Consider the following 134,349-nt stretch of genomic DNA (forward strand, 5'->3'; position numbering starts at 1 on the left):
TATCCAACCCAAAAATAAATTTTATTTTTATTTTTTAAATTTAAATTTATTGAGAAGCAAAAGTACTTATTTTTGTGGTAAATAATCCATGCATTTTGAGCATCACGCATTCTAACCCACGCATTATATGTATATTACCTTATCAAAAGAGAATGTGTAGTATATAATTGTTTGTCAATTGTCATGTCTTTCTAATCCATCTTTAAGTTGTTTCCAATTTTCAGAGATCACATGCGTTGTCTACCCTAGAGGGTTACAGTGGTTACGGAGCTGAACAAGGTGAAAAGGTAAGGGGGTCAGCTATTTTCAGGGACGTAGTTGATGAGCTTTAAGTTATTCTATGCAATGCAAATATATCCTCCCACTTTCTACCATCTTTTTTCTTGTCCAAAATCAAGTGCAAGTTCTTGATTTGTACCCTTCAATTTTCACCAGTTTCTTTGAGGTTTTAGATGACTAAGATGAAATATTTTTAGTGATAATGAAGAGTAAAACATATTGTTAATCTGTTCAGCCACTGAGAGCTGCAATTGCTTCGACCTTTTATGACAACCTTGACATAGAGGAAGATGACATCTTTGTTTCTGATGGTGCAAAATGTGACATATCCCGCCTTCAGGTTTTTTATTTATTACTTTTTTTGTATCAATTGTGATTTTTTGCTTTTCGTGTTAATTGACACAATTGATTCATAACTATAACCGTACTTATATTGGGTTTGCCTGTTTTTACTTTGTGGCAGGTTGTTTTTGGGTCTAATGTTACAATGGCAGTTCAAGATCCATCTTATCCGGTAATCTTTGTTTTTATTATGTAGTTGCCTTTTTATGTCATGTCTCATTTCTCTCACAATAATTGTTACCTTTGGCAGGATTTTGTTGTTGTTGCTATATTAGGTAGGGTTTTTTTTCTATAAAAAGGAATGTTTAGAAATGCACAGGGTTACATTCTGATTGAAGATTTTTGGAAAAATAAAATAAAGCAACAAAGATTGGGGGAAAAAAAGGACCTATCTTGTTGAGTTAATGGTGGTGTGCCATCTTTTCAAATGTAGACTCAAGTGGAAAGCTATCTTCTTATCCGCAGGCTTATGTAGATTCAAGTGTTATTATGGGCCAAACTGGAGAGTATCAGAAAGCTGTGGAAAAGTTCGGAAATATTGAGTACATGAGGTGTACTCCTGAGAATGGATTTTTCCCTGATTTACGCACTGTTTCTCGAACAGATATCATATTTTTCTGCTCACCAAACAACCCTACTGGTTCTGCTGCAACGAGGGAGCAGCTGACACAACTGGTGCAGTTTGCAAAAGATAATGGGTCAATCATAGTCTATGATTCTGCATATGCCATGTATATGTCAGATGACAATCCACGCTCAATCTTTGAAATCCCTGGAGCCAAAGAGGTAAGTCCGCAATCTATAACTTTAACTTGTATCTTGGCAAGGCTCTTGATTCTTTGTTTTCTTGAAACCTTTATCTTTACCTGCTGGCCGTCTCTATTAAAGGTTTGTTAGAGAATAATTCTATTCACACAGTTTGGGTTCTCAAAGTTCATCTACACTATAAAAACCCTTCAGACTTGGCCCAGATTGGCTGGCACAAGCGTATATGCATTGTAAATTTTGAATTTTCCTTGGGTTGCCATTTCACCTTTCATGAGAACCCCGTTGCACTCTTATCGCTGTGAATATACAAGAGCTAACATTTATGTTCTATGTTTTTGTATGGACATTGCAGGTTGCAATTGAGACATCATCATTCAGTAAGTATGCTGGATTCACCGGAGTTCGTTTGGGGTGGACTGTTGTCCCAAAGCAGTTGCTCTTTTCAGATGGATTTCCTGTTGCCAAGGACTTCAACCGCATCGTTTGTACTTGCTTTAATGGTGCATCAAATATTTCCCAAGCTGGTGGTCTTGCTTGCCTTTCACCAGAAGGTCTTAAGGTCCGTTCTAATGTCTCTTGATTGATTGCTGAATTTTCAAGCTAACACTCCACCTGCATGTGTTGTTACAAGCTTTGATTACATTTATTTGATTTCATCTCATTGTAGGCAATGCATGAGGTGATCGGCTTCTACAAAGAAAATACTAATATAATAGTGGAGACATTTGAGTCTCTAGGCTTTAAGGTTTATGGAGGGAAGAATGCACCATATGTGTGGGTCCACTTCCCTGGCCGAAGCTCATGGGATGTATTCAGTGAGATTCTTGAGAAGACTCATGTGGTTACCACACCTGGGAGTGGTTTTGGACCTGGTGGTGAAGGTTTCGTCAGGGTTAGCGCCTTTGGTCACAGGAGTAATGTATTAGAAGCCTGTAAAAGATTCAAGCAATTGTACAAGTGAACAAGAGTTTCGGACTTGTAGATTAGTATCTGCAGTCTCGTATCTGAACCAAAGAGATCAACGTTTGCCTCCACGTCCTATGTTTGTCAGTTGTGCGCTAGTTTCAGCAAGTTCCTTGTCATATTGGTTTGTGGATTCTATTTTTAGAAATGCAAATCATTTTGGCTGTCGCAGAAAATGATTGAATTTTTAGATGCTACACTTGGCTGCTGTAAAGTTTCTATTAAAATTAGAAGCTTGATTTCTAGTTGTTACGTTGCCTAAAAGTTATCTAAATAAAGTTGCAGTAATTCGTAGCCTGCAAATCCGTCGAGATCATGCAGTCCAAGACGGCACCTTTTTTTTTTAAGGGTACTCCAAGATGGTACTTTTGGGCCTCGATTTCAGAGCTGTAGAAGGCTAGAACCTAGAAGCTGATATAAAAGTTTCTGGTTTTGTTTCCTTTCTCTTGGCAACCAAATTGGCATTTCAGCATGTTCGTCTCATCAGTTTTGCTTCATTTAAATGTTGCCCTATTAACTTCATCAGGAAAAAGAATGGAAGATGCTATTAGTAGTGGAAACACTCAATTATATTTATAGCAAAACGTCTCGGTCCTATTAGTAGTGTAAACACTCCCTTACCTAGAATCTTTAAAAATCCTAATTAAACACCATAAGACAAAAACATACATTATTCAACAGATATTTTTTCTTTGGTGAACCAAAGTGTGCCACCACTCTGAGCTAGGACTGTTTACGGTAAAGCTCTCCTAAGATGGTGTTTTTCACATGCTGGATTTTGAACTTCGTTCGCCCAACTGCAGGAACTAGCCAGTATCCACTAGACCAAACCCCTTTGGTATTCAACAGATACTTTTTATATTGCACTCAACACAATTCAAATTATTCATAATAAATGCCATATACCTATATGTCGGCAAAATATTTATGTCGTGTCTAAAAAGGGCACCAAGTGGGACAACGTTAGTGGGTCAAACAAATGTTGATATTATATGAATAAGGGAGGAACATGAATGAAAGGAAAAAACAAGAAGCAGAGATGCATATTTGAGAAAAAATAGGAAGCTACATTTACTACACTGAGCAACCAACTTATTAGTGGCTATTTGTGCTTACAAAATGTTGGTGCTTCATTCTAAAGACTTCCGAGAGGTTGATTGTGGACAGAAGAAAGGCTGGTCCATTTTCTTAGCAACCAAACACCTTCCACTCTCCTAGCTTACATTATCAACTGTTTTTCCGAGCTTAGAATGTATCCCTTCAAGCAAAAAGAGAAGACTGGTTTCTTGCTTTTAACTTTTTTTTTTTTTTTGGATGAACTTATAAATGTTTCGTTGAAAAACAAAATCTGATTCATATACATTTTTCCAATGTAAAGCATACAAGACCCAGGTGGCTCGCAATGCAAACATGGCCAAATTTCAAGCCGCGTATATTTTTCCAGAGGTCTGTAATGTCTTTCACTTGCTCTATTTGGCCTTCATGTTAAGTTTCTCAGTTTTTGTCTCTCAAATATGGCATGGCACAACCTTTTAATTTACTTGTTCAACTAAATCATAATTAACTCATTAAAATTTACTTGAGGGTTAACGACGCTAACTTGTAAAGTTTTTGAGTTTGGTTTATGTTGTTTTAGATTGCTAGAAAAAGGGATGCACATTTGCAGAAGTACCCTGATGCACAAGAGATTAGCCTTGGACATGGTGACACCACTGAGCCCATTCCAGAAGTTATAACCTCTGCAATGAAAAAGGTAGCCTTCTTTGCTTTCGTGTTTAATCGATGTACCTTTTGACATAGAAACCGTGATATTCGGAAATGTTCTCTTGCCAGACTCTGAATTTGGACTATGCTGTGCATTTTTATGTCAAGAACTTGTACATACTGTAACACATGCATTATAATGGATCTTACCTTTTGAAAAGAGAATTTGTAGTAATTGTGGTTTGTTAGTTGTCATGTCTTGCTGATCCATCTTTAAATTGTTTATAATTTGGCAGAGATCACAAGCTTTGTCCACCCTAGAGGGTTACAGTGGTTATGGACCAGCGCAAGGTGAAAAGGTATTTGGCCTTCTCAATATCTGATTAGCTGTTAGAGGCAAAACATGTAGCAAATAGTCATACCTTCGTTTTCTGTATTGACATTCCTTATTCAAGAAATTGTGAAGTGTTAAAACATATTGTTATCTGTACAGCCATTGAGAGCTGCAATTGCTTCAACATTTTATGACAACCTTGGCATAGAGGAAGATGACATATTTGTTTCTGATTGTGCAAAATGCGACATTTCCCGCCTTCAGGTTTTCATATTTTTGTTAATCTGTTGATTTTTTTTGTTTTTGTTTTTCACGATAATATTCTTGATTGATTCAGAACTGTAAACTGAATTTAAATTGTCTCTGCCTTGTGTTTACATTGTGACAGCTTGTTTTCGGGTCTAATGTTACAATGGCAGTGCAAAGTCCATCTTATCCAGTAATTTGCTTTTGATCTTTACTTGCCTTTTATATTGTCTCCTCTCTCTCTCTCTCTCTCTCTCTCTCTCTCTCTCTCTCTCTCTCTCAATGAGATTCTTGAGAAGACTCATGTGGTTACCACACCTGGGAGTGGTTTTGGACCTGGTGGTGAAGGTTTCTTCAGGGTTAGCGCCTTTGGTCACATGAGTAATGTATTAGAAGCCTGTAAAAGATTTAAGCAATTGTACAAGTGAACGAGAGTATCGGACTTGTAGATTAGTATCTGCAGCAGCCTCGTATCTGAACCAAAGATGATCAACGTTTGCCTTCATGTTCTATGTTTGTCAGTTGTGCGCTAGTTTCAGCAAGTTCCTTGTCATGTTGGTTTGGATTCTATTTTTAGAAATGCAAATCATTTTGGCCGTCGCAGAAAATGATTGAATATTTAGATGTTACACTTGGCTGCCGTAAAGTTTCTGTCAAGATTAGAAGCTTGATTTCTACCTGTTATTGTTGCCTAAAAGTTATCGAAATAAAGTTGCAGTAATTCGTGACTGCAAATCCGTCGAGATCATGCAGTCCTAGACGGCACTTTTTTTTTTTTTGGGTGCTCCAAGATGGTACTTTTGGGCCCTGATTTCTGAGCTGTAGAAGGCTGGAACCTAGAAGCTGATATAAAATTTTCTGGTTTTGTTTCCTTTCTCTTGGCAGCCAAATAGGCATTTCAGCATGTTCATGTTGGATTATGACTAATTAGTTGACTTGTTAAGTTGTCATCTTGTGAAACACAAAGACCAAACACAAATCCTTGTTTCATGGAAGACGCAAACTCTAGTTTCATGGAGGACTTTCTCTCTCTCCTTGTCTCATGGAGACCTTGTTTCTTGGATGGAAACATTGTTCCTAGTTTGTAGTTATGTAATTAATGTAAGTTGTATTAAAAGGATTAAGAGGAATACAAAGAAGCTAAGTTGAAGAAATCAGAAAAATGTTGTGTAGTTCTCATTCTCTCTATTTTCCACTTGTTCTCTCTATATTTTCCAGATTTTGACAGTTCATCCCATCTGTTTTGCTTCATTTAAATGTTGCCCCTATTAACTTCACCAGGAAAAAGAATGGAAAATATTTTAAAACTTAACTTAAAAACAATTTATCAATTATATTAGTAGTGGAAACACTCAATTATATTTATAGCAAAAGGTCTCGGTCCTATTAGTAGTGTAAACACTCCCTTACCTAGAATCTTTAAAAATCCTAATTAAACACCATAAGACAAAAATATACATTATTCAACAGATACTTTTTTTCTTTGGTGAACCAAAGTGTGCTACCACTCCGAGTTGGGACTTTTTACGGTAAAGCTCTCCTAAGGGGGTGTTTTTCACATGCTGGATTTTGAACTTCGTTCGCCCAATTGCAGGAACTAGCCAGTATCCACTAGACCAAACCCCTTTGGTATTCAACAGATACTTTTTATATTGCACTCAAAACAATTCAAATTATTCATAATAAATGCCATATACCTAATATCGGCAAAATATTTATGTCGTGTCTAAAAAAGGCACCAAGTGGGACAACGTTAGTGGGTCAAACAAATGTTGATATTATATGAATAAGGGAGGAACATGAATGAAAGGAAAAAACAAGAAGCAGAGATGCATATTTGAGAAAAAATAGGAAGCTACATTTACTACACTGAGCAACCAACTTATTAGTGGCTATTTGTGCTTACAAAATGTTGGTGCTTCATTCTAAAGACTTCCGAGAGGTTGGTTGTGGACAGAAGAAAGGCTGGTCCATTTTCTTAGCAACCAAACACCTTCCACTCTCCTAGCTTACATTATCAACTGTTTTTCCGAGCTCAGAATGTCTCCCTTCAAGCAAAAAGAGAAGACTGGTTTCTTGCTTTTAACTTATTTTTTTGGATGAACTTATAAATCTTTCGTTGAAAAACAAAATCTGATTCATATACATTTTTTCAATGTAAAGCATACAAGACCCAGGTGGCTCGCAATGCCAACATGGCCAAATTTCAAGCCGCTTATATTTTTCCGGAGGTCTGTAATGTCCTTCACTTGCTCTATAGTTGGCCTTCATGTTAAGTTGCTCAGTTTGAGTCTCTCAAATATGGCATTTTGCACAACCTTTTAATTTACTTGTTCAACTAAATCATAATTAACTCATTAAAATTTACTTGAGGGTTAAAGACGCTTATTTGTAAAGTTTTTGAGTTTGTTTTATGTTGTTTTAGATTGCTAGAAGAAGGGATGCACACTTGCAGAAGTACCCTGATGCACAAGTGATTAGCCTTGGACATGGTGACACCACTGAGCCCATTCCAGAAGTTATAACCTCTGCAATGGAAAAGGTAGCCTTCTTTGCTTTCATGTTTAATCGATGTACCTTTTGACATAGAAACCGTGATATTCGGAAATGTTCTCTTGCCAGACTCTGAATTTGGACTATGCTGTGCATTTTTATGTCAAGAACTTGTACATACTGTAACACATGCATTATAATGGATCTTACCTTTTGAAAAGAGAATTTATAGTAATTGTGGTTTGTTAGTTGTCATGTCTTGCTGATCCATCTTTAAATTGTTTATAATTTGGCAGAGATCACAAGCTTTGTCCACCCTAGAGGGTTACAGTGGTTATGGACCAGCGCAAGGTGAAAAGGTATTTGGCCTTCTCAATATCTGATTAGCTGTTAGAGGCAAAACATGTAGCAAATAGTCATGCCTTTGTTTTCTGTATTGACATTCCTTATCTGTACAGCCATTGAGAGCTGCAATTGCTTCGACATTTTATGACAACCTTGGCATAGAGGAAGATGACATATTTGTTTCTGATGGTGCAAAATGCGACATTTCCCGCCTTCAGGTTTTTATATTTTTGTTAATCTGTTGATATTTTTTTGTTTTTCATGATAATTGTCTTGATTGATTCAGAACTATAAACTGTACTTAAATTGTCTCTGCCTTGTTTTTACATTGTGATAGCTTGTTTTCGGGTCTAGTGTTACAATGGCAGTGCAAAGTCCATCTTATCCGGTAATTTGCTTTTGATCTTTACTTGCCTTTTATATTGTCTCCTCTCTCTCTCTCTCTCTCTCTCTCTCTCTCTCTCACTGTTTAAAACTTGGGATGATTTTCCTTTTTTTATTCTTTATCTGCAGGCTTATGTGCAATCGAGTGTTGTTATGGGCCAGACTGCACAATATCAGAAAGATGTTGAAAAGTTTGGAAATATTGAGTACATGACGTGCACTCCTGAGAATGGTTTTTTTCCTGATTTACGCAAAGTTGCTCGAACAGATACCATATTTTTCTGCTCACCAAACAACCCTACAGGTTCGGCTGCAACCAGAGAGCAACTGACACAACTAGTACAGTTTGCTAAGGATAATGGTTCAATCATAGTCTATGATTCTGCATATGCCATGTATATGTCAGATGACAATCCTCGCTCAATCTTCGAAATCCCGGGAGCTAAAGAGGTAAGTCTGCAATTGATAATTTGTTTGCAAGGCTCATGATTCATAGTTTTGTTGAAGATTTATGTATGGAATGGATAATAAATAGGAGGATTTATATGCATTGTGGTGGATAAGAAGCCTAATATTTAAGAGCATACCAGATCTAACTTGTATGTTTTATGTTTCTGTATCGACATTGCAGGTTGCAATTGAGACATCATCATTCAGTAAGTATGCTGGATTCACTGGAGTTCGTCTGGGGTGGACGGTGGTCCCAAAGCAGTTGCTATTTTCAGATGGATTTCCTGTTGCCAAGGACTTCAACCGCATCGTATGCACTTGCTTCAGTGGTGCATCAAACATTGCCCAAGCTGGTGGTCTGGCTTGCCTTTCACCGGAAGGCATTAAGGTCCGTTCTTCTGTATCTCGATTGATTCTAAAGTTTCATACTTGAAACCCACCTGCATGTGTTGTTAACTTGTTACAAGCTTTGCTTACATTTGTTTGATTTCAACTCCTTGTAGGCTATGCATGATGTGATTAGTTTCTACAAAGAAAATGCTGGAATTTTAGCTTACACATTTGAGTCTCTTGGCTTTAAGGTGTATGGAGGGAAGAATGCACCATATGTGTGGATTCATTTCCCGGGCCGAAGCTCATGGGATGTATTTAATGAGATTCTTGAGAAGATTCATGTGGTTACCATACCTGGGATTGGTTTTGGACCTGGTGGTGAAGGTTTCATCAGGGTTAGTGCCTTTGGTCACAGGAGAAATGTTTTAGAAGCCTCTGAAAGATTCAAGCAATTATACAAGTGAAGTGACTCTAGAGTGGTATCTGCAGCCTTCTATTTGAACCGGAGATCATCGACATTAGCCTCCATTTCTGTTCTATGTTGTGTGCACTAGTAAACTTCTGAAAGTTGCACGTCATTATTTAGATGTTATTGCAGAACTTGATTTAATCAGGAGCGTGTACATGTTACACTTTACTGATGTAATGCTTGCATTAAGATCAGAAGCTTGATTTCTAACTTATTTTGGTTGCCGAGTTGTTTTTTCAAAATAAAGGGCAGATACTTCCAATCCTGCAAATCAAGATCTAGCACTCCAAAATGGGTATTTTTTGGACTTCTAGAAAACACAGGCAGGAAAAAACCACAAAGGCGAAATTCCAAACTGAGAATCACACTGACAAGGGGATAAAAATACGCTGGTTTTTAACACTTCATTATAGCAAGAAACATCTGCATTTTCAGAAGTCCTTCCACTTACACGTACGTATAATAGCGCAATGGACAAAACCTACTTTACATGATCTGAATAACTAGTATGGCATAATTACAGGAAACTATTCTACACTAGGGTAATATAAATATAGTAAACGTTCAGGAGGTGATCTCTAGAATACAAAATTAGACACCTAGAACTGTTCGATACTATCCATAATCTCTGCTTTGCAAGTCTCTGCTTTGCAAGTTGTCTTGTAATGTCCAGTTTGGTTACACCGACTACAATGCACAGTATGTTTCTCACGATTAAGGTCCTCTACACAAATTCGTTTCTTTTCTGGGCGTCCTGGCGGTCTACGAAACTTAGGAGGTCGCACAACTCGAGTATCGTCATCCACACAAGCCTCATCTGCGTTTCTCCATTCAACTTTTCCAGGGATAGGGTATATCTGTTCAGCATATGCCTCACGGTAACTTGCAACCGTAAAACATTTCTCTGTAAAAGCGTATACATCTTTTCGACAGGAGATGAAGGCAGCCACAGCATGGGAACATGGTATCCCATATAGCTGCCAATCACGGCAGGAACAACAACGAGTGCCAATATTCACAATGTCTGATCGGTCAGCTGAGAGAACCTCAAATTCTACTTGATCAGAACGAAGGACTTGATATGTTGATGCATGGCCGATGGCTTCTAAAATATGCTTCTCGGCGGATGGAGCAAGTACAGAAAACCAAGAATTACTCTTAAAACGCCGTTCTTCAAACTCAGCCATCAATCTAATATGAATTGTCGCAATCACCTGGATTATGGGCAGCTCACGAGCTTCGAGAATCCACGTATTGAACTCCTCAATATTTGATGAGAGATGACCATAACGTGTTCCTTCAAAATACACTAATGCCCAGAGGGAAGGATGGAATTGTTGTAGCCATTTTGCAGCCTCCGGAGATACCTCCTCTATTTCAGCCATTTTTTCTTTAAAGCCAAACATGGTAGTGGCATATGCAGCATTCCATAGAAGATGAACAAGCCTAGAGTTCTTAAACTCTTTTCCAATGCTTTCACTCAAGTGGCGCATGCAAAAAGCATGTAATGAATTGGGGAATTTTCTTCTTACTGCATCTGCAATGCCCTTGTGCCCATCAGATAAAAATGTGAGCTCCGGCATATTCTCAGTGTTCATCTCCAGCGCCTTATGCAACTCTGACAAGAACCACATCCAGCTCTCATCAGTTTCTACATCAACAACACCAAATGCTAGCGGAAATAACCCACCATCAGCATCAAAAGAAGTGGCAGAGAGTAAGGTACCAAGATATTTGCTTTTAAGCTGGATTCCACCGAGCCCAATGATGGGCAAGCAACCATTCAAAAAACCACAAATGGACGCATAAAAGGAAACAAACAACCGCTGGAACCGATGATCCACACCAGTGGTAAACACCTCTGCAATGCTTCCAGGGTTGGTCTTCTTTATTTGCTCACAATATGACGGAAGAAGGCAATATCCTTCCTCAGAAGAGCCATAAATCGCGGCAAGTCCTCGTTCCTTTGCACGCCAAGCTTGCTTATACGGTATAGTTATCCCATATTGCTTATGGATATCATGCAATATATCCTTTGGTTTGTAATTAATGTTATCCCGCAGACGTTCTTCTATAAAACTGACAATCCAATCAACAGAAGCCTGGTGGTGCCCATTGTGTGCATTTCTACCACAAGTGTGTGTCCCTTCAAGGCTTCTTATTGTAAAGGTTGGGGCATTAGGAAGCTTCACAGCACGGATGCGCCATGGACATCCATCTGTCGCACACTTCGCAAAGTAGCGGATAAGGTCACTTTTTATGATACGAAGCTCGAAGTGTTGAGCAATTGCAGCTTCTTTAATTGCATTCCTGAAGGCCTTGACATCAGGGAACTCTTGACCAACAACAAACGTCTGGCCCTCCATGTGGCAAACGAAAACAATCAAAAGCTGACAATCCAATCAGCTTGTTTGAAATTTCCTTCAACGTAATCGTCAACTATTCCAATGTTTAGCTTCCTGGGAAGCGAAAAAAGAGATGAAGATTAAGACTGTCATTTTGTTGCATCTGACTGGAAACTCCCTGAGGGACATTCTCATCGCAAAAAGCCTACAAGAAGCCAAGCAGTCATATTTAAAATCATACAATTGAAATCATTGGTTTCATCCTAAAAAACGAAAAAGACCCGAATGTCTACGGTACTCTCTATATGACACTCAACACAAATCAATTATATAACAAAATTATGGATTGACAACAATTATATAACAAAATGTGCTCATATATTTCAACAACTCTCTCTCTTCAGTAATGTACACAAATGACGCTCATTAATTCTAAAAATTTCATACTAACCAGCTGTACTAACTGGGGCACGTTGGCTGATAATTTGGCTTCAAAATACCGTACAAGTTGACAGATTTTTCCATTGTCGGTAAAAAATAAACGAAATTTCAAACAAACAGGCTCTGTAATTAAGATAAAATCCGGTTATCATCACAACAAATATGGCATACCCAATTTATAAAAATAAAAAATACAGCAAAAGTAAAGTTTATTTATACATTCAAACCATATTTTGGGTTTGCAGCTAAGATCTGCAACTCGTATTTTCTAAGGTCAGAATCAAATAGAAAACAGAGCAATTCATTCACCCCTCATACATACAAATATATACATACATGTTAACGAAAGAATGAAGTTCGCATAACTGACGGTTGAAAGCAGAACCAGGAAATCAAAGATCAAAGCTTGACAGAGCAAGATCGAGGCAGTGGGGATTTCGACATCAGAGAGAGGAGAGAGAAAGGGCGAGAACTCTGTTGGTATTCTGACAAAAGATTAGGGTTGATTAGGTCACATTTGGAATATTCTGACATTTCGGCTACCAAAGATGGGTATTTTCGTCATTTGAACTCATTGACACGGACGGACGAATGTATACGAGTTTCGAAACCCAAATTTTATTTATTTGGGCGAAAAATAGCCCGAAACCATATCCAACATAGGATTCCGACGGGCCCGAATTTGGGAAATGCCCACAATCGCAATTTGATGAACAAGATATCCTGCATCGAGTTTTTGAGACCGGTAACCTCATTGGACTTGGCTATAACCACGAATAATGTGTTTGCATTTTATTTATTTATTTATTTTTTATGACACAAGTGATATGAAGGTGGAGAAAATCGAACATAGAATTTCAATTGTGAGAGTAAATCTTCTTAACTACTTGAGTTATAAGTTCTTTTGCAATAATGTATTTGTCTCAGGAAGGTGAAAGAGGAAGAGATGGAAAGAGATAAATTTATTTAATTTTTGTCACAATTGAATTTTTTTCGTTCTTCAGATTAAGTGGTATCTGTGAAATTTTTTTTTAAAAAAACAGTTGGTGATAGAGAAAATTGGAGCACGGATCCAAATTCAAACAAAACACACCCACATTTTCTTTTTAAAGTAGGAAATTGCTTCACCCAACCTCAATTAATTACTTTCTTTCCATTGTTGTAAATATTTTTATGTGGCTGTCTTTGTAATTATTATTTTTAAAATTATCATGTATTTATCTTTAATAATATTTCTAAAACTCCTAGCCGATGTATCTATCAGAATGGAATAACACAATCTCAATTCTCTCAATATTCTTTACTTTTACAACATTCATTATTACTAATCTCTCTGCACGCGCAGGTTTTTGTAAAAAAATTTAAATTTATTTTAGAATTAAAAAAATAATGGGTAATTGTGTTCCATAAAACTAGAATATATTATCTGATTTTTCTTTTAATTTTTTTAAATATAAAAAGTGTGAATTTATCATATTATTCTCATTTAATTAATAATTTCAATTCTTAATGTTTGTATTAACCAAGAATATTTTTTAATATTTTGCATGTTTTACCATTCTTTGCCTTTCATTATATATATAAAAGTTTTCTTCTTATTATATTCATGTACAATGATTTTATTCGTGTTGAAATGGAATTTTCAGAAAAAGAAAGAAAGTTAAATAGATTTTAAGGAATTAAGAAAGAAAGGGTTGTCTTTGTTTGTCAAATTCCCCCCCACTTCCCATTTACGCACGCAGCAGCCACCCTTTTGGTTCTTCGCTACTGCTACCCCTAGTTTTTCTTCATTGCTTCCTTATTTACTTGTTCATTTCTAATCCCCTCCTCCTTCCTCTTCCTACTGCCTTCACTTTTCTTCTAACCCTCTTGTTTTTCACAGAGTCCTCTCACAGTCCAAGTTCGGGTCTTGGAAGGGTTTGCTCAACCCAGTGCTCAAAGGGCCAAAAGGTTCTTCCTTTTCATTGTCTAATCTTCCAATTTCTCTGCTGAAAGTTTGGTGTTAATTTATTATTGCTCATGTATTTGCAGTGGTGATGTTTAGGGTTTATCTATTCGATTGAGAGATTCATTGGTATGGCTAATAATTGCAGAAATTTTTATTGTAAAGCAAACTAACCAGCCAACTTTATCCCACTCAGCTCTGTTCGTTAGCGCGAAGTTTTTAGAATTAATTAGCAAAATGTTAAGTCGTGATTGATGAGTTGGTTGCTTACTAAAATGTAGTTTGTGTATAACAAAATGTAGTATGTGTATAACAAAATTAGTTTTTGTACTACGAGTACGAAATTTTTGCTTTTTGTTTCATTCTTGTTGTCCTTTTTGTTGTTGTTGTAATTCGGGTCTTGGTAAATTTACCAGTCTGGCTAACTGTAATGATTCATAATGCAAATTGAATGTTGTATTGTTAACTGTTTATCATACTAAATGTTAGTCTTCTCTCACCCCCAACAAAAAGATAGGGGATTGCAATTTTGTTATGTTTTCTTCTTGTTTAGAGCAATATATGTAGTTCTTGTGTTCTACTGATCTGTTCTCGGCCTAATAATGGTAGTTAGCATTTTTTGTTTTATAGTATGGGTGTTTTCTCCAATTGCTCAAAAACAGTCTTTTAAGTTTGAATGGTCATTGATTAAACATTTTCTTTCTCATTCAGCGGTTCACCATGAACAACCTCTCGTCCTTCACAACTCTCGACTCCAATCCGCTCTCTAAGCCTCGCTCATTTGGTCCCTACCTCCACGGGCCCATTCACCTTCAGCGCCCCAGAAATGTTGTCGTATGCTCGGTGAAGCCCTCAATTGCCACTCCCTCACCTCTAAGTGTGTCTGGGTCCCCTAACCAGGGGCTAAGTCGAATTGAGTCGCTAACCCAGGTCTCGGGTGTGTTGGGCTGCCAGTGGGGAGATGAAGGAAAAGGCAAACTCGTCGACATCTTGGCCCAACACTTTGACATTGTTGCTCGTTGTCAGGTAACAGAAAACTCTCACGTCTATAAACAAAATTTGTAATTTCCTGATTAATTCTTGTATCTTTTTAGGGTGGAGCAAATGCTGGACACACCATTTACAATGCAGAGGGAAAGAAGTTTGCACTTCACCTTGTTCCCTCAGGTATCCTTAATGAAGAGACTCTTTGTGTTATTGGGAATGGAGTTGTGGTGCATCTTCCAGGGCTCTTTAAGGAGATTGATGGCCTTGAATCTAATGGAGTCTCCTGCAAGGGAAGGATATTGGTCTCTGATCGTGCGCACCTCTTATTTGATTTCCACCAAGTAGTGGATGGGCTTCGAGAATCTGAGCTTGCTAAATCTTTCATTGGCACTACCAAGAGAGGTATTGGACCTTGTTATTCTAACAAGGTTATCCGAAATGGTATTCGAGTTAGCGACTTGAGGTACATGGATACTTTTCCTCAAAAGCTAGATGTTCTATTATCAGATGCTGCAGCAAGATTCCGAGGTTTTGACTATGGGCCCCATGTGCTCAAAGAAGAAGTTGAAAAGTACAAGCGATTTGCTGAGAGATTGGAACCCTTCATTGCCGATACTGTGCTTGTCGTGAATGAAGCCATCTCTGAGAAGAAAAAGATTTTGGTCGAAGGGGGCCAGGCAACTATGTTGGATATTGACTTTGGAACTTACCCCTTTGTAACATCCTCTAGTCCTTCAGCCGGTGGGATTTGCACTGGCCTTGGCATTGCTCCCAGAGTTCTAGGCGATCTGGTTGGAGTGGTAAGTAGAATGTTACTCTTGTAGTTGCCGAATTGATTTTCATTCGACTGATGTCATCATTGTCATCCTTGCCTTGCCTCAATCAAATGGGATTGGAGGGATCAATTACATGAACAAACAGTATCTCCAACTAAATCTATTTTTTCAAACAGGTCTTTTATATTATTTGTTTCTTGTTATGCTTTCTCCTTGCATATAATTTTGGCTTTACTAATGGAATCTGTATCTAGGAGTTGTCTGGTTGAAATGTCTTCAAAGGCGATAGAACACCATATGGTAGTATTGGTCATGACATGTATTCTTGCAGTTAGTACAAAGGTCAATTGAGATGGTGAAGTAATGTTGCTAACTTGAACTTCGTCTCTGCAGGTGAAAGCATACACTACAAGAGTTGGTTCTGGTCCTTTTCCCACAGAAATCTTGGGTAAAGGGGGTGACCTCCTTAGGTTTGCTGGTCAGGAGTTTGGCACAACTACTGGCCGCCCCCGTCGTTGTGGTTGGCTTGATATAGCAGCATTGAGATACTGCTGTCAGATTAATGGTTTCTCTTCTCTCAATCTCACCAAACTTGATGTTCTGTCGGATCTTCCTGAAATTCAGTTGGGTGTTGCCTACAAAAAAACTGATGGTACACCAATCAGATCATTCCCGGCAGACCTTCGTGATCTTGAGCAGTTAAAGGCATGTTCTCTGCTCTCCCTTCTATTTGGATATGCTGTTTATAGTTTTGCTAAATTTTCAGTTGGATAATTTATACTAATTTTTCTTAGTAATCAAGTCCCTCGTTATATTTGATATCTTACAAGAAAAACTTTGTGTTAACTCTTGTTGATGCTTTTGTTTTTCTAAGTTTTGGTGGATATTTTTTAGGGAGATTCACTATTATACCCAATATAGGGGCCCAAATTATAAAAATACCTCATATGAAATGGACTTTAGAAACCCCACATAACAAAGAGGCTTTTAACTTCTTATAAATTACAAAATTGCCATCAATTTATTAAAACAAGCCCAACCCCAAAATCTCATAAAAATACCCAAAACACTCAATAGGGCATCAAAGTAATTTAATAATCAATATTAAATTCAATAAGGCCACCTGTCATTTTTTGGGATTTTTTTGGGTTTGTTTATAGAAATTCAATGGTGTAGGGTTTATTTATAATATTAGTACTAAGAATGGGTATATTGCTAAATATCTCTATCTTTTAATATCTTGGAAGACACACTCTTGTTGATGCTATTTTTTTTTTTTTCCTATGTTTAGGTGGAATATGAAGTATTGCCCGGATGGAAGTCTGATATATCTTCGGTCAGAAACTATTCTGACCTTCCAAAGGCAGCACGCCAGTATGTGGAAAGGATAGAAGAACTTGTCGGCGTACCCATCCATTACATTGGTGTGGGGCCTGGTCGTGATGCACTCATTTACAAATAATCATCACAATATTTATTTCCTTTAGATTCCAGATGATGTTCAAACTACCAGAAGTAATACAGAACTTCTGGTGCTGGAGGAATTCCCTTCTATGTTGGGAGATTTGTTTTTTGGGATGGAAATAATTTTTCAAGGTTATGAACTTGATGCAACGCATTCTCCACCCAATGGGGCCACATGAATTCTATGCTCTGTTTAGATGTTGGGAGAATTTTGTTTCAGTAACATTACTTGTCGTAATGCATGTATTGCTAGGATAGCAAGTTGGCAACAATTTGAAGTTGAGAGAATAATGTGGGTCATGTTTGTAGTTTACACATTATTTGATAGCAGGTAGCATCTGCTGCCTGGGCTGATCTCTTTAGTGGGAATATATTTTCTCTTTTGATCGATATGGGAATATCTTTTTTGAGGGAATCTTTATTGCTTTGATTTCTATTATCAGCAAAACAGGATTAAAGAACGTTAAACGAACAATAAATTGCACTTACCGAAAGAATCTTTGTGCTCATTATCTGAAGTTTCAGAATCCTGATATATGTAATTCAAATGTGTATAGCTGAATCGGAAATAGGAACACAATTTTCTTAGATCCAAATTCTGGAGCTAAATTCTTTGATTTTTTTCACTTAAAAAATAGTATTTCAATGTTGTGCCCTAGACCAACACTTTGAACTTTTTACAACTTTTCATAACTTTTGTTTAGTGGTTTTATACCTTTCATCCGTTGAGAAGAGATATGGTTCAGTATTATTTCTTATCATCTACTCAAACTGCCAACACCCGTCTCTTGTTTTGGCTACGCTTGACTTCTAATCTAGTGGTTCATTAGAAATCCAAAAGTTTAACACATTTTGGAGCTTAATTACTAAAATCTTAAAGACAATGAGTAATCCTTAAAATGCCAGAAGATTATTTGAATTAGCAGTCAAAGATAACCATCACAATAAGAGAATCCAAATTTCGTGCTGATACAAATGTCTTGAAACCATCCTAATTCTCCTTCGTAATAAACTAGAAATTTCTAATGAACTTGGGTCCTAAAAACCATCCTACTTTTGCTTTGCAACCTATTTGCACATTTATACAACTATCATCACGAAAACTTGTCAATTTAAATACAGCAAAAGTAACTATACACCTGTACTCTGCTAGGCACCATCTCAAGAGATTAGGCATGCTAGCAACTTTCCGCAGACTTGCCGTAGCTCAACTGAAGGATCTGTCGAAGATATACTTGACAGTATGGATCTTGCTTCTACTAATCCTCCTGATATAGTTTCTAAGATTGCATCATCACTAGCCATAAGAGACCCCAATAGCTTTGCACCTGCCATCCTTTCCTGAAGAACAATATGGGCCATTAGTTCACAAATTGGGTGTTTATGAATGCCAAGGCATAGAGACAGTAACTAATATATCCAAACAGCGGTCAATACCTTCTCTGATCCTTTTCTAAGAGCTTTTAATGAGACTTCAAGAAGATCAGCTGAGTAAGGAAGAACTGTAGATTTCAGATGGTACACGGATGAAAAGAGAACCTGAATGCATGCAGCTCTTATCTCTGAGTTCGTCATGACCTGCAGTATTTGACACCACATTTAAGAATGAAGTGAGACAAAGCATGACTTTATGAGCCACAACAGATTTTGATAACATGATAATCTACTGATAGTGAAATAAATAATCAAAATACCTTAACAGAATGGATGAGACAAGGGAGAGTTTTTCGAACAAAAGGCTTTTTTCCAGAGTCCAATATCTTTTGGCAAGCACTGATGAGAACATTAGCCATGCACATATAAAATGAGAGTGGAACTGGCACCTCAGACGAGCATTTCACATCATCCAAGTTGGATAATAAAACAGGCTGGTGGTTATCTTGTATAAGTTTATTGATCACACAGGTGAGGACAGAGTTTCCTGATGAAGCATCACCTGCATTATGGATCATAAAAGTCACATGTGCCCTACAAAATTTAAGTTCATACTTAGGATAATGCAATAACCAAGATCACCTTTCTTCCCAACAATGCTAAATGATTCTGGATCTTGCAGCTCAGCACATATCATCAGTGCCAGGGAATCAATGCACCCATGCTGTGCTTTAGATACTGAGGGGATAGAAACCCATCAGCATCAAACTTAACCAATAGAAACAAAATTGATATGTGTTTGAGAAACTTTACTTATTCACACACCTTCATCCCCATCAACCGAAGGCCATAAAAGCATTGTCTCCAATGTTTTTCTGATTTTGAGCATTAAAGGATGAGAAAGTGATTCCCTGCCTCTGACCTATCCATGACAGGAACCTCAACATTAGATCAATGCAAATAAAACAAAAGATGCCTGAGGTCGTGGCAGAAGAATAAAGCACAAAACTCTGCCAAGATGTTGACCATAAAAAACAATTACCACAAGGGAAGTGCAAACTGAAAACAGAGAAGCTTTAATCTTTAGTATATCCCGAGAACCTGTAGCAATTTCTAGCTGGGAGCTGACAACTGGAATTAGCACCTACAATATGAAATGGCAGGTACAGATTAAAATATTGGTATTTTATCCAGCACAACACATACAGAAGCACAATAAACAAGAAATTAGAAAGCAATAACCTAATACCGAAGTACTAACTGGTTCAACTTCTTCATATACAATGTTTCATATGGATACATGAATTCAACTTCTTAACTTCCACAATCACATTGGAGGTAGATTTTAATTTGTAATTGCGACCACAAATAAGATGTGTGGGTATAGTTGATATCCTTTATGGAAAAATGAAATGCAAGCTGATGAACAAACATTCTGGAATCATTCTTGAGCATTGAAAATGGATGAAACACAATTGACAGTACAAAACTAACAGACCAATAAACGAAATTTCCAAGGATCCAAAATCAGAGAATTCTTTCTGATAAGCAGATGGATTCCCAAATGGATCTTAGCTAACACCATAAGTTGGCACATCCAATCTATATGTTCATAACCCAACTTATTTTAGAGTCGAAATCATATAAATAACCATACTGACTAATTACAAGAAACAACAATGAGCTTCTTTAATGGTCAGTGTGGAAGTTAACAGAGAAGTAGGCAGGTAGATATACAAGCGATAGTGCCAATACATTTTTAAAAAAAATTTTGGTCACATACTTATTTGCTAGTTAGTACCACACATTGATAGATTTGGAATCCCGATATAGTAGCATTGGCACTGCTTTAGGCCAATGGCTGCTAGTCCAGTTGAAAGAAAATCTTACATAACTGATAAGAAAAGCATAAAAGTGTACTCGTGTAGTTCCACAGAGATAAATGCTTTGCTCACTTAATGTTAAAGCCATGCTAGCATAACAAGCAGAAACTGCAGTTGCGATCCACAGAGGACTCACATTTTAAAGCTCTGAATAGATTGTTTATGGATGCTAACATGCATATCATCACATAACCAAGTTGAAAACCTTATTTGAGAATATATATATCCATGAAGGCACAAATCAGTCTTCCTGGAATATGTAATGAGAGATGCAGTCATAATAAAGAGTAGGTAATAAAAGTCACTATTATATACTTTGGGATGAAGACGCCCACAGAGCTCAGCAGCAAGTTTCCGTACATCGTTGAATTCAAACTCACAAAATGTCCTGAAATAAAAATGTAACCAGAATAAAAAAAGAAGAAGTCAGATTCCAGTCATATGAATGAATCTTTCTAACATTGATGGACTAACCTTTTCAAAAGAAGAATGGTAACACAATCCTCACTGATGGCATTGATATCTCCACAGTCTGAAATTAAACAGAAATAGGTTAAAACCAGAAGTACGTCTAGAGAATTTTTATAGATGTTTCACAAAAATCATGCAGCTATTGGAAAAATAGTAATTATGATTTTACATAACTGAATTTCACAATGTGGTAAGAGATCTGTACTGACTACTGACTAACATGCGTCAATGTTGTTGAAACCAGTTTGGACAGATTGACAGAATGTACATGTTTGTAAGATGAGCACAAAAACATGCATCTTCAAATCGAGGATTCCTAAAACAAATACTTTACAGTTGCTAAACCATTACATGCAAGCATCCAATCCTTCTTCCATATATTGTTGCTTCTAAATTGACAATCCACCAGTTGTTTGTAGAGAGACAGATCAGATCTCTCTCTCTCTCTCTCTCACACACACACACACCAGAAACCATATACCTCTTAGGTTTTCAAATCAGCAAACTTGTTTAATATGGAGATGGAGAGAGTATACCGTGAAAAATGCCTTGATTGAAAAGTTGTCCATACACTATAGATGAATTAAGGTCATTAAAGACTCTCAGTGGAAGCATCCTAATTATGAGTAGTGGGCAAAGGTGTTCAAAAAGAGTCTGCTGCATTTTTTCAGAGTCATCACTTCTATAGGTTTGACACTCCCGTCCAGAAAAGCTGTTTTCATCAATTCTGAAAGAGAGAAAGGACAGAGCAAATTAAAGAAGAAAATTTTAGCATAGAAAGTTGAACAAAGTCTTCAAATAAGCTGAAAAGTAAAGAGAAAGACAGATACAGGAAGTCACTGTATAATCGGTACTAGTATAAATTACAGACGGCTAACTATTAATAAGGATACGAGCCTTATATTTGATAAATGCTATATAACATAATGTACTTACTCTTCCCGTCGCTTAGCATGCAATAGAACACAAGAGAGGACTGCATCAGCAGCTTCTGCCAAGTGCTCACTTATATAACTCAAAAACTTGACAATTGTTGCATTTGATGGCTCTGCAAACATCTTCTCAATCAACAGTCCGATCAAGACGTCCCAGCTTTGAACCTGAGATAATTCAATAGATAACAAAAGGATCATCCAGCTGAAACTTTGTACGAAGCAAATGACGAAACGACAAAATTTGAGGTTTCATTTAAAAAGCATGAAAGAGATATAAAACATATTGTGGTAAAATCAATCTTACACTTTTAGACCACTCTGGGATCAGCCTAAGCACTCGATCACTATCAAATTTCGATCCTGCAAGTTGCAAATGGAAGAGCTCAATTTCGAAATAATATTTGGCAATAATAGAATTAATCAATTAGAAATTTTAACTATGAATACTTGATGCTCAGTTGCTCACAACAAAAATGGAAGAGGAAAGCAAAACTAAGCTTCAAAACTACCTCATTACTATTACGAACTTCCAAATCTTCGGTCCATTTAAAATCCACAAGAAAAAAATAAAAAAATAAAATAAATAAAAAAAGCGTAAAGGAAATATATGTTCACACAAAAATATACACAACTGAAAACAGACAAAAAGCATTTAATATTTAGCATCCAAAAGAAACTCTGTTAGTGTATGATGTAGAAGAACCGTGTTCTAAAGATGCAGAATTTATGTTAGATTTAAAGTTACTTGCTATACTCATTATTCCATTTGGTCTTTAAAGAAATGAAAGAAACCGAAGAAAATTAAGATCTTTACAGTTTAATTTCTTCCATCTAAAATTTGCTCTATTGTTGTAAGTCATTTGAACATTATAGTTCAGACATCATCATATAGATAATTAAAGAACAGTGGATATAAGACATAAAAGACACAAATTTGGTTATGCAATTAGAGGGAAAAGATGCATATACAAGTTCAGCACAGTGAAGGATGTCATCTGGCAAGTGGTGACATCAAAACAGTTACATACCTACAACCCCTGCAGTGTTCTGAAGATCTATGCTTTGGCTGAGGGTGCTGCAAACAAGAATAAATAATAAATGGAAAAACTGTTATCTGCTGTTGAATATATTCATAATTAGCAGCTTCAGCTCAATAGACATTTCTCTAACCCAAACCCGAAAAAAAGAAACAAAGTTTTCAACAGACATATTCATAGCAAGATAAACAAATTAAACTTTGAGAACAGGAGGAGAAAACAATGAAATGAAAAGGTAAATACCTAAGACAGTCAAGCAGCATACATATAACTTCAGCATTCTGGCTATGATATTTGAGCATCCCAACACAGGCATCACTTGCACTTGATTGCAATCTTTCATCCGATGAGTAAATTAGATGAACTAAAGAAGGCAAAACTAATGAAGGATCTGCAAGAACAGGTATGTGTAATTCATCAATGCAAAGTACTGAAATCAAAATGTCAATATTTACTGCTAATGGCAGTGCTAAAGAAGTTACAGTGGATATCACTTTTACTCAAAGAAGATGAAAGAGAAAAAAAAGATCCATACTAAAATATAAAGGGAAGAGCTAAGTTTTTGGCTCATGCTCTTCCCACAAACTAATCTTATATTTTATTTATTTATTTAAAGTGTTGAAATGTATCTGCAACCCCAGAATTTTAGTGGATGATAAATAATATCTACCTAAAACTATTTTAATCATATTATAACTATTCCATATATCAAAATAAAAAGATAATAATTCATGAAGAAAAACAAGCCACCAAATGCCATTATGCACCAAGCAGTTTATGCCTAGTCAAAATAATTTTCCTTCACAGCTTGGATTTGCAGTTTACTATGGTTTAAAAGAGTATATAGCAAAGAATCTGGAAAATGTCAAATGAGATTTGGCATGAAACAATTTAAACCGTAAACAAACCAATCATTGGAAGCAAAGTGGATGTTTGTTTCCGAATTGCAATTTCTTCATCTTCAAGACGCTCAAGCAAATGGTTTGCAATATCTTGCCTGCAATTATCATAGGGAAAAGATAAAGAAGGGCAGAATGGTGAAATCACCATAATATGACACAATAATAAAAGCTGATGGAGCATTTTGCATACCATGATAACTGGGAAAGTTTGTCCTTTGAATCTGACGACATACAAATGAGTTCTGATATAACATCAAGGGCATTCGTCCTCTGTTGAACATTTCCAGAAGTAAGGCGCTCCAGAACTTCTTTAAAGCAATGACCGTCTTTGCTCCTGGTAAACCATTTACACCAAATTGACAATCAGGTACCCAAAAACAAACGGAGAGATAATATATTTGATTTGCGCTTCCAAGCACCAAAGGATAAAAAGAAGTAAATACATCAAACAGTATTCTGCTATAAGCATAACAACAGCTCTAGCTGTGCCATCCCGTTCATCTAGAAGGTGAATCAGCAATGGTAGCATAGCATCCACCTCTCTGGTGTCAGTGAGACTGCTTCCAGATGATTGTGGCTTAAAAATGACTGCTTTGAGTATGCAAACAATCCCATCTACCACATCATCATCAGAGGAATGGAGCTTCATAATGTAATAAAATATTAATGTTAGTAAAATGACAACAAAAACAGGGTCTTCCAATGGCAACAACAATATTATGGGTATTAAAGAATCAATCTTAGTTATCCTTATGAGTACTATACGAAGATTGGATGCAAGAATTAATACCTGTGGTAAAAGAGCATGTGATATCCTTATCCCGTATTCTGATACTATGGTCTCAAATTTCTTGCGGTCAAAACGCCCCAATAGAAGGCATAAACAATTTAGGAAAAACTTTCTGGTCTCTGCACCACCATCCTTATTCTCAGGATGCCCTCCTGCATAAAGCTGCATAAGTTTTTCTTATCAGAAAGTTAACGATTGCATCAAGTAAAAGTGAATAAAAATTCACGTTAAAAGAGAGATGTTGACGCACCCAAAAAGTGGAAGAAATCATAGCCCAGCATGAGAATTTAAAAATATACCGTAACAAACAACAGTTCTTATTATTTTGCAATTTAAAATAATTAAAAGTCAAGTTCATATAGTCGTGGATTATATTAATGAAGTTAGGTGTTTGTAATGCTGAGAAAATATAACCTGTATGCCTGCTAAGTATTGGTCCAATAATTCTTGGTAATGATGAGAAAATTTCTGATCTTCCAAGTGCATTAGCTTGCCATAATGCTTCCAACAAGAAGACAGTAGCAATGCTCCACTCTTGATAACCTTCGAACCTGTCTTTCATGTTACAAACAAGGAAGCCATGACCCATAAAAAATTAGACACCATTAGAGGTGTGATATTTAATAAAAAAGAATGGGTAGAGGACCTGCCTCAACTTCAAAGTGGCGATAATGCCCTTTTATCTCCCGTAACCACTGAAGCACTTGCTCCAATCCTTTGGCATGTAAAGATCGGCTTTTCCTGCTCCACTGGAGTAGAGTAGGTGACAAAATGTAACAATGTTCATGTTTGAAACAAGTTACATATAATACAGAAATAGTGAAACCAAGACTAATCATAAATATGTAAATATTGCTTCTAAAACTACAAGGAAATATTTGGTAAAAGAATATATGAGCTGCTGATAGAAAATCCTAGTTTTTACAATTTATACCTAATAGGGATGTGCATAATAATTATTCAACTAATTTTGAAAAATAGCAACATCACCAAATTAAAAGTTTGAGATTTGAGGTGTTTGAATATATAAATGTAACAAAGTCACAAGAACTTACAGCAAGGAGTTTCTGCACCAGACAAATAAGTTCCTCTAAATGATCCCAGAGTATATATTCCATTTCCATATGTGAGGTTACTAAAGATTCAGAAACTGGTTTTGCTTTCTTATCTCCACTGTCAATGGCCACTAAAGTAAGCTGTCGTTTTGGTGCATTTGAATCTGACAATTTGGGCTTGTTACTTGCAACCTTTGCTTTTTTTGTCAATGCTTCTGTGAGAGCTAAAAAACAATCAGCAGCAGAGATAGCAAGCCGAGATGGCAGTTCATGTCCTTCCTGCAAAGTGCTACAAAAACAAGAGGCCGAAAATACGACCAAATAAAACCAAAAAATAAGCATTGCATTTATTTTGATTTGTCACATAATACATTAAATTTTTTTGCCTAATTTTGTTATACAAGACATTGAAACTATTTCAAACACAACATGCATGATATTCAAAGCCTTATAAATCTGAATATGACAAGTAAGCCAAAACATAAGTCATATAACAAAAACCGTACAAGATGTGCACTCAATTTGCATCAGGTAATCAAATACCTTCCTTTTTCGACAATATGCGACAGGTAAGGAATACACGAAGAGAGCATCTTCAACAAATCACTGTACCTCTCCATTATTCCTGTCATTTCAAGCGGTAAAACCTCAAATTCCTCTGTTAAAGATAATTAAAGCAACGGCTTTCAAACTAATTTCACTTTAAAAACTCCAAATTAGGCTTTCTTACCATTCATGGGAAACTGGGTCATAGCAGTCTCGTGGTCCAAAAGAGCACGCACAAGGGTACACCAGCCAAGAGCAATAAAGCGATCATCTTTCGTCGAAATAACTTTAGCCAAGTCCGTTGCAATAGCTCGGAAGAGAAAATCGTCTTGAAAAAGCCAGTTCAAAAGCACCATGGATTGGCCACCGTTCTTCGTGTCCTTGTACCGCAATGACTGAATTTGGAAATAATAACAAAAAATTTAAAATTTTGAGAAAACCAAAAGCAATTGCATTGTGAACGATTGAAAAATGCGAAGAAAAATGAAATTGGGTACATTTTCAAGCATGGGGATGAGAATTTCGTGGAGGGGTTCGTTCTTCTCAGCGGCGTCGTTTAGGTATGTGTGCAAAAACCGCAGGGAGTCATCGAGAGAAGCTGAAATGGAGATGTGACCGATTGAGTTGAGGGGGTGAGGGGAGAGTCGAGAAATGGCGTCGTTTAGCTTTCTGGGGCGAGCGGAGAGCAGAGCGGTCATTGCTCTACCAAGCGTCACTGACATCATTGCCTGTGAAGAGGATTCTGATGGCTCCGATAAGTCTGATTTCCATAGCAACTGTTGGGTTTGTTCCATTTAGATTGAGAATTTGAGAACGAAATTAGGTCTTGTAGCTTTAGCTATGGCGGAACTGTTCTAGAACCTCACTTGGGTGGGGGTTTAAGAGTGCCACCGAGAGTTCACAATTTACAACGGCCATGTTGAACCGCCAGTTTTGACCCGAGTACAAATTCGGATCCAATCTGATCCAATTCACGTTTTAATCCTGGTCAAAATTTGGATCCGATCGGGCAATTTGGATCCAAGCCCATTAGTTGATAATTCTTTAACAATTCATATAACATCCATCCCATTAGTTGTGTTAAATCACATCTTCATTATTTTTGCTAGTAGGTGAAATTAAATCAGTCAGAGTAGTTCACGCAAACTATACTTTATTTTGGGTTTGAGGGTATTCCAAATCGAATTATTTAAAGTGAAGTTTTCGCATGTAATCACGTAATGTTATTAATTCATACATAAGCGTAACATAATATAAATATATACAATACATACGTTGACTCATTGAACATAGTCACATATGAAGCGGAATCAAGAATTTTTTAATGGGTGGGCTAGCTAAAGTTATTAGCTTAAAATCTAAGGATCAAGTTTTGTTTGGGTACTGGCCAGTTTAACATTGGTATGCTGTAAAAATAATCGATGTCAGATTCGCTATGAGATTGTGAGATAAAGCAGTTTGGCTTTTGGTAAACTTTTTGTTAAAAATGTTGTTAGTACTGATTCATGGTTAATCAGAAAATGATTCCGATATAATCATTAAACTCAACGCATCATCGAAACTGATTCCTGTATAATCAGAAAATAAAAGCACCTCATTATCTATTTTCCTTTATAGCTTTCTCTCACAATAATTTTTAACAATAAGTGATTTTCTCATAGTTTACCAAATGGGCTGGGCTTCCCTTTTTTTTAAAAAAAAAAAATATCACTTATCACCCCAAATAAGCAATGTCAAATGGACACTTACTGTTTCTATAGTTCTTCTAGAAATAGAAATATACATTTGGATTGTAACATCCCACATCGACCAACGGAGAGGGGGTGATATGCCTTATATGTACATGCCCACCTTCATCTAGCACGAGGCCCTTTGGGAGCTCAATGTCTTTGGAGTCATGGGAACTCCGAAGTTAAGCGAGTTCGGGCCGGAGCAATTCCAGGAGTGGTGACCCACTGGGAAGTTGCTTGTGAAATTCCAGAAACAAAACCGTGAGGGCAGAGAGAGGGGTCCAAAGCTGACAATATTGTGCTACGACGAAATTGATTCCGGGACGTGGACATCGAACTTCGCATTCAAACATTAGCTAAATAGGCGTAGGGTTTGCTAACCTTGCGTAGGTTTCGAGGTATTTTCAAAAGGTGGGCGCATCATTCAGACTGTGCATAGGTCTTAGAAGAACAATTTTTGATAGAGCCACAGTTCACAAGTAGGTCAAGAAGTTTTTTTTTTTTTTTTTAATCCTCTCTATGTGATGCACACTATACATACCATGTGGGGCAATTTTAAACGGCCCTTTCATGTTACAACCACCAACATCCAAGTAAGTGACGTGGCATGCCAACTCACGCAAAGTGTATTTTAACTTTTTTTGTTTGTTTAGAATTGTATTTTAACTCTTTTATTCAACTCTCTCTTCTCTCCCTGACGCCTTGTTCACCACGGCAAATCGTGTAAAGTTCCAGCGCAAAGAGAGTTGTGGGGAGGGTGAGCTCTGTCTATTTTCTTGATCAACTCATTGGAATTGTCCTCCTCAGTCGAGCATCTCAGGAGGTGTGCATGTTGTGTAGAGTTTCGATGTGGGACTGTAGACATGTGCTGTGGGTGCTCTACGTGGCCAAATGATGTATCCCTAACTTTGCCATCGGCAGGCTTGGGTGTCGAAGGCTACCTTGCCCATGATCTCTTTTGTCCACGCGTCCTGCTCTTATTGGCCGTTGATTCTAGTATAAGCAAGAGTCCCTCAAGTCTCTAGTTGAGAGGTATTCTTAGTTGGGACTTGCTTTTTCCTTCGGTACGCGTGGATTGCCACAAGAAGTACTAATTCGGTTTGTTCGTAAGGTGCCGTTCGACGTATTTGTGGGAATAGAGGAGCCGGGGTTCTTTTGGGAGGCTTGGTTTTTCTGTATGAGGCACCGTCCAGGTATTCCAAGGGTCACCAATTTGTGTTTGTGCCGTTCGGTTAACATGTCATCCGAATTGGATAAAGCCTAAGGACTTACTCATCCATAGCTGAAGTTAGCCCGGCGGCAATTGCAACCAAACAAATCCCGGATGCTTCAACTAGCTGAATCTCTGCCATATGAACGTGAATTCGACGCTGGTCATTCCACCTCTGGTCAAGATTGACATCGAGAAAGTAATCCAACTCCGTTTTGCTCGTCACGATAACCCACACTGCTGATTGGAGGCGGATAGAGATGTCGGCCTTCTCCTGTTTGGCTTCTTGGAGTGAGCGAGCAGCTGATTTTTTTGCAGCAAAGAAATCCACATAGGCTGTAAAAGTGGGATGGCTTGCCACAAAATCGATGGCCACCGGAAATTCAACGCACTTGAGGCCGGGGTGGAGGAGCTTTCTCTTCATGCGGCGATTCTCCTCTGGATTGTTAGTGTCGACCCAAAATTTGACAGGCCTCCACTCCATTCTTGCTTTCTTGAATTATATTGCTGCTTCCACTTCAATGTCTAGCGTGATGGTTAAACTGACGTGGTTTCCCATATTCTGTGCACATTGTCGAACATCATGTGCTGCCTGGCACAGGCGAGGACGGAGATCGTTGATGCGATGATCGGCACGCATCAGTTCAGAGATTTTAGCCATTCGTAGAGAGTGAGAGTAAGAGAGACAGAGCGAGAGACAGTGAGAGATTTTCGAATCAAAATCCCTAACAGGTTTTGCTAGTTTTGGGGGGAAGAATTGGGGTTTATTTCAATACTATATATAGGCTCTCCTTTTGTGTTAGCTGTGCCCAAACCTTTTAATAAGTGTCGTTTATGACCTTTGCGCTAGCTATGCCCAAACCTTTTAATAAGCGCCGTTAAATCCCTCTTTTTATTTGTTTTTTGTTCTTTTCAATATTATTGAAAGTTTCTTAGTATTTATCAGTAATATATATTTTGTATTTGTTGATGCGAAACAATGGTTCGGCACTTTTGGGCTCAACTTAGTGATGTCTGGGCCTTCGGAGTGCTCTGGGCCTCGATAATGTGCTCGATCTGCAAGACGAGGACATGTTCGGTAAGACCTAGGGCACCGGTGTGATACCGGCCGAAGATTCTCTGATGCTTAAGTAAGTACAAATTTAGTAAACAATCTAGACAGAGCGATGGCAAGTATTGGGACTCGTCCCCTTTTTATAGGTCTTGAGAGGTGTGCATGTTGTGTAGAGTTTCGATATGGGACTGTAGACATGTGATATGGGTGCTCCACGTGGCCAAATGATGTATCCCTAACCTTGCCATCGGCAGGCCTGGGTGTTGTAGCAGCTCACGAACAATTCTATCTGGCTCAGTCAAGTCTGTTTCAATCACATGCACTTGGCGCCCATCCTGCAGTATATAACCTGATGTTGTAAATGATCACCATTTTAAATGGACCTACTATCTAAACCGTTTCTACATCCTTAAATAATAATTAAAATGACGGGGAGTGATTGACTAGTACCAAATACTAATTTACAATATAGAGTTATCGATAAAAGTATCGACAAAATATTGACCAAGTACCAAATTCTATAGATTAATAAAATTTAACCATTATCTTAAGTATAGGTAGAGCCCTTATGTTATTGAGTGAGAGAACGTAACCTTCTCAATAGTGTAAAAGAGTGCTGAACCAACAACCCCAGCACCAACAATGCTAATGTACGTTGTTGGTGCTGGGGTTGCACCTATGTCTAGTTGCAGGTACCTTGCACTCACAAAGTTCTGCAAGGAGTTCACGTTTTGAGTCTTCATTGAAAACATGACCCCCCCCATCGTTGTATGACAACACCATTCTATAGATGCTAGTAAACGTAACAATTAAAAAAGTAAAATAATGTGAAGGTGATGGTGATGGTGCAAAATGAGTAATGAAGATGATAGTGCCATAGTGTCACCCTCTGAATTTAATTTAATTGTTATTGTCTCTTCAAGACTTCAACAACACAGTACAAGTAAAACTAATATCGGTATATGTCTACACAGATGCATATATATAAATATCTTTTACATTTTTCATTTTTTCCATGTCTGCTCCAATCATTGGATGATTTGGTCCATTTTTGCAGGTGTATGTGTACAAATCTTCAATGTCCCAACTTGGAGGGAGTCAGTCATTTATTTTGAATTGCAAGTCAACATCAAGAAGTGAAGAGAGCATAGGGTGCGAAGAATGATTTGTTCTTGGTACACTGTTTTCTTTTTTTCAAGCATGGATGACCAGCTGAAATTGTTACATGGAAGAATCTGCATTCCTAAAGCTGTGCTAAAATATATCTTTGTGTTAATCTTGTCAATTAATTAACTGGAGGAGCTCTGTAATATGATAGCACTGTCACAGGGAAGAACATTTGTCTTACTCCTTCAGAGTTGATTATGGGGAATATGATCCCTGATGCACCCTGCAAAAGATTGAGTAAAATCAAAATAATTATAAGAAGGGCATTGTTAGATGCAACTAAAAGTCACAATGAATGGAGACATTTACACACCAAAATCAGTCTAGCTCCAACCCAAATGCGTTTGGGTGAAGGAAATGGAATCAACAAGCGCCCAACAGCATAGACAGCCACAGCAAAGAAGTGAAGAACCAAGCTCAATGGACGAGGGTTTAGACCGGAGAGAATCGCCAGAGGTCCATTTGAGAAGACCCCTCCGAGGCTCAAGTAGTCGAAGCATGCTTGGCGCATTTCCTTCCTTGCCGGGTCAGGGGATGCACAGAACACCTTGTATAGTGCACCTGCCAATGTGTTTATGGTAGAAGCCACAGGCTGCACCAAACCAAATTAAGTACTTTTAAGTACCTTCTTATTGAAATGCATGGTGGGCATAGGAGGCTTACCTTGCGAAGGGTATAGAAGGATTCGAGGTATTTGCAAAGGGCAGGTGCATCATTCAGATTGTGCAGAGGTCTCAGAAGGTTCCTCAGAACAACAATGTCTGATAGAGCCACAGTCATGCCTCCTCCAGTTAAAGGATGCCTCATGTTGACAGCATCCCCCATTAGAAGGGCACCAGGCCTAGGATGAGGAGCAGCAGGCATGCTCCTATTGGGCATGGATTTTATGTTTCCTTTATCAGTAGCAGCCATGAAAGCAGCATACATCTCAGGAGGAACCTGAGGTATTCAATTTACCCCTTAGACATCATAAAAAAGAGGGTTGGTATTTATATCACATTTACTGGTCACCTTGCAAAATGGTCAGTAAATGAGGTCCAAATAGTTTTATTCCAAAACAGACTGAAATACAATTTACATACCTGGGGTGCCACTTTGGTTTTCAAGTAGTGAGCCATTTCACCACCAGAAATGGAAGGTACTTTTTGGCCTGGTACATCAACCAGACACCGAATCTCTGTGCTGCTGATAGGATAAAACAGTATCGGTGAAGGATCTGCCAAAATTACATGCCCATGGTTTGTGTATGGAAGTTGGCAATTCTCCAGAACCAAACCAACAAAACAAGAAGGAATATCAACCTGCAGAAATAAAATGAAAATGAATTGCTTTTCAAGAGTTCATGTGTATCTCAATCAATTATTCTTTCTTGTTTTTGTTATTTTACAAGATTGGCATGTTATCTTCACCTTAGGATTGCAGAGAGAGCGCCGCAGGTTTGAGTAGCATCCATCGCATACTATCGTGAGAGGAGCATGTGCAGTGAGTTCTAGGTCACCACCTTTGGATTTATACTGCACCCCCTTGACAGTACCTTTTTCTTCAAGCAAAGATGTCACTGTTCCTTGTTCCAATCTTACACTGATGTTGAAATTTTTTTTTTTTTTTAAATGGACAGGAATTAGATTTCCAGCAGAGTATATAAAACTCTTGATAGAAAGTTTGACATACCAAAAATCATGTTATAACAGTACTTAAAAGAAATGACTGAAGGATCAAGCGGAGAGAAACCTCCGCGTTTTCAAGTTCTCTACAGCTTTTGGATCACAAAACACATGGCCAGCCTAGTGAAAGCAGAATAGTTTGAAAGCATTTAAAGGGAGGAAGAATACTTGGGAAGAGATGAAGCTTTTTGACGCATCCTTTGAATGAAACGCCCATGGTGAAAGCTTCTCCCAGCCACATTTGGATGGAAGTTTTCCAAAGGATATGGCAACTTGGTACTTTTCCCATCCTTGTAAAGAGCATATCCCAAAACCCGCTGAGCATCAATCTCACTCACACAATCTTCAACCAAAAAGGCATATAAGCAATTAGCCTAAATTCAAAGATGAAAAGAAGAACGAAAGTTCAACTAATTTAGAACTTGCAGGAATTATAAGTGCTATATGCCTGAACTCCTTGCTTACCCTCAAGGCCCAACTCAATTAATTTCAGGTAGCCCCCTGGTTGTAGAAGTTCACCAACGATTCTATCTGGCTCAGCCAAGTCTCTTTCAATCACATGCACTCGGCGCCCTTCCTGCAATACGCAGACATTGTAAACGAAACATTACATTATATTTTTTGGTCTGCAACACTGTAATATATAAGATCTGTATCCCATTTATCATTAGGCCCAAACCAAGAAAATTTGAGGAACAAAGACAAGACATGATCATTTAGAACAGTGAAATTGCAATCTCAATCTTGATGTTAATACATACAAGCTAACAAAATTTTATTAAAATATTTTCCAAATTATCCAAATTCAGTTGATCTGGGAGACCCCAAACAGATCTCAAAGTCTTCTTTAGTTCTTATTATTTCTTCCAAATCAAGCAGAAATAGAATCCCATACAAAAATGAAACTATTATTACATACTTTTCATGAACTTAATGACTATCCTGATCTTGAACACATAAAAGTTTAACCATTGAATTCCATAAAACCTTAAACCTCAACAAGTTATGTATCAAATTCAAACCAATATAGAAACAGGTATGAGCCCCTAAGGGAGTTAGAGAATGTCACCTTCCCAAGAGTGTAAGCAAGTGCCGAACCAACAACCCCAGCACCAACAATGATAATATCCGTACTTGTACTTATCTTCGCCTCACAAATTCCATTTTCAGAGCTCTTCAAACAGTTCCCATTCTGATCAGTCTTCACTAAAGCTCTGGCTTTCTTCTTCCCTCTTAGTCTGTACAAGAAAGCAAACCCCAGCAATGAAGCTATGACTGCACCAAAAATATTCTGGTAAACCATCTCCAAAGATTGGTGCAAAAAGGGTTAAAGAAGATTATGGTGGCACTCTCTGAATTTAAGTTTTTTCCAGGTGCAAGTGTTTGAGTTTGTGCTGAGACTAAACTTGGCGCCTTTATATAGAGTGAGCCAAAGTTCAAAAACTGTTTTTCGGCATAGTAAATTTTTGTGATAGAAACGTGGAAAAGTCATGCGCCCACCATTGTAAAGGGGTTGTTTACTAGGCCAAATTAGAAGAAGACAAAGTAAATCATTTGTATCTGAATGCATAGGAAATTTAAGGACAATTTTCCATCATGTAGTGGCAAAATATGAATCTCAAATTGTCAATGTTTGGAGGTCTTGGATTTTTGGAGCTAAGCAGTACAAGATTTTATGTCCATGGTAAGTGAGTGAGTGAGTTCTCCAAGACAGACTTGATGTAGTCAAGAGAGGGGTTGGTAAGGTGTGAGATGGATGATATTTTTAGTGCAAATTATTAATATTCCAGCCATGCAATGCAAGGTCAATATATATTTTTCCTGGGTTTTAAAAACCATGGGTGCCAAACAGGGGGTGACAACTTGTAGTGTTAATTAAAAACAGAAAAAGGTAGGGAGGAAGAAAATAACTTCTCTGATTCTGTAAACAAAGTACAGCATATTATTATGACTTAGAATAATATGTCAGAAAGGTGGCTGCTGGGTCAATATGCATTTGTTTAATTGAATAAATAATTTTTTATTTTCTTTGGATATGATGGAAATTACAGATCATGTAGTGTATTGAATGATATATTTTTAAGTACACTTTAAGAAAAATAAAAAATAAAAACTCAGGCATGAATTTCCACCTGAAATTTTTACAAGGGAGAATCTGTCTTCATACAAATTAGCTTATCTTAAAAGGTTGAAAAGCTGTGTTTCACCATTCTTGTTTTTTGTTTCTCTGGGTATGTTGTTTTCGTCATGTCAAATGATAGGAGGACCTCTTAGATATGATTGCAGGGTGGCTACAGGGCAGAACATTTGTCTTACTCCTTCAGCGTTGATTATGGGGAAAATGATTCCTAATCCACCCTGCAAAATGGGAAAAACTAAGAGATATAAGGTTGTTCATTTAGCTATAAATTATGAAATTGACAGGCTTTACATGTGAGTAAAAAACATGATGTCTTGTGTTACAAGTTAACAACCCAAATGTTTCTATACTCTCTAACATAAGGCTCATAATATTGTGATGGGACCGATGGAGGACTCGAATGATTGTCATGTGGGTTGCGAAAAAATTTAGGAAAATATTAGGGTTTTGCAGCATTTTGTTTTTTCCAATAGAGATACTCACCAAGATCAATCTGGCTACACTCCCGATGCGGCTTGGTGAAGGAAATGGAAGTAAAGAGCGTCCAACAGCATAAAGACCCACAACAAAGACCTGGAAAATCAAGCTCAATGGACAAAGGTTTAGACCACAGAGAAGAGCAAGAGGTCCATTTGAAAAGGTGCGTCCAAGGCTCAAATAGTCGAAGCATGCTTGGCGCATTTCCTTCCTTGCTGGATGAAGGGATGCACATAACACCTTGTATGCGGCACCTGCCAATGTGTTTATGGGAAAAGCCACTTGCTGCAGCAAAACCAAGGATTATCTATGTAAAGTTACCACTAAAGTTGAGCACAAAATCAAGACCCATAGGCCTCATTAAGAACTGTCAAATAATTTCTCATTGAAACGATGTTAAGGATGTTCTGTGAAGACAAAATGCATGAAAATAGTATTAAATAGGCATAGGCTGCTTACCTTACGTTGGGTATAGAAGGACTCAAGCAATTTGCAAAGGGAGGGTGAATCATTGAGATTGTGCAGAAATCTTAGAAGATTCCTTACAACAACAATGTCTGATAGAGCCAGAGTCACGCCTCCTCCAGTTATAGGATGCTGCATGTTGACTGCATCCCCCATTAGAAGGGCACCTGGGGTGGGATGAGGAGCAGCAGGCATGCTCCTATTGGGCATTGATTTTATATTTCCCTTCTCAGTGGCAGCCAAAAAAGCATTATTCAGCTCAGGAGGAACCTGAGAATTATACAACCCGATTGATTAGTCCAAAGGGTTAGATGAGCACCTTGTGTAGCTGCCAAGTACACCCTATACATACATACCTGGGGTGCCACCTTTGTTTTCAAGTAGTAAGCCATTTCACCGCTAGAAACAGAAGGTACTTTCTGGCCTGGAATATCAACGAGACAGCAGATCTCAGTGCTGCTGATAGGATAAAACATTATGAGTGAAGGATCCGCTAAAATTACATGTGCATGATTTGCATATGGAAGCTGACATTGCTCAAAAACCAAACCTACAGAACAAGAAGGAATATCAACCTGCAGAAATAACCACCATGGTTGATTTGATATGTGAAAATTCAAACATACATATATATGTCAATCTATTTATGTTTTCTTTTTATTTAACAATATTGACATGAAATTTTCACCTCAGGATTGCAGAGAGAGCGTCGCAAGTTTGAACAGCACCTGTCACATACAATTCTGAGGGGGGCATGTGCAGTGATCCCCTGATGACTACCTTTGCATTTATACTGCACTTCTTTGATATTACCATTGTCTTCAAGCAGAGATGTCACTGTTCCTTGTTCCAACCTTACACTAATGACAAAACATTGAAGGAAGACATGAATTTCAAGTGTGCAAATCTTATCTTGTAATATTGAACTATCTTTGTATAGTAGAAACTAGAAACATTCAGAAATCAAATCATAACATTATTTGAAAAATTAAGGACACGTGTAGAGAGAGTCCAAGTTTAGAGATGTCACTCTTCCTTGTTCCAACCTTATACTGATGTCAAAACATTGAAGGAAGACATGAATTTCAAGTATGCAAATCTTATCTTGTAATATTGAACTATCTTTGTATAGTAGAAACTAGAAACATTCAGAAATCAAATCATAACATTAATTGAAAAATTAAGGACCCGTGTAGAGAGAGTCCAAGTTTAGAGATGTCACTGTTCCTTGTTCCAACCTTACACTGATGTCAAAACATTGAAGGAAGACATGAATTTCAAGTATGCAAATCTTATCTTGTAATATTGAACTATCTTTGTATAGTAGAAACTAGAAACATTCAGAAATCAAATCATAACATTAATTGAAAAATTAAGGACCCGTGCAGAGAGCGTCCAAGTTTAGAGATGTCACTGTTCCTTGTTCCAACCGTACACTGATGTCAAAACATTGAAGGAAGACATGAATTTCAAGTATGCAAATCTTATCTTGTAATATTGAACTATCTTTGTATAGTAGAAACTAGAAACATTCAGAAATCAAATCATCACATTAATTGAAAAATTAAAGACCCGTGTAGAGAGAAAGTCCAACTTTTCAAGTTGGCTACCAGTTTGAAGATATATGAGTAATGCAACATGTACCATATTTATAATGACACTAAACAGTCGGGACTCACATGGGCCTCATCTATGTAATTCGAATCCTTCTATATGAGGTATGTGTTCAGCAATATGGTACACAATGCCAGGCTAGTGATTATTGTGCATATCTTATAAAGTAGTGTTTTCTTCAATTTCTAGGCTACAATATCAAAGCAGAATAATTTGGGAGTGTTTGAAGGGAAGAATACTTGGGGAGAGATGAAGCTTTTTTGCGCATTCTTTGAATGAAACGCCCATGGTGAAAGCCCATCCCAACCACATCTGGATGGAAGTTTTCCAAAGGATATGGCAACTTGGTTTTTTTCCCATCATTGTAAACAGCAAATCCAAAGACTCGCTGAGCATCAATCTCCTTGACACAATCTAATTCAGTCACATACACATATTAGCGATCAGCATAGACATCGAGCAAAAAGAGGAACAAGGGAATGAAACCACTTTACAACCTGCAGAAATTACAAACAAAATATGGAAATCATGCGAGTCTTAAGGTTCATTCTTAAGACTATAATATATGCATAAATTCCTTGCTTAACCTCAAGGCCCAACTCAATTAATCTCAGATAAGCCCCAGGTTGTAGCAGTTCACCAACAATTCTATCTGGCTCAGTCAAGTCTCTTTCAATCACATGCACTCGGCGCCTATCCTGCAACATATACGCAGACGTTGTAACTGATCACCATCTTAAGCATTAAAAAGAAATAATATAAGTTCAACCAACCAAATGACTCCGGCATACACCTTAACCCTCATCAAGTTATATATCACACCAATATGTACAAAAGGCATAGAGATCCCTTAGAGCGTGAGACTGTCACCTTCCCAAGGGTGTAAGCGAGTGCCGAAGCAACAAGCCCAGAACCGACAATGATAATGTCCATACTTGCACCTATCTCTGGCTGGCGCATTCCATTTTCACAGCTCTTCAAAGAATACTCATTCCCATTCCCATTATTTGCTGAAGCTTGGGCATTTTTCTTCCCTCTTAAACTGTAGGAGGAAACAAACCCCGACAGAAAAGCTATGACTGCACCCAACGTTCGTAAACCATCTTGAAAGATTGGTACAAAATGGGATAGTGCACCCTCTGAATTTTTTTCATGTGCATGAGTTTGTGCTGAACTTTGCCGCCTTTATATAGAGTGAGTTGTTCAATAACTCTTCTCTTGGCTTTAGAGCAGAGGCTTATACGTCCCCCTAACAATCACTTGGACATGAGCATTACGTGATATGGGTAGATGAGAGAAGAAACACGTATATGTAGTTTAGTCCGTTCCATCCCAGAATTTTGCTAAGCAAACTTGTTCAACTAAAGGCACAATCTTTGCCAGGGTGCCGGTGTCTGCTTTCACACCCATCTTTGCTCAATCCAGGTTTCGTATCCGTCAGATGCAAAATGCACAAGATAATGCAACCCAACTACGAAATTCAAAATTTAAGAAAAGAAAGAAGAGCTATAATCAAAATGTTTCTTAGAAAACTATTATCAAACAGCTGGTGTGCAGGTTTGGAACCTAATTATGCTTTACAATTCTAAATGTTTCTTCTTTCTTTGTGCTTTACTATTCCTTGTTCACAGCGTTGATTATTGGGTCAACATCCAAAATGTCCAAAACCTTAAAAAAGGAAATTGAAAAAATGATTACCCAAAATAAAAGAATGGGAGAGCAATTTAGAAGATTATGCAAAACTAAAAAGCCCAAGCTCCAATCTTGAAGGCGGCAGCTATCAGATTATGCTAATGGAGGTACATTGGAAGCGGAAAGAGGAAGAAGAAGAAGTTTAATCTGTTCTTTTCTTAAGCACATTTCGCCATACGACAGCGTTTAATGTGAGCAGAGAAACCAAACAACGTTTGGGTTCCCTCGCTAATTACCCAACGTACCACCACCTACAAAGGATGGTTATGGTTAGGGTTGGCAATGAGAGGGTTGCTGGGAATTGGACGGTCAAAATCAAATATAATTTACTCCCTCGTCTACACTTACTTAAGTTTGTTAAATCTAGTGAGCCCCTAAGTAAATTTTAGACTACATATAAATATATATAGATCGTTTGAATAATCTAATCTTCAATGGGTGAATAAATTTTTAACTTCTAATTAAGCTCAAATTAATCGAATTATCCAATTAAACCGAACCGAACTCGCAAAATTCAACTCATGAGCTACAGTCTACAAGATCAACCTTTAGATTCAATTCACTGACTCAATTTATGATTTCACCAATTATGAAAATTAATGTTTTATGCTTATGTGATTGAGTTATGAGCAAGGATTGTGAATTTTGGGATTAGAAATGTAGATGAGTTTGGGTTTTTTTTTACGCTAAAGTTAGGAAGGGGATAAGAATTTTCTCACACACACTGCTAATGTGTTATAGTAGTTCGAACCTGAGATTACTAGTCTACAAATCAAAGCCCTTTTCTATTGAGTTTGAGTTGAGATACGTAGTTAGGTACTCTATCAAGTTGTCATTTGAATTAGCTTTGGACAAACTATTTCTTTAATATTAAATTTAAAGTTTGGACAAGTTCAAACAGAACCTACCAAAATTGAACCATATACAATTAGTATGGTGGGGCAAGTGTTAGGTTAAATGGTCCTCTCCTCCCTTTGGACCGTTACATTAAACATAGTTCAAATGTCGCACATCACCGCATATATTGTTATCTTTAGCTCTTCATAGCACGCCAAAATTGATATCCTATTCCAAATCTGCCTAAACACCATTATTTCACACAACACATGAATAATAATGATGCAGAAGAAGAAAAATACAAGAAGAAAATGAAGCAAACCTGAATTTTCAGCCCATTAAATTTTGGTGGTCCCTCCAAATATAATATCCTCTCACGTCACATACGTGATATGTCATGCATAATGCACAAGAAAAAATCTAGCCGAGACAAAATCATATTAGTTTGAAAATGGAAAAGCCAAAAGCATATTCGTGTGGAACTCTGAAAAGCCAAAAGCCAAAAGCAGGGGTAGTTGAGAGCCTGAAAACTTGCAAGAATTGAAAACTTTAACGTGTAGAATTGATTAAGCAAAAAATAAAGTTTAAAGTGTAGATTATTTACGAACTGCTAGAGATCTTGATACAAGTTTCTTTGGGAAAATCTTGTTCCCCGCCATTTGCAGAACAACAAATGCGCTAAAAAGAATTAAGAACATATATATATATATAGCATTGACCCTCTCCTTGATTTTTATTTTTTGGGAGAAGTCTTGCTGATTTGATACAACTTAGTTTCCCATAGCAATTAAAAAAGAACTGGGGTAACAATTTTGTCTTTGTTTTCTTCTTTTTCTTCTCAAAATGCTTTTATCTTGTTTTCTAGAGGAGCAGGAGGAGCTCTGTAGTATGCTGGGATTGTTGCAGGGAAGAACATTTGTCGAACTCCTTCACCCTTAATGATGGGGAATATGATTCCTGACGCACCCTAAGAATTAAAAACCAGAAAAATTAGTTTAATTAAGGTAGAGCTAGCTTTGTTTTGTGTTAATTTGTAATTAGCAAGCATGTTGATGATGTGAAAATACTGGGAATATGAGTGGACATACCAAGATCAATCTAGTCCCGAGCCACATGCGTTGCGGGGTAGGGAATGGAATCATTAGGCGGCCGACTCCATAGACAGCCACGGCAAAGAAATGGAGAAACAAGTGCATCGGACGAGGGTTAAGACCAGAGAGCAGAGATACAGGTCCATACGAGCAGATGCCTCCCAGGCTCAAATAGTCAAAACATGCATCTCGCATTTCTTGTCTTGCTGGGTCAGGTGACGCACAAAACACCTTGTACAAGGCACCGGCCAATGTGTTTATGGTAGATGACACAGGCTGCAAGACAAACCAAGCACTATTATCAGCAAACCAGAAACTATAGAAAATCTCATCAGAAACATTATACCATTTTGCATAAAAGATAATGCGCTCTTGCCAAGATATATGACGTTCTATGTTGTTAGACTGTGAATTAGGGCCGGACACAACAACATAGCATATCAAATTGTCTGGCAAGAGAAAAGTTTCCTTCACATACAAGAAAGGAGTTTGATTTATACCTTGCGCAGTGTGTAGAATGATTCGAGATATTCGCACAAAGCAGGTGCATCATTGAGATCGGTTAGGGGTCTGAGAAGATCCCTTAGAAGAACAATGTCTGAAAGAGCCACAGTCATTCCTCCTCCGGTTAAAGGATGTCTCATGTTGAATGAATCCCCCAATAAAAGTGCACCAGGAGTGGGAAGAGGAGTGGCAGGCATGCTCTTGTTTTGCATGGTTCTGATGTTTCCTTTCTCAATTGCTGCTATAAAAGCCTTTAAGAGCTGAGGGGGAACCTGAAATACCAAGTCCTCAGATTAGTCTCTTTCGATCGGTGGGATATGTGTGTTTGTCAGGTTGAGATCAAAATGACTGGAAATTATAACTCAACATGTCAAGCAAACAATAGATACCTGAGGAGCCACCACAGTTTTCAAGTACTTGGCCATATCACCATTAGCTACTGAAGGTACTTTTGTGCCAGGTACATCGACCAAACAACGAATCTCTGTGCTACTGATAGGGTAAAACAAGATGGGTGAAGGGTCTCCCAAGATCACATGTCCATGGTTTGCATGAGGAAGGTCACAGTTCTCCAATATCAAACCAACAAAGCAAGAAGGACTATCAACCTGCAGTAAAAACAAGTAGCTATGTTGGTCTCATGAAAGAACAAGCACCTCCTTTGCTAAAATTGAGTCTAATATTATCAACAAATGTTTGATTTTTCCACTGATTGAAATCGGATCATTACCTTTGGAGTACAGAGGTTGCGGCGGAGATTTGAAAAGCAACCATCACATACGATTGTTAGTGGAGCATATGATCTCATCTCCTCTCCAGCCTTGTTCTTGTACATCACACCCTTGACGATGCCCTTTTCTTCAAGTAGGGTTGTCACTGTTCCTTGTTCCAAAGTCACACTGCAGGAAAAAATTTGTGAGACATGAGTTGGTTGAAGAAGATTACACCAGAATAATTAAAACCAAGAAATCATGGAAATCTATCATCTAATATTCTGAAGGAAAATGGGAATTACTTTGGAAGAGTTGCAACTCTTTCACGCATTCTCTGGATGAAACGCCCGTTGTGGAAACTTCTCCCGGCAATATCTGAAGAATAGTTTTCCAAGGGATAAGACAGTTTGGTGTCATTCCCATTCTTGTAAAGAGCATAACCAAACACTTTCTGGGCATCAATGGACTCATTTGCACAATCTGCAGCCACAAATATAGATTGTTGATCAAAATCGAGCGTGCCAATTTAGTACTAATTAATTGATTAGAACAGAAACAAAGGCAAATTATTGAACCAATTAAACAACTTTAAGCAATTGCTTACCCTCAAGACCCAACTCAATCAATTTAAGATAGCCTCCAGGCTGCAATAGTTCACCAACAATTCTGTCTGGCTCACTCAAGTCTCTTTCAATCACATGTACACGGCGTCCTTCCTGTAACAAGAAGCAATTTGAATGCTTAGCCAACCTTCTCAAAATTTTGGTTTACAATCAGATACTCAAATTTACCAGTGTGAAAAATAAAATAAAAAATATTAAAAGGGTTTGGACTGACTGCCCTATTCAAATTAGCACCCAATAGAATCAAATCAAAGGGGGGAAAAAAGAAATCAGCTTCACCAATATCATCTATTGACAGAATCCGGATTTGTACAAACAAGAAAAATATTCAATAAAATTCATATCATGTGCTAAGTCCTTGTTTTCTGAGAAAAAAAAAAACAAAAAACAAAAAGCAATCAATAAAAAAGAAAAAGTCAGAACAACGCAGCTTGAAGGTTTGACTGCTTAGCTTTGCTTAGCTGGGTTGTTGAGGAAAATAGAGTTGAAAAGTAATACTAATAATGATTAATGACTACGTCTTCTATGTACAGCAATGAAATGCAATTTTTTAAAAAAATTTCTTTGATTTTCTCTGTCACCAAACAGAACCCCATTCACCACCAAAATTCTAAATTCATGAAAATAAAAATAAAAACTTTTGAACTTGGGAAATATTTGAAAACCATGTTGTTCATTATGATGGTCTTTAGAGAGAGAATTAATTATCACCTTCCCAAGAGTGTAAGCAAGAGCAGCACCAGCAACTCCGGCGCCGACAATGACAACGTCCGTACTCTTCTCAATCTCCGGCAGGCAACCACCGTTAGCCGGCTGAGTCCGGACAAACCCATTTCCATTAACATCCTCTGAAACATCTTCGGCCTTCTTCTTTCCGCTCAGAGTACTGTTTATGATCATGAAAAAAACAGAGCCCAGCAGAGAAACCAAGACCCCACCAAGAACATACTGGTAAACCATCTTCGCAAACTGTTGGTCAAGATTGAAACTTTGGAAGAAATGGGATCTTGGGTTGCCTCTGGTTTTTCAATCTCTCAGCTGCTTTAGCTTTTACGTGTGATTTTGGTTGTGAATGTGAAGAACTGCTTATGGTTATGATGAGATAGCAATGAAACTTGAATGCGTTTATATAGAGAGAGGTGGGCTCTGCGTTTTACTTGAGCGTTGAGTCACTAAAACGTGTAGGCGCCTACCGATTAGTTTTTTTTAGGCCCAATTTTTTATTTGTTTAAATTATGTGGGTTTTGATTTGATGTGGGTGAGCCTAGGGGAGAATGGGGTCGGCTAGAAGACAAAGGTAGAGTCACTTGAGGACAATTTAATGGTGTCAATTGCAACATAATTGTGATCAACGGTCAGTGATTGTTGGACACTACTAGCTGGGTACCTAATATATACACACAATCATCTTCAGCTTTATATAATTTGTATTATTGAGATTCAACCTTCTGTTAAAAATATGGCATATGGATGGGATTTTGAATACAACCGATCTTTTTAATTAATTGCTTGAGTAAAGATGGGAAATCATATTATTATTGTGGTGCATAAAATAATCCTATTTGTGATATGATATGTTTAATGAGGAACACATATTTTTTTTATATAAGAGAGGGGGAATTTGAATTCGGGTGTAAAGTGAAGGGCACATTCGTTCTAGTTAATTTGGCTAAGCCCATATCTACATGAGAAATGCACATTTAAACATGATGTCTTATTGAACATACTTATTATATATCTGATTTTTTTTTTCTCCTTTTCTTGCCATGATATTATATAAATGTATACATAGGGCAAAATTTTCTTTTGATTTTGACATGTGATGTTACGACCATTATATAGCTAGAGATATATAATTATATCTAAATGTGCAGTCTAAATTTATACTCGGTTACCGTTAATGCCTAACAATGACCTCATGATACACTCAAACATGAGCTTAAGAAGGAAATTAGTCCACGAGGAGCACTAAGAGATATATTATGTTCAAGGCGGGGGGAATTACACTACTACTACGGATTAGTTGCATATCATTTTCACAAGCTTAACAAAAAAATTTGTGGAACCACCTTAGGTCGGTGCGTGACTACTGATCATAAGGTGGCTCTACCTTACCTCTACAATTAGGTTGAATGCCAAACTTTTCTTTATGGGGATTATAATTTAAGATCTTTTTAATATTGGAAGGAGAAATATCATTAGACTAATAACTAGTTAATTATTTTTATATATGCACATATGAGTATGATATGTTTTGTCATTAGATTCGTGACATAACTATGTATGGGTTATATCTTACAATGTGTAATTTGATAACATGAACAATAGATATTGAATTGTACGGAAAAAATTATATTAATTAATAAATTTTTTTTTTTCAAACGAGAATCGTATTCATAAATTATGTCACGAGGCCACCACAATTACTCATAAAGGAGTTACAACTAATACGGAGGGATCCAACGGCAACATCAAACTCATACAATGTACCTCCATTCAAAGCCACACGCGATTAAAGACAGTCAGATAAACGTGTCTGGAAAAACCAAATCTAGCACCTATACACAATACATGTATTTTTGTATTTCAAATATTTTAATCAAACTCTGAATGCATGTGTGGTTGATTAAACAAAAATCACATACCGAGATCGTAGAGTTGAACACATGTGAAATCATTTTTAAAAACTTAGTCAAAGCGTTACACTGCCACTGAGAAGCTTGCTAGCTCTCCAATTCAGACTAAGCTTGCTAGCTCTCCAATTCAGACTAAGTTTGGTCAAAGTCTACTATGTTGATACGGACGTGGGCAATTAGATGGCACATAAAATTAAATTACAAGCCCAATCAACGTTATAGTTTCAATAGTTTTAAAAAACCATGGGAAGCAAAAAATAATTAAATATGTATAGAAGAAAATTAATTATTAAATAAATAAACAAATGACCGAATAAGTCCACGAGCACTATATTGGCATATGGAGATATGAAGGCAACGGGGAAGTTAGGTTAAGTCATCAGTGTGGACTGGAGCAATACTTTGTCAAGGTCCTCGTTATTAAATATTAACTATGACTTTTCGTCTCTTTGTAAAAAAAATTTGTTGAAGGTTTAGAAAATTGGAGAAATCTTTTGTTTGTTTGTTTTATTTACATTAACCACCATATTCATATCTTCAGTTCTTCTTTTTATTCGGATTTCGACATGTTATTATCGTGCAAATACTATTACAAATAATGAGAAAATAAAAAAGAGTAGTAAAAAATACATGACGTTCAACGATCATAACATCCGAACATCCGCATAAGAGAAAATATTTCACATCTCTATGTTTAAGTCCAAGCCTATCGCAATGTTCCTGTCTTTATCTAATAAAATGCCTCCGCAAAATGCATATGAATTCAAACAAAAGAAAAAGAAAGAGAAAACAACATCTTCACCTCATTTATCAATGAGAAAGACAAATTCAAGGAAATCTTCTTTTTTTTTGTCGGAAGTAGATTTCATTCATTAGAACCGCAGAAAAGGGCATAACAATACAAGAAAATCTTAATCACACGATAAAATCATCTTTGTCAGAAGAACTTATGATAAATACATATATGGTTAGAGCTACATCTTATACGATGATAATTAAAGTGGTCCACAACAATTATTCAACAAATGTCATCAAAAAACAATAAAACTTTAAAACAAAAAAAAGTAACACGTTAGCTCCAACAGAGCATCATATCTTTACTCACAAAGAATTATATTCGACTCTACCTTCTCCTTTTTTCTATGAATTAAAATATATAACACCACTTTCACTTGAATTGTTTGTATTGAGAAAGTCATATTATACTTTCATAAAAATTATAAGAAGAGGGATTTTTCACACAGCAAAACTCACTCATTGAATCTAGCTCAGGCAGATAGTGGGCTCTACCAAGCTTGAGCAGGCTCAGAGGCAAGAACAGTTCGAGCTGTTGTCTGAGGGCGTTAATGTCAGTGACGAAAAAAAAAATTCTGAAAATTTACCAAAAACTTCAGAATTATTTTTTTTTATACATACGTACCTAGAATTTTTTAAAATTAATCTCAAACATATAAATAAATTAATCTCATGTGAATAGTAATTGTTCTTGGGTTGTCATGATAATGGGTGGAAAAATAACAAAAATATTACTAGGGCAGATACTATTCATGTGAATAGTAAATGCCCTTGTCTTTTGCCATGGCAAATAGGTGAAAGTAGTTTTACTAAGGTGTCATGAGAGTTCGAACTTGAGACCATTGATTTACAAATCAAGACCGTTTTTCAACTACAAGTAAAGTGATATTTAATCACGTTTATATTTACTATTTCCTCCAGTAGAACAATTTCTTCTTTTATTGTGAAGTAAGAATTGTGGGTTTGATTAACCTAAATATAGATTGCCCCGTTCCTTGAATTTGAATTGTTTGATTGTAAAAAACAAGCTTTGATATTCTACTCACTATTACTATAAAATATGCTATGAATGGCAATTGTTAGAACTCAAAAGGTAGCATTTGTTCTTTTCAAAATCGGTTTACAAGAATGTCCAAAAACTCGAACAGTAGTCTAAAATGTTTTTTTTTCTCTTAATCTTTCCAAATATGGTTCATCCTAGCTAAAAGAATAGATAGTTGAACTCCAGTCAATGACTAATGGATCTAGTCTAGTGAAAAGGGCATTGATTTGCACACAAGAGGTTTCATGTTCGAATCTCCATAATATTTTAGTTATGTTCTTGTGTGTGAGAAATCCCCTCTCATATAATTTGGACTATCACTTGTAGTTTAAAAAAAAAAAAAAATTCCAATCAATGCCTTGTCTTACTTTTATATTACCTTTAATTATAATTTGGAAACCTTTCACACAATGCTGCATTTATTGAGGAGAAACTTTTGTATGTGACACAGCTAATTTATTCAGCAATATACTAACAGCTGGAGTGGTTTGGTATGATGAAATAATGATTTGTCCTATAGACTCCTAGTTGATATAAATTAAAATTTATTTTTTGAAGACCTCATGGTGTGAATCAGGAAATATGGATAGGGATTAGGACTAATCATTAGAGCACACAACAATATTATCTTGTGTATTAAGATAATTTAGCACTCTTGGGTGATAGAAAATGCTATTTGCTTTGTAAGAATAAGAATAAACTTCTATGAAATGAAAGGGTTTCGAAGGAATTGTCTTGATCATCGGATATATATATATATCAGTCCTTTTCTATTGAGGGATCCTTCAAATAATTTTATTTGAAGGACACCCTTTAGGGTTTCATACGAATTTTTTTTTCAACGATCGAAACCATCTATTTTTTAAGTCTATATTCATAGATCATTCTTGAAAAAAATTAGACAAATCGAAAACTGTTTTGATATCCAATTGTGTTCTACAAAATCAATGAACACAGTGCTTCAAAAAAGTATTAAAATTTCAATAATTCAATTGAGTGGTCACATGATATCGGATTCAAGTGATTTTTTGTAGAGATGATCTTTGAATGAGTATCTACAAAAGAGACGGTTTGGATTAGTGAAATACAATACAGAGTGGGCCCTACAATGGTATCCCTCAAATAAGCTAATTTGAGAGATCCCTCAATAAAAGCTCTCTGTATATATATAGAATATATACTTTGAATGATATATATGTAGGGACAAAAAGAAAAAGACATGGTTAAATTCTAATGTTAATGTCAACATTGTCCTGCCACACTAAGGTGGGGGATGAGCTAGGTCATAAATGGAGGGAGTTGGCAAGGTCTTTGATCCCCACTTTATTAATTTTGCTTCCTTGAAGTTGCCATCTAGCTACCAAGAAGATGCCAGTATAGTCGACTTAAGCATACTTGCCAAGTCCAAGCAATCACGGTTTGTTAATTCATTTGTTGATATTTCATATGGAGAAAGTTGCAGGGATAATACATTATAAACTACATATAGTATAATTAATCACACAAAAAAAAAAAAAAATTTGAATATCATGCGTCCGGATAAATTAATATTAAAATTATGTTTGCTGCAAATATTTATTTACTCTGATCACTAAATAAATATAAGAGTATACAAAGAGTTTGACGGAGCACTCTCTCGAGATGATATATAATATGGTTTTAATTAATTTTGTTTGCTTAGAACTGGTTGTTCTAATGTTACTCATAGAGGCATAGATAGAGCTCAGAGACAATTGATTTAGGATTTTAATGCCCTCTTTCGTGGGTGTGATGTAACAAAGTTTGGTGGTGTCACAGGTCAGTCGTTCATATCATGTTATTGCTTCTACCTCCATTAATGTGATTATATATGAACCGCAACTTGATTTGGCGTTCTATTTATATTTACATATATATATATTTTTATATGCAATGTGAAATTTATTTTTAAAAAAAGAATATGGTGGTTGAGGCGTGGATGTGTCTATATTGACTTTGTTGTGGTGTGAAGGTACGTCTAAAAATAATATGCACAGCATCATAAAAAATAAATAAAAAATAAAAAAAAAAACCAAGAGTAGAGTCCTAGTGGTCTGCAGTCGGCCTGCAATTTCTGACCAATAGCATCATCCACTACTTTGCATGGAATGGTGATCATACTGTAGGTGGCAGCTTCAAGACCAATTATATTTCCACGACATTTCTTCAACATGCAGTTTTGGACCAGGATAAGCTGTTTTTTTTTTTTTTCCTCTGTCTTTTTTGTTTTGTTTTGGGGTTTGTATAAGATGATAGCACACCAAAGTATACCAGATGCGTCACTAGCGGCAGCGAAATGTGTTGTTACTTATGATGAATAACAGATAATCTTGTTTATGCAGAAAAAAGTAGCTACTCTCCCTTTTTGACCAATCATGTTGTTCTACAATTTCATCAACTAAGTTATAATTTCCATAACGAGCCAGTCATTTATTGGTCGCGTATGCTTTTTGTTGTGGGAAAAAAAATATACATGGCAACATTATGCTTAGACCACTATGTATAGTTTAATTTGTGGCAAACACACTTTGAACACAAAGAACTTATGATATACCAGTGGCGGATATAGAGGTTTTCTAGTAGTGATATATTAACAAAAGAAAGAAAAAAAAAAGAGAAAATTTAGGTGTCAAATTTAAGCATTTAGGATTTTCATTCATCAAGATTGGGTGTATGCAATGTCAAAAATATCGATGGTTTCGGAAATATCAGTAGTCTAAAAACACAAAAATTTCGATGGAAATACCATGATATTATCGATACCGATAAAAATTGAATAAAAACCACAGAAATTGTAAGAAAAACTTAGAAATTTTTCTTAAAACTTTGGAGGATGTTTATATCGTCAATTATCTATTACTTTATCACAAAAAATTGGTAGGAAATGTATTCAATAATGGATTTAACTGATTTAAGTTGATTATATAGCGAGCGACAAACACTACGAGTGTAGAAAATATGTAGTAATTAATGAAAAAATATTAAACACACTATAATTATTTATTTATAATGATTTACTACAATATTTTACACTTTATACATTACATGGTAAGATACATAGAGTTCCTATAAGGTTCAAATTTGAGTTATTTACACTAACATTTCCTGAGTTTTTCGGATTTTTCACAAAACTTCTTGATGTTTTAAATTGTTTTCACAAAACTCATTTTCATGGAATTTTCAGCCAAAGATTGATGATTTTATACACACACAAAAAATCTTCAAATGACAAAGTTGGTCTTTGAGATTAGATTGCATATACTTCATTGATGTTAATTTTGTCATTTGCATAAGTTTTTTTTTCCTGAAATCATCAATTTTTTGACAAACAATCAACGAAAATAGGTTTTGTGAAAACAAACTGAAATCTAAGGGGGTGTTTGTGTAATTTGTGAGACATGAGGGGGTTTTGTGAAAATACAAGAAATCTCAGGGAGTGTTAGTGTAAATAATTATTCAAATTTTTCATTGTCTCTTCATCATCTCAACATTATCGATATTATAACGATATTTTAGCCAAATATTATTGAAGTGTGAAAGAAATTATTAACATTGATATTTTTCGATATTATCGATATTTATACAACATGTATATAAATACATTCTAAAATATTATTGATTTGAAAAAACAATAATATATTCGATATTTCATTGATATTATTAATATTTTACACTATGGGTGTATGTAGTGTCTCTTTTTATTTCAAAACTTGCTGACACAAATGTTATATTTTCCGCGCACGCATGCAGCCCCCTTTATTTGAACAAATCTGACTCAATCAAATCATTCTCTTTTATCTCCTTTGCATGGGCCATGCCAGAAAGTCACAAGTGTATATAATCTGTCTGAGTCTGTTAACAGTCTGAGAAAGGGACCTTAGCCAGGTTAGGTTAATCTGTTGTTTGCTTTCGAAAATATCTTTGGCGATTGAATTGCCTTCTTTCTTTCCAGTCAAGTCAGTACGTAGTGGGTAAAAAGCTTCATGCAAATATCTGATTGCCCTTCCTTGAGTAACTATGTTCAATGGATGAAAAAGCTTCATCCCTTAACATTGCCCAAACAATCTCATCATTTATTCCATTGTTTCTCTACATAAGGCGGTATCTTTTTTATTTTATTTTAAGTAAAAACGATTGGGGGAGGAGAGTTTACATGAATATTCATTAAGTATTTGAGAATTTCGAATATCTACCTACATGAATGAAGGTGATCCTCTTTAAATTAAGTAGAACGCTATAAAATCACTCTTAATATAAATAATAAAATTTCTACTATTTATCTATTTCTTTGTTTTTTAGTTCTTAATAAAATTAACACCGTATATATTTGATGATAATAGTGGGTCTTTAAACAAAAATTAATTGTTTTCTATTTTTAATTAAACCTTAAACAACGTAAAATGAGATATATTTTCAGTTGTGTCCTTTGTATTGATCCCACATAAACTATCACTACCCATTGTGATTATCAATTAACAATCAATCAATACCATACGGTTTTATTTTATTTTATAAAAGCGATATTAGAGAAGGGAGATTCGAAGACATGAGCGTACTTATCATCACTTATAATAAAACTTCAGTAAAAAACACTTATGTAAAATTGAAATCCTATCCATATTGATTTCAAGTTTCAAAGTGTTGCCCTTTTACAACAAACATTTGAGTTTTGACCTCTTACGTTTTGGAAACTGTGAAGACTTGGGCCTACAAATGAAAGCAAGAAACCCAAAGCAGAAGCAGAAATAAAAATCGTTGGGTTTTCACATAGAAATTTCAGCTCTTCGGCAACCCTCAATTGGTAAGGCCCAATATACAATGAAGTTGGTACATGAAATGAAAGTCATCAACAAGAAGGGTAATTAACCATTTACACAAAACAATTGTAGCATGGCAATTTAAGTAGATTTGGATTGATTATTACTTAACGGTGACACATACCCTCATATCATTCGGCCTTTAACACGAATAATAAACGAGTTGAGTTAGTGTGAAACACAAGAAATTATAAAATACTACGATAGTATAGTCATGTGGTATATCTTATACACGTGTTATAATATAGGTGAACGACATGATTTATTTTTCCCTTTTTTAAGGAATAGTATCTATAAATATCAACTTATATTATAACACGTGCATAAAATGTACCACATGACTGTACTACTGTAGTATTCTATAATTTCTCGTCAAACACGAATAATCACTAATGAGTTGTTCCCACCACAATGGTGGTAGCTTCCCCCTTCATCATGGCACCACAATTCTCCGGAATCAAACTCCAATGTAACCCAAAAGAAGGAAAAAACACCAATAATCGAGACTCGATTAGGACATTTAATTAGTAACTACAGAAAATGATTAGTTTTTTAATTTCTTGATATGATATATATGAATTCTTATAGGGGTCGTTTGGTACACAGGCTTGGCTTGGACTGGATTGGACTAAATTTAGTACCATGTTTGTTTCATTTAATTCTAGTCTTAGATGGGATTGCTAATACCGGGCCCACCAAAAATACCTCACTAGGAGGGGACTACTAAACCCATGTAGAAAGGGAAGATTAGCTAGTCCTATGTTCACCAATATATAAGATGCATATATTATATTGTAATACTAATAACATATATTATTATTATTATTATTATTATTATTACATACACATATACTATAATGTACATATATACATATATAATATATATATAAATACATATAGATATATACACATATATTATTATTATAATATACTCATATACACATACATATTAATATTATAATAATACATACATGTATACATGTATATATGTAATATATATTATATTATATATTTAATGTACATATATACACGTATATACATATATATATAAACACATATATACATATATAATATATAAATACATATAGATATATACACGTATATTATTATTATAATATACTCATATACACATACATATTAATATTATAATAATAGCATACATGTATATATGTAATATATATAAGTATATATACATATATGTGTATATATATTATACCCATGTATGTATTATAATATACATATACACACGTATATACACATATACATTATATATTTATACTATATGTATATATATATATATTATAATATACATATATACATGTATATTATTATTATAACATACCCATATATATATATTATCTATTATAATATACATATATATGTATATGTATTATACCCATGTATATATTATAATATATAGATACACCTATATACACATATATTATATACATGTATATACGTATATATATATATGTATATTATAATATATAATATATATACATATAATATATATACATATGTATTTTATAATATATAATGTATATGTATATATAAATACATATATAATATACATATATACACGTATATACATGTATATTATTATTATTATTATAACATACCCATATATATTATATCAGTCCCCTTCTATTGAGGGATCCCTCAAATAAAATTATTTGAGGGACGCCCTTTAGGGTACTCTATAATTTTTTTCCCAATGATCCAAACCATCTATTTTTTAGGTCTTCATTCATAGATCATCCTAACAAAAAATTAGACAAATCGGAAACCGTTTCGACATCCAATTGTGTCTTACAAAATCAATGAACATGGTACTTCAAGAAAATGCTAAAATTTCAATAACTTAATTGAGTGGTCAAATGATATCGGATTCAAGTAATTTTTTGTAGGGATGATCTTTGAATGAGTATCTACAAAATAGACGGTTTGGATTAGTGAAATACAATCCGAAGTGGGGCCTACAAGGGGTGTCCCTCAAATAAGCTTATTTGAGGGATCCCTCAATGGAAGCTCTCTGTATATTATATATATTATATTATACATACATATATATAAATATATGTATATGTATTATACCCATGTATATTATAATATACATATATACACCTATATACACTTATATATATGTATGTACGTTTATATTATTTAAAATATATAATATTATTATAATATACTTATATACATGTATATATACATATATATATTATATGTATGTATACAGAGAGCTTCCATTGAGGGATCCCTCAAATAAGCTTATTTGAGGGACACCCCTTGTAGGCCCCACTCCGGATTGTATTTCACTAATCCAAACCGTCTATTTTGTACATACTCATTCAAAGATCATCTCAACAAAAAATCACTTGAATCCGATATTATTTGACCACTCAATTAAGCTATTGAAATTTTAGCATTTTCTTGAAGCATCGTATTCATTGATTTTGTAAGACACAATTGGATGTCGAAATGGTTTCCGATTTGTCTAATTTTTTGTAAGGATGATCTATGAATAAAGACCTAAAAATAGATGGTTTGGATCATTGGGAAAAAAATTGTAGGGTACCCTAAGGGGCGTCCCTCAAATAAAATTATTTGAGGGATCCCTCAATAGAAGGGGACTGTGTATGTATATATACATATATATTTTATATATTATAAAATACATATATACATATATATAGATATTTTTGAAAAAATAAAAAAAATTCTAGTCATAGTCCAAGTATACACCAAACGCAGGATAAGTGTTATCCAACTTAGACCAAGCCAAGCCAAGCCAAACCAGTCCCTAAACATAGTCCATGCCAAGACAGTCCTGTGTACCAAATGAGCCCATAGAGTTATATGCTTACTTATTAACGTTTGCTATTTTTTTTTTAATTTACAAAAAATATTTATTTATTTTGTGGATCAACCTGGGCTTGGGCCCAACACAGTCCCCGTTGGTAAATCTGACAGTTGGCTGGCAAATGGTGCGCCGCGACAGGAAGAATGAAATGACGAAAAAACCCCTAAGAAACCGTTTCATTGACATACTTGTCCGAAAATCAGAACCTTTCCCCAACGGCTACTTGCAGAGACGGCAAATTTAAAACTAACGACTCTTTCACACTTCACACTCTTCTTCGCTGACCTCCATTCCCCAACTCCAAACTCGCTTTCTCTGTCATTCACACAACTCAGGCTCCCTTCTCTTTTTCGCTCTGTGGAAAATGGAGGAAGAAACTAAGTGCGTGCAGATCGACGGCGAGGAAGGCGGGGACGAGTTCTACGAGAAGATCGAAGCGCCCAAGTTCGTCGACTTCACCGGACCCGACCCGTACCGACCCGACGACCGCTACTGGTTCTGCATGCGAGTTGGTTCGTTTCACTCTAACCCGGCAACCCACAAATTTATCTCTTCCCTTTATTTATTTGTTTTTCACTAATCAGATGAAGCTCTTGCTTTAAAAGTTTTAAGCTTGGAAATGAATTTTATGTCTCTGTTAGCTTTTGATCCGCTTTATTATATTTGGTTCTGTTTTTGATGTGTTTGATTTGAAGCTCTCTGTTTGGTTGCTGGGAAATTGAAGGGGTAAATTAATTAACTGATGATTCTTTATTAGGAAATGAACAAAATCAACTAAAAGATAATTAATTTGAGTTGAAGACTTTAATGGGTTTATCCAGTTGACATGGTAATATGCAATTCAGAATCACAGTGAGTCAGTGATAGGGCTAAGTCAGGAAGCCTAATTATAGAAATAAAAACCCCTTTTTTGTCTGATAAGGAAGTTTGTGTTGGTGTTTATTTTGTAGGGTGTGATCAGAAGCATGAAGAAGAATTAGACTCTGAAGCAGTCTACAAAAACTTTGTTCTTCGGGTGAGTATTAAATTTTGTTTTCGGTTCGAATTGGAATTACATAATTCACTTTATTTTGATATGACAATAATGAGTTTTGCAGGTCATGGCAGCAAGAAGTCCTAATGTAAGACACAGAAAAACACCAAGGTATATATGCAAAGCTTTCAATTGATTAAATTCCAATTTGGTTTTCATAATTTTGTAATTGGGCTTATAATGATATACCCTTTTATTTTTATTTGCTATGTAGTTTGAAATGCCCACTTACTGCTCCTGCAAAATCTTCCAAGCCTAGAGTATCAAGGTTGGCCCTGATTTCTTCGTTCTCTCGTAAGATGGTTGATGTCAAAGATAAAGCCAGACCTCTTCAAAAGATCAGTGCAACCCCAAATGTTAAGGCAAAGCAACCATCTTCTGTGGCCAAAGCTCTCACTAGTCCAAGGAATAGAAAACCCATCTCAAATCCAGACACATTTCGAAGTGTTAGGAACCCCAAACTGAAAAATGTTGCAGTGCCAAAAAATAGGGTGGTGGCTAAAGCTCTGGTATTTCACTCTCCAAAGAAGGCTGTAAGAACCAAAGTTTCGAAGGAATGGGGTAGTCCTGTGGGAAAAATGTGTTCAGCCATGAAGAAACTTGAGATCACCAGTGGAAAGAAACATGTATTGGGGTATAACAAGCCATTGCCTTTAGATACTTCAAGAAAACAATTCAGAGGGCGGGAAGTTAAAAGCCGGGTTTTTGATTCATTGCATTCCAACAATTGCAAGGGCCAGGAAGCCAAATCCATGAAGAGAAAGAACAAGGAAACAGACTTGAAACAGTGTTGTGATACTGTGCCTCATGAAGGGATTAATGACAACGATTCCGCCGACATGGAGGTTGATGAAAAATCAAGAAATGGTACTCTTGAAGGGTTCTCCTTGTCAGGTACTGCTAAGAGTAGTGGAGTAAATGGTGACGAACAGTGTATGGGAACTGGAAAAACCTCAGAACCTCCACTAGGTGAGAATCAAGTTGAAGTCCTATCAGAGACCTCCAAAGGTGACCCTACCTCCTTGTCAAGTTCCAAACACGGGGATTCAGAAGAGAATGATGATAAGGAGAATGCCAAAGATGGAAATGGTCATGTGGAGAAAATAAAGTCAAGTTCAGAGAAGGCGAACACCGTTGAAAACATGGACAAAGATGATGATAAAGAAAATTCTTTGGCCTCTGACAACCCAGAAAATGAAAATGAGGTATTTGAGAGTGATGATAAAGAAAATAATAAAGCTTCTGATGAGAACAGGTGTGTGGACTTTTGCTTCTTTACTTTTCAGTTCTCTGTATTTTTTGTAGAACTCAATTGTAATTAAAAATTTTCAAGTGATTACAGAGACCTGATTACTAATGGTCACTCCAAGAGGAAAAATCTGGGCAAGCATGGTCCTTATAAAAACTCACAAAAGGTGGCTTCTTATAACCCCTTGTAAATCATACGATAATATCATATCTTCTAGTGTACTATCAGTTTCTGTTAAACTTTTGTCATTCATGTTTTTTTATGCCTGCTAACACTTGAACAATGATGCAGGTCAATCAAGCTCAAGAGATGAAGAAAGAGAGCTCTACATCTGCTGCCACCAATGCTCAAGGGATGAAGAATAGGAAACCAAAGTCTACAAACCCTAAACCTTTTAGGTTTAGAACTGATGTATGCGGAACCTTTTCTGACCATTTTCTTTAATAAACAGTCAATGTCCAGGATATCTGATATGATTTTGGTTCTCTTTCTAGGAAAGAGGGATGCTTAAGGAAGCAACTTCGGAGAAAAAAGTTCATGCACCTCTAAGGAAATCACATTAGTCAAGCTCCCAGGGGCAAAGCCAATAAATAAACAGAAAGTGATACAGGTAAGTCTGTAGTTGAACTTTCTTTTACCCCTTTCTAGCATGTCATAAATAAAGCTCCAGGCTAATACATTCATTCCTGATTAGATGACTAAAAACTGCCTTGGACAAAGTGACAATGAGAATGATACCCAAGGAGGCAGTGAAAAGAGATTCGACAGAAGAACACGACTAGATGAAAATGTAAGTCTCGTTGTCTTCGCTGAAAATAGATTACTCTTGAGGGTCTTTGCCTAGGTATCTGATCAAGTTCTTATGGTACTATGCAGGGAAAGAAGGGAGCTAAGAAGACTTCAAAAAGAAACTTCGAAAGAAATTTGTCTTTAATAACTCCGCAAAATGAACCTGGCCTGGACAGAATACAAAAACCAGATAAGGAAAGGACTAAATCACCAATGGTGCAGAAAAAAATTGTGAGACTGAGAGGGTGAGTACTTTTTCTTCTCAAAACTTCTAAATAAATTTGTCTGCAGTATCAACTTCAGTGACAAAGGGTCTATGTTCATCAAAACTTAATCATACTAGCCTTTTCTTTTGCAGGGTAGATTCAACTGGGAGGAAGGCATTGGTTTCCCCCAAGACACCTTGTCAACTCAGTGTAATAAAGGAAACCTCGTGGACAAATATAAGACCCAAGAAAGCAGCAAACCCCTGCAGTGCTTCTCCAGCAACCAATACCCCTTCCAGGTCATTGTCAAGGGGAAGAAGGCCTGCAACCATCCCAAAAGAGCCACATTTTCACAGTATTCACGTACCGAAGAACTGCATGGGGCTGCACAAGGAAAATGAGTTAATGGATGCCCAACAAAACTAACTTATTTTCTTCTGTTGTATGATATATTCTTGTTTGTTCAATAACATCATTGAATTGTATTTGCTTGCTTATATGTATTCTGGTTGTTAGGCTTGTGGGGGCGTACTGAAACATGAGAGGATTGAATTGTATTTATTCATTTAAAGGGCAGAGGCAATATATACTTGCCCTTTAAACAAACATGAGAGAGGATTGAATTGTATTTATTCATTTAAAGGACAGAGGCAATACACCTGGTCCTTAATTTTCTAATTGTTTACCTTTTAGGTACTGAGACTTATGCACCTGGTGCAATTCGCAAGCTCTCTTTAATCAAACATGAGAGAGGATTGAATTGTATTTATTCATTTAAAGGACAGAGGCTGTCCTTAATTTTCTAATTGTTTACCTTTTAGGTACTGAGACTTATGCACCTGGTGCAATTCGCAAGCTCTCTGACTCCCAAAATGTGGGAACCAACCATCTCTATCTTTAAGATATAATATATATGTATAAAGAGAGGAGAGGAGGGATGGAAAATAGAAGAGAAAAAGTTGATTATTTTAATTATTAATTTAAAGCTAAAAAAAATTAAACCATTCTATATGTTTTCTCCTCTTTCTTACCCAGACTGAGAGATGAATGAAATGTGAGAATGTGAAGGTAAAGAGTCCCACATTGGAAAGTTGAGAAACCTAGCAATGACTTATAAGGAGTTGAGCTACTCCCCCAATTGCCAATTGGTTTTGAGGTGGAACCTCAACTTCCTTCATGGTATCAGAGCAGGTTGCCCACGTGTGAAAGCCCAACAGTCACACGTGCTCCACGTCACCCAAAATGTGTTGTCCACGTGTTAGGCTTGAAAATTCGTCACACGTGTGGGGGCGTGTGAGAATGTGAACCCATTGCCAATTGGTTTTGGGGTGGAACCTCAACTTCCTTCATGGTATGGAAGGGTTTCAGTTTAGAGGCCAACAAATTTATGAGCATATCAAACAGAATGTCTACATATTCAACAGCCCTCATCCAATTCCCCGCCAAACAGCTTTGATACAAAGGGGAACACTAAACTGATACAATATTCCAACACTTCCATAGCAATTAAGTGGGAAGACTGTCACTTATTCTCTGATATTCTGATCTTTGTTTTCCTATCCTCCTTTCTTCACGTGTTTCAGATTCTCATTTGCGGCCACAAGTTCTGCAGCTATTCCTGGTTCATTAGCAGAATGCCCTGCATCTTGAATAACCTGTTAAGAGAAAAATTATTTAGTAATTTCTTCATAAAAAGGGAACTAAGACTACCGCAATTCAGGTGAGTGCAATTAGCGGTACACATGATGCAGGACCTTCTGCATCTCACACAGTTACATAAAATATTTCTGGAATAAATTATTATGTAGAATACACCTGAAAATTTCCCTTTATTGGCATCATAAAAACGAGAACACATAACTTTAGTCTACTTTTTGCTCATGCAGAAATAATTTTACAGCAATACAAATGCTTGGTATATAAAGCTGAAACCAGTTTACAGCAAGATAAATGGTCTACTTACCTTGAGATCAGCTTCTGGCCATGCTTTATGAAGATCCCAAGCTGACATCATGGGGCAGCAAACATCATATCTTCCCTGCAAAATCAATTGTTATAGTTCTTTCAACTCACAATTGATACTAGATTGACAATGTTCCCTCAAGGTGCACACATAAGCACATATGTTTACTGGACGTGGAAATGATGTTGGACGTATTATCATACTAATGGAGAAAATTTACATATATAAATATATCAAGGTTCCTACAATATCAAATCTCAGTTATTAGTCTTCTACTATCGAAAATTAAGTTTTTGCCTTCAACCCCATGATGCACACAAACATCATCCACTGAACTAAATGCATAAAAATGGGCAGTAAGCAAGGGGTCTATTAACTCCATTATCCATTTAAACCAATTCCTAAAATACGTACTCATAAATTTTAAATGATACCCTAAGCCAAAAAAACTGGCCCAGCGACAGCAGATAATACATCATTAGGTAACCAAATATCGTGCCCCTAATTAAAAGAGTATGTCCATGATGTATGGAAGAATATAAAATATTTACCTGTACGATTGTAGTTTTTATATGCCTTATCTTATCAATGTTATCTAACAGGAACCCATCTGAAGGAAAAAATCCTCTGTTCACAAAGTAATGATTTTCAATCCTTGCAAATGCCTGGACACAGCAAAGCAAATACCATTATAAGTCAAAAGGGAATTTCAGTCATCAGTGCATAAACTATGCAAGATACTTTATACTCATCTGTGAATCAACCTACCAATGAAAACTTATCGTCCTCTCCTTTCTTGATGTTATCATTATTTGGAAAAAGATGGGCAGTCATCATTTCCCACATGGTCCATGCTCTAGCAGCTGCATACTGAGAAATTTGGAAAGATTTAAAGAGAACGAGCTTAAAATATCATTTTTTTAAAAAGCAGCATATGCCCAAAACCAGGCATGTCTTACTTGTACTTCCTGATCATCGGAGTTTAATCTCTTCCCGTAGGCATCGACAAAACTTCCCCTCTCATTTTCTGGAATAAGATCTCGAAATGGCTCCCAAGCTATATATTTGAAAATAGCACAAGCAATCAGCCACTTAAAAAACTAATAAACATGCCAAGGCCAAGTATAGTTATTGGAAAGAAAAACAAAACTGTCTTTGTTTATGATTTTTAAAACTATAAATCGTTAACAAGTTTTATCAACGTCCAACATTACTACATCAGAAACTCAAGCCCCCAACAATGTTTTGTAACATCTAATAATTGGAATCTCTTAATAATAATAGTTGGAAATTCCACAATTGCACTTCTTATGTGACTGATATAATGGAAGAACAGTGCAGTAATCATAGTCAATGCAAAAAGGGTTTGAGAAACTATGAAAATGTACTTCAAAACATCCATTTATAGAAATTTCTAACCAAAACCTGAGAGGTAGATATTATGGTTTATGCCAACAGAAAAGAAATTGTAACATACCGTCAGGAAATATGGAAGCAGCACCACCCTCATAAAACCAATCAATCTCTTTCTTTCTCAAAAGAAAAATCCCTCTAAGAACCATGCCAGTAACCTTATAACAACATCAAAGTATAGTAAAAAACTATACCATGTAGTAGATAAAATTAAAAGTACAGATGACCTGTATCAAGAGATTTGGAATCCCAGCAAAAGAATTAATTGTAAAATCAACAAAGTTATGCACCTTATCAGGGTGTAATTGGCTATATGCAAGGGCAAGTGTACTACCCCATGACCCACCGAAAACCTGAATGACAAAGTAAAGAAAATTATATGTACTCAGGCATATCAAACAACCGTGTTTTTACTTTATCGAGAGCTAGAAATTACATACTGACCTGCCATTCTGGAATTTCCAAGTGTTCCCTGAGCTTTTCAATGTCACTAATTAGATCCCATGTGGTATTTTCTACCAAGCAAGCATGTGGGGTACTTTTCCCAGCACCTCGCTGGAGATAAGGAAATAACTTCAGATAAAAACTGTGGGAGAAATTAAAATGTGTCTAATAACTTAGCATAAAGGTTAAAGTCCTAACCTGATCAAATAGAATGATTCTGTAAAAATCAGGATCAAAGAATTTGCGATTACTTGGTGCAGTTCCTCCTCCTGGACCCCCATGAAGAAAGACTACAGGCTGCAGGATAAAATTCATAACATTTTAAACAAAAAATTAGTATCAAAATCACCAGCCAACATGGAACTTTCAGAAATACAATATAAAATTAGTACACTACATCTTCTTTAAACAACACCCATCTAATATGTAGCCACATATTCTTACTATGGAACATTTTATTCATTCGATAAAACAGACAAGGAAATTTGGGTAGGCCCAGAAATGAGAAGAAAAATTAAAGTTTCTTTTTTTCCTTTTCACCTGGAACATGTAGGTGTTAAGTCAGCATAGGAGAACAAGAGGGTCAGAGTGAGCATGAATCAGTGTTGGACCTCACATGAAAACCTTAACCAATACGAGGTACCTCCACCAACAGACCTTGCCAGTTGACAGTTTCAACAAAGTTTTAAAACATACAACAAGTCTCAAGAGGGCAAACCATCAAGCTACAATAACAAGAAGAAGGCACACTTTACAATAGCATAGCTCATTTACAAAATGTAAATCCTATTACTTTGAGATGATTTGCAAATCCCAGTTCTTAAAGATTTGGAATTTGAAATCTTAATATATGAAGAATTCACACTCTAAAGGAACAAGATGGAAAAGAAAAAAAACTCAAAACACAATAACTTGAAAAACCCAAATCGCATAGGCAGTGGGGCACTTACATGCCCATTTGGATTTCCAGACTGCTCCCAATAGATTGTATGAATATCCGAAACCTTCAGAAAGCCAGAACTGTACGGCTCTATACTCGGGTAAAGGTTTCGGTTGAATTCCGGGAATTCCTTCTCCGATTCCATCAAATCACCTGGTTTGAGCTCACTCTCAAAGCCACCACTTTGGCCGCGTAAAACTAAATTCCTCTTCCCTGTCACAAACTTTCCTGTCAAGTTGGGATTTGAGAGAGAGAGACCTGAAGCTGAAGGAGTGAACTTCTTGGAGAATGAGAGAGAGGAGGTTGAAGAAGAAGAAGTGGGGATGAGTGGAATGACGGAAAGGGATGCGCAATAATAGGAATTGGAACTCAATGCTATTCCCAAGATGCTCAACCTCATCATTGTTCTTCTTAGGTGGCGTTGGTTAATTGCTAATCCAAATTAAAATGGAATGGAATAAATTTTTTTTTATTTATATAAGACAAAATCTATATATTCTATACTATAATAATAGGAGGGAAATTATTATAATTTAAATTTTTTTTCAAAAAAAAAAGAAAAAAAAAAAGAGAATGGATGGAATGGAATCCAAATTAAAATAAGAATAAAATGTAACCAAAGTGATTGCTTTATTACACAATTATATTACAAAGTAACACCCTCTGAATTAGCAGGAAAAAGAAGAGGGGGCAAAAAAAAAAAAAACAAAAAAACTAAACTAAACTAAACTCTCCTGCAAAGCATAGATCTAAATACTAGAGCTCCTTCCCAAGTTTTGTAGGCAGGAGCTTCTCTGGGAGCTAGGAAGACTATTGGAGTTCACAGACAGAGCATTGCTTGTGTATTTTTTGTATTGTGTATGTTGGGCTATATATGACATGAACCATAACTTCTGCCTTCAATTGTGCTACTTCTGTGCCATCTTGTGGGTATTTTTACCCTTCTTTGGTAATATTTATGCTGGTGAGTTTACGAGGCTCTGCCTCTTCCAGCATTTGAACCACCATTCTCATGGAGGGCCTTAGAACCGGCACCCTAGCGGTGCAGTGAATTGCAATGCTCAGCACCTTGATGGCATCTTCTTTTAGATAATCTGAGGTGCTTGAGTCTACCAATTCAAGCACACTCTCCTTGTACTGCATTTTGCTGCAAACCCAGCTCACTATATCCATGTTGTCTCCAAACTCGGGCTCAGTTGGCCTCTTCCCTGTGACCAATTCCATCAAGACCACCCCAAAGCTATAAACATCACTCTTCTCATTGACCTTGCATGTATATGCGTACTCTGAACCACAAAACACAGACAAATTTAATCAGATTTTTCAGTGTCAACTGTTACATGTTAATTCATGAAGGAAAAGAAAAGGAAAGAAAAATTACCTGGAGCTATGTACCCAACTGTCCCAGCAATGACATGAGTGCAATCTGCACCAACCTGCATAATCTTGGCAAGCCCAAAATCAGCAATTCTTGGCTTCCAATCCCCATCCAGCAGAATATTGCTAGACTTCACATCCCTGTGTATCACAGGTCTGTGATTGCCATGGTGAAGATACTCCAACCCCCTTGCAGCCCCCAATGCAATCTCATGCCTCACCTCCCACCCCATCTTCATCTTGTTACTTGTGTGCAGCTGATCCCATAAGCTTCCATTGGGAAAGTACTCATAAACCAGCAGATTGCTGTCCTCACTTGTTATGCTGCAGTAGAGCTTCACCACATTCACATGCCTCAGAGAGCTCAGTGTGGCCACCTCTGCATCATACTCTGAGGACCTGGGTTTGCACTTCTTCAACATGGAAGCGCTGCTTCGGTAACTTTTTCGGTCACAGGTGTCTGAAGTGGTCCAAATGTGCTTTACAGCAAGTTCTTTCCCATCACTCAGTGCAACTTTGTATACATTCCCTGACCCTCCTTTGCCAATTAAATTCTCAGCTCTGATTGAGTCCAGGATTTCCTTTTCTGTGAAGCTTAGCACATGGTACTGCTTCATAGTCCAAGAATCACTCTTCAATGGATGGTCAAGACTCTTCCTCCTCAGCTTCAAGAGCGAGAAAACAGCAACCACAACAAGCAGAACAAGTATTCCAGCAATGAAACTGGACAGGAATATTCGGGGTCCTCTAGAAGTTCCTGAATTTGAAGAACAAGACCTCACATTTTGCATGTTCCGACTGCACAAACCCGGATTCCCATCAAAGCTTCCACTAAAGGCTTGAATGGATAGTGATTCCGGTATGCGTCCAATCAACCGATTGTTTGTCAGATCAAGAAGGCTGAGTTTGAGCGATGACAAAGTGGTAGGAATTTCACTGGAAAGTTGGTTTCCAGATAGGTTCAAGGAGTTTAGGTTATGCAATGATCCAAGACTTGATGGGATTTGGCCAGAAATATTGTTTTGGGCAAGGTTTATTTCAGAGATACCAACACATGAGCCTAATGAGTCTGGTATGGTACCAGACAACATATTTTGGTCCAAATGAAGACTGCTTAATTTATTCAAATTCCCAATTGTTTCTGGGATTGGACCCTCAAACTGGTTCACACTCAGCTGAATTGAGACCAATGAGGTAGCTTCAGACAAAGTATCAGGCAACTCACCTGAGAATCTATTATTAGCTAAGAGCAACAATGACAAAGAGTTTGCCTTACCAATATCTGGTGCCAGAAGACCTTCAAATTGATTCATAGCAAGATCAATGATGATAACATTTGGCAAGCTCCACATTCCAACAGGGACACGACCCGAAAGCGAATTGTTACTCACACGAAACCGATTCAAAGACTTGCAATTGGCATAGTTTTCCGGGATCCCACCTGTGAAATTGTTCTGCAGCAGAAGAAAATCAACCATTTTTCCATTGTTGCACATGTCAGGTGGTATAGGACCAGTCAGATAGTTCTCTGATACATCAATATAATCCAAGCCAGCCCAAGAACCAAGCTTTTGAGGAAGAGTACCAGTGAGCTTGTTCTTGTAAAGTGAGATCTTAACAAGGCTCTTGAACTCCCCAAACTCCTCAGGAATCTCTCCTTCTAATTGGTTTTCAAAGAGGTGCAGAGAGGCAAGCTGGGTCAAGGACCTCAGCTCAGAGAGATCACCTTCAAGCTTATTAGAGGAGGCATCAAAATTCACAAGGCTTGGAAGGCTACCAAGCCCAGCTGGGAGTTTCCCAGTAAGCAAATTTTCATAAAGCTCAAGCTGCCTGAGCTTCTTGAGATTTGAAATACTTTGTGGAATTTCACCAGACAGTTGGTTACCCGAAAGCTCCAGATTTTCAAGCAGAATAAGGTTTCCAATACCCTCTGGGATTTGTCCAGTGATGCTGCAATTTGTGAGGTACAGCCAATAAAGCTTGTCAAGCTTTATAACCTCTGCAGGAAATGAGCTTAGCTCAAATGGGTTGTCTCCAAGGCTCAAGAAAGTTAATTGGGTAAGATTTTCTAGTGATTTCCATGGAAATGCCCCTGAAAATCTGCTACCATTCAGACTCAAGAGGGTTAATTGGCTCAGAGATGACAAGTCAGGAACTTTCCCTGTAAATGAATTGTTGCCCAAATCCAACTGCTCCAAACTCGTGCAGTTTTTCAAGTCGTCTGTTAAGCTTCCGTGCAAGCCATTCCATCCCAAAGAAAGCTTCTTTAAAGATTGAAGCGAGCAAATTGAGTCGAATGGAAGAATCCCAGAAAGCTTTTGTTGAGAAAGGTTGATTTCAGAGACGAGGCCATTGGAGTTGCAGACAACACCAGTGAAGCTGCATATGGGAGTGGCTTCTGTCCAAGAAGTGAAAACAGTTGGGTTTGAGCCTTGAAGGGCGGTCTTGAGCTTGAAGAGCGGTTCAAGCTCGTTTGATGTGGATGGAGAAAGCAGGCACAGGCAGAGGAAGAGCAGAATGAGAAAAGGTGTCGTCGGAGGACGCCATTGCCTGAACGACATGCCGTCCGGTGGTGGTGGGTGTGAAGCTGGGGGGAATTGCTAAGGTTGTGTTAGATTTTGGTTGTCATGGGGTGGCAACTTGGAAGGGAAGTGGAATATGAAAAAAAAGTTGGCTTGGAATATGAGTTCATGGGTTCGCATTGTGAGAGAGAGACATTCACGTGTTCTGAGACTGTGTGGGGAAAGAAGAAAATTTTGGTACGCAAAGTTGAAGTTTGAAGCATGGTTTTCATAAATCTGATGGATTCCATTAAATAATTGCCCAATATTGTTCAGTCTAAAAGTGGAAACTATATTTTATATTGATTATCCAAAAAACTCCATTGTTTATCCAAGATAATTGGATTTCTTTTAAACATACTACTAATCACAAGGATGCCAAGCTTGTATATATTGGGTATTTCTCTACGTTACGCTACACAACATTATAATAATCTAACGGTTTTAGGCATGACACGTTATCAAACTCTGAGATTTTTAAAATTTCTTTTGAAATCTGCTTTGAGTTCTTTTAAATTTAAAAAAAAAAAAACTAAAATATGTTACATGACAATATGTTTTCTTGTTAAATAAATGAGGTTCAAATTGTAAAGGAGAAAAAAGTGTATTTACACTAAAAATGCATTGGCTTATTATGACTGTAAAATTTCAAAACTAAAGTCTTAAATAAAAAGAAAAGAAGCAGTTCCTCCACCGTCCAATCAGTCCAATGTGAGTAAAAGTCTAGTCGGCTGTTTGATTCACACTGAGACTTGTTGCATAATGCTTCCAAAACCAGCAATGAAAGAAAGAACAGAAGAAAAGAGAAGAAAAAGAAGAAAGTGGGATACAAAGCAATTCATAAACTTTGGAGTCTCACCTGTTCATGCATGTGTTGGTTAAGAAAATAAAAACACGTGTTAATACGTTTACATTGATATCACAGGGCAAGGCACAGACATAGAATCTGATCTAGCCGCCAGGGTTGACTGGGCTTTCACCTTCTGCCACGTGTAGCCTAAGATGCCACGTAAGCATAACTGGTAAATTACCTGGAAGCCATGGAACCATAAATGAATGATTAGGCCTCAAGAAAATTCAACAACATTGGAGAAAAATATACACACAAGATAAGTGTATGAAGTTGACACAGTTGGATTTACTAGCTAATTGCAATACTATATTTACTTAAAAGGCTGATAATTCAAATGTGTTAACTTTAATAATTATCTTATGTAGAATTTTTTACGTTCACGTTGAGTCATCCAAACGATGCCGTGGTGTATGAAAATAGTATGATTAAGGTGAAAAATTTATTCAAAAGGCAACAACCATATCTCTTATGCATAATATATGATCTCTTCATGTGTACCACTACCGGTCATCACATCACTAATACCAATCCCTGGACACAATTCATTATTGTCCCTTTTCTGTTGGCATATAATATATAATACTGAAAGCTTAGCTCAATCCTCCTTTTGTTTGAAACATCCTATAAAGAAACAAAAAAGAAATTTGATACATCTTTTCTAAAAGTATCTTTTGAGGAAAGGAAGGGAACTTTGCTGCTCAAGTTAAAGGTAATTACCCAGAAGGGTTGGTTTAGTTGATAAAGTTCCTGTATTGTGTGATGCTCTATCGGTGTGCGAGTTCTGTTGTTAACAGTTTCGTATTTGGTGGATGATATGTAAATTCTTCTGTAAATTTGAAAAAGTCTAGAGTTTGTCCTGGTCATGAGTGTCCTAAACTTTTTATTAAAAAAAGAAAAAGAAAAAAAAAGAAGAAGTTAAATGTAAAATATTTTGATGATGCTAAAACTCTTTAAATTTCAGTGAGCAAGTCAAAATGACTAAGGAGTAAAGGAGGTGGTGGAATCTCTACGCCTACTGGGAACTAGTTCAGTGAATGTTATCTAGACATCAATCCCAGAGTCAAAGACATACCAAACTTGTGGCCCCATGTACCCAACAACCATGAACACAAAAGATCATAGAAAAATTTCTTTGATTCATGGACTTTAAAACCTCTTTGCCTTTACGACCACAAGAAACCTCTTTGCCTCACCAATCCCATCCCATCCCATCTCACTTTTTTCTGGTGTCTTTTTCTCTTTATCTTCAACTTTGTAGCCGAAAATTCAACAAAATTGTTAGTATTAATAGTTTACGCGCATGTACAACGTGGATGACTGACAATCGTTAATAAGTATTATTTTAATTCAAATTGTAAACATCATATCCATTAACAATAGAAAATCATCAAAAATATTAACAGTTAACTAAACTTAAGTTTTCAATTCCATACACCCTAAACTTTCTTGAGAGATTTACTATTATATCCAATATAGGTGTTCAAATTATAAAACAAATCTCACACGAAAATGAATTTTAAAAACACACCAAAAACTCATTTACAACATAACAAAGAGACTTTGAACTTCTTATAAATTACAAAACTGTAATTTATTTCTTAAAAAAAGCCCAACCCCAAAACCTCATTAAAAAAAAAAAACCTAAAACACTTAATAGAGTATCAAAGTAATTTAATAATTAAAATTAAATTTAATAGTGTCAGTTGTTTTTTTTTTTGGGTTTATTTATAGAAATTAAATAATATAGAATTTATCTATATCATCAATGCTAAGAATGAATATATAACTAAATATCTCAACTTTCTTTTGGTGATTGTACACCCTAGATTTTTATGTGTCTATTTTACCTATATTTTCCAATCTTGTAAGTTGTATGAGAATTGGTAGAATTCTCAAGTCCAATGGGCCTTACTTTTCCAGTCTCCTAACTCAGTAATTTTGGGCTACTATAGGCCCTTGGGTGGCCCAGAATGTTTTTCCTGCAAATCCTTTTTCTGGGTTGGCTATTTATCCAAGAAAATACAGTGATGAACAAAATTGGTGGGCCACATCTAGGAATGGGGCCACGTCACTATAATAAAGTCTGCATCAAACTCAGACAGGTGTAGGTTTCTTACTTAAAAATTGTGAGAGCCACAATTGAGAAATGGGATAAGATAAGAATTCAAAATAATTAGTTTCCACACAATTTAAATATGGAAAAAATTATGTATCATTCCTTCAAAAATTATCTCTTTGTTTTTTTTTATTTTTCTAAATGGAATTCTTTGTATTTATTTAATTATTTATTGTCCATGGCATGTAAGGTATAGGCTAAGCTTGTTTATAGCTCTACACTTAAATCTCTCACTCTCCCTTTGTCTGAGAAAACAGAGAGATAATGGAGCCAAGTGTGGAAGCTAATGGACGCATTGCAAGGATCTCAGCTCATCTGTTTCCACCAAATCTCCAGGTTTTCTCTCTTGGGTTTTTCTGTTTGCTTGCACAAAGTTGACGGTGCATTTGGCTTCAAACAAATGCATGCCACGCCTTCATTTTCTTTTCTACTTGGTTCAACTAAATCATTTTCTGTTGCATTAGATACATAAACAAAGTTGTTTAACTTAGAATTATCAATCAAGAACGTTCAATTTGTTGTTAAGTTGAGATTGATGCTGCTAAACAATATATATTGATGTCTGGATTGTGTGCTGCAAAATAGATGGAGGATGGTTCTGCTTTGAGAAGAGTTGATTGCAGAGCCAAAGGCGGGGCACCGGGTTTTAAAGTGGCGATTTTGGGTGCTGCCGGAGGCATTGGCCAACCTCTTGCAATGCTCATGAAAATTAACCCACTGGTTTCAGTTCTTCATCTCTATGATGTTGTTAATGCCCCGGGTGTCACAGCTGACATTAGTCACATGGACACTGGTGCTGTGGTAATTCACACTTCATTAACTTTAGCTTTCAATCTACTTTTCATAAAAATGTCGTTACATTTCCATATTGCACTGAGGCTTAAGTTCTTCTGTTGATGTTTGTAAGATATGGAACTTGCATATGAACTGTTAGATTAGATATGAACGGATAAGATGTACAGTTTAACTAAGTGGATGAGATTCATCTTAGTCATCCATATCTGATCTAACGGCTGATATACAAGTCTTGAAGTTAAGTTTTTGATTAAGTACTAAACTTAGGGCCTCATTCTGCCACCATTGTCTAATTACCAAGTAAATATCATGTACTTGGAATTTAGGTGAGGGGTTTCTTAGGCCAGCCACAGCTTGAGAGTGCTCTCACAGGCATAGACCTTGTGATCATACCTGCCGGTGTTCCAAGGAAGCCAGGAATGACAAGGGATGATCTTTTCAACATTAATGCCGGAATTGTCAGGACCCTCTGTGAGGGAATTGCAAAGGCCTGCCCTAAGGCAATTGTCAACTTGATCAGTAATCCAGTGAACTCTACAGTTCCTATAGCAGCTGAGGTTTTCAAGAAGGCCGGAACTTATGACCCAAAGCGACTTCTAGGAGTTACGATGCTTGATGTTGTTAGAGCAAATACTTTCGTTGTAAGTATTAGTCAATGAAGTTTGTGTGTACTTACTATCATTGATGTTCACGGTTCTCATTTTCCAATCTCATAATTTTGTCGCAGGCCGAAGTTCTGGGACTTGATCCTAGGGAGGTTGATGTTCCAGTCGTTGGTGGTCATGCAGGAGTGACCATTTTGCCACTTCTGTCACAGGTCTTACATACAAGTTTCAGCTTCTTTAGATGTTTCTTATGTTTCCTTCAAACAGTAAATTGGCTGCAGTACAAGTGGGAAAGATTCTCAAGAAGGTGTCTGTCTTTACAGGTCAAGCCTCCTTGCTCCTTCACTAAAGAAGAAACAGAATATCTGACAAACCGCATTCAAAATGGTGGAACAGAAGTTGTTGAGGTAATGCCACTTAAATTTTAATCTTAGGACGCATTTATGTATGTAGGGGACTAGAGTCTCACTGTGTACTCATCTGGTACATCTGTACTCAATCAATCGTCTCATCGGTCCAGCATTTCAGTTCAGCCCAAGGGTTGTTTTTGTGTGTTTATTTTCAACAAAAACCACAATTCCATTAAGTTATTTGTTCACAATTTTGCAGGCAAAAGCTGGGGCTGGCTCCGCAACATTGTCAATGGTTAGTCATTTCAATTCGCTTAATCATATACACTGAGTTTGTTCGGGATTATACAAGCATTAGAAGTAACTACAAAATATCTGCAGGCATATGCAGCTGTGAAGTTTGCGGATGCATGCCTTCGTGGCTTGAGAGGAGATGCCGGCGTTGTTGAATGCGCTTTTGTTGCTTCTGAGGTACTGGTGTTCTTTGTCTTAAAAAATAAAGTTCTGAACTTCTAATGACCAAGCAAAATGCTCGATCTTTATGGCAGGTTACCGAACTTCCTTTCTTCGCAACCAAGGTACGGCTTGGTCGAAATGGAGCTGATGAAATCTACCAACTTGGACCTCTGAATGAGTATGAGAGGTATGTAGTGCTTTGCTATACAAACACTCTACTATTTTGTTGCTGCAAAATAGAACAGTTTATGAACAGAGTTGGTTCCTTTCTTGATAAATCTTATTGGTTTATGAACAGGGTTGGTTTAGAGAAGGCAAAAAGGGAGTTAGCAGCAAGCATCCAGAAGGGGGTTTCTTTCATCAAGAAGTGAATTTCTCATGTTTCTTACAGGGATTTATATTTCGTAGTTGCTGTTGTACTCAGAATCTACTTGGATTAAATTGTCAATTTAAATCATCAGTCGCCTTGACGAAATTTGAACTTCTGCTACATATAGGCTGTGTAAATAATATATGCAATCAAGTCTTCATTTCATTTTCATCGCGTACATAACAAAAACAAAGCTAGGGCTTCTCTCTGTCTAAGGCACCCTTACATTACCAAAGAGGGGTGAAATGATCCACAACCAGAGAGAACAACATAATTTAGACCCTCAGTCACTCCATTTCTTAAATCTTTACAGCATTAGACCTCATCTAACTCATCATGTTTTAAGAAAAAAAGAAGAAAAAACCGTCTCGTCTTTACAATTTCAGGCTTTCTATATGTAACCCCAACCAAAAAACTTTACAAGGTCAAGGGGTTCGCCGGAGGGTAAACGATGGGGACTGTGGACATGCTGACATTCCCCGAAAGCTCATTAGGTGCCACAGTGTCCTCCAGAACCACAGGGTTAATTGGAACCACTCTCTCCGGCACGATTTTATCACCATCAACCTTAGCCAGCACCTCAAAATGCATCCTTACAGTCTCTGGCTTCGTCCTCCACTCTGGAAAACCTTTCAAATCAAAACCATCTCCTTCTTTCAGCTTCTTCTCCACCCCAAACCCAATCTTCAAAAACGTTTGTGCAGACACATCTGCCTTCAACAACTTGAAGGAGCCTTTTTTATTGGCCTTATGACCCAACACAGACGAAAGCAGTGCCTCAAAACCCAGCAAATTCGGGTTTGACCCGTTGACGGAAGCAAGAGGCCAAACTGTGGTGAAGTAGCTTGGGGTTAAAATGGCAGTGGTCTCTTGATTTTGCAGCTCAACAGAAATGGGTTTGGTGGTTGACGGTGAGGACAACTCCACAAGGCCTGGGGCAAGGCGCTTAAGCTTGAGTTTGTTGTTCATGGAGGAAGAAGTTGGTGAAGGTGATGCAAGGGAAGTAGGACCAACAATGCGGAGAGAGAGCAATGGAGATGTTTGGGTTCGAGAAGCATGGCGCAGCCATTCAGCCAAGGTCACAAGACCAGAAGCAAACCCATTGTTGGTTCGGTTTAATGGCAACGGGAGCTGAAGAGGGTGGCGCAGACTCACAGACCTTGCACCCTTCACTGTGACCACAGCGCCTTCTGCCAACATCACCTTCTTCAACACACCAGCATCCACATCATGCTGCATAACATTGAACAAATCAGTTTCCAAAGTTCCAAATTTCAATCCTAAAACAGTCAATCATATGTATCTAAAATTAAGACCAAATTAAAATTCTCATCAACTTAACTCACAAAATGTTGATACGCGCATGTAACACCGAAATAGACATTCTGTTAATTAACTCAATCGGAATCCTGATTTGAGCTTAATTGCAATTGTCAATTAACCGAATTTTGTTAATTAAATAATGTAAAAGTTTTTTACATTATTCAAATTTGAGCCCACGTTGAGATTCAATAAGATTATCACATATATATACTGAAACATCATTTTGATTAACAAATTTGGCGAGTCTAGTTCTATCTACATCTACCAAAATCAAAACTTAGCTAACTAATCAAACACTAACTATAGGCTAATAGCGCAATGGCGCCCAATACTTACAGGCAGCGAGATCCTCATGTCTTTGGCGTCCTGAATCCAAAGCTCCATGGGCCCAGCCAGCTGAAACGGAGCCAAAACCGGCGGCAACCCAGTACCCGATTTGCCTTTCTGGACCAACCCATTTTCGTCCTCGACCCGAAAAATCGGCAAATCGACGTAATCCCAGCGGTCCACGTCCTCCAAGAGCTTGAAAGGAAGCACCTTGTTGTCCACCTCCACGTCGAACTCGTACGCCACCGAATGCCCCACCTGCGCGTCCCTCAAATCGAACCCCGACACCTCCAAATCCTCCGCCGGAAACCCTAATCCCTTCACAATACTCTCCTTCAAATCCTGCAAATTAACCAATCAAATTCAATCAATCCGACCCCAAATTGTTTTCAAATATTTTTTCCACAATTCGAAATTGAAGACAGAGAGAGAAGGCTTACGGAGATGGCTCGGGGGCTCGGGTAGCGAGAGTGGAAATCGGGCTTGGAAATTAGAGAAGAAGATGGTAGGAACTGCGTTGTTAAGAGGATAAAAAACAGAGCTTGGAGAGCCATTGTTTGGAGGACGGGAAATTTTTTTTTTTTTGGTTGTGATTTTGGGGATGACGAAGGCGGTGGGTTTGATTGGGTGACTTTTGAAGTATGGGAAAATTAGGGGCGAAGAATCTAGAGGGTGCTGACGTGGAGGAGACCAACCAATGGGAAGAGAGTAAGTCATGTCAAGGCTTGCGCGATTGGTTCTCGTTTGTTGGAATTAGAAACTGCCCCCGATGACGTGGATTCACAGTGCGTGGATTCGCCGCGTGTTTCGCGGGGTTTTGTTAAGGTTGGGTAATACCGTTATGGGAACTATCTGACGACGTCGTTTCAAAATGGAATGTGATTGAGAAAAAAGGAAAATAGAGATTGGCTTCGCCCGGGTTCGAACCGGAGACCTTCAGTGTGTTAGACTGACGTGATAACCAACTACACCACGAAACCTTGTTGTTACCTTTGTCAAATTTCGTCTATTAATATATGAAAATATTTGAACACACGAAACGAGGGAAAGTTATAGTATAATATATGAAAATACACAAGCTCTTTCTGGCAATTGAAAAAAAAATGTAGTTTTAGTATCATAGTGTATGAAGTCAATAAAAATGAAAATGCTAAATGATCTGATAACTAGGAAGAAGGAGGAAAATGAAAAATTAGCAAAGAAAATATTTGTGTCAAGTAGGAAAATGAAGATTCTTCCTATATTTCATCATCCCTTAATTGAGGAAATTGATTGCCTAATGACATGACCTAACAACTCGAATTGTGGTTAAATTAAGCTTCTCTTCAATGGCAGATGCGTGCGTACATGGATAATTCTTAACTATTAATTTACGAAAAATCGAGTGTTAATTACGTGAGTTAAAAATTAAAATCATTTCGTACACGACACGATACACATGAAATCTATATCAACGTCTAATTAATATTGGAATTTGTCTAACTTCATTTTTGAACGGCTAGTTAATATTGGAATTTGTCTAACTTCATTTTTTTTTCCTCATAAGAATCTTACTTAATAATCATCAACATGGAATTATTTTTTTCGACAGAGATTTCCATAAAGTCGTAGCTAGAGATCACAATCTTAGTGGGGCTACGAGAAGAATATGAAGTCCTTTAATTATTCACCTAACTGAGTGTGACATGCTAAATTATGAGAGCAAAATTCCAACTCTGAAAACCCTTCAAAGTCTCACCCCACCATCCACACAATCCCCAAAACCAGCTGAGCTAGCATAGCTGTACCTGTACCCCTAACTAATATGCTGCAATAATTTGATATAGGCTATGGCACACTCAACTATTATCCCTGTGATTTTTATCAAATCATGCTCGCTTTTTAAAAAAAAAAAATCTTTTTTTTGGTTGTTTTTGTTTAAAGAGCATATTACGGGAAAACGGGGTAACCCAATGAAAAATGGTCTTGATTTGCATACCAGTATTCTCAAGTTTGAATTCTCATGACACATTGGTAATTCTCATGACGCATTTGTAGCGTGTGAGAGAGAAAATCCTTCCCCTTGTAACTTAGACTATCGCTACAAGGGATATTTCTATTCTTACATAGAATAAGATATATCTATGCCAATAATATGGGAGGTAACATGAAATTACTTATTTTCCATTACTTTTAACCAAGCGGTTACATATAGAAAAGGACATTACAAGGGAAAGAGGCTCAAGAAATTAGAATTCAAGATGCCTCTAAAACACTGACCAAACAAACTGCTAAAACAAATGCCTGTTTCTTATCCTCACCTACAAAAAAGACTTTTTCCCTTGCCAACAAGTTAGAATAAGCAAACTCCTTTGACAAAAAAGCTCAAACAAGCTGTGAGATCACTTGTTTAAACAGGTGGGCAACTGAACATGGTCAACAAGTTAACCATGCAAAAAATATTTGGAGTAAAAAACCCTCCTGCAAAATAATCTGACAGCAAACAAGCTTTGGAAGGTACTGGTTCTGAACTTGGTGGAGGATTGCAGGCCTTGTAAACAGAAATTCATAGAAAGGTAAACTTGGACTGGTTGGATATTTGAAGACATATTGTTATTTATTTTGAAGCTTCTGGCTGCAGCATAGATACTTAGTTGAGGCTTCTTTTTCACATGAACATGTCGAAAGCAGAGCGTAGATTCTTGACAAGTTCCTTCACTGAGAGGCTGAATTCCACTTCCATCTGCCAAAGATCAAGATGGTTTCAAATGAATTTAATTGAAAAAGTCATCTCATTAAAGCATGAAGACACTGGATCAAAACAAAATTACCTGAGCAATAATGGTTACATCAAGAGCACAGCCCCCAAATGTCAAGACACTGCTATTGATGAACTTAAGTTGGAGCTTCTCAACCTCTGCTATAGTTTTCTCCACAACTCCTTTTCTTTTCTCACAGTGAATTCTTATCATGACATTGTTGTCACAGAACCTTGCTTCAATTTCAGGCAGTGTCTCCTCAAAGGGGCCACTGGAATTATTTTCTTCTGAGGATGAGTTGTCATCGTTGGCGAAGAGCTGCGTTTTCTTCACAAAGACGACGGATTCCATGTTTTTCTTTCTGGTCTGTTCCTCAAGTGTTTTTACCTTGTCCTGCAGTTGTTTGATATACTTGATAGCATCTCCAAGAACAGAAGCCTTGTCCATCTGTCATATCAAGGGTACGATTTAGGATATGGGAGCGATTCGACAAGTTAAAACAATCCAAATTCCTAAATTTCCGACAGATCATTTCAGGATATAACATATGAAGTATTTGACAAGAGACTGAACAAGAAGCATCTGCATTATTCAACAACTGTTCAGGTGGTTCAGAAAATATGAAACGTTACTTTGAGAACCGATTTAAGCTATCCCAGAAACTATAGATTGCTTAGAGTACAAGCAAGACAAGCAAAATAAAACATGTTTTAAATAAAAACTGCAAAGAATAACATAAACAAAACTGTGGAGGAAGCTTCAGAGCAGGCCAATGAAGAGAATTTGTTACCTTCTTTAGGCCAGGAACCATTGCAGATAAAGCTATGAACCGTTGGCTGAGCTTCTCTCTCCTTTTCCTTTCTGCAATAATGTGATCTTGAGTTGTAGAAAGCCTAGTGTTTGTGTTGACCCTCTTTGTTCCCTGACTGGCCTTAAACAAATAACTTTGGTTGCCAAACGAACTTTGAGAGAGCAATATGTCAGAAGGGAGACTGTTGTTGCTCTTTGAACACACTGCTGCCTCCTCCTTAGGCTTAAGAACCCCCATTTGGTTTGTGCTATTAGAGTTGACAAAGGAAAGAATATTTGGAGAGGAAGCAACTTGCGGGTTCGATCCGTGTTGATCGGTTTTGCATGAACTCCAGCCATCAGTTTTGAGCTGTTTCATGGGTCTATCAATGCCACTATGACAACTATCCATAGAAGTTTTAAGATTGAAATTTGGGTGAAAGTGAGACTGGTTAAAGTTCTCTCCAAATGGAGCTGCTAGTGGCAGCATGCTGACTTCATCCAGAGAGTTCATGTGCCACTGGTTGATGAAGTAGGGATCTTCCATTCCCTGCAAGTTCAAAAAAATCTCCTAAAGACATTTCATCTAACAGACAAAACCAAGTCAAGTATTTCAAGTAAGCCTCAATCTTACATAACAAATAAAACTGTTTTTAAAAAGTCCAAAACAAAATTTCCCAGAAGCATGTTGTTTATCTTTTTCCAAAGTTAAGAGACACAAAGTGGTACAGAATTTCCTTACCAGTTCAGACATCCCTCCTATCGACGAAATCTCCATCAAGTCTGCTTCTTTTGTTTGATGTTCTGGAGCTCAAGGAAGGGTCCTGGAAAACAAAATCACTGTAACAAGTTGCTTGGGCCGTGCAGAACAATTTACACAACACACCACTTTTCTCAACAATGAGGAAGGCTTCTTCTTCTTCTTCTTCTTCTTCCCTAGAGCTTACAAGACCTTGACCTGGTTCAACTTTTATAGCTAGCTCTTGGCTCTTGCTCAGTTTGCTTGTGTAGTTCACCTGTCTGTAGCTCACCTTTGAACAATTGCTCTCTGATGTGAAACTGGGACCAGACAACTTGATTAATTGGACCCATTATTCTATCTTGGTACTGATTGACCGAGATATTATTCCTCAATTGTTTGTATTAATGTTAACTGTAGCCATTAGCTAGCAAGGAAATTTTAAAATTATTACCAAAGTGTAGTTGTTCTAAGCTGATAAAATATACAGACTAGAAATTCAATTTTGTTGCTTTGTGGACTTTTAGCAGGATCTTCACCAACTAGGCATTGAAATTTTCTTTCCAAGGTTGCTGATGAAGCAACAAAAATATTAGACATGTGGTCCCTTCACACAAGGTCCTAATCACCAAAGCCAACCTTGCATTATTATTGTTCTTTCTTATGAGACCGTATAAAATACATGTATTAATAACATCACGTAACAATGTTACGATCATATCCAAATTGTATTTTTTTTTTATAAAATCTTTTTAACATTCAAAATCAAAAGTCACTAATAAAATGATAATTAGTAACACCACGTGACAATGTTACGATCACATCATAACGCTACTGGTTTCTATTCTTTAACATTCAAAATCAAAGCCAATGATGAGCTGGATAATTATGCAATCTCGTTAAGTTAGTGATTAAATCACAGTTTGATTTCAGACGTGTCATTAGAGAATGATTGGTGTGGAAAGTAATTTTTTAAAGGTTTAATGATGTTGATTGTGTTAGGAACCTTCCCTTGACTTTTTTGGTTCTGACCCAATAGGATATTGACGCGTGCTACAGAACGCTACACCTGGCTACTTTATGGGTTTATTGTTGGGCCGACAAATTCCGTCAAACCGGCCCATTAAGAGGTCGGCTATGAGTGATCTGACTACACTGGTTCATCATCCCTTTCCAATTTCTATTATTTAAATTTGTCTTCTGAAATTGAACTCTCTTGCTTTCACATTCAAGGTCATCTAATTGCTTTCTCTAGTTTTTTCTTATAGGACTTTGTTTGCCTCAAAAGTTTATAATGCCCCTTAAATGTTGGGATATTGGGGAAAAGAAGTCAGAATTCAAATCCGAAATTGAATTTGATTGAGGATTAATTAATTAGAATCAAAGATTTTGGTCAAAAATGTAAAGTTGGATTGAAAATCAAGTTGAATTCTCAACAACCGCGGTACAAATTTTTATATGTTTTCATGAACGTAGCATGTTTAGGGAAGCTGGATTGGGTTCATTTCCAAACCAATTAGGAAGGCCAGGTTTAAATACTCTGATTCAAGTTATTTTACATTGAAGAACTAAAATCTTGCACCACGATATATAAGATATTAAGTCTCTCTATTCATTACCAATTGATTCGACGCGTTTGATATTCTAAATCTATTACTCGACCTGTTCGGCCAAATCGTCATGATCTCAAACTAACTATTTTATGTTATAATTTGTTGGCTAAGCTAAGGTGAGCCCTAAGTTTAGATCTTAGAAAATGAGTGCATGTCAATGCGTGGGTTAACAAAAGGTCTTATATTGGTATAAAGAAATAATAATAAGAGTGTAGATGTCAATGCATGGTGTTTGCAAATAATTTCCTATACGTATATCTTGGATAGTAGAGATACAATATTATACGAACTGTGTTGTGTGTGAGTGAGCATTGGGGACCTCTGATGCTGGAAACCAATTCAAGGAACATAAATGGATTGATAGCGCGTTGAAATCTGGTGAATCTATGACTATGATCTGTACTTTATACTTCAAAAAGATACACACACACCTTGATGTCAAGCACTCAAATTTTTTCTAGAAGATTATATGAGATTCCTCTCCTAAAATGTTGCTTGTGATTGCGACTATAGCTTAGCTAATAAACCAAGACACAAAAGACAACCGAAAAATGTGAGTCCGTCCTCTTGCACGCAAGTTCGAGTTACTTTCTTATAATTAATCTATATCTTGTATAAGAAAAAAGATACAAAGAAAATGAAAAACAGTTTACATGCAAGATGATGACTTTATATTAATTTATATGTAACAATATAACGTAACCGGAAAAGGGGTGCGTCTTGGCTGTTACCAAATAAATTAAAAGCCACATTGGCCGAGGGAGGACAAAGATTTCAATGGAGTTATTATGTAGAGGGAAGTTTCCTGCAATTTGGTTCTACATAACTACTGTTGTCCTCGTGGGCATCTCTTTATCTATTGCTTAACTCATACGTACACTGATTTGCCCTCAATTTTCTTTGGGATTTCTTGATTTATTTGTTTTTTTTAATGACTAACTTCTAAGTTACACAATGCAAACGAAAACCAAAGTCTATAATAGAAGAAAATTATGCAAACCCCCAAGTTTAATGGGATTTGAAAAAAAGAAAGGGTTAAATACTTTCTTGATTATTGGGTTTACATGAAAAATTCAATTTGGTCACTGAGAAAAATATTTAGCTAAATTGGTCATTGTGTTTTCCAAAATTTACAATTCATACACATTCTATCACCTTGATTACGTCTCCTTGCCATCAGAAGTCACAATACGGTGCTCACTCAATCGATTTAGGCTTCAATATAGCATTCAATTTGTGACCTTATACCTCATAATTTCGATTTCAACCCAAGATTTTCTCCAATTTATTAAACCATAATAGCACAATATGCCATAACTCGTGGAGTTAGAGGAAGAAGACTGAGCGTGTTTCCTAAAAAAAATAAATAAAAAACTACACTTCACGAAAATTAACGGAATGTCTATAAATTGTAAATTTTGGAAAATAAAATGACCAATTTGGCTACATTTTTTTCTTAGTGACCAAATTGAATTTTTATGTACAACCCAGTAACCAAAAAAGTATTTAACCCAAAGAAAAATTATGCACTTTGTAGCTAGCTTTATTACACTAGAGTGTAAGTGGGTTTAGTATTATTAACTCAACTAATCTTAGGCATCACTTTGTGGTCGTCCTTTTCTTCTTCATTATTGCAGGTTTTACAAGTTCCATCTCCTCAAACTGAAATTAAGCATGACTAAGTCTAAGAGCACCATTTCGACCACCAAAAAAAAAAAAAAAAAAATCTAAGAGCCACCAAAATTTCGTTGTCAACAAAAGTCTCCCTCTTCTCTCTTTTCTTGCTAACCACACAATTGAATAGCAAACGATTCATAGCTATTGGCCACTCACTACTGTACAAGTTAACATGACATCACTCACTCTTTTATGCTCAACGTAATAATGTGGTTCCTGAGTGAATTAGTGTAATTTTTAGGTCAACCAATGCATTTTCGATAAAATTATTGTAAAAATTATGATGATAACCAAATGGTTACCTATTCCCATGTTCTGATCTTTCAATTTTGTTTTACCCATTTCTTGGATAAAATCTCCCAACAATATTTGAAAATGAATTGGTTATCCATAATGATTAAGATTCACTTTAGAATTCCACTTCTTGTTCTAAATGGAAAGACTTGTCGGAAATTTGGTTGGTCCAACCAAGAAAGGCATGGGAGTCTTTATGCATCTCACATGAATTTTTGATCTTGGACCCACGACACTGAACACCCATCCAATCGTCGATTACTAATTTAGTTGATTTTTCAAATGGATAAGTTCAAAAGTATAATAAAAAAAATGAATATTTTAAGGGATATGATTTCCCCACTCCTATTTTCTCCACTTACACTCTTTTTTGCTTTTTAATACTTTTTAATCAATTTTGTTCATTCTCTTTCCTATTCTACCCTTACCCTACATCAATTTCTTTTTACTTCACTTTTATATTAGTTCTTTTTCTTTATACATAATTTTCCAACTTGCACTCCATTTTCAATATTTTTTTTTTCCTTTAATCAAGTAGAAATTAAGTTTTTCCCCCTTTAATATTGAAAATAGAGTGTAAGTTAGAAAATTAAGTATAAAGAAAAAGAAATAATACAAAAGTGTAGTAAAAAAGAAATTAATTTAGGGTAAGGATAAAATGGGAAAGAGAAAGAACAAAATTGATTAAAAAGTATTAAAAAGTAAAAGAGAGTGTAAGTGGAGAAAATGAGAGTGAGGAAATCAGCTCCCTATTTTAAATAATAATTTTTTTTAAAACAAGCGATATTAAAAAACTCTTTAGATTATAAAACCACATAAGTAGTCCAAGAGTAACAATTTGTATCATGTTAATAGTAGTGTGCCTATGAATTTGAATTTTTTGGGGGTTTTTAATAAAAATATAAATTTTGAACTTTTTGGCTTTAGGAAACATAAAATTATGTTTTTCAGTTGGTAGAAAACCCATATATTTTTCACTTCACTTCCACTGCGCCACTTCCTTCCTGGCCTTCCTGAACCAAAATCCCACTCAAATATCTCTCCTCCTTCATAAACAACAAAACAATGGCGTTGCCAGCGCTGCCCGAAGTAGAGCTTCGAGAACTGGGCAACACAGGCCTCAAGCTCAGCTGCGTCGGCTTCGGCGCCTCGCCTCTGGGCAACGTCTTCGGTCCCGTCTCTGATGACGAAGCCATCGGCTCCGTTCGCGAAGCCTTTCGTCGTGGCATCAACTTCTTCGACACCTCTCCGTATGTAATTTCTTTTTTATTCACGCAACACGCAAGTTCTCAATTTTTGTGAGCAATGCTTGTTCTATCCAGTTGCTGAGAAATTGTGAATAATTAAAAGAAATTTCGTGAAATTGAACTTATTTTCACATGATTAGATATAAAAGCAAACTAAAACTTATAATGCAGCCAGAAAGTCTGAAACTTTGTAGAGAATTTTCGAGAATTTCTCTTAGCATGTGATTTTGATCTGTGTGGCTCTGTTTGGTTTTAGAGAAAAATGTGGCAATATAAGATAACGAAGAGTTGGGGTTTTTCATTTATGAGATTGCAGATCAAAAAGAATTTTTGATACTTTAGAGTTACCAATTATTTGTGACCCAGAAAACCCATTTGGTTGTATTTGTTCTGACCTTGTAAATGAAATTCCTTCACTAATCTATGACACAAATCACATAACTTTTTGTATTGAAGTCACCTTCTTTCCATCTTATTTCTGCTGTTTTTTTGGGTGTCATACTTAAGTGTTCAGTTTCCCTTTCTGCTTCCCAATTGTTAGGTACTATGGTGGGACTTTGTCAGAGAAGGTGCTTGGTAAAACACTAAAAGCTCTGGGCGTCCCAAGGAGTGAGTACATTGTTGCAACCAAGTGTGGGCGCTATGCTGACGGTTTTGATTTCAGTGCGGATAGAGTGACTAAGAGCATTGATGAGAGCTTGGAAAGGTTGCAGCTGGATTACGTTGATATACTGCAATGCCATGACATTGAATTTGGGTCTCTAGATCAGGTTCTTTGGCATTTCTTGTTTTAGGGATAATGGTCAAGTTTTGTTCTCATTTGTTATAGCCTAATGACCAAGTTGTGTTCTCCTGTTTGGTTTTGTTAACAGATTATCAATGAAACAATCCCTGCCCTAAAGAAACTCAAGGAAACAGGGAAGATTCGTTTAATTGGTATTACAGGACTTCCATTGGGAATTTTCACATACGTTCTCGATCGGGTACCACCTGGCACAGTGGACGTGGTTCTGTCATATTGCCACTATGGTATTAATGATTCAGCTTTGGAGGATTTATTACCATACCTAAAGAGCAAAGGTGTTGGTGTCATTAGTGCTTCTCCACTTGCTATGGGCCTTCTAACCGAGAGTGGTCCTCCAGAATGGCACCCAGCATCTGCTGAATTGAAGGTAGACATTCTGTATACATCAGTTCCAGCTGGCATTTTACTTCAGAACTTAGTGAATCCTCTTCTTTATCACCATATCACATGCAATCCCGTTATTGAAAACTCTAAACTGATTAATGTGTTTTATATTTTTGACAGTCTGCGTGCCGAGCTGCTGCTGTCTATTGTAAAGAGAGAGGGAAGAACATTTCAAAGTTAGCTATGCAATACAGTTTGTCCAACAAGGATATCTCTTCGGTGCTTGTTGGCATGAACTCCATTAAACAGGTTCTGATCCATCATTTACCTCTAACTTGTACGTTCTATCAGGATTGCACAGTGGGTGCTATACCACCCTGCTCTATGGCTTTATAGTAGCATGAACGAATGATCATGTCAAGGAAATGAATTACCTATTCGCTCATGTCACATTGACATCCCATAGAAAATCCTTTCCTTTCATTATTTCATAAAATTTCTAAATTATGAAGATCATTCTTTGGTCTCTGTTTTGTATTATCCTTTTCCTAATCAGGTTGAGGAAAATGTTGCTGCTGCTGTGGAGCTTGAAACTGTTGGGAAGGATGAAAAAACTCTAGCAGAGGTTGAAGCTATTCTGAAACCTGTGAAGAACCAGACATGGTCTAGTGGAATCCAGCAGAGCTGACAATTTTGCTGTTGTATGTAATCATCTGTATCTTGTACGCATTTTTATTTATGTTCGTTGCCTTCATTGGCCTGCTGGCTAGATATTAATTCTTTTGTAATGGATATTAATTCTTCAGGAGGCCTTATTCTATTGTAATGGAACTCTCTTTACATGAGAGAGGTTGTGCTTATATTAATGGAGATGAATCAATAAAATGTGTATTGCTCACAAGCATTGTACTCCTAGCCATTGCAAGGAGGCATTCTAGCATTTTCTTTTTTCCAATCAGAAGGCAGGTGCTCCACTGGTTGTGTTATTTTCAACTTCTCAGTCGCATAAGCTAAACTGATTTAATCATAATTTGTCAACTGTATGGATCTTTGTCAACTTTAATTATTTAAGGTTCAGAAAGAAAATAATAAAACATTGCTAAGTTGTATTCAAGAATCAAGATACAAAGAAGCAAAACTTGTATCCATTAATCTGTGTGAAATGGTCATAAAAGAGAAACACCTATGCAAAAGGAAGAACAATCGATCTATATGTTACTCCCTAAGTTCATTTACATGGCTGTTTTCTCAGATGAAAAAATATCTGTAACCGTACTTAAATCCATAATGTTAGCCTCCACTCCCATCGACTTCGGCAATAATCGATGTCAAGAAGTTACATTTCCGCTGTCCTTGATGTTAAAACTGTATGTGAACATCCAGTCTCATCCACTGGAGCTAGAAATGAGGTCAAGGAATCTGTCTTCACTGCAAGGGATTGTGATACCACCCATGGGATGATTATATCCAAATTCTTCTTCAGCCTGGCTTAGCAAGTCTTTGAACGAAGGCTGGTTCAAGCATGATATTGGAATCACAAACCGCTTCTTTTGGCTTTCCCCAATATAGACTGCAAAATAGCCTTTTGGAGCAGCTTGGTTCGAGGGGGAGTGTCGAAATTTTTGCTTAGCATGAATAATACCGGGCAAACGAAAACCCATGTTTTTTTAAATTTGTTTAGATGAAGAACAAGCAAAAGATTTCAAAGAAATTTGCGGGACAATGGAAATTTGTAAATGGTCAAGAATGTGAGATTGATTGTGAAACCAATTTAGTTTATATAGATGAAAGGGTATGAGTTAAATCCTCTATTAATTAAGTCAAATTGAAACCCTCATGAGAATTCACATGGATTGGTCTGCCCTATTGTCATGAGGATTTCATGTGAAATTGGTAAAGCTGTAACCTTCTAGACAAACATCTTGCCCTACCTCATATATTTAAATATAACCAAAGCACCCAATAAAAGATACAGATTCAAACACAATGAAAGCTCTCATAAAATATAGAGCTAAACCTCCAAGATTAGAGACATGCTTGAGACATTTAGCTATTGATAAGACAACTAATACCAGAAGCATTAAATGGGAGATGATATTGGTGCAAGCAAAATGGTGGGGCAATTGTCAAATATGGAAAGCTGAGGACAGTGAGACATGTTAACTGTTAGAGGAGGCGGCAGAAGTCCAAAGTCATGGAATTACAAATAAGAATACAGAAAAAAAAATGTCTTCAGTTCCAAATCCATCAACTTGCAAATACAAGCTTCTTTAAGATCACATCCCATCACTTCACAAATCAACTTGAACAACCAAAACAGGCTAGATACTTGTAATTCTTGTGTGTTCCAGACAATTATAACATCGCACCCTTTCTTTCCCCCTAAGCAATCAATGGTCACAAGCCCTTCTTATCGCGGTAGGAAGTCCGGTAAATTAACACCAGGGTTAAATGTTGAAATAGTAACACATCGCCTGGTTGCCATTCTCTCCTTGTTAGCCGGCTTTGCAAGGATATGTTCTGCTCATGAGTTTAACACCTAAATCCACTGGGGGGAAACAAACGGTAACTTTAGGTTAGATTTGTTTTATGACATATTTGGTGAGGAATCACATGGTTTTGTCTCCAAATTAAACTTGACAGATTTCATGCTGCTTCACAATTTATACCATGGCCTACCATCAATAGACAGATTATGGTTGCAGAAGTGACGCTATTACTTATATAACCAAGAGCACACAGGAACTAGAGACTATTTTGTAGCAACTAGTTGGATCAAATTCAAGAAACAGAAGTTCCCCATTTGAAAACGATTTGTCGATCTACCAGAAGGAACAAGGTTATCACCCCATGTGAGGTGTATTGTGACAAAAACATGCCAGGAGTTGGTGGTGATATAACCTTGGGCCTAAAATTAAATGGATGGTAAGGTTGATGGGAAGCACAGAACCAACCTAGCTGATATAATATCATTTTGTGATATTAAACATTGAAAGATACAGGCTTTTATTTTTATTTTTTTCTCTCTCTATTCATTTGAACAAGTTTGGTATTTCCAACTGATTGGCCATACATGGAAGATGAAACTTATCCATGAAGAGCAAGTACTAAGGCATTTGAATTTGACACGGAAAGGTAAGGGGTTGGGCAAGTTGCTACCTTGATAGATGGAATTGACCAATCAATATTTGAAAGTTAGTCAGAGGACAGAAGCATGTGACCTCCAGTTAGGTTCCTCTTAACTATTCCATCCATAATTCCATCCCTATATATGCAGCAACATAGCTATACAAATCCATCACCCCAATTCCTCACATCCTCTGTTGTCACAGCTTTTTCTCATCCAAATATCTCTTTAACTCTCAAGCATAACAATCCACAGAAACCATGGGTATTAGTTTGATATCGATCATCCGACGATCTCTCGCGATGTCTAAGCAATTGAGTATGGCTACGACGAATGTCCCGAAGGGCCACTTTGCTGTTTATGTAGGAGAGGAGCAGAAAAAGAGGCTTGTGGTACCAATATCATACTTGAACCACCAGTGGTTCAAAGACTTGCTAAGTTGCAGTGAAGAAAAGTTTGGGTTCACTCATCCAATGGGTGGCATCACAATTCCATGCACTGAAGAGGCCTTCATTGGTCTCAGTTCTTGTTTGCATTCCTTTTAATCTTATGACAAACATGACTAAAAACAAACTCTTCAATTTTGTGCTGTGAAGAGTTCAATTTGTAGATGTCCCCTTTATATTCTGATTACTGAGAAAATTATTCAAGACCACTTCTTATTTTAGTTTTGTTTCTTAAGTTTCTTGCTCATGATTTTAACATAGATTTAACAGTAGTACATTCTGCAAAGCCGTCAATGTGGGATACTTCTCTCCCTACCCCAAACAAAAGAGAATAAATCTGAGCTAATGTATTTTAAATCAATAGAGAGCTTCAGGGCTCTTCTTCATATGCTGCAGAGACATCTAAAAACAATCTGTATTAGACTACAAATATCTAGCTCCCACCATTCATCAATAAATCAATTCTAGGAAATATACTTAATTAAATATAATGTAAATGAAAAATTAAATCCCGGATTACGTCATTGCATTTGGGGGATGAAAAGAGAAATGCACCTTGGTTTATACAGAGAAGTATCAAATGCTTCAGCCTGACTTAGCTAAGCTATCCTATTTTTCCAACATGGGACATTTGGGATGTCACAGCTCTCTATCTAAGTTCATATTCATAGTTAGCACATAATCGACATATGTGAAGAGGCATGATTTAAACATCTTTTGTCTCTCATTTAATTAGTTGATGTTTAGTAAAAAATAAATAAGAGATTGCTAATTTGTGTGCCTTTGTGGGAAATGTGGAGGCTTACAGCAACATGAGACCACACCACAGGTTAATTGTATCAGCATAGGTCTAGCATATATGTAGTCAACAATCAAGATATTGATGCTAGTATTACTGGGTTCGGTTTCTTGGTTTCCAATGCATAACTCTATAAATTAGCCATGTTGTATTCGTTGATTTCGGTGAATGGACATCAAAGACAAAGATCAATGGAATAGGAAGAAAATCAATCAATTTGACTAAGATGAAGATATGTTACTCCCAAATTATTTTTTATTGGACAATACAATGTGGACTAGAAAAACCAAAAATGTACTAACAATCTTCTGAATATCTGTTACACTAAGTGTACTCAAATCCATATTATTCGCCTCTGACTTTCATCCTCCTCGGCAAGAATCCTTGTCAAAACTGTATGTTAACATGCACTCTCATATTCTTGAGTCAGAAATGAGATCAAGGAGTCTGTATCATAACCAAATTCTTCCTCAGCCTGGCTTGGCAATTCTGTGAATGAAGGCTGGTTCAAACATGATATTGGAATCACAAACCGCTTCTTTTGGTTTTCCCCAACATAGATTGCAAAATAGCCCTTTGGGACATCTGTAGGCAGCTTGGTTTGAGGGAGAGTGTAGAAGATTTTGCTTTGCATGAATAATACCAGAAAAAAAAAATTTGTCTAGAGGATGAACAAGCAAAAGATTTTTAAAAAGTTTGCAGAACAGTTGAAGTTATAAATGGCCAAGAATGTGAGACTATACTGCTTGTAAAACAGAATGAGGTTATATAGATGAAAAGGGTATGAGTTAAAATCCTCCACTAATTAAATCAATAGACACATAAGCTTATGAGAATTCACATGGATTGGTCTGTCCACTAATGTCATGAGGGCTTCATGTGATATTTGGCCAAACTGTAACCCTCCTGAGAAACATCTTGCCCTACCTCATTTAGATAAAAGCAAAGTACCCAATAAAAATACAGATTCAGATAAAAGAGCAGCCCTTATAAAATATAAGCCTAAACCTCTTAGATTAGAGACATGCTTGAGACATTTAGCTATTGATAAGACAACTATCTGGGGGATGATAATACTGCAAGCAAATGATGGCATTGCCGATAAGAATGCAGAAGAAGACTGTCTTTATTCCTAAATTCATCAACTTGCAATACAGGCTTCTTGAAGTTCACATGAACCATGACCTACAACTCATCCCATCACTGCACACACCAACTTGAATGACGACAACATGCTAAATACTTGTTATTCTTCTGTGTTTTGTATTTAACTACAATACTTGTCACATGTGTTCCAGAAAATTATTGGACCGCACCCTTATTTTTCAGTTTGAATGTGGTGCAAAGGCTGGTAAATTAGCACCAAGGGACGCACACAGAAACTTTAGTCTACAATATATAATTCAGATTTGTTTTAGGACATATTTCATGAGGATTCACATGGTTTTGTCTCCCAACTAATTGATAAGACTTGACAGATTTCACACTGATTGAATTTATTTGCTATGTACCATCATATGCCGACTACTACAACATATGACCTGGAGTTTCCTTAAAAAAAAAAAACCTGGAAAACACAGGAACTAAAGATTATTATGTAGCAACTAGTAGGGTGGATCAAACCGTGTTCTCCATTTGAAACCGGGTTTTTGAATTTATTGATCAACAAGGTTATCACCTCAGGAGCTGGTGGTGATATAAACTTGGGCCTAAGTTTAAGTGGATGGTAAGGTTGATGGGAAGCAGAGAACTAACATGGCTGACATAATATCTCTCTATGATCTAAAGCATTGAAAGATACATGTTTTTTTTTTCCCTCTTCATTTGGTCAAGTTTGTTATTTCAATATTGGCCGTACATGGAAGATCAAACTTATCCATAAAGAGCAGGTACATTAGTCTGAAGGCATCTGAATTTGACATGGAAAGGTAAGGAGTAGGGTATGGTAGGGCATGATTTTGCCTACCTTTGTACATGAAAATTGACCGATCAACTTTTGAAAATTAATCAGAGGACAGAAGCATGTGACCCCCAGTTAGTTTCCTCTTAACTATTCCATCCATAATTCCATCCCTATATAAGCACAGCAACATAGCCATACAAATCATCACCCCAAGTCATCACATCCTCTATTGTCACAGCTTTCCCTCATCCAAAGATCTCTTAACTCTTAATCATAACAATCCTCAGAAACCATGGGTATGAGCTTGCTATCGATCATCCGACGATCTGTCTTGATGTCTAAGCAATCGAGTATGGCTATGACGAATGTCCCAAAGGGCCACTTTGCTGTTTATGTAGGAGAAGAGCAGAAAAAGAGACTTGTTGTACCAATATCATACTTGAACCACCAGTGGTTCAAAGACTTGCTAAGTTGCAGTGAAGAGAAGTTTGGGTACACTCATCCAATGGGTGGCATCACCATTCCATGCACTGAAGAGGCTTTCATTGGCCTCAGTTCTTGTTTACATTCCTTCTAATGTTATGGCCAACATGACTGAACCAAACTCTTCAATTTTTGTGCCCTGAAGAGTTGAAATCATTTGTAAATGTCCTCTTTGTATTCTGATATTGAGAAAGTAATTCAAAACCAATTCTTAGTTCTCTTTCACCAGTTTCTTGCTCATGCTTTTAAAATTATTTGCTTCATCACAAAAACCTTTCCAAATGCAGCAAAGCCTGCAATGTTGGCTACTTACCCCAACAAAATAGAGGAGAAAATGTTGAACTAGTATATTAATAAATTTCCAGTAATTTTCAGGGTTCTTCTTCTTCACATGCTCTCAAGAGACAGCTAAATAACAATCTGTAATAGAATACAATTATATCTAGGCCCCACCATCCATCAATAAAACAAGTCCAGATAATATACTTTACTATGTGTGGTGGAAATGTAAAACTTGCATTTTGCTTAACCAGATAAGAGAACTTTCTTGTATTGCTTATCTACAGAATAGAGAAAAGCATATTGGTTTACACCAAAAAAGTGCAAAATGCTTCAGCCTTGTATTCTACAATTCTCTGATGTGGGATATTCCCAGAAGAATCTGGAATATATTTATCATGATCCAACAAATTTAATACAATTACCTCCTCACTAATATAATCTTATGCAGGTGTGAGATTATGGGGCTATATTGGACCAAAAAATATGACTTAAAAAACAAATCAATAGATAATTTATAATATAGTGAAAGAAACACAAGCAATTGTTTATAAGAAAAAAGAAAATTACATCATCAATGAAAAATATTGTTCTTAGAAAAGCGCCTTGAAAAGTTGAAACCAAAAGTATAGGATGAGATAATTAATTCAACTCTAGTCTTTGCCTAGTCAATAGAGTGTCCATGTGAATGAGTCAAGAGAGGGCCCAGTAATGGTTTAGATAATCTAAAGGGAATGTCTAAGCACAAAGCAGAAAACCATGTATTGGTTTACTTGTGGGAGCTAATCACCACAAAAGGCTTATTGGTTGGCTGTCACTACAAAAGCTATCTCAATAGCTCAAGTCCAAGTTCAGTGCTTCATTATATGCACAATGACTCAGAGCCTCAGAAGATCCTCTTTAATTGATCCTGGCCTCTGATGTCAAGAACATGGCTAGCATAAAAAAAGGTCACTCTACTTTATTAGTTGAAACATTACTCAGATAACTCTACGTATTTTTCAAGTTGCACCACTCTTTTATTGGGTCCCAAAGTTTGTAGGGTAGGGTGTCTTGGATAATTAAGGCAATGTCCATGTGAACCTACCACAAGTCCTTCACCTGATATGTTTCTCAACATTCTTAATAAGGCTCTTACAAATTTATCCATTCCCTTCCCCCTATATATTTTAGGTACTGACATGCTCATTCAACCCAAAATCTGCAGCTCTCACTTAACCACTAAAACAACTTTTCTATTTCAACCTTTGAGGTGCATTTCTTTATTTGTTGATTCTGAGTATGGGGATCAAATTGATGGGCATAGCTCATGCCAAGGAGAAGCTCCAGAGAACTCTTTCAGCAAGATATGGATCAGCTGCAGACACTAATGCTGAGGTTCCGAAAGGCCATTTTGCTGTTTATGTTGGAGAAGGAAAGAAGAAGAGATTTGTGATTCCAATATCATATTTGAACCATCCTTTGTTCCAAGACTTGTTAACCAAGGCTGAGGAAGAGTTTGGATATGATCATCCTACAGGGGGTCTCACAATTCCATGCAGTGAAGACTACTTCCTTAGTGTAACTTCAGTTCTAAGTTGTTCATAGATGATGATGTTTCTGTATATGACCTCCAATTATAGGTCAATTATTTAACCAATTCATTCCTCCTTTCAATTAATTTTCCTTTCATCCTACAACTGAAAGAAACAGAACTTGAGATCATAAGTGATCAGTCTCTTCTTTTATTTTGTAGTTTTTTTTGGATCAAAAGTGATCAGTCTCTTCAGTTTTGTATTAATTGTAAGTTCTGGGAAATACCATCCCTGGGAATGCCTTATATGTTTTGTAATTTGGCCTATTCTGACCTAACAATGTGTAGGAACCACAAAAGATAACAAGAAACTTGGAACGCAAAAACAGAATGTTGATATGATATTTGCCACAAAATTTTGATTGCACAACAAGAAACAGAAAGGGGGGAAGAAAAAAAAAACCCAAGAAAAGTTCTTACATGCAAAACAATTTTTAATCACAGAGGAAATTATTCACTTCAACCTGAGAGAATTATGCATTCATCATCTTCAACTTCGCCATTTGGGTATTGGAAAATGCTAGGGAGACCAACTTTAGATACCAACTTGTGTACCATCTCTCTAATAGAGTGTGGGACCCATTGTATTGGTGGGCCCCACCTCTATTAGAGAGATGGTACACAAATTAGTATCTAAAGTTGGTCTCCCTAGCATGACTCTTTGGTATTAACGGGTACACTTACGATTATAACTCTGATTAGGAAAGAGGCAATTAGCATTTTTTATTTTTTTTTGGTCTGAGAGGTAATTAGCATTTAAGACAGTACAATTGAGGAAAATTGCAAGAGAGATTAAGGGCTTGTTTGGTAAGTATCAAATTGTAGCGGATTCAACTGTATATTGTAATGCGACTAACTAGGTATTAGTTTAGTGGTATTTCTCGTCATGCTCACATAATTAAAGATTAAAAAATCTTTACTGTGATGCGCAAACTAATGGTATGCAGGCTTACTGATGAGGTTGATAATTTGATATATGAAGTGAAAGATTGAGCAATTAACTCAAATCCTCATTAAATGGAAGATCCCAATATTCCTTTGTGGCCATATCTAGCAAAAAAAATTGTATAAAACGGAAATAGCACTGTTTTGCTATCCTTAACCATTCATAAATTGTCACGTGGAAAAATTATCACACGTGACATACCATGATTAATCGAGGATAGCAAAATAGTGCTATCTCCGTTTCACACAAGTGTTTCTCCATATCTAGGGGCTACTTCATCTTGACGAAGAGAGCTAAATTTTATTTTTCTGTTCTGACAGTATTATCTAAAAATGTTCCTCTGTGTCCAGTAGTAGTGGTTTGCTCAGAGTCAGAGATATATCTGCAGCAGCAAATGGTAGCTGCGGCTCCTGCCATATTATCATGAAAATGATTTCTTGTGCCTACATGCTCTGCATATTATTCGAGTATTGAAATACTCATTAAGAAAGGTCAGGCCAGGATCATCAGATGAATTTTGAACCAATGGATGGAGGGGCATATGCCCCTCCAACTTCCCAAAACATTATAGAAAGAAACGAGGCATACACTTGCAGTACTTACCAGCAGTTTCTACGCGGAAAATGGTGGGCGAAAAAAACAAATCAGCCATTTATGGTACACATGAGACGTGACGATTCACTCTCACGTAATTCGAGTAAGGATTTTGCTAAGATGAGTCGTCGAGATATAATGACTATTTCTGACTATTAATGAGATGCATACCTCACATATATTAGTGATCAGACCTGCATATCAACAACTGAGGGTAGCACAACTCTGTTGCGCAATGATTAATTTCTAATTCAGAGCCATGAGGACTCCATAACTGACTGACTCATCATCATCATCTTCTTCTTCTATTAGCATTTATTGGTTTGGCTACTAATTTCACACTCACAGTCTCTCACTCACTCTTACATCACCAACATTTTAATTTCCGTTGGTTTGAGGTAAGGCCATGTGCTATATGGAAGAGAAATAAAGTACACTCATCACATTGGAGTGAGCAACAAAAACCCAACTTGACCAAGTTTGAAACTGAACCAACCCTACTAATAAAAAAAACCAATAATGATGAAATTCCAAACTGTCCCACAAGCCTACAAAGCAAACCTGCAACAAAGACATGCCTGAAAACTTGTTCCTATATATACCTTAAAAAGGCAAAATGCTTGGAGAACCCATCAAGCAAGCTATAGCATCCATAGCCATAACCCTAAAATTACTCATTTCTCCTTGTGTCTTTGTGGTTAGAGCAGAAGGCAAACATGGGCTTTCGTCTGAAAGAGATGGTTTTCCATGCCAAGCATCATTTGAGGTCCACAAGAACTCCTTGTACTGTTGATGTTCCCAGAGGCCATTTTGCAATCTATGTAGGGGATGACGCAGAAGAAAAGAATCATGAGAAACGGCATGTCGTGCCCATATCATATTTAAAGCACCCTTTGTTCCAAGACTTGCTCTACAAGGCAGCTGACGAGTTTGGTTTTGATCAATTGGGGGGCATTAGACTTCCGTGCTCAGAAGAGGAGTTTACTAGTCTCACTTCTCGAATAAATTAGCAGCTATAGAGCTAATTAACGAAGCTCAAATTCCAACCCAATTCTGTATTCTTCTGAGTTGTATAAATCAGTGTCAAGGATTCAAGGCTGCCACTGAGACTTAGTGTTAAACTTCTTTCATGGCAAATTTTGTGTATATAGAGACAATTTTTGCAGACAAAATAAGAATGCATGTAACCTTCTTTGTCATCAAATGTACCAAGACTGGAATTAAAATTCAGTATCTCGAACGTTTATTGATGTTTTAAGTGGGCACATATGATTGGCCATTTCTTGGGGTAAGTCGTTGGATTGGAGAAATTTTTGTTTGTCACAGTAACACTGTCATTTCGAGTTTATACTATATATATATATATATGTTATAATATGAGTAAATTAATAATACTATGTGACGCACAAAAAAATTTTGAATGAAAATTCATGTTAATAGGACATCACATAATCACTAACTGATAACATCGAGTAACAGTTACGTGAAAAAAAAAATCCTCAATCAAAATTCATATTAACTAGACATCACATATTAACCGTTAATTGATAACACCATATGATAATGTTACGCAAACAATTCGTCAAGCTTGTGCCGAAAAAGGCTCCTCAATCGAGGTCGATGTTAACGAGTGAATACAAAAACACTGTACACACACTGTTACACACGTGAGGCCAATGTATGGAGACATGTCAAGCGGTAGTAGCTGAGACAATATGCATGTGGAGGAGGGGGTTATGGTCTAATTTTTATTTCGGATGAGAGAGCAGAGCATTGAGCATGTGGAAAATGCCAAAATGAAATAGTAAATTATAGCCACCCAATCAACCGCTTAGATAAGGTTTGGGTGGGCTTAGATAAATATTATACTTCAATTCAAACAACTTGGCCTGCACTGCATTTATATGTCAGAAAAGGAAAATACATAAAAAGGAAAAATATTGATTGGATGTTTATATATACATATATATATTGGAGCTGATTTTTAAATTTCTTTTTAAAAATAAAAGGGGAGTGAGAAAATCAACACTTATATTTTTTTATTGAATTAGACCCATTAACTTTTATATATTTATTTTGATATATATATATATATATATATGGATAAGTACGAAGAATTTGTGAGCATTGGATAATAAAATTTATATATATATGGGGGACCTTGTTAGATCACTGTGGGGGTAGGTTTCAGTAAAAAAAACCTATCCATTTTCGTCTAATTATTTTAAGCTGCAATTCTATGCTTCACAAAACTAATCACATGGAAGTTGTTAAGTGGCTTCCATGGTTTCTAGTGTAGCTAGGGCCTCTGGATTTTGATATGCTTTGAAGTTTGGTGACATATGGGCCCATGGTGGCTCTTTGGCACTGGCAGCAGCCATGAGTTTTTTTTTCAGGGCAATTTGCATAAAATATTGTTCAGAAGAACAAGTGGGACATTTGCATATTTAAGTCGGTTGCTAATAAGCTAAGATGATGAAACCCATGTGAGCTTTTGCTGCCTGCCCTGCCAGTGCCACACAGCCTCACTGTGACCTCATTATCCAACTCTACAGAAATTTGGGAACTTCTATAAATAGAGGTACAAAATCAATTTGGGCTTCAAACAATTCCTAGCTTTTACATCAAGCAAATTCAGCAAAAACCCTCTCTCTCAACTATATTTTGCAAAGTTTTAGTGATCATTTTATGGGTATGATGATTCGTTTGCCTTCTTCTATGGTACATGGAGTGAAGCACATTCTGAAGCTGCAGCCTAAATCTCACGAGGTTCCAAAAGGGCATGTTGCAGTATATGTAGGAGAAATGGGAAAGAAGAGGTATGTGGTTCCAGTTTCTTACTTGAACCACCCTTCTTTCAAAGTGTTGCTTAAGAGAGCAGAAGAAGAGTTTGGCTTCAACCATCCAATGGGTGGCCTTACAATTCCATGCAAAGAAGAGACCTTCATTAGCCTCACTTCTCAGTTGGGTGCCAGACAAAGACGATGATGATTGGTTCATAGAGCAATCTTCCACAATTTTGAACCTTTTTTTTTTTTTTTTTTCCTTTTTGGGTTTTGTTTTGGTAGGCCTAGGAATGATGGGGAACCAAACCCATCTGAGATTTTGTACATGTAAATGAGTAGAGGACTAGGTGGGGAAATTTAAGTCGAATTGCGATGTGATGTGGTGACTTTGGTCCTTAATTCTATAGCACAATTTTGAAGAAGGTTCTTGGCTCTCCTAACATATTTTTCAAGATCTCACATATTGCATTACCACAGTTGTATCACATGGTTTGGTTTGGTTTTATTCAGTCCATGAAGGTTGGCTTCGGTTTTAGGACGCAGCAGCCTCAGGTTTTCATTAATTTGATGACGGCTTCAGCAGGTTTTCAATAAGTAGAAAGTTTCTTCAGTTTTATTAATTTGAAACTATATTTCAAATCGAACCCAATTTCAACATAATGAACTTCGACTAAACTTGGTCAAACACTCCGTCCTCAACTTAATCGATACTCTCTTCAACTTAACCACCTTGAAGCCCAATTGGTGTGAAACACCAATGCTATACCCAACTAAACCACCCTCTAGTCTAGTCTAGTAAGTGAAGAATGTTATCACAAAAGGCCTCAATCTTTTTAGTCAGTCTGAAACTACTCATTTATATATTTGTATTTTATTTTGCCAAGTTTTCGATATTGAAATTTTACATTCTTCAACAACTTGTCTTCCTTATCAATTTATTACCAAATAATTCGGGATAGTGCAAATGAAGGTGTTTTACCTCAGCTATATATCAACGCAGTAATTGACATTGTCATAAGCATACATTTCAACTCCCATGATGGTATTGAAAACGAAGACCATAACTCTATACTGAAAATGGAGGTTTATTTTTTACATCAAACTTTATATTTAACGTGGTCATAAAACATAATCATACATTTTTCAACTCCCATGATGCTATTAAACGGTCATCACCCAGCTGCAACTGCAAGGTACCTACAAAGAGACAGGAAGGGTGGGGTTTGCTGTAGCAAACCATTGAACATCATGCATCTCTCCTCTTTGCAATCCAAGGAGCTTCTTTTCACTCTATTAATCCCCGGCTGTCGCTACTTTTATACGAACTCTCGTTACTCTTCTACAAACTCTATGCAAGGAAGAAACTTTCAACTTCTGGTATCCCATATTCGAAGCAATTTTTGAGAATGGGGTAGCTAGTTAGGCTCGGGGTAGGTATAGGCATGTAAGACTACTGATATAGAAAGTGTAAAGAGCATCAGCCGAAGTTAGGAAAACTGGATTAGATGCTTCTAAACTGTCTACTGGGCAGCATCCATATATTATGTCCCCTTAGTCCAAGGACAGATTGCCAGTTCGAATGTTGCGCTGCTGATGTGTGATTCCTTTCCCTAATTGTAACTGGGATGAGCCGAATTCTCCTGGTTTTCCAGTGAAAGAAGCAAGCTTTGGCTGAAGCCATCTTTTCATGGCCAACCCACTGATTTTTATTTTTCCACGTGATTCATTTCCTTGGTAAGGTATCCCAAGCCTTCTCAATAACGCTGCAACTGACTGGCCAACCCTGTTAAACAAAAGATGCCACATTTGCGTCAACGAAATAAAGAATATACACTTATATAAAATTCCATGAATTCTGGGGGCGAATTCTGATGAAGTGGAAGTGATTTTAAAACATATTTCATCCCAGAAACCTTTGCCCGCAGTTGATCATTCATATCCCTAACTGTAATTGTTAAGTAATAATTTTCACCTTCCTGCAATGTTGATTGTCTTCCCTTTCGGAGACATAATTTGTGTCTTCTCTACGGGCAGTAAAATGGTCATGTTGGGTAACTTTGCACCTGCAAGATATGCAACAACAAAGGAGTAAGATTTAGGCTTTATACAACGGAAAGCTAACCTTTTTTTAAATCTAAATCTTCCATAAATTTTTACAATTTGTCCAATTTTCTGCACTAAACTCATTCAAAGCCGAACTTTTTTTTTTTTTTTTTTTCCAAAGAATTGAATAAAGAGAAAAGAGATGTAGTTTATAGTACCAGCAGCAAGCCGATGTTTGAGACCTTTTAGAACAGTCAAGATGAAGACCTGGCAAATTTCACACAGGAGTTGATGAGTAGCACGTACTATCTAATTTATTATTCTCTTGTTTTGTTTGCGTTTTTTTTGGGGGGGGGAGCGCGGCGGGGTGGGTGGCGGGGGATGGGGGGAATAGATCAGCTACAGCTACTGTTAAGCTCATCAAGTTGACGACAGAATTTTATATTACTAAATAAAGGAAGACAAGCTATCCAACAACAACGCGAGAACTTACCTCAGCAGTGTGAAGTTGCAACTTCCTTGCATCAACAACAACAGGACTTGCTTTGAAGGATACACATGGAACAATTCCAAGAGATGCAGCTTCCTTCAAGTATATGCCATTATAAGATTGTTTCCAATTAGTTTTATAATTGGAATTGTATTGAAAAGCACTGAGAAGTTCAGCTTCCAACTGACCTCAAGTAATGAAAAAGCACGAGGGTCATATTCACCAAACCCATCTATCAATGAACATAGGTTTGAAGGTCTTGATGTCTCGGCAGTTACACCAAGATTCTCAATAAGTCTATTCTTGAATGATGCATCGTAAGGGAGCTGCAAGCATCCCAAAACTTGAGATATAACTTCAACGGTAGGCATAATCCCAGCTACAATCGTTTTGCGGTAGACCATTAAGGCCAGTGATGCCCTATAGAAACAATGCAATAGATAAAAACTGCTCAGAAGACTGATTTTAGCCTAGAAATCAAAATCATGACTTTCTCAAATAAATTAACTCAGGAACATAGCAAACCATGTAAAGCTTTTCAGACGAACATAAAGATATATAAATAAAGAATAATCAAACAAAAAAGTTTCCTTTCAAGATACAGATAAATAATGTTTTAGTTCTTTTTTCATGCTTACTTATTGGGGTCAGAAAACTCTCTACAAATGCATAACTTTATAGACAAGTACAGAACCGACAGTCTCAAAATCAATAAAATAACTCTTGCTGCTACATTTTTTGAGAAAAATTCACACATACAAAATAAGTGACGAGCATTTTCCAAGTACATTATGTTGCTTTCCTAGTTCCCCACAACAAAACATGTCTAATGATCATCACATAGAGTCCAAGAATCAAATACCATTTGCTATCAACTTGTGGTCGATCACGCGACAAGACAGGTTCACCAAGTGAGCATGCCTTCTCAGATCTCCGCAAGCACATGCCTTCAAAAAGATCAAATGTAAGGAGAATAAAAATGTATGAAAGACAACACACTGCAATAATTCAGAATATGAAGATGTGAATATGTTTGAAAACCCCAAATGCCAAATGAAGTAAACTGTCCAATTCAAATTTCCTTGAAGCTCAAATAATAAAGCACAGAATCAAAGCATGCTATGTATAACTCATATGTAAAAAGAAATAATTGAACACAAGAAAAGTTGTTATGTAACGATGTTGGAATGTTCTAATTAAATTGTATTTATGTCTCTAACTATCTTTGACCTTAGTAATGATTTGGATTATGATTTTCAAGTTGTAAATTTTAGTGGAAACATCAGAATAGTAGGAAGCCAAGCTTCTGATTATCTAGCTAGACTAGACTTCCAACGAACCAAATGAAAAAAAGTTTCGAAGAGCATTTCCCTAGAGCTGGATTGAAGGTTATTATCATCAAATTCACACGTTAGGCCATCTTGTTTTTATTTCCTCAATACAATGGAGAATCATCTCGCAAATCATTGTGAGACAAAATGAACCTATATTCATTCAGATATCAGAGCCAAACAGACAAAAAGAATTTTGTAACTAACTATACTGTAAACTCACCAATGATGCATCTACACATGACAAGGTTTGGAGCAACCCCATCCTTTTCGGCTTGAGAAAGGAGCATGTGGCCAGCTTCTAGATCATCCTTTCTGCAAACAGGGTGCACAATTAAACAGGTGCAAGTTTTGAGTTTTACTGCAGACAAGAATACACGCCAACATTGTCTTTAACACTGCATCAACTCTAGAAGACTCACTTTTCACTTGCCACTAGAAGTATGGAGTATGTTATGCTGTTGGGATGCAATCCAAATCCTTTCATTTCGGATAGAACTTCCATAGCCTTCTGTAGTTGATCCCCATCACCTGAAGTGTGATTATTGGCATCTCAATCAAGTTTAGCTAACACACACACATATTTTATATACACGCCTCAGATAATGTGACAGTTCAGGAAAAGGAAATAAGGTAACATTTAGAGACTTACACAGGGCAGTGATCAAAGCATTGACAGTTGAAACAGTTTTCTCAATTTTAGTGGATTTGAGATATTCATAGAGCTCCAGTGCTTTATGCCAGTTTTTGGCCTGAAACAAGGAATACCCAATTTATTAAATATTTAAGCATTCTTACCAGCATTAAAGAGTTTACACTAACGGGAAATAAGTTGGGCAGTTCAGCAGAGGATTTTTCTCTCCATCACCTGACTACACAATTACTTTGCTTATATGGAGCTCATTTAGAATTATAAGCCCCTATTTTCAGCATCAGGGAAAAGTAACGTTTCAAACAGCATGTTACATCTTTGGATTGAAAAGACAATAACAATTTTTTTTATAACAAAAAATTTTAGAACTAATAGGAAGCATTCTTAAGAACAAATAAAAGCTTCCAGGAACTGTCGAGGGATAGAAGGTAGGAAAACCAACACAACTATAAGAATAATTTTTTATTTATTTAAAAAAATAGTACAAAACCCTGTCTGGTTTCTTAATTTGGGTTTTTATTGGACGATTCTGAATTTATATTCATCTTCATTTTGCATGCTTGGACCAATAACCTATATGAAAAAATACGCCTAATTTTCTTTTATAGGAAAAAAAATGTCTACCGCAGAATTGCTTATGTGAGACATACATTGCTACAGGCTCCCATCAATGAGCTGTATGATACAGTTCCAACTTGTATTCCTTGATTTCTAGCTTCTTGTAGGATTTCAAAGGCAGCATCTAGTTTTCCAACATGCCCAGCAACATCTATTAATGCACTGAGAAACATCTGTACGAACACCAGAAGCTTATGTAAGCAATCATGACATGTATCAGAGAGGAGTAATTTTAGTGATGATGACTGAATGCGAAGATCACATCAACGACAATAGATAAGCCAGCTGTTTTTCCCCTTCTAATTCCCGAGCTTATCTAAACCCTTTTAATTCCCTAGCTTATCTAAACCAACTAAATTTAGTGGCGACTAGATTTTGTAAAACTTAGACAGCACTAACACAATCCCAACTCCAAAATGACTTGCAAGTCAACATGTCATGGGAAAGATCTAATTCTGAAAAAATCACCTCATCAGGGACCACGCCTTTCCTAGTCATATCACTATACACATTGCACGCAAACTCCCAATCACCTGTCTGGCTGCAACAGTTAACAGCTATGGTGTAAACCTCGGAGGAGCCCTTTATCTTATATTTGTGGACCATCTTATATACTTCCCGTGCTCGATCAACCTACAAGAAATGCACCAATCTAAGTTGATTAAACATAAAAGTAAGACATAGGAGTAGAAACACCACATGCACCACAAATGTGAAGAAACTGACCCTGCAACTACTGTAAGAAAATGGCAAACCGTACCTGACCAGCATTTGCACATGCCTTTATTAGTGCACCGACAGTTGTGTGATCAGGTTCTATAGGTTGTGTTTCTGCCATCATCTCTCCTAAGACATCAAAAGCACGATCAACTGCTCCTGATTGACCACATGCAGTAATAAGCGCATTGAATACAACTCGATCTGGCTTCACTTTCTACTGCATGTAACATCTTATCAGCATTGAAACTTATTCACTATCCAGGAAGAAACAAGAAACAACATCCTTTCTCAGAAACAAAGAACTTGATAGAGTAATAGTAACTATGGATAGATATTGTAAAGTTTCTCATTCTAATAGTACCTTAGACCTCATTATCCCATAAGCACCAAAAGCCTTGGCCACTTCCCCAGCTCTGCCACAACCATCAATAAGTGCCCCATATGTGTGAACATTTGGTTCTACTCCAGCATTAACCATCTCATGAAAAACCTTTGCAGAAGAAAAAGATAAATGTAGTTGAAATACTATGGGAAACGCAGAGAAAAACGGATATGCAGAGGTTATGTTAAAAAATATATCTAAAATTGAAGATAGCAATTTACCAACTGGGCACTCATTAGTTACAGGATTCATGAATGAAAAATGTAATGAAGAAATCAATACTCAGCTTCAATGAAATCAAGTTTAAAGCTTCAGTAAATTCAAAAGGCTGGTACTCAAATTCTATTTGAGATGTAGATGAGATTTAATTATATCGAATTCAGGGATTACAAACAGAATGTCAACCTGATGGTCAAAGTTTTGTTTAAAGGGATGGACATATCAGCTTCAATTCTTTCTACATATAAAGCAAGCCAAACAAGCAGAACTTGCCACCCTGGCAGCTACTGGGACTAAAATTGGTAATACAGTAAAACTTCATTTCAGAAATATTGGGCTAAAAACTCGAAGTATGCATGCCACTGAGAGCTGAAAGAAACCAAAATGAAAGATATCATACATCAAACATCGTGTAAACTTTTCCACTTTTACCGCATGTTGATATCAGAGTAGTATAAAGTTTGCAATCAGGCTTCATTCCAGCCTCCCGGACAAGTCGCAGAACATGGAAAGCTTCTAAAACCACAAAAAAGATATCAGGAACTTATTTTGCACCAAATAATTAATAGCTGTGGTAAATTGTATAAATGAATTTACCCTCTGAATCTTGAGAACTTGCACAGACAGTCATAAGCATATTATATGTACTCAAGGTTGGATTTGGAATCAGTTTGATGAAACGGAAAGCTTTGTCAACAGCCTTTTGCGATTTGCAGATTTCAAAAAACCTTGCATGATAAACCTGATGCCAGAGAACTTAGTAAAATAGAGAAACCCAACATACAAGAACAAATCATTAACAGAAGGTTGCATCCTTACCTTATTCATATCCAACAAACCCCTTCTTTCCAAATCTTCAAGCAATTTTAAAGAGTCGCCTAGCCTAAGAAGCCCATATTATTCAATGATCAGCTTCTAGAAAAGAAATTTGGAGAAGGGGAAAGACTGCTACGTGAAAATTCAAATCTAGGGGTTTATATTAGTACTATTTAGAGTTAAATTGCATAAAACTGTGTTTCTACAGAGAAAGAAGAAGAGGAAGTACACGGATTCACTTTGGTTAATTATATCTAGTCATTTCAAACCAGTGCAAACTCCTTTTCAAAAACCAAATCCATTTTGTTAAACTCCTAAAGCCAAATGGACCATAAAGGTATTTTATAACATATATGTGAAAGATAACATGTACCTCCCATCCTTTAGCAAACGATGGTAAGCACTTAATTGCTCTGATAGAAGATCTCTGTCATTTGTATGAATCCCATGAGGGTGGGGAAACTGGGTCATAGTCCCAGAATTCTTTTTAGGCAAATGTCTTACTTCTTTGTCGCTTGAATATCCACTGCCTTTTCCCAAGTCCTTTCTGCTGCGGGTATGGCCTTCTATAGACTCTGAACAAACACTCTTCTTCAGAAAATAGGCCAAAAGTACATTTATTTCTCAAAATTACCATACAAGTATCAAAATATGGTCTTTCTTTCATGGCATTACCTGTAGTGTGATGGGAAGCTTGTGGTATTAAATCCGCCCCTGTCACAGTGATGTTCCTCAAAAAAGAAGATGGCTTTTTACCATTCAAGCTTGCTACAGATTTCGTCTCAGACTTGTTCGACTCATAAAACATGTGAAGCTCTTCTCTCACCGATTCTCTATTGAGTACATGAAAGCTAGTAGCTTCGCCGACTTCATCGCTTTCGCCAACTTCAACGCTTTCCTCATCATCTACAGGAACAGAAGGTGAAGCTACGCCAAAATTAGAATCACTCATTAATTTAGAGAACTCGTCAGAAATTGGGTCACGACCACCATCTTCAGACCGTTCACCCATTAATTTAGAGAACTCTTCCGAAATTGGATCATAATCAACATCTTCAGACCGCTCTGGCTGCTGCAACTGAGTCAACTCAGTGGGAAAACGAAGCGGTTGAAGCACTGCGGTTGATTCAAACACTAAAGGCGCAAGAGACTCCTGCGCAGAATTGTGAAATTGCAGCACCGGTGCCTCTATTTCTTCAATCTTTCCGTTCAAAGCATCAAAACCAAGAATCTGATTTTCGCGGATTGGTAGCTGGCTACTGACCTCTTTGGCGTCTCTAACCTCTCTGAGCTCTCTAACTCTAGCATCGAGATTCTTCTTGGACTTGAATGGCCGATTGAAGTAGACGACGGAGACAGCAGAGAAGGTAACGATGGCGACGACGACGAGAAGCGAATGCGGGTCCAGAGAGGCCTTGATGAGAAACTTCGAGGGAGGGGAGCGATGGTCCCCGGCCAGGCTTCGGCGTTTTCTAAGAGAGCGAAGATCGCCGGAGAGCGGTCGGAGACTATGGCCACCGCAGCCGAGGAAGTGTCTGCGAATTGATGGGAGAGAGGAGGAGAAGGAAGAAGAAGAAGAAGAAGATAGAGGAGTGCATGAGATTAGTGTTAAGGTTTGAGGCTTGGCAGAGAAGCTCATCTCCTCGGGAGAGACGAAGAAGAGCAGAGGAGGAAGCTCTGTGTGGCCTATCAGCTCTGTGAGGGAGTGACGAGAGTGAGAGTGAGAGAAGCTCTCATATCATGATTCATAACCAACTGCCTGGTCCTCTCTTTATTTAATCTGTTATTTTGCTCATCCATATGTTGCTGACGTGGCGCAATTCCTGGTTACAGTTTGGCTTTTATTATTTTATTTATATTTATTTTGTTTCGTTCGTTTGCTGGTTTCAATTTTTTTCCTGTTGGGGCCAGTCGTATTTGCCGCGGATTTCTTTAATTCTTTTATTGGCCCAAGAAAAAGCCCAATCCAAAATCTCTTTAGCCTTTTGTTTTGTTTTGTTTTTTTTTGTTTTTCCAGCACAAGTGAGGTCTAAACTACAAAAAGAGGTGTTTGGAGGCCAATTTAGCATAATTTTCCTAATTTTTTGGAATGATTACATATTAGATTTTAAATGATGAAAAGATCTATATAGAGGACAAAATGCCATGAAAACCTCATGTCTACACCTAGCTTCGTCCCTGCTCATGCATTGCAATCAAAACACCTAAATTGTGAACCTAGTTTCGTCCCTGCTCACGTATTGCAATCAAAACACTTCAATTGTGAATCGTGGGCAACATATATTTAGGTCAATCTTTGACCGCGGGTTCATAAGTAGGGGTAGACATGTAAATTACAATATAGTTCATAATTAACTAAGTATGTTTGCCTAGTTTGATGGAAGTTGGTCATGTAATGGAATTTACAATTGTAAGGAGAGGAAAGTAGAGTATGGCACCCATAGAGAGTTGTTTATGGAAGATGGGGTTTGATATAGTTTTTGTAAACTTACAATTAGACTTGACTAATGTAAAAGAGACATGATTATTATTTACTAAATTCCGATCCATGCAAGTTAGAACATGTATGTTGAACATACAAGTAGAAGATCGAATTTGGTAGCTAGTATGTAGTCCGTGCTAACTTAATTTATTTTTTTTATCCTATTTACCTTATAAGGAAATGTTATGATCATACTTCATCGTCCAATAAAACGTACGTACTTATAACTGGCATATTCGATATTCGTGTTGAGAATATATAATTGTCTTTTATTACAATGCATCTCACTTATCCATGCAAGTGGTTAATTATGGTTTTCTAATATGGCTTTTATTTTTTGTTTTTGTTTTTTCAATTGGATTAGGGGGTATGAAGTGGAAGAAATAGAAAGGAAAAAATTATATATTAATGACTATAAAAATATTAACTAAACCTTAAGAATAATTTCAAAATGAATATGTAAAAAGGGAGTGTAAGTGGACGAAAGAGGAGTGGGAAAATCAGCACCCAAAAAAATTATGTATTAATCACTATACAAATTTCCTACCTTTCTATTTCTTATATTAATTTTCACTTTTTGTTGTAAAGTGTAATGGGAAGTGCATTTTTTGAGCAAACAAACATAGAGGAGAAATCATTCTCAACATCTCTTGTAAAGGTCATAACCTCTCAAATAATTCTCAATATAAAGAGAGATGTTATATTAATTCTCACATAATTAAAGAGAGCTAGCTAGTATTTCAAAACAAGAAATGAAAAAAAATATAATTAAAAGAATAATATTGACATAAAAAATTTTATTGGTCATAAATATCAATAAACTATATCATTAAATTATTGCACATTCTGCTGAGCATATATTAAGCATTTTCTCAATAAATTAATTTGCTAATCAAACAGGATGTGTCAATTAGTACATTAATTTCTCCCCAATATGTTTGAAAATAAAGAAAGTTAAAAGAATTTCATAAAAAGAAAATTTTAAATGAAATTGGTAAGTGTCAAAATTTCATTTGTTATGAGGAGGAGCGCCTCCTCAAATTTAAGGAGCCAAGCTTTTTATTATATAAAACTCTAAATCAAAACACATAAAATGTCATTAATTTGATTAGCCAAACGGCATAGTTGCGACAACCACTGGACTCTTGATGATTAAAATACAAATTAGCTAATGCTTATTAAAACCCTCATCACCATATATAAAAACTTCACAGAAAACCTCCACCAAGATTAGGGTTCCAGTCACTGAGAAACATAGGATCGCCATTGAACCCAACATTGTTAGGCTGGTCTGGAGGAGCCTGCATAATAGACTCAGCTCCATTGAAATTGAAACCAAGATTGTTAGGATGATCAGGTCCATTGAAATTGAAGCCAAGATTGTTAGGCTGATCAGGAGGAGCCTGCATAACAGGCCCAGCTCCATTGAAATTGAAGCCAAGATTGTTAGGCTGATCAGGAGCCTGCAAAACAGGCTCAGCTCCATTGAAATTGAACCCAAAATTGTTTGGCTGGTCAGGAGCCTGCATAACAAAATCATTTCCATTAAAATTGAACCCAACATTGTTAATCTCAGGATTAGCCAAACCTTGGAGGCCAGAAGGCCCAGCAGCAGCACTGGAAGAAGAGCTCCCCACAAAAAAATTATTGTGAGCAGGGTTTGCACTTTGGGCAGCAGCACTAGAAGAGGATCTCCCCACAAAATAATTATTGTGAGCAGGGTTTGCACTTTGGGCAGCAGCACTAGAAGAGGAGCTCCCCACAAAATAATTATTTTGAGCAGGGTTTGCACTTTGGGCAGCAGCACTAGAAGAGGAGCTCCCCACATAAACATTAGGATTGTGAGGAGGGTTTGCAGTTTTGGCTGCAGCAAGTTTCTGTTTAGCCTGATCAGCCACTTTGGACCTCAACTGCATAAGAGAAGCCCTCAGAATCTCCATCGTGTCCAAGTCCAACTCCTCCACTGGTCCCTGCAACCCGCACTCCGCTTGGCTGGCCTTCAATAACTGGGTCAGCTCTTCCCCCCGCTTCCTTTCGCCCTCGATGCGCTCCATCACCTGTGTGAGCTCAGCGTTGAGCTCATTCAGAGTCGTGTGGGAGCACGCCTCAACGATCTGCTGCATATCGTGATTAAGGGGCTGACGAGAGGGTCTGCCCTCATACTTGTCCAACACCTCCTCGATGGACGGGTGGCCAAAGCAAAAGGCCTTCTTGCCTGGCGAGAAGACAATGAGGCCGAGCTCTGTACCACACAGGGTACTGAGCTCGCTGGCCTTTTTGAAAAGTCCTGCCCTTCTCTTGGAGAATGTGACTTGGAGATTGGTCTCATTCTCCATTTTCACCATCTGCAATTTTTGGCGACCCCTACATATCCTTGGCATGGCTAACCCTTGGTTTGTTGTGTATGTCCGGTGGGCTTAAAGGGGGTATTTATTGACGCTTGTGTACATAGCAATTTAGGGTTTAGAAGGTTAATCTGACCTAAATAATTATCAATCTTTGCTGTCATTGTTCTTTTCTAATTTGTATATGTAGTTACTGAGATACTAGTTTGGGAGAAATTTAAATCCTTTTGTTCTTAGCATACATGGTAGGCACTTCATGAATTTTTATACACTAAATACCATTCTAAACTATTACACTCATTTCTTACTCACCAGTCACAACACATGCATGCATGAGGAAAAGTGCCAGACAATTGCTAGATTGCCTATAATCTTATCCTCCTCCTTACTTCATTCTTGGCTTTGTTCGGAGTTTCCAAAGAAAGAAATTTTGATAAAATATGACAACACAAATTAAATCTAGAAATTTAATGTTAAGCGAGGAGATAAGAGCATCTACACAATAATACTACCGTATCACCAGCTGGCATTGCTGATTGATACTACGGTCCAACAAAATTTAACTATATGTACATCTTTTACAGTCAACAACAAACCTAATAGATTGTCGTTAACACTTAACCACCATCACCATCGCTGAGAAAAATACAAACATATACTCCCTTGGAAAAATACAACTCAAAACTTGCATATATATTTTAAACTAAAATTTAACTAAAAAATAAAGAGCATGATTGTAGATGCTCTAAGAAGGTGGTTTAAGGAGCCCATTGCGTATGCTCTAACAAATTATTAATCATACTAGACTTGGGAATTTAATTAATTAAAGGGTTTTTATTTTATTTTTTTGGCAATATGACTAGCAATATGTTCTTCCTTTCACGGCAATATGAATTTTTCCTTCCACAGACTCTAAATGAACACCCTTACATAAAGTCAGTAACTTCGGAAACTCAAATTTTCAGGGACTTTAGAAAAGTATGCCCAAAAAAATACATTTATACATTTCTCAAATTTACCATACCAAACGACGGCCGGTCTTCCTTTCAAGTTTCATGGCATTACCTCAGTAGTGTGATGGGAAACTTTTGCACCTGTCACCTGCTACAGATTTCATCACAGACTTGTTTGCCTCATAAAACATGAAGCTCGCCTATTCTCCAAGAAGTACATGAAGGCTAGTAGCTTCACCAAATTCACCAATTAACTTCAACACTTCCCTCATCATTGACACAAATAATGCTCCCGTAAACACGAAATTCCACCTTTAGTTGAAGCACTACGGTTGATTCAAACACCAAAGGTTAAAAAAGACTCTTGCGTAGAATTGTGAAATTACAACATCGGGTTTAAGAGCACTTCCACCCATTTTTCATGGTTAAAAATAAGGGGAGGCAAGGGAATTACTATTCACGTAAATAGTGTCTGCCCTAGCAATTTTTTTGACGCATTCCCATCCATTGCCACGGCAACCTAATGGCAACCACTATTTACATGAGATATGATGAGATGAATATGTATGGATTTTGGTGTGGGAAGTGAAAAACATGGCTAAGTATTTATAGAAAAAATAAAATAAAATTCCTGGTATTTTTTCTAATTTTTTGGTATTTAAATTGACCGCTGATATCAACATGACGTCAACTTGTCCAGGCCCCAGGCAAGTCTTGCCTTTGAACTTGCCCAGTTTCATGAAGCCCACTTCTTGCCATGATAATTTTTCCTTGGTGAGAAATGTTTTTAGATCTAAACCCCTTTTGCCATAACTCTAATTCTTCAAATTTTCATTTCATAAGGGACAAAACCAAGAACTTGCTGCTTGTGGATTGGTAACTGTTAGTGTTGTCGGAGGATTTTTTACATAAAATTTCCCAAACACTGATGGACCTAAATGGAGACCTAGCTATCAGTGCAAGCTTTTGTTTTCATTTTTTTTAGGCTATTGTATGTTTTATTTAATCACAGTTAGGCCCAAATAATTGCAATGCAAAATCTTTTTACCCAATTTTATTTTCCACCATGGTTTATATTTTCCACCAACCTATCATTTTTTTCCTTTGTTTTGGTTATACCATATAGAAGGGAGGAAAAGATAGTGATTTATTGTAATGCTATGTTTGAAAACATTTTCTCTTCACTTGAGTTAACACCCAGAGTGCCTATTAGCCTATATAGTAATCCTATCCTCCTCCTGAATATGTCTTTGGTTGGAGTTGCCAAAGAAAGAAATTTATATTAAATATGACAACACAGATTAAATCTGGAAATTCAAAGTGTTAGGTGAGGAGATAACAAATAATTAATCATAATGGACTTGGCTATTTACTTAATTAAAGGTTAACTTAGGAACTTGTTTTGTTGAATATTTGTCCGACATTGGAAGCTTAAAAAAATTTTACTTTGGTTTATAAGGAGCTGAGTCACTCTCCCCTCCTCACCCCAAAAAAATTACCAATTAATTTTAAAGTGGAACCTCAACTTCCTTTATGGTATCAAAGCTCAAATAAAAGACATTTTGAATTTGACTACCGAAGGTGAAAGATTTAATATCATTTTTTTACTTTCCATAATGAAAATAATGAAAACTAAGTACGTGTATGGTAAACCCTAGGATCCAAAGACAATTCGAAAATAATTTGGTAACTTAATGATTATTTGCACAATATAAGTTAGAGCGCGTATGTTGAGCATGCACGTAGAAGATAGACTTTATAAGCTATTACGAAATCGGCACTGTTGTCATTCTCTACTTAATTATTTTTTATCATATCTCTTATAAGGAAATCATATCATATCTCGTCGTGTAATAAATATACTTACAACTGGCATATTTGATATACGTATTGACTATATATAATTTCCTTTTAATAAAATGCACGTATGTTAAATAGGGTTTTGTGAGCTCACTTAGTAGCTACTTTATTTTTCGTTTTTTTTTTCCGTAAATGATAATTTTTTTTTTCTATTGAGTGAGAGGATTTAGGGGAGGTGGAGCAGAAAGAGGAGAGCAATCCACATATAAAGCAAAATGCTTTTCTAGTTAAATTTTCAGAAAATAAAAATCCGAAATTGCCCCCATTTAAGAAAAAATTTCAGAACACAGCCACTCCATTTTGATGGGACAAATACGTCAAACAATAATCCTTAAAATGAAGACAAAAAAAAAGGGGGGGGGGGATATAAGAGTGCATGCCAAATAATTTCCAACGAGTTATAGTTTTAAATTTATTTTTTTGGTTTACGATAAATAAATAAATAAACTACTTCTGAGTTCCACCCACGTATATGTTGCTTCTCCTCTACATGCGGTGTCTCTCATAATTTTTCTTCCTAAAGTATGGTTAAGACTAATTTACCTCTCCACTTTTATGTTTGATTTCATCCCTTCAATATTACTTGTATTACTTTTTTTCTTTATTAGTTTTCACCGTTTGTTGTAAAGTGTAATGAGAAGTGTAGTTTTCAACTCTTAAATAAGTATATGCTTCTTTTCATTTTAAGGATTTAGCAGTAGGCCTTGCGTGCATAGTCATACTTTCATTACTAGAAAACTTCAACATAAGCCATATACTCATGACTTGTATTAATGTTTGTTACAGATTATTCGCGGTGTTGGTTATAGATTGGACACAGATTATGTGACTGTGGTAAAAGCGAATGTTACTATTAAAATTCTGCCACGACAAAGAGTGTATATGGTTCATAAATAACTAATTGTGACTTAGATATTACAAGCCACTGATGCACAGTAACCGTGACCATTACACACTAAGGACCACTATTGGTTCACCGTGGCTAAGCAACCGTGGCCTTAGCCACTTTTTCCAGTAGTGTTAGTGCCAGTATTACTTTCACTAAATTTGCATCAAGTAGAGAGCTAGCTAGCATTTGAATACTTTACATAAAAGCAAAACTATATCATTATTGTACATTCTGATGAGCATTAATTTGCTAATTCAACAGTATGTGTCAATTAGTACAACATATCCGATAGTTCTTTGAACCACATTTCACATAACTAAAAACGAATGGTCAAAATGATATTGGATAAAAGGCATAATTTTTCAACCTGATCTGATATCGATATATACACCAAACACAATGCCAGTATATATAAATAAATAAAATACATATTTTTTTAAAAAAAATTTGATGAGCCAAACGGCTTAGTTGATACAACGATAGTACTCTTATTAAGAAACAACTTCTGATAGTTCATGACAATCTGAAATTTCAAAAAAAAACATAAGACACAACAGAACAACACAGATCGATCACTCTGTTTTCTCAGTGGCCGCCAGTGCTGGCTTATTAATTAAATAAAATCATCATCACCTCCGTCACAAATTTTTCAGAGAAAGCCTCCACCGAGGTTAGGGTTCCATCCACTGAGAGGCATGGCATTAGGATTGCCATTGAACCCAACATTGTTAGGCTGATGAGGAGCCTGCATCACATGATCAATTCCATTAAAATTAAACCCAACATTGTTAAAATCAGGATTAACCAAACCTTGGAGGCCAGAGGGCCCAGCAGCAGCAAGGGAAGAAGAGCTCCCCACAAAAAAATTATTGTGAGCAGGGTTTGCATTTTGGGCAGCAGCACTAGAAGAGGAGCTCCCCACAAAAAAATTAGGGTTGTGTTCAAGGTTTGCACTTTCGGCAGCAGAAAGTCTCAATTTAGCTTCATCAGCCACTTTGGACTTCAACTCCAGAAGAGAAGCCTTCAAAGCCTCCAGCTGATCCAATTCCATCTCCTCCACTGGTCCCTGCCACCACTTCCCCTCTTTGTTGGCCTTCATGGACTGGGTCAGCACATCCCCCCATTTTCTTTCTTCCTCGAGGACCTCTAGCACCCGTGTGAGCTCATCAGTGATCTCACACAGGCCTGCAATCCGGTACCCGTCAATAAGCTTCTGCGTTTCGGAATTCAAGATCTGACGCGGGACTGTGCCCTCGAACCTGTCCAACAATGTCTCAATGCCCGGGTGGCCAAAGCAAAATACCTTCTTGCCTGGTGAGAAGACAATGATTGCGATCTCTGCACCACACAGAGTGCAGAGCTCGCTGGCCTTTTTGAAAAGGCCTGACCTTCTCTTAGAGAAGGTGACTTGGAGATGGCTGTCATTCTCCATTTTCACCATATCAACCTTTTGGCGACCCCTAGTCTTCTTCACCATGGCTAACACCAAATGGTTTGTTGTGTGTGTTAGGTGGGATTACAGGGGGTATTTAATTGAGGTTTGTGTACTTAGCATTTTAGGGTTTAGAGGTTTTCCTGAGCTAGATATCTCTTCGTTGTCATTGTTTTTACTTCATTTGTATGTTGTCACTAATATACTAAATCTCAATCTTTTTTTCTTCTTAATTAGCATACATGGTAGGCATTTCATGAATTTTTATACACTAAATACCATTCTAAACCAGTTGCACTCATTTCTTACTCCCCAGGCACATACATGCATGCATTAGGAAAAAGTGACAGACAATTTGGTATTATATTCTTGGCTGGGATAAATATGCCTTTGTTGGAGTTCCCAAATAAAGAAATTTGGATAAAACATGACAAAAAAGAGATTAAATCTGGAAATTTAATGCGTTAGGTAAGGAGAACAAATTGTTAATCTGACATATAATAGACTTGTTAAAAGGCTATTTAACTAATTAAAGGGTATGAATCCAATTCGAAACCTTTTTTTCTTTTGCGGCCGGCGCCGCCTTGATGAACCTTCCGATAGCATTTTACTGAGTACCTGAATAGTGAATTACAAACGTGAGTTAAACTAGTTTGTTAAGACAGTGAATCCACCTCCTTACACTCAAATTCAAATCTTCATTCTTTATAATTTAGAGCATTTTAAATTAAAGATATGAATAGTGGACTTAATTCAAAGATATGTCTGGTCCATGACCAACAGCCCAACCTTCTACTAAGTGTAGGCCTGTGATTTGATTAAAATCTTGGGCCATGTAAGCTAATTATCTGATCCAATTTTGTACAGAAACCCCCAAAAAAAAAAATTTCAAATCCAAAATTCAAATAAACATTTGTCCCGTTGGCAAGCAAAGTAGCGTTTTGGCTTGTATAGCGCCTTTTCGTGCGACGTGTTTGAAGGTTGAAACCAAACCCAAACATGCATATACATATTATGCGACGGTTTTCCGCTGTACTCTATTTCTACTTTCGGGATTTTCTTTCTCCTTCAATCTCTCTTCAGGTAAATTCCCAGGTCTTCTTCTTGTTTTCAATTTGGGTCATCTTTTTTTTTTACCAATTTATTTCTGAACTCACCTTGAACTTTTTTATCTTCATGGTTTTCAGGTTATTTGAAGTTCTGGGTTAATCAAAATAATGCTGGGATCTTTTCTTCCAAGGGTTCTTCTGTACGTAATCAAATGAACCCCAATTGGGTTTTTGACCTAACCCAACCCTAGTGGTGTTAGTTTTCATGAAAGTTATTGTTTGGGTAATTAAATTTTTTATTTACTGCAGGATGGTGTTTGGTTACGCTTATCCGGCTTATGAGTGCTATAAGACTGTGGGGAAGAATAAGCCAGAGATTGAGCAACTTCTGTTTTGGTGCCAATACTGGTATATACATATATGATATATCTATTATGTTATTAATTATGATTCTTTTAACTTTAATTTCCAATTAAAATATTGAATTACTTTTGATGTGGGTTTTGCAGGATATTGGTTGCTATGCTTACTGTGTTGGAGAGATTTGGGGATGCTTTATTTTCATGGTAAACAATTTGCTTCCATAACATTTTATTGAAGCCTTTTTTTGTTACAAAGTATATTTGCAAATCAAGGAGATGTACGACTTGTTTGGATTGGGAGAATCCCATGTGAAGTGTCCGTTATTCACTTATTCTCTGATTGTTTAAATTTTTGTCGATTAGTGATTATCTAATATCACGTGGCAGAGCGTTACATATTTGTGTCATATGATTTTTAATGTCACTTATTGTTTCCTTGTGTTTTTTTGAAGGGTACCAATATACAATGAAGCCAAATTGGCGTTGTTTATATATCTCTGGTCTTCTAAGGAGAAAGTAAGCACTCATTATCATCCTTACTTATAGAATCATGTTTTTATTCTGTCCTTAATAATAGTGATACTCGTGAATGTCTTAATTAACTTTGCAGGGCACGGCCTATCTTTATAATCGCTTCTTCCGAGACTTTGTGGCACAACATGAGGCAGAAATTGATGGTAAGATATTGGAATTCAGAGTTAAGACTAGGGATTTTGCAAACCTATCTTGTCAAATGGCTCTGAATTATGGCCAAAAAGGTGTTTATGAGATTTTGGAGTATGTTTCTTCTCATCAGTCGGCGCCACAGCCTCATTCTGATCAGGTACATTCTTGCCACAGCCAACTCGTGGCCAAAAAGTGTTATATATAACCCAATTAGACACGTTATTATCTTGCTAAATTAAGTTTACGCCGCACATTCAAACAATAATCAACCTGATCAATAGTCGAAATAACATATACTACGAAATCTCTCTCTATATTTAAATAAATTAAGCAGCCCAGCCCCCCTGTGGTTTCTGTGCAGAAGCAAGAGAAGGGCACTGGAAAAGTAATTGTTGCTGGTCAGTCTGAAGCTGAAGCAAGGGACCAAAGAACAACAAACGACTTTGAAGAGAAACCAACTGAATCAGTATCATTGTCTGGAAATGGAACCCCAATTCTTCCCAGCAGAAAACACTGGTTAAAGAAGCTCATCAGATGATGCGTCCAAATTATATTATTTTGGCTTACCAATTTTCAGCCTTTACAAAATACAATTTTATGTCTTGTTAGTCTTAATTACTTCCTCTGTACCTCATGAAAACTAATCAAGACGTACCATACTCATTCTACGTACCACAGCAGGTAACATTGATCCTATTTTTTCGATTTCAAAACTGAAACCCTTTCGAGTCATACAAAAGGAGTGTTGGGATACGTAAGAGTTGAACTACCTAAATATAATAAATTCTTTCAAAGAAACACACCCAACAACATTACTAACAAAGCTCACTAACTCTTTAGTCACCGGCCTAAGAAATTACTAGGGTCAGTCACTTTCATATATGAAAATGACGAATGATATTAATTTTTAATTATTATGACTCGATACATTACGCGTTTATAGGTGAAATGACACATGTTACGCGTCTGACAAACACTCATAAAGTTAAACACACGTTCGAGGACCATATTGTTCTTTGAATCCAATATTTCCACAATTGTTGCTGTCATCTTAACTTGTTCAATCCAATATTCCCTACGACCAGAAAAAACCCAATTTTATTGACCAAAAAAAGTTTTCCAATATCCCCGCCAACATAGAACGGCATGTCGTTTGTCTTTGTTAAAATACCTCATACGACAGTATCCCAACAACCTTGTGAATTCGACAATTCAATGAACTCACCTCGTTTGCAGCAATAAGCTACCCGGTGGACTCTTCCGTAGCCTATCCAGTTACACCACGTGGCAAGTATACATACAGGACACGTATCTAATCAAATTAGCTGGCAGGCTCACGTGTCGCACGGATATGGGCCGACCAAAGTAAGCGAAAGAGCGAAAATCTCACTCCTACGGGGCCCACCTTGTCCGTCAGCCCTCTGTTGGTTTTTTGGTTGAGTCTCCCTAACGGCCCAACATGTCCAAGCCACAGTTACATATAGATTTATAAAATGATGGGTATATGTCTAGGAAATAAAAATTATAGGGACCTATATTGGATAAAGCCTAAATTTTATTCAGAAACCACAAAAGGACACAACAATACAACAAAAAGTAAAATCCAACCATATAATTTTTTAGTGGAAAATGTTGGGAACACTGACTTATATCATGATTTGATTTTTCTTTGGTCTACAAATCAATTCTTTTCTGTGGAAAATTCTTTCGACTTTGTCACTCAAATTGTACAAATATGGTTGTGTGACTTTTAAAAGGCAATGTGATGTGTGGGATGGGCTGCCAATTTTGAAACTTATTAGCTTCTTTGAGATGCCGATGCAGCATTTATGCGTGTGGAAAACACTCGGTGGATTGATCCATTAGAGAAGACAAAATAATTGTGTCATTCGGACAGACTTGGGCAATTGATCCGGCAACAAGTCTTTCAGTCATTTGCCAAGTTGGTCCCTTCAGCCTCGTTTGTTATGGAAGAAGATTGTCTTGGCATGAATTATTCTCAGAAATTATCTTGGACTGAATTGGCTTAAGTTGAATAACACTTAACCGATGTTTGGTGATGCTTAGATTGTGACTAAATTTAAATTGATTAAAATATCAATAAATAGGATGATATATTTCAACTTCTATTCGTCTGTACAAACTTGGATTAAAAATATTCCAAAGTTTTATTTAATAAGGTTTAATTTTTAGGTTTATACGGGTTTTAAATTTGAGAGTATTTGTATCTATTTAAGTGAGTTTTTTGCTATATTTGAAATATTTTACAAAAACTGACATTTTTGAAATTAAGCATCAAATTTTGGCTATTTTGGATAAATTCTCAAGCTAATTATCTGATCCAATTTTGTACAGAAACCCAAAAAAAAAACACAAAATATATATATATATATATATATCATAGAGCTTCCATTGAGGGATCCCTCAAATAAGCTTATTTGAGGGACACCCCTTGTAGGCCCCACTCTGGATTGTATTTCACTAATCCAAACCATCTATTTTGTAGATACTCATTCAAAGATATCCCTACAAAAAATCACTTGAATCCGATATCATTTGACCACTCAATTAAGTTATTGAAATTTTAGCATTTTCTTGAAGTACCGTGTTCATTGATTTTGTAAGACACAATTGGATGTCGAAACGGTTTCCGATTTGTCTAATTTTTTGTTAGGATGATCTATGAATGAAGACCTAAAAAATAGATGGTTTGGATCATTGAGAAAAAAATTATAGGGTACCCTAAAGGGTGTCCCTCAAATAATTTTATTTGAGGGATCCCTCAATTAGAAGGGGCCTGTATATATATAATCCAAAATTCAAATAAATATTTGTCCCGTTGGCAAGCGAAGTAGCGTTTTGGCTTGTATAGCGCCTTTTCGTGCGACGTGCTTGAAGGTCGAAACCAAACCCAAACATGCATATATATACATATTATGAGACGGTCTTCCGCTGTACTCTATTTCTACTTTCGGGATTTTCTTTTCCCTTCAATCTCTCTTCAGGTAAATTCCCAGGTCTTCTTCTTGTTTTCAATTTGGTTCTCCCTTTTTTTACCAATTTATTTCTGAACTCACCTTGAACTTTTTTATCTTCATGGTTTTCAGGTTATTTGAAGTTCTGGGTTAATCAAAATAATGCTGGGATCTTTTCTTCCAAGGGTTCTTCTGTACGTAATCAAATGAACCCCAATTGGGTTTTTGACCTAACCCAACCCAAGTGGTGTTAGTTTTCATGAAAGTTAATTGTTTGGGTAATTAAATTTTTTATTTACTGCAGGATGGTGTTTGGTTACGCTTATCCGGCTTATGAGTGCTATAAGACTCTGGATCATACGCCAGAGATTGGGCGACTTCTGTTTTGGTGCCGATACTGGTATATACATATATGATATATCTATCATGTTTAATTATGATTCTTTTAACTTTAATTTGTAATTAAAATTAATTAATGGTTCACTTTTGATGTGGGTTTGGTAGGATAGTAGTTGCTATGCTCACTGTGTTGGAGAGATTTGGGGATGCTTTATTTTCATGGTAAACAATTTGCTTCCATAACATTTTATTGAAGCCTTTTTGTTACAATGTATCATATTTGCAAATCAAGGAGATGGGAGAATCCCATGTGAAGTGTGAGTTAGCAAATGTAGTAAGTAAATGCGATATATGAGTTCCCTATCGAAATCTTAACCCCTCATTCTCTAGAAATTTTCACACTTATGTCATGGAAGACAGGAGTTAGGAAAGAATGATAACTTTATTTCTATTATTGACTTATTCTCTGATAGCTTAAACTTTTGTCGATTAGTGATTCTCTAATATCACGTGGCAGATCGTTACAAAATTTGTGTCATATGATTTTTTAATGTCACTTATTGTTCCCTTGTGTTTTTTTTTTTTTGAAGGGTACCAATATACAATGAAGCCAAATTTGCATTGTTTATATATCTCTGGTATTGGAGAGAGGAAGTAAGCACTCATCATCATCCTATACTTGTAGAATCTTGTTTTTATTCTGTCCTTAATAATAGTGAATACTCATGAATGTCTTAATTAACTTTGCAGCGCACGGACCATCTTTATAATCGCTTCCGAGAATTAGTGGTACCACGTGAGGCAAAAATTGATAGAATCAGAGATAAGGCTAGGAATTTAGCAAACCAATCTTGTCAAGAGGCTATGAATTGTGGCCGAAAGGGTGTTTGTGCGATTTTGAATTATGTTTCTTCTCATCAATCGGCGCCACAGCCTCATTCTGATTAGGTACATTCTTGCCACAGTTATATTGTAAGATAAGTGACACTGATACACTCGTAGCCTGTACTAATGTAAGTCACAGCCAACTCGTGGCCGAAAAGTGTGATATATAACTCAATTAGACATGTTATTATCTTGCTGAAATTAAATTTAAGCTGCACATTCAAATAATAATCAACCCGATCAATAGTCGAGATAACATAGTACGAAATCTCTCTATATTTAAATAAATTAAGCAGCCCCCTGTGGTTTCTGTGCAGAAGCAAGAGAAGGGCACTGGAGAGACCAAAGACCAACAAGTGACTTTGAAGAGAAACCAACTGAATCAGTATCGTTGTCTGAAAATGGAACCCCAATTCTTCCCAGCAGAAAACACTGGTTAAAGAAGCTCATCAAATTATATTAATGTGGTTTACTAATTTTCAGCCTTTACAAAATATAATTTTATGTCTTGTTAGTCTTAATTACTTCCTCTGTACCTCATGAAAACTAATCAAGACGTAACCATACCCATTCTACGTACCACAGGTAACATTGATCCTATTTTTTCGATTTCAAAACCGAAACCCCTTCTAGTTATACAAAAGGAGTGTAGGGTTACGGAAGAGTTGAACTACCTAAATATCTAAATCATATAATAAATTCCTTCAAAGAAACATACCCAACAACATTACTGATAAAGCTCACTAACTCTTTAGCCACCGGCCTAAGAAATTACTAGGGTCAGTCACTTTCATATATGAAAATGACGTATGGTATCAATTCTTAATTATCATGACTCGATACATCATGTGTTTATAGACAAAATTACACCTGTCACGCGTTTGACGCGCACTCATAAAGTTAACCACACATTGGAGGAACATATTGTTCTTTCAATCCAACATTTCCACAATTGCTGCGGTCATCTTTACTTGTTCAATCCAATATTCCCTGCGACCCAAATAACCCAATTTTATTGACCAAAAAAAGTTTTCCAATATCCCCGCCAACATAGAACGGCACGTCGTTTGTCTCTGTTAAAATACCACATACGACAGTATCCCAACAACCTCGTGAATTCGACAATTCAATGAATTCACTTCGTTTTCAGCAATAAGCTACACGGTGGACTCTTCCGCAGCCTATCCAGTTACACCACGTGGCAAATATACATACAAGATACGTATCTAATCAAATTAGCTAGCATGCTCACGTGTCGCATGGATACGGGCCGACCAAAGTACGCGAAAGATCAGACCCCAAAAAAAAAAAAAAAAAAAAGTAAGCGAAAGAGCGAAAATTTCACTCCTACGGGGCCCACTTCGTCCGTCAGCCTTGCCCTTTGTTGGTTTTTTGGTTGGATCTCCCTAACCGCCCCACGTGTCCAAGCCGCAGTTATCTACATTTGTGACCACAAACCACCCTATCCATCTTTCTTTTAGGTCCTTTGTTTGCTTCTGTTTCATAAATTCGTACTTACTTTATTAAATTTATTTTATTTTCTCCTTTTTCTTTTTCAATTTTTTTTTGTTTGCTTTTTTGGTCAACAAAGAATAGTGAAATGCACCGCCCAAAAAAAAAAATTTGGATAGAAAGTGGAAAACGTGGGAGAGAGTAAATAGCGGAGGAATAGTATTTTGTGCCGACAGACATTTGGAGATGAATATACTTTGTTAATTGTATTGTAATCATTCCTTTGAAAGTATTTTTTATATTATACGAAGTTATTGGTGTAGTGGCTCGATATAAGAGATATGATATGTAAAGTTTTACATCGGATAATATAATAATAATCTCTAGTTCAAATATAAGTAGCTTATTTTTAATTACATTGAGACATTTTAAGTTCAAACTTCAAACTTCAAGATTAATTGAGCCTAAACCTTCCGAAGGTTAAAAACTTATTCCTAATTACAACAAACTGATCATATTTCTAAAAATGTTAAATTGTATTATACATTATATGTGGAGTATGATAGAACATTTACCTTTGCAGCTGAATTTTTGTGCCAAACTATGCATGTCTCAGTATCACTTGTATCACTTGTATATGCATGTCTCAGTATCATTGATTTTGTAAGATACAATTGGATGTCGAAACGGTTTCCGATTTGTCTAATTTTTTGTAAGGATGATCTATAAATGAAGACCTAAAAAATAAATGGTTTGGATCATTGGGAAAAAAATTGTAGGGTACCCTAAAGGGCGTCCCTCAAATAAAATTATTTGAGGGATCCCTCAATAGAAGGGGACTGATATACAGAGAGCTTCCATTGAGGGATCCCTCAAATAAGCTTATTTGAGGGACACCCCTTGTAGGCCCTATTCCAGAGTGTATTTCACTAATCCAAACCGTCTATTTTGTAGATACTCATTTAAAGATCATCTCTACAAAAAATCACTTGAATCCGATATCATTTGACCACTCAATTAAGTTATTGAAATTTTAGCATTTTCTTGAAGCACTGTGTTCATTGATTTTGTAAGATACAATTGGATGTCGAAACGGTTTCCGATTTGTCTAATTTTTTGTAAGGATGATCTATAAATGAAGACCTAAAAAATAAATGGTTTGGATCATTGGGAAAAAAATTGTAGGGTACCCTAAAGGGCGTCCCTCAAATAAAATTATTTGAGGGATCCCTCAATAGAAGGGGACTGTATATATATATATATATATATAAAACTACAATCAAATTACTCTATTTGGATTTTTGTTATTTTATTTTATTTTATTTTTTTGCTCCTTGAATTAGCTAAGTAAAAAGAGATAAGCTCTTACATCATGTGTTTTGACTTCTTTCAAAGCAAAAGTATACAAAACTAGTTTTCTTAAGTTTTGGTCGGAAAAGTAAAAGATTAACTAGTTATAAAATTTTATTATCCTTCCTCTCATTTTTTTAACAAGAAAGAAAATAAATAAATAAATTTGCGTCTTGAAAACGAAAGCTAGACCAAACGAAGATGCCTAATAACTAACTAGCTTTTAAGCTACAAAACCCCGTACAATTTCCACAACACACACACACACACACACACACTCTCTCTCTCTCTCTCTCTCATATTTAAGCCTCTGCCTGCAGAGCCAGAAAGAAAGAAAAAAGAAATAAAAGAGAGAGAGAGGCTGCTAAAGCAGAAAGAAAGAAGAAGCTGTTCGTTTTTCCCACTTTTTAGCTCGTGTGACTCACGAGACTCACAAAAAGAAGAGCAGAGGCAAAGAAAGAGGGGAAGGGGGAAGGAGGAAGAAGAAGAAGAAGAAGGGTCACAAGAAAGAAAGAGAAGGCAATAAATAAAAAGGAAGAAATAATGGAGGAGAGCCCAAGGAAGAAAAGTGGAGCGGGGCAGGTGCTGGACGGTTCGAATATAATGGAGTTGGTTGGGAACAAGGAGGTGTTCAGTAGTTTTGTGGAGCATAAGTTTAAGGAGCTGGATAGAGACAGAGATGGTGAGCTATCTGTGAAGGAGCTTCAGCCTGCTGTTGCTGATATTGGCGCTGCTCTTGGCTTGCCTGCTCAGGGCTCTTCCCCTGACTCTGATCACATCTATTCTGAGGTACCCTCCAACTTCAATTTCTTCTTCTTTTTTTTACCTTATTTGGTATTTACTTTCACTACCCTTTTCATTTTTCTGCTTTTATTTTCTTCTTATTATTTACATATGTACACTCTTTATTAGAAAAATTAACTGACACGTGTCTTATACTTAAATTGTCAATTTTGTAATATGAAATGTTTGATATTGAAATACGATTCAAATTCACAGTCTGACAACGTAACATATTTAGTAACGAGAGAAGAAGAGTTAACAACTGTAATTGTTTTAGTAGTTTCTTTGGTTTTGTGTTGAATGGTTTGGAGATATAGTTATTTAGGAATGAACACAATGATTTTCTTTTTTGGCTGAATTAATTTGTTGGAGTGGCTAATCACTGATACATCCAAAACCCTCAGGTTAATAATGCAAACTTACAACAGATTATATCAAATGCTGCAAATTTACATCAGATATGCATAAGATAAAAATGCTACGTCTGATTTGACTTTGGAGCTTTTGATTGCGTTTTTTTTTTTTGTAGTACTCTAAATTCCACCCTTTCATCATGTAATCAAATTTGTTGTGTCATTCTTGTCAGGTCTTTTATTATTTTAGGCCACCTCTTTTGTAATATATGGTTCTGTTAATTTTTTTTTAGTACAAGCGATAGTCTAAATTACAGGGAGATGGGTTTCTCACACACACGCAAACAACTAAGATGTCATGGGGATTCGAACCTAAGACCAGAATTAAGGCTATTTTCCACCAGGCTAGACCCCGTTGGCTTCTTTTTTTTTAATGTTGAAAAAGGGAGATTGTTGTGGCTTTGCTTTGTTTCGTCTATCTGTATGTTGAGAATTTCTATTTCTAGCTCGCTTCAGAAGCATCCAACCCATGACCAAACTTTGTCGTTCTTATTTTGTGACTTTGCTTTTCATTTGGACCTACTTCTCTCACTTTTTATTTATTTTTCGGTATGAAAAAGAACCCTTTTCTTTTTATCTTCTTATGCTAAGAGGAATCTGGTGACGAACTCTGTCGACACTTTTATATTATTCAAGAAGATTTAGTGTGACGAAAGCCATAATTTGCCATAATATTCTATGATGGGACTGGTGCCTGCCCATTTTTCAAAAGGCAGTGGTTTTGTGGGGGAGGGGGAGAGAAGTCAAAAAACTTTCTTTAAGGGACTTGCTTCTGAACAAAGTAACAACCTTACCTAATCAGCTTTAATAATGTGGCTGTAATTTATCTTAGCAAAAGTACATGATATGTTAGTAAAATAATGTCACATACTCACTTTTAACCGCATGATAATTGAGGAAATAGAATAATTGTAAAGTCAACATAGATGATGTTATATAGTGAAGAAGTTTTTCAACGGAGGAGATCTGATTGCAACTTAAGGTACGTCTGAGATTGGCCTGACTGATTTACTGTGTCAATGAAGCTGCAATGCGGCAGAAATATTTTTAAGTATCTGATATGCTATCTTGGCATATACTGGCTTTAGTCCGAATGGGACAACACTGATCACCTGCGGTAAGAACCCGATTAGCGGAGAATCCATATAAGCGAATATAGTAGATTGTGTAAACATGAGCTGAAACAGGAAAGCTAGTTAACTAGATCTCTTTTAACGGTAACTGTTGTGTGCCAATTTGTTTAGAGGAACTAAAGTCATTTTATCCACAGATTAATTTCTTTGTTTATGTGCGTAAACTTTGCACTGGAAAAAAAATAAAGCATATGATTTGATGTGCTTAGGTGTTGAATGAGTTCACTCATGGAAAACAACAAAAAGTGAGCAAGACTGAGTTCAAAGAGGTTCTTTCAGATATTCTGTTAGGCATGGCTGCTGGTTTGAAGCGAGACCCTATTGTGATCCTCCGTATTGATGGAGAAGATCTCGAAGAATTCATCAATGGGCCAACTTTTGAACCAGAGATGGTAGCCTCGTATTCTGAGATGAAGTCAGCTGATGGAAGTGGAAGCCTCCGTGACTATATAGCCAAGGCTTTGGCAAAACTCACCGTTGAGCAAGGGATGCCCCCTTCATCAGATCCTTGGGTAGTTGATCTTCTCCAATTTAACTTGTTTCAGTACTAACAATTCTATAATTTGATCTTGGGAATGAAAATTATGTTAAACTAACATGCTGCAATTTAGATAAGTAGCGAAAGTATCGGCAACATTATATCATCCTACAAATTTACATGTTCTCACCACATTATTGTAGGTTGTAGAACCTAGAAAAGTTGCATTGGAATCTTCTTTCTTGACTATTTTTTTTTTCTTTTCCTTTTTGCTGGTTATTTTTGTTCTTTAGGTTATTAGCAATATCGTGGAACCTGCTCTGCAATCATGCACTGGCCATGATTTTGACAAGCCTGTATCTCAAGAAACTTTCATAGAGGAGTTTAAGAAAGTGGCAGAAACCGTGGCTCAACACCTTAAGGAGCAGCATGTGATTGTAGCCCACAGTGAAAATGACTTTGATGGAAGTGGCATTAAGAGACTGTTGTCCAACAAGTTTGAATTAGACAAGGTTTGACTCATAAAGATGTCTTCTCATATTTTTTCACTGACCAGTTGCATATTTAAATCTTGTTGGAATGCCATACGTATTGAAATCGCTTATTTCAATCTATCGTAAAATGCAGACACTGAATACAGCTATTGAAAATGTGTCAAAAGATCGCAGTGGGAAACTGTCCAAGGAATATTTGCGTGTGGCGCTGGATGCAGTGGGTCCAACCGCTGGTCTGCCACCACTTGGTGCAGTTGAGCAGGTGCTCTGTTAATTAGCAAACCTATCTTTATATCTGATTATGAACTCTGACAACCTATTCCTTCAGTGCTTCCCAAGCTTGATCATTTTTTCCCTCAGCAAATCTTAGTAACTTATGCCTGTCCAAATGACTAATGCAACATCTCCATGAATTTTTTACGATAAAAATCTACAGATGGACAAGGTTGTGCAGGACGCGTTCAACTTGGTGAATGCAGATGATGGAAAGCTGCTCAAAGAAGACGAGTTCAAAAAGATATTGACTGAAATCCTGGGGAGCATCATGTTGCAATTGGAGGGAAATCCTATCTCAGTTTACTCAAATTCGGTTGTGCATGAGCCCCTTGCCTCCTCTTCTACACTATTGCAGCCATCTTCCGAGTTATAGAGCATAGCTCTTGTGGATATATCGAGCGTAACAAAGATAAAACTGGCAATAAAATTTTGATGAAGAAAATGATCACTACCACACGTTTGTGTGTTGCTTAGTTATTGTAATCGTGCTAATGAAATGCTCTTAATGTGCAAATTTAGATAGAGATGGAGCCAAGATATATCAATGTCCACTACTCTCTCTGTTATGACTGCTTTCTGCTTGATGCATCAAGGGTTTTAGCTAATCGTAAAATTGTTACTGACTGAAGCAAATGGATCCAGGATTTGTCAAGGTGTTCATGGTGACTCTACTTGGTGCAATTGGTCTCTGCTGGATATAAAAGAAAGCTTGTGTTAATTTCTTGGTCACAATCTTTCAAATATACCATTTTTATCTTACAGTAGTTTTTTTTTACTGTTCATAGAGATGAAAGAGAGTTCTATTATTCATGCAAGTACTTTAAAGCACTAATAAGGTCATATGTTATGTTTCTGAAGTAAAAAAAGATCATATGTTATGGGCGCAGAGAAGTTTACATGTAAGAAGATTGAGACAACAACTACGTAAAACACTGATCAAATTTGACATGCTACCTTTGCTTTTGAATATAAGTGGGAGTGAGCGCAGGCATCTCCAGAAGAAGGCCTACAGCCAAACTCAAAACATAGAAAGGTTTGCCTATAAATAAATTTACACTGATCACTTACGTTTGAACTGAAATTATTTAGACCACATTTACGAATGACATATTTAATAGAGATGAAGTTCACTCGTATACACGGATCTCATCCTCTATTAATGATGTGGTCTGTAATGTGATCCATGTATCATTACTCTTACTTCTGAATTCGCCTATGCTCAGAATGTCGTGTTCTCCTTCCAGCACCACCAAACCCTTCTTTGGAAAGGTCTTAAAGACAAGATAGTTGTATTACACAAGCCAAAATGGGTGCAAACCAGAAAACCCAATGCCCATGCCACAATGAACCTCCTCTTACCAATGCAGGGCCTAAACACCTTGCTGGGTTGAGACCAATACCAGAATAGCCAGCCGTCCCTGTGATTGTTATTGAAATGAAAACTCCTAGCCCCATTGGTGCTGACAACTTGAAGCAAACCCAGGGCGGGCCAACTTCCTTGCTTCTTTTCTTGTCAAAAGCCACTGTTATGCCCACAAAGAGCAGCAGAAATGTGCACACAAACTCCAATAGAAAAGCATCTCCTGGGCTTATCCCATGTGTCTCTCCATTGGCATTGAGAGTGCAGCCACCTAACAAGAACTTCTGCTCTAAATCATGGCTCATGAGGGTGTGAATGAGGAGAAAATCCAGAGTCGAGCCAATGCATTCTCCCACCTAAGAAGAACTTCTCCTTGTCTATAGTGTACTGCTTTGTTTCTACATTCTCCCATCAGAGGGAATAGGTTGTTGGCTGCCTGATGCCCTTTTTTTTCTTTTTTTCTTTTTTTCAAACGTTTTTAGATATTGCTAAAAAAAAAATTCTTATTTTAAAACATTGCTAAATTATAAACAGTTTAGATTAAGATCCTCATGCTAGATCACTTTGCATATATGTAAATATGTGTCCATATATATATATATATTTCAAGAATCGTACATATTATGTTGTTAGACTATCAATGAATACCGCACATTTAAGAAGGATCCTATCTAAGTAGCAACTGTGGTTCACAAACGCTAGAATTCAAACTTGTAATCCACTACATTTCCAACCGATCAAAGTACCACTTAAGCTAGAGCTCAGGGTAGAATATTTTACGTGTTTAAATGCATTGCAGATCAAGATCTCATACATTGCCCTCTCCCTTCAGAATGTCACACTCTTCTTCCACAGATTTTAAACCCTCATTGGGCAAGTTTAAAGAGACACAATAGTACACACTACAAGCCAAGATTGGTCCAACCCAGAAAACCCAATGGCCATCCCACAACCTCCCCCCTTGCAACAATGCTGGGCCTAAGCACCTTGCCGGGCTCAGACCCACGCCCGCATATCCGACCCGCCCAGTCACAGTAATTGACACAAAAACTGCAAGTGCCATAGCCCCAGCTACCACAGCACACACCATGGCCAAACCCAACTCTTTGCACCTTCTCTTGTCAAATGCCACTGTGACCCCGACAAAGAGAACCACAAATGTGCAGGCAAATTCTACCATCAATGCTGTTTGTGTCCCCACCCCAGATGTGGACCCACTTCCCTTGATTGTGCAGCCACCTAAGGAATATTTTTGTGCTGCATTTTGATCCATCACAGTCTTGATTATAAGAAATCCCAAGATTGAGCCAATGCATTGTGCCAAAATGTAGATGGAGGCCCTAGCAAAAGTTATAACACCCTTGAGGGCAGCTATGAATGTGAAGACAGGGCTCATGTGCCCTCCAGATAAAGGGACTGTGACTAGGAGGAAGAGGAAGGCTATGATGAAGACTGCAATTGGGACAAGCAGCTTTGGATCAACCTCTCCTGATTCCAAGCATGAGATGATTGAAGAGGTCAGCGTGAACAGAAGAGAAGCTGTTGCTACTAATTCTGTAAAAGCTGCTCTCCACATCTGAAAACAGAACCCAATAGTGAGAAAATTGTAACTATATTGACACTTTTTTAATTCAACAATTGTCATCTATGAGATTTGAATGCATGAGTTTCTCCGATAAAATGGAGAAAAATGAAATTTTATGATGATAATAGAATACTTGGTAGACAAGACATTATGTTGCATACTATTTGAAGCTTACCTCTGGTGAAAAATATTCATGGGCACCAATTGTAGCAAGAAATTTTAGCCTCAGTGAGTTTTCGACACCAACCGCCTCACAACTTCTGCCAGCTGATTTGGGCAATTTTTCATCAGCTTCATTTGGGGTCATGACCAAACCCTCCATTGCCTCAAACAATTGATGACAAGAAAAGGGTTGAAGGGTTTCTATTTAAAGAACCCCCTTCTTCTTTTTGTGAGTTCTAAATTTCTAATTGGTCACTGCAACACAAATTGAGACAAAAAATTTCATGGCAGAATGATACACCATTACATGAGTAATAAAAGTTGCCAAAAAATTATTGGTTTTTAGCACTTATCCAAAAAGAATTGAGAGCTTGTGAGCTGGAGAAGTTGCCAAAAAAAGCATTGGTTTTTGCTCTTCCAAGAAGGCAGGCAGCGACCATGCATGGTTTTATATATAAGTTAATTAGACGTGGAAGTCGAAAACTATAAGGATGATGCTAAGCTTTATAATTGCAGGCATATTCACTCTGGAAGATGCTGGGCTTAGAATAGAACAATGGAAATTATAGCCACATAAAACTCTATATACAACGACTAGACAAAGCTAGAATTTGCAAGTTGGGATGATGACAATCTCTGTTTTGCACCATTTAAATTATGTCAAGTTTTTTTTTTAATTTAAAATTTTTTTTAAAGTCAGCACAACAAAGAGGCATTTTGGATTAACCAATGCCAAAATCACATCACACTTTTGCCTGTCAGTCCAATTAAATGAGTTCTTCTCTCTAAACCGTTTATTGGTATTTGATTCCTTTTTTTTTTTTTTGGGGTAACTGGTATTTGATTCGTTTATAAAGTGGATAATTCTGAGTTGTTGATATCTCTTGTACATTATTCGTGGCAATCAAACAGTTGATAAGCTAGCATTTTCTCTTAGAAAACACCTTCCACCAATTCTGAGGACAGCAATGGCTATATTTAATATTAAACGAGGCTCATACTCTCAGTTTAATACACAAACATATCTTCAATAGTTACAACAAAGATATATTTTAGTGAGACAATATATTACCACGTGATGTTACTAATTCACGCAAATGACATAGCTGATATTTCATGAATTTAGGGTATAAATAAATGGATTGATATATAACACCACATGTCAAATTTGTCATACCGAAAAATTACTCAAATCCATTTCTACTGGGGAAGAGTCTTTACGATATTGACTGTATCTTGCGTGTAGCCATCCATGTGGAAATGCTGACGTGGAATGATCTTTATGTACAAATAAAATGTCACGCAAGCAATAATGGGCCCGACCCAAAACACCCAATGCCCATTCCACAGGTGGCCCCCGCGAATCAATGCGGGGCCCAAGCATCGCGCCGGGTTCATTCCAACCCCGGCATAGCCCTTTACAGCTGTAACGGTGGTTGAGATAAACACAAGGAGGCCCACAACTGTTCCAACGATAGAAAAGACTACAACTCGGCCCACAGCATGGGCTTGGCGATGGTCAAATGCCATCCAAATCGAAGCAAAGAGAAACACAAAAGTGCATATGATCTCAAGCCAAAGGGCTTGGGTGGTCTCAATGCCAATAATGATTGGCCCATGTGGGCCTGGGGCAATGACAGTGAGAGTGCAACCTCCAAGTGAGAACGTTTCTTCAATGCTGCTGTTTACCACAGCCTTCAGGGCTAGTGCGCCTAGTACCGCCCCCGCGCACTGGCTCAAGATGTAGACAGCGGCACGTGAGAGGGATATGAGGCCGACGAACACTGCGGATAAGGTGACAACGGGATTGATGTGGCCGCCGGAGATGGGATTGGTGGCGAGTAGGAGAATTGCAACTGTGATGGAAATGAGGATCGCCATGACAAGGTTTGGTGTTGTGGTTCTAGTCTCATAGGAGGAGATAACTATTGTGTCTATAGCGAAAACAAGTACTGCCGAGCCAACTAGCTCTGCTAGAGATGCTCTCCAAACCTGTAATTAATAATAAAAAAACTTACAATTAATCAAGTACAAAAAATTCAAAGATCAAAATGATTTATTTTTTAAGTCTACATTCATAGATCATCTTTGCAAAAAATTAGACAAATCGAAAACCGTTTCGATATCCAATTGTATCTTACAAAATCAATGATTATGGTCCTTCAAAAAAGTACTAAAATTTCAATAATTCAACTAAGGGGTCAAATGATATAGGATTCAAGTGATTTTTTATAGAGATGATCTTTGAATGAGTATCTACAAAATAGACTTATTTGAATTAGTAAAATACATTACGGAATAGGCCCTCTCAAATAAGGAATCCCTCAAATAAGGCTAGACTCTAATAAAATTCATACAAGATATGCACCACTTAATTATAAGTTTGACTTATTTTTGAGTTACATCAGACAAATATACGTACTTTAGATTTTGATTTCATCGTAAGAACCATCTAATTAGCCGACTTATCAAGTCACTGATGTGAATGTTAACACATAATATATACCAACCTTCAAAGAAAACAGCTCGTGCAATCCCAACTTCTTACTCAAAGTGGAGGGACTGGACTTCTTCACTTCCTCAACATTCCAATGCTCTGACCTGCAAAATCATTTGCAGAAGAAAACATGGCGCACAATATATGACAGAAAGTAACGAAGTATTTTAACCCTCAAATTAAAGAATTAGGAGAAGAAAAAAACAATTGCTGGGAAGAAGAATTTGGTACTTACATTGGTGTGGAAGAAAAAGGATGGACTCTATCATCCTCTACCACCGGCCTATTTTCAGCCATTTTTTTTCTTTTTAATGGTTGAACGGATTGAGTTGGAGTTCATTATATCTAGGGATGTATGTATATGTATATACATTATAATATACTCAGGGACGTTGATCTGTATGAGTGGGCAGGTAGACAATAATACCCGTTACAAGTCAAAATAAATTCAATGATAACCACACTTCCGGCTGCTACACCCTACTTATTTATGATATGATGTACACTGCTTTCTAACACCAAACTCATTATTGTTAGATATTATTCATATGTTGTAATATTTGTTATATTCAGGGGCACTTCTATCCTCTGAACATTTGCTTTCTTAAAGCTCTCTCTTCTGGGACAACCAACCAAAAGTCGACATAGATGTTAAGTGAGCACAAATTGGTCAGAGCACCACATGCATGTATGATAGTTGTGCCTCCCAAGTTACAAACATAAAGGATTTGAACGTCAAGACTGTTAATGTATGCATTTTGAGTTATTTCTTTTGGCTTCCCTTGACAATTTTGTAATAGGATTTTTATTATGTTTATCAAGCTCATGCTTAGATTAAGAATAGCTTCTCTAGGTGTTCTTAACTAACAACTATCCTATGGAGATTCAAGCAATTTGACAAAGGTAAGTATGCATTGCATATCATGGCATTAAAACTGTTTTCATAAAATGATGACTAGTCATCTATTTCTCGTATGACTAGTCATCCTTGCTCTGTAGGATTTCCAGCTGGATAACAAACCTTTTTGTCCTATTCTCCTTTCTCTCTCTGCTGCCATGTGGGTATTCTGACCTAAGGGAATTTTTGTCTTTAAAAGGCTATCAATTCCCTCATTTGCAGCCGTCACTCTTGGGGGATAGGTTTTGGAAAGTTTCATAGCAAACTTTCGCTTCTTCTTCCTCAAGAGTAACCTTCATATTTTATGACATCTATGAGTTTTTCCGAAATGAATTCTACCTCCTGAAAAACTGCATGTGTCTTTGAATCTCATCTAGCTGCATAAATCACTCTCATTTATATCTAGGTTTGATTC

The 134,349-nt window shown here is 36.7% G+C and overlaps 26 protein-coding genes and 1 non-coding gene across 32 annotated transcripts in view; 12 read left to right on the top strand and 15 right to left on the bottom strand.

The window, feature by feature from the left end:
* The window catches only part of LOC18766587 (LL-diaminopimelate aminotransferase, chloroplastic), a 6,820-nt gene extending 1,741 nt beyond the window's left edge, over positions 1-5,079 (top strand). The window contains exons 5-11 of one of the 2 annotated variants that reach the window (XM_020569754.1): positions 225-287; positions 515-619; positions 743-793; positions 1,087-1,407; positions 1,742-1,948; positions 2,057-2,230; positions 4,945-5,079. In XM_020569754.1, the coding sequence (XP_020425343.1) occupies positions 225-287; positions 515-619; positions 743-793; positions 1,087-1,407; positions 1,742-1,948; positions 2,057-2,230; positions 4,945-5,064 (1,041 nt within the window). In that variant the 3' untranslated portion in view covers positions 5,065-5,079. Of the gene's footprint in view, positions 1-224; positions 288-514; positions 620-742; positions 794-1,086; positions 1,408-1,741; positions 1,949-2,056; positions 2,679-4,944 lie in introns of those variants that run through there. The other variant, XM_007199779.2, reaches the window with a different exon arrangement.
* Positions 3,379-4,933, top strand: LOC109950569 (LL-diaminopimelate aminotransferase, chloroplastic-like). Its single transcript, XM_020569756.1, has 6 exons — positions 3,379-3,633; positions 3,731-3,798; positions 3,989-4,105; positions 4,353-4,415; positions 4,550-4,654; positions 4,779-4,933. The coding sequence occupies exons 1-6, from the start codon at positions 3,603-3,605 to the stop codon at positions 4,842-4,844; spliced, it is 450 nt and encodes a 149-aa protein (XP_020425345.1). The 5' UTR covers positions 3,379-3,602; the 3' UTR covers positions 4,845-4,933.
* LOC18767997 (LL-diaminopimelate aminotransferase, chloroplastic) lies at positions 6,453-9,324 on the top strand. 2 transcript variants are annotated; one of them, XM_020569755.1, is made up of 10 exons: positions 6,453-6,707; positions 6,800-6,867; positions 7,062-7,178; positions 7,426-7,488; positions 7,588-7,692; positions 7,812-7,862; positions 7,988-8,090; positions 8,163-8,308; positions 8,490-8,696; positions 8,812-9,324. In XM_020569755.1, exons 1-10 carry the CDS (start codon positions 6,677-6,679, stop codon positions 9,103-9,105), a joined length of 1,185 nt encoding a protein of 394 aa, XP_020425344.1. In that variant the 5' UTR covers positions 6,453-6,676; the 3' UTR covers positions 9,106-9,324. The 2 variants fall into 2 exon arrangements, with proteins under 2 accessions (XP_020425344.1, XP_007201070.2); XM_007201008.2 differs by having other exon boundaries at positions 7,988-8,308.
* On the bottom strand, positions 9,487-12,407 carry LOC18767556. Of its 2 annotated transcripts, XM_007200239.2 has the most exons (3): positions 12,233-12,407; positions 11,907-12,019; positions 9,487-11,660 (listed from the first exon to the last, which is right to left on the bottom strand). In XM_007200239.2, exon 3 carries the CDS (start codon positions 11,474-11,476, stop codon positions 9,710-9,712), a length of 1,767 nt encoding a protein of 588 aa, XP_007200301.1. In that variant the 5' UTR covers positions 11,477-11,660; positions 11,907-12,019; positions 12,233-12,407; the 3' UTR covers positions 9,487-9,709. The 2 variants fall into 2 exon arrangements, with proteins under 2 accessions (XP_007200301.1, XP_020425346.1); XM_020569757.1 differs by lacking the exon at positions 11,907-12,019.
* On the top strand, positions 13,580-17,483 carry LOC18768320 (adenylosuccinate synthetase 2, chloroplastic). The gene is made up of 6 exons (XM_007200920.2): positions 13,580-13,652; positions 13,779-13,846; positions 14,553-14,867; positions 14,936-15,628; positions 15,998-16,309; positions 16,896-17,483. Exons 3-6 carry the CDS (start codon positions 14,562-14,564, stop codon positions 17,064-17,066), a joined length of 1,482 nt encoding a protein of 493 aa, XP_007200982.1. The 5' UTR covers positions 13,580-13,652; positions 13,779-13,846; positions 14,553-14,561; the 3' UTR covers positions 17,067-17,483.
* LOC18767472 lies at positions 17,957-26,943 on the bottom strand. Of its 2 annotated transcripts, none has more exons than XM_020570511.1 (23): positions 26,559-26,943; positions 26,246-26,456; positions 26,059-26,140; positions 25,516-25,804; positions 25,111-25,209; positions 24,875-25,015; positions 24,461-24,622; positions 24,114-24,313; positions 23,861-24,004; positions 23,677-23,765; positions 23,012-23,159; positions 22,760-22,806; positions 22,036-22,091; positions 21,733-21,896; positions 21,333-21,523; positions 20,800-20,857; positions 20,641-20,713; positions 19,485-19,586; positions 19,268-19,364; positions 19,085-19,180; positions 18,763-19,004; positions 18,506-18,646; positions 17,957-18,409 (listed from the first exon to the last, which is right to left on the bottom strand). In XM_020570511.1, exons 1-23 carry the CDS (start codon positions 26,853-26,855, stop codon positions 18,230-18,232), a joined length of 3,309 nt encoding a protein of 1,102 aa, XP_020426100.1. In that variant the 5' UTR covers positions 26,856-26,943; the 3' UTR covers positions 17,957-18,229. The 2 variants fall into 2 exon arrangements, with proteins under 2 accessions (XP_020426100.1, XP_020426101.1); XM_020570512.1 differs by having other exon boundaries at positions 24,875-25,011; positions 25,107-25,209.
* LOC18768153 (squalene monooxygenase) lies at positions 30,949-34,783 on the bottom strand. The gene is made up of 8 exons (XM_007201638.2): positions 33,956-34,783; positions 33,352-33,463; positions 33,055-33,229; positions 32,632-32,803; positions 32,305-32,523; positions 31,886-32,161; positions 31,536-31,814; positions 30,949-31,445 (listed from the first exon to the last, which is right to left on the bottom strand). The coding sequence occupies exons 1-8, from the start codon at positions 34,187-34,189 to the stop codon at positions 31,341-31,343; spliced, it is 1,572 nt and encodes a 523-aa protein (XP_007201700.1). The 5' UTR covers positions 34,190-34,783; the 3' UTR covers positions 30,949-31,340.
* On the bottom strand, positions 34,923-38,992 carry LOC18766762 (squalene monooxygenase). Its single transcript, XM_020553567.1, has 9 exons — positions 38,936-38,992; positions 38,453-38,767; positions 38,171-38,280; positions 37,822-37,998; positions 36,657-36,828; positions 36,325-36,543; positions 35,963-36,238; positions 35,510-35,788; positions 34,923-35,244 (listed from the first exon to the last, which is right to left on the bottom strand). The coding sequence occupies exons 1-9, from the start codon at positions 38,990-38,992 to the stop codon at positions 35,137-35,139; spliced, it is 1,713 nt and encodes a 570-aa protein (XP_020409156.1). The 3' UTR covers positions 34,923-35,136.
* LOC18767485 (squalene monooxygenase) lies at positions 40,652-44,158 on the bottom strand. The gene is made up of 8 exons (XM_007199726.2): positions 43,754-44,158; positions 43,024-43,135; positions 42,722-42,899; positions 42,437-42,605; positions 42,096-42,314; positions 41,703-41,978; positions 41,200-41,478; positions 40,652-41,078 (listed from the first exon to the last, which is right to left on the bottom strand). The coding sequence occupies exons 1-8, from the start codon at positions 44,000-44,002 to the stop codon at positions 40,950-40,952; spliced, it is 1,611 nt and encodes a 536-aa protein (XP_007199788.1). The 5' UTR covers positions 44,003-44,158; the 3' UTR covers positions 40,652-40,949.
* On the top strand, positions 55,458-59,194 carry LOC18766330. Its single transcript, XM_020553568.1, has 11 exons — positions 55,458-55,725; positions 56,164-56,228; positions 56,311-56,357; positions 56,461-57,501; positions 57,580-57,661; positions 57,787-57,906; positions 57,990-58,028; positions 58,094-58,105; positions 58,190-58,285; positions 58,372-58,529; positions 58,643-59,194. Exons 1-11 carry the CDS (start codon positions 55,578-55,580, stop codon positions 58,914-58,916), a joined length of 2,082 nt encoding a protein of 693 aa, XP_020409157.1. The 5' UTR covers positions 55,458-55,577; the 3' UTR covers positions 58,917-59,194.
* LOC18766235 (proline iminopeptidase) lies at positions 59,812-63,753 on the bottom strand. The gene is made up of 10 exons (XM_007199814.2): positions 63,261-63,753; positions 62,509-62,607; positions 62,311-62,421; positions 62,157-62,219; positions 61,931-62,024; positions 61,413-61,510; positions 61,222-61,323; positions 61,005-61,118; positions 60,454-60,528; positions 59,812-60,145 (listed from the first exon to the last, which is right to left on the bottom strand). The coding sequence occupies exons 1-10, from the start codon at positions 63,651-63,653 to the stop codon at positions 60,047-60,049; spliced, it is 1,248 nt and encodes a 415-aa protein (XP_007199876.1). The 5' UTR covers positions 63,654-63,753; the 3' UTR covers positions 59,812-60,046.
* On the bottom strand, positions 63,817-67,426 carry LOC18768165 (receptor-like protein kinase HAIKU2). Its single transcript, XM_007199643.2, has 2 exons — positions 64,632-67,426; positions 63,817-64,536 (listed from the first exon to the last, which is right to left on the bottom strand). The coding sequence occupies exons 1-2, from the start codon at positions 67,186-67,188 to the stop codon at positions 64,187-64,189; spliced, it is 2,907 nt and encodes a 968-aa protein (XP_007199705.1). The 5' UTR covers positions 67,189-67,426; the 3' UTR covers positions 63,817-64,186.
* Positions 70,288-72,895, top strand: LOC18768488 (malate dehydrogenase, glyoxysomal). The gene is made up of 9 exons (XM_007200538.2): positions 70,288-70,493; positions 70,743-70,958; positions 71,279-71,593; positions 71,680-71,769; positions 71,881-71,964; positions 72,167-72,202; positions 72,289-72,378; positions 72,456-72,550; positions 72,662-72,895. Exons 1-9 carry the CDS (start codon positions 70,422-70,424, stop codon positions 72,732-72,734), a joined length of 1,071 nt encoding a protein of 356 aa, XP_007200600.1. The 5' UTR covers positions 70,288-70,421; the 3' UTR covers positions 72,735-72,895.
* Positions 72,863-75,212, bottom strand: LOC18768606. Its single transcript, XM_007199791.2, has 3 exons — positions 74,824-75,212; positions 74,393-74,725; positions 72,863-73,966 (listed from the first exon to the last, which is right to left on the bottom strand). Exons 1-3 carry the CDS (start codon positions 74,935-74,937, stop codon positions 73,151-73,153), a joined length of 1,263 nt encoding a protein of 420 aa, XP_007199853.1. The 5' UTR covers positions 74,938-75,212; the 3' UTR covers positions 72,863-73,150.
* TRNAV-AAC lies at positions 75,290-75,363 on the bottom strand. The gene has a single exon. It is a non-coding gene; the product is annotated as a tRNA-Val (tRNA).
* On the bottom strand, positions 76,519-78,922 carry LOC18767141 (transcription factor bHLH25). The gene is made up of 4 exons (XM_007200289.2): positions 78,653-78,922; positions 77,912-78,460; positions 77,194-77,568; positions 76,519-77,105 (listed from the first exon to the last, which is right to left on the bottom strand). Exons 1-4 carry the CDS (start codon positions 78,686-78,688, stop codon positions 77,031-77,033), a joined length of 1,035 nt encoding a protein of 344 aa, XP_007200351.1. The 5' UTR covers positions 78,689-78,922; the 3' UTR covers positions 76,519-77,030.
* LOC18766583 (L-galactose dehydrogenase) lies at positions 83,188-85,513 on the top strand. Its single transcript, XM_007200345.2, has 5 exons — positions 83,188-83,483; positions 84,022-84,250; positions 84,353-84,652; positions 84,790-84,918; positions 85,166-85,513. The coding sequence occupies exons 1-5, from the start codon at positions 83,299-83,301 to the stop codon at positions 85,295-85,297; spliced, it is 975 nt and encodes a 324-aa protein (XP_007200407.1). The 5' UTR covers positions 83,188-83,298; the 3' UTR covers positions 85,298-85,513.
* Positions 92,613-93,455, top strand: LOC18767152 (auxin-induced protein 15A). Its single transcript, XM_007201483.2, has one exon. The coding sequence runs from the start codon at positions 92,928-92,930 to the stop codon at positions 93,231-93,233; it is 306 nt and encodes a 101-aa protein (XP_007201545.1). The 5' UTR covers positions 92,613-92,927; the 3' UTR covers positions 93,234-93,455.
* On the top strand, positions 96,983-98,004 carry LOC18768389 (auxin-responsive protein SAUR21). Its single transcript, XM_020570267.1, has one exon. It carries the CDS (start codon positions 97,448-97,450, stop codon positions 97,745-97,747), a length of 300 nt encoding a protein of 99 aa, XP_020425856.1. The 5' UTR covers positions 96,983-97,447; the 3' UTR covers positions 97,748-98,004.
* Positions 98,504-106,970, bottom strand: LOC18768173 (pentatricopeptide repeat-containing protein MRL1, chloroplastic). 2 transcript variants are annotated; one of them, XM_020570266.1, is made up of 18 exons: positions 105,492-106,970; positions 105,190-105,391; positions 104,820-104,883; positions 104,598-104,742; positions 104,401-104,513; positions 103,761-103,889; positions 103,440-103,613; positions 103,148-103,312; positions 102,712-102,852; positions 102,062-102,161; positions 101,832-101,940; positions 101,633-101,724; positions 100,941-101,025; positions 100,267-100,498; positions 100,082-100,174; positions 99,807-99,855; positions 99,518-99,608; positions 98,504-99,328 (listed from the first exon to the last, which is right to left on the bottom strand). In XM_020570266.1, the coding sequence occupies exons 1-18, from the start codon at positions 106,453-106,455 to the stop codon at positions 99,097-99,099; spliced, it is 3,180 nt and encodes a 1,059-aa protein (XP_020425855.1). In that variant the 5' UTR covers positions 106,456-106,970; the 3' UTR covers positions 98,504-99,096. The 2 variants fall into 2 exon arrangements, with proteins under 2 accessions (XP_020425855.1, XP_007199677.1); XM_007199615.2 differs by having other exon boundaries at positions 104,401-104,516; positions 105,492-106,969.
* Positions 108,507-109,679, bottom strand: LOC18768142 (agamous-like MADS-box protein AGL62). The gene is made up of 3 exons (XM_020553813.1): positions 109,135-109,679; positions 108,822-109,008; positions 108,507-108,599 (listed from the first exon to the last, which is right to left on the bottom strand). Exons 1-3 carry the CDS (start codon positions 109,677-109,679, stop codon positions 108,507-108,509), a joined length of 825 nt encoding a protein of 274 aa, XP_020409402.1.
* On the bottom strand, positions 113,929-114,829 carry LOC18766734 (agamous-like MADS-box protein AGL62). Its single transcript, XM_007199330.2, has one exon. The coding sequence runs from the start codon at positions 114,820-114,822 to the stop codon at positions 113,995-113,997; it is 828 nt and encodes a 275-aa protein (XP_007199392.1). The 5' UTR covers positions 114,823-114,829; the 3' UTR covers positions 113,929-113,994.
* LOC18768359 (putative HVA22-like protein g) lies at positions 115,833-117,392 on the top strand. The gene is made up of 7 exons (XM_020553569.1): positions 115,833-115,860; positions 115,965-116,026; positions 116,136-116,234; positions 116,336-116,392; positions 116,641-116,704; positions 116,799-117,011; positions 117,216-117,392. The coding sequence occupies exons 2-7, from the start codon at positions 115,995-115,997 to the stop codon at positions 117,390-117,392; spliced, it is 642 nt and encodes a 213-aa protein (XP_020409158.1). The 5' UTR covers positions 115,833-115,860; positions 115,965-115,994.
* Positions 119,706-121,641, top strand: LOC18768809 (putative HVA22-like protein g). Its single transcript, XM_007200168.2, has 7 exons — positions 119,706-119,859; positions 119,962-120,023; positions 120,134-120,229; positions 120,334-120,390; positions 120,759-120,822; positions 120,919-121,116; positions 121,371-121,641. Exons 2-6 carry the CDS (start codon positions 119,992-119,994, stop codon positions 121,114-121,116), a joined length of 447 nt encoding a protein of 148 aa, XP_007200230.2. The 5' UTR covers positions 119,706-119,859; positions 119,962-119,991; the 3' UTR covers positions 121,371-121,641.
* Positions 124,110-128,191, top strand: LOC18768249. Its single transcript, XM_007199869.2, has 5 exons — positions 124,110-124,644; positions 126,394-126,696; positions 126,956-127,174; positions 127,290-127,418; positions 127,593-128,191. Exons 1-5 carry the CDS (start codon positions 124,399-124,401, stop codon positions 127,803-127,805), a joined length of 1,110 nt encoding a protein of 369 aa, XP_007199931.1. The 5' UTR covers positions 124,110-124,398; the 3' UTR covers positions 127,806-128,191.
* Positions 129,364-131,392, bottom strand: LOC18767586 (aquaporin TIP1-2). The gene is made up of 2 exons (XM_007199283.2): positions 130,553-131,392; positions 129,364-130,368 (listed from the first exon to the last, which is right to left on the bottom strand). Exons 1-2 carry the CDS (start codon positions 130,697-130,699, stop codon positions 129,601-129,603), a joined length of 915 nt encoding a protein of 304 aa, XP_007199345.1. The 5' UTR covers positions 130,700-131,392; the 3' UTR covers positions 129,364-129,600.
* On the bottom strand, positions 131,513-133,395 carry LOC18767966 (aquaporin AQPAn.G). The gene is made up of 3 exons (XM_007200810.2): positions 133,272-133,395; positions 133,050-133,140; positions 131,513-132,531 (listed from the first exon to the last, which is right to left on the bottom strand). Exons 1-3 carry the CDS (start codon positions 133,331-133,333, stop codon positions 131,740-131,742), a joined length of 945 nt encoding a protein of 314 aa, XP_007200872.1. The 5' UTR covers positions 133,334-133,395; the 3' UTR covers positions 131,513-131,739.

The sequence above is a fragment of the Prunus persica genome, chromosome G8 (genome assembly GCF_000346465.2).
Source record: "Prunus persica cultivar Lovell chromosome G8, Prunus_persica_NCBIv2, whole genome shotgun sequence".
Lineage (NCBI taxonomy): Eukaryota > Viridiplantae > Streptophyta > Magnoliopsida > Rosales > Rosaceae > Prunus > Prunus persica.

What these genes read in the sequence shown, in the direction of transcription:
- LOC18766734 (XM_007199330.2), bottom strand. Translation starts at nt 114,822, where the DNA reads ATGGTGAAGAAGACTAGGGGTCGCCAAAAGGTTGATATGGTGAAAATG.
- LOC18768165 (XM_007199643.2), bottom strand. Translation starts at nt 67,188, where the DNA reads ATGTCGTTCAGGCAATGGCGTCCTCCGACGACACCTTTTCTCATTCTG. An exon ending in AGTTGGGTACATAGCTCCAG is followed by an intron (nt 64,537 to 64,631) that starts GTAATTTTTCTT and finishes TTTGTGGTTCAG; the next exon opens with AGTACGCATATACATGCAAG.
- LOC18768142 (XM_020553813.1), bottom strand. Translation starts at nt 109,679, where the DNA reads ATGCCAAGGATATGTAGGGGTCGCCAAAAATTGCAGATGGTGAAAATG. An exon ending in GCAAACCCTCCTCACAATCC is followed by an intron (nt 109,009 to 109,134) that starts TAATGTTTATGT and finishes CCCTGCTCACAA; the next exon opens with TAATTATTTTGTGGGGAGAT. An exon ending in GAAATGATTTTGTTATGCAG is followed by an intron (nt 108,600 to 108,821) that starts GCTCCTGACCAG and finishes TCTATTATGCAG; the next exon opens with GCTCCTCCAGACCAGCCTAA.
- LOC18766235 (XM_007199814.2), bottom strand. Translation starts at nt 63,653, where the DNA reads ATGATGAGGTTGAGCATCTTGGGAATAGCATTGAGTTCCAATTCCTAT. An exon ending in TGGAAATTCCAGAATGGCAG is followed by an intron (nt 62,220 to 62,310) that starts GTCAGTATGTAA and finishes TTTGTCATTCAG; the next exon opens with GTTTTCGGTGGGTCATGGGG. An exon ending in GGCCAGAAGCTGATCTCAAG is followed by an intron (nt 60,146 to 60,453) that starts GTAAGTAGACCA and finishes TTCTCTTAACAG; the next exon opens with GTTATTCAAGATGCAGGGCA.
- LOC18767485 (XM_007199726.2), bottom strand. Translation starts at nt 44,002, where the DNA reads ATGGTTTACCAGTATGTTCTTGGTGGGGTCTTGGTTTCTCTGCTGGGC. An exon ending in AAACTGTGGTGGCTCCTCAG is followed by an intron (nt 41,979 to 42,095) that starts GTATCTATTGTT and finishes TTGGTATTTCAG; the next exon opens with GTTCCCCCTCAGCTCTTAAA. An exon ending in TCGGGACTAGATTGATCTTG is followed by an intron (nt 41,079 to 41,199) that starts GTATGTCCACTC and finishes TTTAATTCTTAG; the next exon opens with GGTGCGTCAGGAATCATATT.
- LOC18768249 (XM_007199869.2), top strand. Translation starts at nt 124,399, where the DNA reads ATGGAGGAGAGCCCAAGGAAGAAAAGTGGAGCGGGGCAGGTGCTGGAC. An exon ending in CTGATCACATCTATTCTGAG is followed by an intron (nt 124,645 to 126,393) that starts GTACCCTCCAAC and finishes TGATGTGCTTAG; the next exon opens with GTGTTGAATGAGTTCACTCA. An exon ending in CCCCTTCATCAGATCCTTGG is followed by an intron (nt 126,697 to 126,955) that starts GTAGTTGATCTT and finishes TTTGTTCTTTAG; the next exon opens with GTTATTAGCAATATCGTGGA.
- LOC18767556 (XM_020569757.1), bottom strand. Translation starts at nt 11,476, where the DNA reads ATGGAGGGCCAGACGTTTGTTGTTGGTCAAGAGTTCCCTGATGTCAAG.
- LOC18767472 (XM_020570511.1), bottom strand. Translation starts at nt 26,855, where the DNA reads ATGGAACAAACCCAACAGTTGCTATGGAAATCAGACTTATCGGAGCCA. An exon ending in ATAGCAGAATACTGTTTGAT is followed by an intron (nt 24,005 to 24,113) that starts GTATTTACTTCT and finishes ATGGTTTACCAG; the next exon opens with GAGCAAAGACGGTCATTGCT. An exon ending in TTAGAAAAGGATCAGAGAAG is followed by an intron (nt 18,410 to 18,505) that starts GTATTGACCGCT and finishes ATTGTTCTTCAG; the next exon opens with GAAAGGATGGCAGGTGCAAA.
- LOC18768320 (XM_007200920.2), top strand. Translation starts at nt 14,562, where the DNA reads ATGAACAACCTCTCGTCCTTCACAACTCTCGACTCCAATCCGCTCTCT. An exon ending in ACATTGTTGCTCGTTGTCAG is followed by an intron (nt 14,868 to 14,935) that starts GTAACAGAAAAC and finishes GTATCTTTTTAG; the next exon opens with GGTGGAGCAAATGCTGGACA. An exon ending in TAGGCGATCTGGTTGGAGTG is followed by an intron (nt 15,629 to 15,997) that starts GTAAGTAGAATG and finishes TCGTCTCTGCAG; the next exon opens with GTGAAAGCATACACTACAAG.
- LOC18768359 (XM_020553569.1), top strand. Translation starts at nt 115,995, where the DNA reads ATGCTGGGATCTTTTCTTCCAAGGGTTCTTCT. An exon ending in TTTCTTCCAAGGGTTCTTCT is followed by an intron (nt 116,027 to 116,135) that starts GTACGTAATCAA and finishes TATTTACTGCAG; the next exon opens with GATGGTGTTTGGTTACGCTT. An exon ending in CACAGCCTCATTCTGATCAG is followed by an intron (nt 117,012 to 117,215) that starts GTACATTCTTGC and finishes GTTTCTGTGCAG; the next exon opens with AAGCAAGAGAAGGGCACTGG.
- LOC18768173 (XM_007199615.2), bottom strand. Translation starts at nt 106,455, where the DNA reads ATGAGCTTCTCTGCCAAGCCTCAAACCTTAACACTAATCTCATGCACT. An exon ending in CATGTGCAAATGCTGGTCAG is followed by an intron (nt 103,313 to 103,439) that starts GTACGGTTTGCC and finishes CATTTCTTGTAG; the next exon opens with GTTGATCGAGCACGGGAAGT. An exon ending in AAGGCGTGGTCCCTGATGAG is followed by an intron (nt 102,853 to 103,147) that starts GTGATTTTTTCA and finishes GTGTTCGTACAG; the next exon opens with ATGTTTCTCAGTGCATTAAT.
- LOC18766583 (XM_007200345.2), top strand. Translation starts at nt 83,299, where the DNA reads ATGGCGTTGCCAGCGCTGCCCGAAGTAGAGCTTCGAGAACTGGGCAAC. An exon ending in AACTTCTTCGACACCTCTCC is followed by an intron (nt 83,484 to 84,021) that starts GTATGTAATTTC and finishes CCCAATTGTTAG; the next exon opens with GTACTATGGTGGGACTTTGT. An exon ending in AATTTGGGTCTCTAGATCAG is followed by an intron (nt 84,251 to 84,352) that starts GTTCTTTGGCAT and finishes TTTTGTTAACAG; the next exon opens with ATTATCAATGAAACAATCCC.
- LOC18767152 (XM_007201483.2), top strand. Translation starts at nt 92,928, where the DNA reads ATGGGGATCAAATTGATGGGCATAGCTCATGCCAAGGAGAAGCTCCAG.
- LOC18768809 (XM_007200168.2), top strand. Translation starts at nt 119,992, where the DNA reads ATGCTGGGATCTTTTCTTCCAAGGGTTCTTCT. An exon ending in CTGTTTTGGTGCCGATACTG is followed by an intron (nt 120,230 to 120,333) that starts GTATATACATAT and finishes TGGGTTTGGTAG; the next exon opens with GATAGTAGTTGCTATGCTCA. An exon ending in TCTGGTATTGGAGAGAGGAA is followed by an intron (nt 120,823 to 120,918) that starts GTAAGCACTCAT and finishes TTAACTTTGCAG; the next exon opens with CGCACGGACCATCTTTATAA.
- LOC18767141 (XM_007200289.2), bottom strand. Translation starts at nt 78,688, where the DNA reads ATGGAGATTTCGTCGATAGGAGGGATGTCTGAACTG. An exon ending in TGGTTCCTGGCCTAAAGAAG is followed by an intron (nt 77,569 to 77,911) that starts GTAACAAATTCT and finishes TTGATATGACAG; the next exon opens with ATGGACAAGGCTTCTGTTCT. An exon ending in ATGTAACCATTATTGCTCAG is followed by an intron (nt 77,106 to 77,193) that starts GTAATTTTGTTT and finishes GATCTTTGGCAG; the next exon opens with ATGGAAGTGGAATTCAGCCT.
- LOC18768153 (XM_007201638.2), bottom strand. Translation starts at nt 34,189, where the DNA reads ATGGTTTACCAGAATATTTTTGGTGCAGTCATAGCTTCATTGCTGGGG. An exon ending in TTGCTTACACTCTTGGGAAG is followed by an intron (nt 33,464 to 33,955) that starts GTGACATTCTCT and finishes TGCGTATTGCAG; the next exon opens with GAAGGGCGCCGAGTGCATGT. An exon ending in AAACCAAAGTGGCACCCCAG is followed by an intron (nt 32,162 to 32,304) that starts GTATGTAAATTG and finishes TGAATACCTCAG; the next exon opens with GTTCCTCCTGAGATGTATGC.
- LOC18766762 (XM_020553567.1), bottom strand. Translation starts at nt 38,992, where the DNA reads ATGGGTGTGAAAGCAGACACCGGCACCCTGGCAAAGATTGTGCCTTTA. An exon ending in TTGTGCCTTTAGTTGAACAA is followed by an intron (nt 38,768 to 38,935) that starts GTTTGCTTAGCA and finishes CACTCTATATAA; the next exon opens with AGGCGGCAAAGTTCAGCACA. An exon ending in GCTCTCTCTGCAATCCTGAG is followed by an intron (nt 36,544 to 36,656) that starts GTGAAAATTTCA and finishes TTATTTCTGCAG; the next exon opens with GTTGATATTCCTTCTTGTTC.
- LOC18767586 (XM_007199283.2), bottom strand. Translation starts at nt 130,699, where the DNA reads ATGGAGGGTTTGGTCATGACCCCAAATGAAGCTGATGAAAAATTGCCC. An exon ending in ATGAATATTTTTCACCAGAG is followed by an intron (nt 130,369 to 130,552) that starts GTAAGCTTCAAA and finishes TTCTGTTTTCAG; the next exon opens with ATGTGGAGAGCAGCTTTTAC.
- LOC18767997 (XM_007201008.2), top strand. Translation starts at nt 6,677, where the DNA reads ATGTCTCCCTTCAAGCAAAAAGAGAAGACTG. An exon ending in GCGACATTTCCCGCCTTCAG is followed by an intron (nt 7,693 to 7,811) that starts GTTTTTATATTT and finishes ACATTGTGATAG; the next exon opens with CTTGTTTTCGGGTCTAGTGT. An exon ending in TGCAAAGTCCATCTTATCCG is followed by an intron (nt 7,863 to 7,987) that starts GTAATTTGCTTT and finishes CTTTATCTGCAG; the next exon opens with GCTTATGTGCAATCGAGTGT.
- LOC18768488 (XM_007200538.2), top strand. Translation starts at nt 70,422, where the DNA reads ATGGAGCCAAGTGTGGAAGCTAATGGACGCATTGCAAGGATCTCAGCT. An exon ending in TTAGAGCAAATACTTTCGTT is followed by an intron (nt 71,594 to 71,679) that starts GTAAGTATTAGT and finishes ATTTTGTCGCAG; the next exon opens with GCCGAAGTTCTGGGACTTGA. An exon ending in CCTCTGAATGAGTATGAGAG is followed by an intron (nt 72,551 to 72,661) that starts GTATGTAGTGCT and finishes GTTTATGAACAG; the next exon opens with GGTTGGTTTAGAGAAGGCAA.
- LOC18768389 (XM_020570267.1), top strand. Translation starts at nt 97,448, where the DNA reads ATGGGTATGATGATTCGTTTGCCTTCTTCTATGGTACATGGAGTGAAG.
- LOC18767966 (XM_007200810.2), bottom strand. Translation starts at nt 133,333, where the DNA reads ATGGCTGAAAATAGGCCGGTGGTAGAGGATGATAGAGTCCATCCTTTT. An exon ending in CCTTTTTCTTCCACACCAAT is followed by an intron (nt 133,141 to 133,271) that starts GTAAGTACCAAA and finishes ATGATTTTGCAG; the next exon opens with GTCAGAGCATTGGAATGTTG. An exon ending in ACGAGCTGTTTTCTTTGAAG is followed by an intron (nt 132,532 to 133,049) that starts GTTGGTATATAT and finishes TATTAATTACAG; the next exon opens with GTTTGGAGAGCATCTCTAGC.
- LOC18766330 (XM_020553568.1), top strand. Translation starts at nt 55,578, where the DNA reads ATGGAGGAAGAAACTAAGTGCGTGCAGATCGACGGCGAGGAAGGCGGG. An exon ending in AGACACAGAAAAACACCAAG is followed by an intron (nt 56,358 to 56,460) that starts GTATATATGCAA and finishes TTTGCTATGTAG; the next exon opens with TTTGAAATGCCCACTTACTG. An exon ending in CTTTTAGGTTTAGAACTGAT is followed by an intron (nt 57,907 to 57,989) that starts GTATGCGGAACC and finishes TTCTCTTTCTAG; the next exon opens with GAAAGAGGGATGCTTAAGGA.
- LOC18768606 (XM_007199791.2), bottom strand. Translation starts at nt 74,937, where the DNA reads ATGGCTCTCCAAGCTCTGTTTTTTATCCTCTTAACAACGCAGTTCCTA. An exon ending in CGAGCCCCCGAGCCATCTCC is followed by an intron (nt 74,726 to 74,823) that starts GTAAGCCTTCTC and finishes GTTAATTTGCAG; the next exon opens with GATTTGAAGGAGAGTATTGT. An exon ending in ACATGAGGATCTCGCTGCCT is followed by an intron (nt 73,967 to 74,392) that starts GTAAGTATTGGG and finishes AATGTTATGCAG; the next exon opens with CATGATGTGGATGCTGGTGT.
- LOC109950569 (XM_020569756.1), top strand. Translation starts at nt 3,603, where the DNA reads ATGTATCCCTTCAAGCAAAAAGAGAAGACTG. An exon ending in TAACCTCTGCAATGAAAAAG is followed by an intron (nt 4,106 to 4,352) that starts GTAGCCTTCTTT and finishes ATAATTTGGCAG; the next exon opens with AGATCACAAGCTTTGTCCAC. An exon ending in GACCAGCGCAAGGTGAAAAG is followed by an intron (nt 4,416 to 4,549) that starts GTATTTGGCCTT and finishes TTATCTGTACAG; the next exon opens with CCATTGAGAGCTGCAATTGC.